The sequence below is a fragment of the Pongo pygmaeus genome, chromosome 10 (assembly GCF_028885625.2).
Source record: "Pongo pygmaeus isolate AG05252 chromosome 10, NHGRI_mPonPyg2-v2.0_pri, whole genome shotgun sequence".
NCBI lineage: Eukaryota > Metazoa > Chordata > Mammalia > Primates > Hominidae > Pongo > Pongo pygmaeus.
The window spans coordinates 8211058-8329720 of record NC_072383.2 but is presented as its reverse complement, the minus strand read 5'-3'; the positions used below and the strand labels follow the sequence as shown (position 1 = coordinate 8329720).

At 43.7% G+C, this 118663-nt stretch overlaps 3 protein-coding genes and 2 pseudogenes across 7 annotated transcripts; 2 read left to right on the top strand and 3 right to left on the bottom strand.

Moving 5' to 3' along the window:
- Positions 1–4707: 4707 nt before the first annotated feature.
- Positions 4708–24455, bottom strand: NECAP1 (NECAP endocytosis associated 1). 2 transcript variants are annotated; one of them, XM_054442779.2, is made up of 8 exons: positions 24275–24423; positions 16707–16807; positions 16444–16548; positions 14868–14949; positions 13934–14042; positions 13663–13846; positions 11335–11437; positions 4708–4768 (listed from the first exon to the last, which is right to left on the bottom strand). In XM_054442779.2, the coding sequence occupies exons 1-8, from the start codon at positions 24367–24369 to the stop codon at positions 4711–4713; spliced, it is 837 nt and encodes a 278-aa protein (XP_054298754.1). In that variant the 5' UTR covers positions 24370–24423; the 3' UTR covers positions 4708–4710. The 2 variants fall into 2 exon arrangements, with proteins under 2 accessions (XP_054298754.1, XP_054298755.1); XM_054442780.2 differs by lacking the exon at positions 4708–4768 and adding an exon at positions 9268–10996 and having other exon boundaries at positions 24275–24455.
- A 10-nt stretch (positions 24456–24465) lies between these two features.
- C3AR1 (complement C3a receptor 1) lies at positions 24466–48024 on the top strand. 3 transcript variants are annotated; one of them, XM_054442776.2, is made up of 2 exons: positions 24466–24778; positions 46146–48024. In XM_054442776.2, exon 2 carries the CDS (start codon positions 46156–46158, stop codon positions 47602–47604), a length of 1449 nt encoding a protein of 482 aa, XP_054298751.1. In that variant the 5' UTR covers positions 24466–24778; positions 46146–46155; the 3' UTR covers positions 47605–48024. The 3 variants fall into 3 exon arrangements, with proteins under 3 accessions (XP_054298751.1, XP_054298750.1, XP_063528458.1); XM_054442775.2 differs by lacking the exon at positions 24466–24778 and adding an exon at positions 39954–40120; XM_063672388.1 differs by lacking the exon at positions 24466–24778 and adding an exon at positions 42894–43210.
- A 2796-nt stretch (positions 48025–50820) lies between these two features.
- On the bottom strand, positions 50821–74648 carry FOXJ2 (forkhead box J2). 2 transcript variants are annotated; one of them, XM_054442772.2, is made up of 11 exons: positions 73146–74648; positions 66490–66836; positions 63594–63668; positions 62557–62625; positions 62235–62375; positions 61339–61537; positions 57992–58399; positions 57484–57585; positions 56711–56920; positions 55668–55766; positions 50821–53574 (listed from the first exon to the last, which is right to left on the bottom strand). In XM_054442772.2, exons 2-11 carry the CDS (start codon positions 66820–66822, stop codon positions 53486–53488), a joined length of 1725 nt encoding a protein of 574 aa, XP_054298747.1. In that variant the 5' UTR covers positions 66823–66836; positions 73146–74648; the 3' UTR covers positions 50821–53485. The 2 variants fall into 2 exon arrangements, with proteins under 2 accessions (XP_054298747.1, XP_063528457.1); XM_063672387.1 differs by lacking the exon at positions 56711–56920.
- A 13776-nt stretch (positions 74649–88424) lies between these two features.
- On the top strand, positions 88425–90566 carry LOC129009908 (60 kDa heat shock protein, mitochondrial-like; annotated as a pseudogene).
- A 203-nt stretch (positions 90567–90769) lies between these two features.
- LOC129009907 (60 kDa heat shock protein, mitochondrial-like) lies at positions 90770–92572 on the bottom strand (annotated as a pseudogene).
- Positions 92573–118663: the final 26091 nt, after the last annotated feature.

Sequence of the window (118663 nt, the reverse complement as noted above, 5' to 3'; positions counted from 1 at the left end):
GCATTGAAGGAATATACCACAAAATAATAAGAGCCACCTATGACAGACCCACAGCCAACATCATACTGAATGGGCAAAAGCTGGAAGCATTCTCCTTGAGAACTGGAACAAGACACGGATACCTACTCTCACCATTCCTATGCAACATAGTACTGGACGTTCTAGGCAGGACAATCAGGCAAGAGAAAGAAATAAAAGGTATCCAAATAGTAACAGAGGAAATCAAATCATCTGTTTGCAGACGAAATGATTCTATACCTAGAAAACCCACAGTCTCTGCCCAAAAGCTCCTAGATCTGATAAACAACTTCAGTAAAGTTTCAAGATAGAAAATCAGTATACAAAAATCCAACATCCAAGCTGAGAGGCAAATCAAAAATGTAATTCCATTCAAAATAGCCACAAAAAATAATAATAAAATAAAATACCTAGGAATACAGCTAACCAGGGAGGTAAAAGATCTCTACAACAAGTATTACAAAACACTGCTCAAAGAAATCAGAGATGACACAAGCAAATGGAAAAATATTCCATGCTCATGGATAAGAAGAATCAATATTGTTAAAATGGCCATACTGCCCAAAGCAATTTACAGATTGATGTTATTCCTATCAAACTACCAATGACATTCTTCACAGAATTTTTTTAAAACTATTCTAAAATTCATATGGAACCAAAAAAGAGCTCAAATAGCCAGGGCGATCCTGAGCAAAAGAATAAAACTGGAGGCATTGCGTTGCCTGACTTCAAATTATACTATGAGGCTACAATAACCAAAACAGCATGGTACTGGTACAAAAACAGACACATAGACCAATGTAACAGAATAGAGAGTCTAGAAATAAAGCTGCACACCTACAGCCATCTTATCTTTGACAAAGTTGACAAAAACAAGCAATGGGGAAAGGACTCCCTAATTCAATAAATGGTGCTGGGATAACTAACTAGCCATATGCAGAAGATTGAAACTGGACCCCCTCCTTATACCGCATACAAAAATCAACTCAAGAGGGATTAAAGACTTAAATATAAAACATAAAACTATAAAAACCCTGAAAGATAACCTAGGAAATATCATTCTGGATGTAGGAATGGGCAAAGATTTCATAAAGAATATGCCAAAACCAATTACAACAAAAACAAAAACTGACAAATGAAACCAAATTAAACTAAAGAGCTTCTGCACAGCAAAATAAACTATTCACAGTAAACAGACAACCAACAGAATGGGAGAATATATTTGTAAACTATGCATCTGATGAAGATCTAATATCCAGAATCTATAAACAGCAAATTAAGAAGCAAAAAACAAACAACTCATTAAAAAGTGGGCAAAGGACAAGAACAGGCACTTTTCAAAAGAAGACACGTGGCCAACAAGCATATGAAAAATTGCTCAACATCAGCCGGGCACGGTGGCTCATGCCTGTCATCCCAGCACTTTGGGAAGCTGAGGCGGGTGGATCATGAGGTCAGGAGTTTGAGACCAGCCTGGCCAAGATGGTGAAACCCTGTCTCTACTAAAAATACAAAAAACTTAGCCAGCCGTGGTGGCGCACACCTGTAGTCCCAGCTACTTGGGAGGCTGAGGCAGGAGAATCGCTTGAACCCGGGAGGCAGAGGTTGCAGTGAGCTGAGATCGTGCCATTGCACTCCAGCCTGGGTGACAAGAGCGAAACTCCATCTAAAAAAAAAAAAAGAAAAGAAAAATTGCTCAACATCACTAATCATTAGAGAAACACAAATCAAAACCACAATAAGATACCATCTCACACCAGTCAGAATGGCTATTATGATAAAGTCAAAATAACAGCTGTTGATGAGGCTGCGGGAAAAAGGGAACACTTATACACTGCTGGTGGGAACATAAATTAGTTCAGCCATTGTAGAAAGTAGCGTGGTGATTTCTCAAAGAACTTAGAACTACCATTCAACCCACTAATCCCATTATTGGGTATATACCCAAAGGAATATAAATCATTCTACCATAAAGACACATGCATGCCACATACATATGTTCACTGAAGCACTATTCACAATAGCAAAGTCGTGGAATCAACCTAAATGCCTATCAATGGTAGACTGGATAAAGAAAATGTGGTATAGATACACTGTGGAATACTATGCAGCCATAAAAAAAAGAAAAAGAACATGTCCTTGGCATGGAGGCCATAACCCTAAGTGAACTAATGCAGGAATAGGAAACCAAATACCACATGTTCTCACTTGTGAATGAGATCTAAACATTGAGTACATATGGACACAAAGAAGGGAACAACAGACATTGGGTCCCTGAGTGGGGAGGGGGAGAAGGGAGAGGATTGAAAAACTACCTATCAAGTACTATGCTTATTACCTAGGCAACAAAATAATCTGCATATCCGACCCCCATGACATGCAATTTACCTATATAATAAAGCTGCATATGTACCTCTGAATCTAAAATAGACGTTTCTTTAAAAAAGAAAGAAAAGGTGCAGGGAAACATCAAAGATATGGTGGAGAAGGCAGGGATGGTTTGATTGTTTCTTGAAGAGAATCAACTGTCCTGTATTAGGATTCATGGAGAAGTCATAGGCTTTGATATGCACAGCAGCACCCAGTTGGCTTGATTTGTAATTATGACCACAGAAACCAATTTATTTGCAAGGCATAAAGTACCTGTTTGCCATCCTAAATACAGAGGAAAAATGGGGAAAATACACTGGAATGAAAAAAGGAAAATGGAATTTAATTTATTCTGAGGTGACTTACAGTTCAATGTAAGACCAAGTATTTGTCACAACTGGTGTATCTCATCTAGAAAACATTTAAGGTAATGGACTGGCCTTACTAAAATGTACTGACCTAAAAAAAAAAAAAAGAAATGAGATTTTCTGCAACTATGACAAAGCATATAAGGAATACTTAAGTCATGTAGCCAGGAGCAACCCAAATGAAAATGAGTAAAAGACAGAAAATACTCAACTTACTGACTTCTAGTCCCTCCTCACTGAAATCACTGTTAATTCCACAAGTACTTAGTGAGAATCTACTATCTAGAAAGGTGTATGGGAAGTACTGCAAGTACATAAAAATGAAGACATGGTCTTTATATTCAAAGAGCTTAAAACAAGTGAGGAAGAGAATTTCAACAGCAACACTCCCCACCCCTTGCCGCTTAAATAAACAGATTACCTTTCAGATTGGAAGGATAGGTAAACATTTCATGAAGTAGTATTTGGGCGAGCATTACACAATGGGAAGGACCTCAACAGGCAGGTATAAAAGGGAAGGTATTCTAGGTAGAAGAAATTTTAATTTAGCAAGCACTCAATACTTGTGGCATATGAAAAACAACTAGTGGGGCTGGGCACAGTGGCTCACGCCTGTAATCCCAGCACTTTGGGGAGGACAAGGCGGGGATCACGAGGTCAGGAGATCGAGACCATCCTGGCTAACATGGTGAAACCCTGTCTCTACTAAAAATACAAAAAAATTAGCCAGGCGTGGTGGCGGGCGCCTGTAGTCCCAGCTACTCGGGAGGCTGAGGCAGGAGAATGGCGTGAAGCCAGGAGGCGGAGCTTGCAGTGAGACGAGATCGCGCCACTGCCCTCCAGCCTGGGCGACAGAGTGAGCCTCCGTCTCAAAAAAAAAAACAAAAACAGAAGGAAAGAAAGAAAAACAACTAGTAGTGCTTAAGTTTGTTAAAGCACATTGTGAGTCAATGGGAAAACTGAGTTGAAGATGAAATGATATTTTGGACTTTATAAGCAAAGAATTATTAAAGGCAAATAATAGGAGAGTAAAAAACATGAGCAGAGCTTTGTTTCACAAACATTACTTTGGGGTTAAAATGTAAACTGAATTAGAACTAAAAAAACCATTGGCAAGCAGACTGCCTAGGAGGTTATCAGAACGGAGGAAGTGAGGAGTAACACAGGCTCACATTATAACAAGGCAAGTAGTACAAATATAATTAAGGGGAGTTGAGCTAGAAAATTGATTGTCCACGTTTTTTTCCCAAACAAAAACTTAAGGTCTAAGATATACGTCTATCAATAGCAGTGCCTCAAAATCTCAGTAATGATAAGAAAAGACACAGTTCAGGAAGTCCCTTAAGTCCTCCTATAGGAAGGCAAAAGCGGGAGGTGTATCAGAATCTCTGAAGAAAGCAGTTATGTGTTACTTTTTACATATATATATATATATATATATATATATATCTTTTTTCCAGCTTTATTGAGGTATGGTTGACAAATAAAAATTATATATATTTAGAATATACAATGTGATATTTTAATATATGTATACATTGTGAAATGATTACCACAATTAGGCTAATAAATGTATCCATCACCTCACATAGTTACTTGTGTGTGTGGTGAGAACACTTGAGATCTACTCTCTTAGCAAATTTCAGGTATGCATTATTATTAACTATAGTTACCATGCTGTACATCAGGTCTTGGTGCTTATTCATCTTATAGCTGAAGGTTTGTACCTTTGACCATTATCTTCTTTCTTCCCTGACCTCCCAGCCTGGGTAACTGTGATTCTACTGTGTTTCTATGAGTTTGACTTTTTCTAGATTCCACTTGTAAGTGAGATCATGCATTATTTATCCGTCTGGCTTATTTCATTTAGTGTCTTCTGCAAACAAAGACAATTTTATTTCTTCCTTTCTGATTTGAATGCCTCTTATTTCTTTTTCTTGCCTGATTGCTCTGGCTAAGTCTTCCAGCAGCATGTTGAATAGAAGTAGTGAGTGGGCATCCTTGTCTTCTTCCTAAATTAGAGGAAAAGCTTTCAGTTTTTCACCACAGACAATAATGTTAGCTCTGGGCTTGTGATATATGGCCTTTATTGTGTTGAAGTAAGTTCTTTCTATATCTAAATTGTAGGGTATTTATCATAAAAGAATGTTGAATTTAGTTAAATGCTTTTTCTGCATCTATTGGGATGGTATGGCCTTTGTCCTTCATTCTGTTAAGACAGTTCATCACATTTGATTTGTGTGTGTTGAACCATCCTTGTATCCAAGGGATAAGTCCCACTTGATCACGGTGCATAATCTTTTAACAGGCTCTATTAAATATACTAGCCAAATTCAGTTGGCTAGTATTTTCTTGAGGATTTTGCATCTGTGTTTATCAGGGATACTGGGATGTAATTTTCTTGCAGTGTTCTTATCTGGCTTTGGTATCAGGGTAATGCTGACCCTGTAAAATGAATTTGAAATTATTCCCTCCTCTTCAATTTTTTGGAAGAGTTTGAGAAGGATTGGTATCAGTTCTTTCTTTTTAATGTAGGAGAAAAGGCATATAAATTTCATTTATTTCTGCTCTGATCTTTGTGTTTTTTTTTTTTTTTTTTTTTGAGATGGAGTCTCACTCTGTCACCCAGGCTGGAGTGCAATGGCACAGTCTCGGCTCAGTGCAACCTCCGCCTCCCGGATTCAAGCAATTCTCCCGCCTCAGCCTCCCGAGTAGCTGGGACTATAGGCGCGTGCCACCACACCCAGCTAATTTTTGTATTTTTAGGAAAGACACGGTTTCACTATGTTGGCCAGGCTCGTCTCGAACTCCTGACCTCGTGATCCGCCCGCCTCGGCTTCACAAAGTGCTGGGATTACAGGCGTGAGCCACCGCACCTGGCCTGTAACTTCTTTCTTTCTGCTAACTTTAGGCTTTGGCTAGTTCCTGTAGGTGTAACATTAGGTTGTTTGAGATCTTTCTTTTTTCTTAATGGAAGTATAAACTTCCCTTTCAGAACTACTTTTGCTGCATCCCATAAATTTTGATATGCTGTGTTTCCACTTTAATTTGTCTCAAGATATTTTTTTCTTTTTTGATTCTTTGACCCATCAGTTTTTCAGGAAACTTTTTAATTTCCACATATTTGTGAATGTTCTGGTTTTCATCCTGTTATTGATTTCTAATTTCAGACTATTATAGTCAAAAGATACTCATTATGATTTCAATCTTAAATTTGTTAAGACTTGTTTTGTGACCAAACATATTTATACTGGAGAACATTCCATGTGCACTTGAGAAGCATGTGTATTCTGCTGCTGTCGAATAAATGTTGTGTGTATGTCTTTTAGGCCCATATTGTCTAAAGTGCAGCTCAAGTTCGACGTTTCCTCTTTGATTTTCCGTCTGATCTATCCATTGTTGAAAGCGGGGTATTCTATTGCTATTTCCCTCTTCAAGTCTGTAAAGAGGGCTGTTCTGCCATTCTTTCGTTCCTTTACTTTCTTAATAAACTTGCTTTCACTTTTTAAAAAAATCTGTTATTTGCTTTATATATTTTGATGCTCCAATCATCTTGATGAATTTACCTCTTTGGGCCAGGTGTGATGGCTCACACCTGTAATCCCAGCACTTTGGGAGGCCGAGGTGGGTGGATCACTTGAAGTCTGGAGTTCAAGACCAGCCTGGCCAACACGGTGAAACCCCATCTCTACTAAAAATACAAAAATTAGCCGGGCATGGTAGTACATGCCTGTAGTTCCAGCTTCAGGAGGCTGAGGCAGGAGAATTGCTTGAACCCAGGAGGCAGAGGTTGCAGTGAGCCGAGATCATACCACTGCACTCCAGCCTGGGCAAGAGGGAGATCCTGTCTCAAAAAAAAAAAAAGAATTTACCTCTTCAACATTTATGTAATGACCGTGTCTCTTACTCTTGTTATAGCTTTTGACTTAAAGTCTATTTTGTCTGAAATACATACAGTATTCCCCCCTTATCCTGAGGGAATACATTCCAAGATCCCCCTTGGATGCCTGAAACCACAGATGGTACTGAACCCTATATACATTATGTTTTCTCCTATATATACACCTATGATAAAGTTTAATTTATAAATTAGGCACAGCAAGAGATTAACAATAAGTAATAATAAAATAGAATAAATATAACAATATGCTAGAGTCACTACTCTTGTGCTTTGGGGCCACTATAAAGTAAAATAAGGGTTAACTGAATTTGTACAAGCATTGCAACCCCACAACAATCTGATAGCCGAGAGGACTACTAAGTGTCGAATAGGTAGGTAATGTATACAGAATGGATACATTGGACAAAAGGATGATTCACATCCAGGGCAGGGCAAAGGAATATGGTGTGAGATTTCATCACACTACTCAGAACAGTGTGCCACTATTTTTTTTTTTTTTTTTTTTTTTGAGACGGAGTCTCGCTCTGTCGCCCAGGCTGGAGTGAAGTGGCGCAATCTCGGCTCACTGCAAGCTCCACCTCCCAGCTTCACGCCATTCTGCCTCAGCCTCCCGAGTAGCTGGGACTACAGGTGCCCGCCACCACGCCTGGCTAATTTTTTCTATTTTTTAGTAGAGACGGGGTTTCACCATGTTAGCCAGGATGGTCTCGATCTCCTGAACTCATGATCCACCTGCCTCGGACTCCCAAAGTGCTGGGATTACAGGGGTGAGCCACCATGCCCGGCCCCCAGTGTGCCACTTTTAAACTTATGAATAATTTTTGAAATTTTCCACTTAGTATTTCCAAAGCATGGTTGACTGCAGGTAACTGAAAGCATAGAAAACAACACCTCAGATAAGGAGGGACTATATAGTAATATAGCTACCCCTGCTCTCTTTTGCATGAAATATCTTTCTCCATGCCTCCATTTCAGTCTCTATGTGTCCTTAAAGGTGAAGTGATGCTCTTGTAGGCAGAATACAGTTGAGTCTTGTTTTTTTAATTCATTTAGCCACTCTGTCTTTTGATTGGAGAATGTAATCCATTTTGCATTCAAAATAATCATTAATAGGTAAGGACTTACTATTGCCATTGTTCAAATTGTTTTTTGATTGTTTTGTGGGCCCTTTGTTCCTTTCTTCCTCTCTTGCTCTATTCCTTTGTTATTTGATGATTTTCTATAGTCCTTCGATTGTTCTCTTTATCTTTTGTGTATCTACTATAGGTTTTTGCTTTGTGGTTACCATGAGGTTTACATAACACTTTTCAACAGTTTATTTTAAGCTGATAATTTAAATCACATACAAAAACTCTGCACTTTAACTTTCCCTCCCATATATATTTTTTGTTTTGTTTGAGACAGGGTCTTACTATGTTGGCCAGGTTCATCTTGAACTCCTGGTCTCAAGCAATACTCCCGCCTCAGCCTCCCAAAGTGCTAGGATTACAGGCGTGAGCCACCACACCCAGCCACATTTTGTTTTTGATACCAATTTTCATATTTTTATACTGTATATCCACTAACAAATTACTGTAGCTATAGTTTTACAGTTTTCGGGGGGTTTTTGGAGGGTTTTTTTTTTTGGAGATGGAGTCTCACTGTCACCCAGGCTGGAGTGCAGTGGTGCAATCTTAGCCCACTGCAACCTCTGCCTCCCAAGTTCAAGTGATTCTCCTGCCTCAGCCTCCAGAGTAGCTGGGATCACAGGCACCCACCACTACGCCCAGCTAATTTTTGTATTTGTAGTAGTGACAGGGTTTCACCATGTTGGCCAGGCTGGTCTCGAACTCCTGACTTCCGGTGATCCACCCGCCTCAGCCTCCCAAAGTGCTAGCATTATAGGTATAAGCCACCATGCCCAGCCTTGATTCATGTTTTTTTTTTGTTTTGTTTTTTCTTTTGAGAGAGTCTCATTTTATCACCCAGGCTAGAGTACCATGGTACAATCACAGCTCACTGCAGCCTTGTCCTCCCAGGCTCAAGTGACCCTCTCACCTCAGCCTCCCAAGTAGCTAGGACTACAGGCACATGCTGCCATGCCCAGCTAATTTTTAGATTTTTTGTAGAGATGATCTTGCTGTACTGCCCAGGCTGGTCTTGAACTGGCTTCAACCAATCTTCCCACCTTAGCCTCTCAAAGTGCTGGAATTACAGGAGTAAACCACCAAATCTAGCTAATTTATCTCCTGTGACAATCACTGAACAAGAACTCCCAAGATCTTTCCGGTTTCCAAAGTCTGTGGTTCTGACCTTAGTTATTTCTCTTATACTGATCCCTTTCATTTCTGCTGATTACAGTTAAGATATAAGAGGTGGCCTAGATCATGAAGCTAACTTGAAGCAAATTAAATTAACTGTACCAGAAAATAAATAATGAATATTCATTGATTACACAGAGTGCTCTGTCATTTTAGAACCATGAGCACAGAAGGCTAGTCTCAACTTCTTAAAAGCCTTATTTCTTAATAAAGAGTGATATAAATATCCTTTATTACCTACTGGTCTACTTATATTTGGTCAATTAAATTTAAAAAGTAATCAAATAAGCAAATTAAAAGATAAAAGAGACACTTTTTCATATTTTTAATTACCATTATTGCACCAATACAGCATATGCTTTATATACATATATCTTAAACATTTTCCATTTTTCAGGAATTCAAATACATAATATATTATCATCTTGAGAATACAAAGAACACAACATGGAGGAAGATTGAGAAAATAGGTTCCCAGTATTTAGTCACTAGTGATTCTACAGACTTTCCTTTTAGTGTTTTCTACTGGAATTTTAATATGTCCTGCCATGGCTCTGCAAGAATAGAGCTGCCTGGAAAAGGAGGCAATGAAAAGAAAATGGACCCAAAGTCAGAAAACGTTAAGAAGGGAATCCAGGAAAGTAATATATTTTGAAACTAAACATAAGGACTCCCTTCAGCCAGAGTGTACATACCCAATAGGTGCAAAAAGGAAGAAATGATATCTTCCCATTTCATCCTCAAAATTGCTCATTTAGAAACAAAATAGAAAGTACCCATTCACCTAAGAAGCAGAACTTTTTTCACAGCATTGTAAAAGGAATGGCAGGGCAGAGGGAAAGGAAAGTAGTGGGAGAACAACTTGCTTTTAAGATACCCTGGGTGACAGGTATCAAAGACTTGGGCAAAACCTGTCACAGTAAATCTGTGACTCTCCAACTTCCTTCACAAATGACAATATACATAATAGCAGCTTTCTATTAAAGAACTACATGAACTGAAAAGAAATGTTTATGAAAAGGGGCCAGATACCCAGGCAGCAAGGCAATGAGGATACTAAACAAGAGTTAAGTGCTTTCAACCTCTCTGCTCTACAGATCAGGTTAAAAACTCTAAACCCTTCAACTTAAGGTCAAACAACAGGGCAAATACAAATTAATGCCATGCTTCAAATGCAGCAACCAGATGGAGCTGCAAGAAATCAAACATTCCTATAGACTATCACTTGGAAAGCACAGCCTCTTGAACCTCCTTCATTACAGAAACACCCACTGGTCAAAGATGTTACACAATTCAAATTCAACAAACAGAAAAGAGTAGTGGAGGTGCCACCAACACAACCCTCTTATCATAGAAAGAGACATGTAAACACACAAGAGGGTGATGGAGCTGCACCCAGCACTGGATGTTCACTGTGTACAATAAGCCTGAAGGAGACTACACAGCAGAGACCCAGGAAATAGGTCTTTCTCCATATCTACCCCTATCAAAATTCTGAATTTGTAAACACTAAGGTCAGCCTGTCCATTTTTAGTCCTGGGTTAGTGGAGAAGGAAGTTGCAAGGTTTTTGACTCCCCTGAAATTGCTAAATAGGGCTTCACAAAGAGGCACACGAGGGTCATGAGATGATTTTGAAATAAGTTAAAGAATTTAAAAGATGAGACAAATTTTACAGATGTCAGAGGTCATTCCCCCTCAAACAGACGCTGGCCTTTTGAGCCCTGCATAGTCAGCCAAAACTATGATAAGATTCACTAGTCCCCTACCTTGGTACTAAGCAGGAGATTAACAGATACTTTCTTGGCTGTACAAGTAACAACACAGGGGAGTGACATAAACCAGCTTGAATGTGATGGAGAAGCTATGAAAAAGATTGTCCAGTCATTTTGATTCTGGGGAGGAAATGGGTTCCTAACTTCCCTCACAGATTGGTGCCCTCAAGGTCATTTTTATTCCTCAAGTCTGTCCTTAATGTCCTGCCAATGCCATTCAGAACTGGACCCAGTTGGATGGCTGTGGTGCCTGGTTTGGAACAGAGCTGCAAGACAGGAGAATAGAGAAAGCCAAAGACATAATATTAGGATAACAACTCCATTCTTTACTTAATAGTTTCTAAGAAATCACTGCCTAGAATTTCCAAAACCACAGTTCATGGCAATTCTACTTACCAAGGCCTGAAATATCCCACTCAAACCTCCTCCTACAGCTTTTTTGTCCCCCCATTCCCAGCACTACTGTATTTCCTTCACTAGAACTCCTCCAAAAGACTCTATGTGACCTGCATATCCATTGCTTCTCCAGATCAAAGATTTCAATTGAGTGTACATATCTCCTATACCCTGATTGAGAGTATGCTAGTTTCACTATGCCCATTACCTGGATGCAGTGCTGAAGTCTCCCCACAAGTCATTGCTTGCAGAAACTGGAGTTGGTGCTGGTGTCGTGACAGGAGCAGGAGAATCCAAATCTAAAAGGATATCTAAACACAAGGTAAGAAAAGAAAAAAGAAAAACATAATCAAAATCTTGGAGATGAGAATTTATATTGCACAAAAAATCTGTACACAAATGCCACGGCAGCTTTATTCATAATGGTCAAAAACTGTAAACAACCTAGATGTCATTCCATGGGCAATAGTTACACACACTGGTATATCCACACCATGGAATACTACTCAGCAATAAAAAGAAACAGACTATTGATATACACAACTTGAATGAATCTCAAGGGAATTATGCTGAGTGGGAAAAGCTGGTCCCAAAGGTTACATGCTGTATGATTCCTTTCATAGAACATTCCTGAAGTGACAAAATTATAAAGATGGAGAACAGACTGGTGACTGCCAAGCGTTAGGAATGGGGGAAGAAAGGATGAGAGGGAGATGGGTGTGGTTGTGTAAGGTTGACACAGGGGATCTTTGCAGTGATTAAACTGTTCTATAACCTGAAATGATGGTGGATCCATGAACCTACACATGACAAAACTGCAAAGAACTGGCCAGATGCAGTGGCTCACACCTGTAATCCCAGCATTTTAGGGGGCCAAGGCAGGAGGATCACTGAAGCCCAGAAGTTCGAGGCCAGCCTGGACAATGTACTGAGAATCTGTTGCTATAAAAATTTAAAAATTAGCTTGGTGTGGCAGTGTGCACCTGCAGTCCCAGATGTTTGGGGCTGACGCAGAAGGATTTCTTGAGCCCAGGAGTTTGAGGCTGCAGTGAGCTATGACTGCACCACTGTACTCTAGCATGCGCAACAGTGTGAGACCCTATCTCAAAAAATAACAAAAAATCCTGCATGGAACTAAATATACAGATCCACACAAATATACACAGATGAGAACATGTAAAATGGTGTAAGCTGAGTAAGATGAGAAAGTGGTATCAACATCAATTTTTCATTTGTGATACTTGACAATAGTTCCACAAAATATTCCCAATTGAGGGAAACTGGGAAAAGGGTAAACAGGATCTCTTCATATTATTTCTTACAACTGCATGTTAATCTACTATTATCTCAAAATAATAATTTAATTAAAAAAAAATCTTAGATACTATCCCCAGTGGCTTCTGGCAACACTTACCAAAAGAAGCAGGCTATAATATTTTCACCTCAAAAATTCCAGAAAGAGAAAGCTTACCCTTAGTAATCAATTCAACAAATTATCTGCATTGTCCAATACATTAAGTTAAAATTCTCAGATTCTAAGATACAGTTCTCTAATCTTAGAAGAATTCTTTTCTCAGTTCCAATGCTCTCATTTTTCAAATGAGAAGATACAGCTATATTTATTCTTTCTCCCACCAAACAGAAAGAAAGAATGGAAGCGTATGGACAAACCTAGATATCTTCTTTTCTCCCAATTGCTCTTGTGAAGAAATGGGAAGGTTTAAGAAATAACATTTACTAAATGGCTACTATGTTCCAAGTGCTATGCTAGGTGCTGTCAAAATCATTTAACCCTCATGACCTTGGGATGGTAATTATTTTATTTTATCTATTTATTTATTTATTTTTGTTTGTTTCTTTGTTTTTTATGAGACAAGGTCTCACTCTGTCGCCCAGGCTGGAGTACAGTGGTGCAATCATGGTTCACTGCAGCCTCCCAGACTCAAGCCATCCTCCCACCTCAGCCTCCCAAATAGCTGGGTCTACAGGCGTGCACCACCACGTCCGACTAATGTTTGTATTTTTTTTGTAGAGATGGGGTTTCATCGTGTTGCCCAGGCTGATCTCAAACTCCTAAGCTTAAGCAATCCACCCACCTCAGCCTCCCAAAGTGCTGGGATTACAGGCATGAGCCAAGGTCCCCGCTGGGGTGGTTTTACATCTCCAGTTTGTAGATAAGGAAATTGAAACTCAAAAAACTTAAGTAATGTTTACCAAGCACATTCAAATATAAAGTAGCAGAGCTATGACCAAAATCTTGGTCCATCTGACTCAAAAGCTTATAAGCATCTAACCAAGAAAAAAATGAAGGAAATTGTCATTTTAATAAGCAAATATTGTCTGCCAAAGAACCTATGAGATACTATGACTCTTAGTTCACTAGAAAAGCTTTGATTCCTTGCTAGAAGCTGCCAGAATCACCTTGTCAGTACCATGAGCTATTTCATAGCAAAAACATTAACTCTCCTTGACAAACAGGTGTTACTGAATTAAAACATAAGATTGGATTTCTCAAAATTAGAAGTACTAGATTTACCTGCATCACTGCCTCCATGGTTAGATTTCGGAATGGGTGGTGGGGTGACATGATTGCTGATGGCAACTGAGGAGGATGGTGGGGGAATAGTGACTTTGCCTCCTGGCGGGGGTGGGAGTAAGCTCAGGCCCCCACCCCTTGCAGTCCTGGGCTTGGAAGCACCTCCTTTCTTGTTTGTAATGTTCTACAAAAGAAAAAAAGAAGAGCAAGAGAAAGATGTCATAGGCTTATGGAAGCACAGGAAAACAAAATTTTTAAAAACCATACTCACCCCGATACTCAACTTGATGGTTTGTCCTTCCTTGAAGCCCAGATCCAACTTAGGACGAGCATCCATTTCTTGAGATTCCTTGGAAATCTCAGATTCCTGCTTTACCCACCTTTGGGAACACAGCAAGTTATCTTAGTTTGAGATTTCCTGAAAGCAGAGTCTGACATACAAATTTGGGTGTATTTACTTTTATGAAATGAGATTCCAGAAAACACAGTGAGAGATAAAAAAGAGTGAGAAACAAAAGGGAAAAAAGCCAAGAAAGAAAACTACTGGGGTTCAATTCCACTGGGGACTCTCTGAGAAATCTCAAGGAATACGTATTAGAATTGCCTCTTCCAAAAGGATGGCATTTAGCCACCAATTCCCATTCCCCACAGTTGAGGGCTGCTCCTGAGGGGGTGTTAGTTTCTTAGTCTCTCCAAGTTAAAGCTTGCTCTTAGCCTTCTATAACTTCAGAGAGTCCTGAGGCAGGAAAGGAGAGATATGCTTGCTCTTGAGGTAGGAAGCTCACAGTGTGCATAGTGCTGTCACCACAGCTGCACCAAAATCAAGTGGACTAAAGAAATGTTGCAAAAGTCACAAAACATGTCAGCTACATAAGGTAACAAGAGTGGCACACAACTCCCCACATAAAGCCCTGCTGTTACCATAGGCCTCCCTCTACCACCTAAAAGACGGGGCAACATTCGACAGAGCATCATTTCAAACTACTGCACAAGGGATCTAAAACATATTGCAGGCTATAAGGAAAGGAAACAGAATAGATACAAAGATGACCCAAGGAAACAAAAGTGAATGAGGAGATTTATATTCACAATGAAATAGTTGAAGAAATAAAGAAACCAGGAGGAAAAGAGATACTGCCCATTCACGTGAGAAGCAGCATTCCTACAAGCATTCGACCTCGTAACTAAGGACAAGCTTCACTCACTTGAAGTGATCCTGCAAGGAGACATTAAAGTCGAAGGCATCTCCCCGATCTGTGAAGCCAATGCCAATGAAAGCACTGCGCCCTGTGGAAAAGGTAGGAAGACTCAACTAAGAAGTATCCTCTATGGCAGGAGCCCCCAACCCCCGGCACCAGTCTGTGGCCTGTGAGAAACCAGGCCATGCAGCAGGAGGTGAGTTGTACACAAGAGAGCAAAGCTTCATTGTATTTACAGCCGCTCCCCATCACTTGCATTAGCACCTGAGCTCTGCCTCCTGTCAGATCAGTGGCAGCATTAGATTCTCAGAGGGGTGTGACCCCTACTGTGAACTGCACATGTGAGGGATCTAGGTTATGTGCTCCCTATGAGAATCTGATGCCTGATGATCTGTCACTGTCTCCCATCACCCCCAGATGGGGGTCTCCCATCACCCCCAGATGGGGGTCTCCCATCACCCCCGTCTAGTTGGGGGAAAACAAGCTCAAGGCTCCCACTGATTCTACATTATAGTGAGTTGTATAATTATTTCATTATACATTACAATGTAATAATAATAGAAATAAAGTGTACAATAAATGTGATGCACTTGAATCATCCTGAAACCATCCCCTAATGCCGGTCTGTGGAAAACTGTCTTCCACAAAACGGGTCCCTGGTGCCAAAAAGGTTGAGGACTGCTGCTCTACGGCAAATTTTGCCCAATGAAAACATAACAGTCACCCTAACTAGACAAAGTCTGAATGTGAAACATCTTCTCATAGACCAAGAGTCGATAAACTACATAGAGCCCATGGGCTTTATCCTGCCATAGCTTGGTTTTGTAGAAAAAGTTTCATGGAACACAGTGATATCAATGTGTTTACATATTTTCTACAGTGCTTTCACACTACAACAGCAAAACTGAGTAGTTGCAACACAGGCCACTTGACCTGCAAAACCTAAAATATTTATTATTTGTCTGTTTGCCAACCTCTGTTATAGACCATGGAGAAAAGAGTAAGAATAACTGCCCCACACGTAAGATGATTCAAGATAGTCCCACCAAAAACTACCACAAACAATAAACAGGCAAGAAGTGTGTGGTTTTTTTTTTTTTTTTGAGATGGAGTTTCGCTCTTGTTGCCCAGGCTGGAGTGCAATGGCATGATCTCAGCAACCTCCACTTCCCCAATTCAAGCGATTCTCCTGTCTCAGCCACCTGAGTAGCTGGGATTACAGGCACCTGCCACCACGCCTGGCTAAGTTTTGTATTTTCAGTAGCGACGGGGTTTCATCATATTGGTCAGGCTGGCCTCGAACTCCTGACCTCAGGTGATCCACCCACCTCGGCCTCCTAAAGTGCAAAATGTGTTAATTCATTTGTTAGCTATGTGTTTTTGATTTATTTAAGTCTACATATGAATTACCACATCTTGAACTTGTGCTTATCTATTACAAATAACACGTTAATACTTTTCCTTTAGCAACTATAGCAACTTTAGAGAAAGGGAAGAAAAAATGAAGTAAACCAAAGAAAGATAAATGCAATCAGACACACTTTTCATGGCTGCGTTCCACTCAAAATCCCAGTTCTCTTACCAGTACCATCCTGGATCCGGATTACAAAGTAGCGGCTGGAATCTGTCACTGTCTCCACAGCAATACCAGGATATTGTTCTACTGGTGCCTGAGCAAAGAGCTCCCCTGACAGATAAGAGAAAGACTTTTTTGAGTAAAGGAAGCCAAAATCCAGAATTCCAATTAACAACTAGTATTTCCATTCCAGTCCCCAAATTGAAGGTACTTATAAAAGCACACCAAATTAATATTCTTAATGTTAGAGGGTCACCTGCAAAGATTACCTGAAACTTTATCCTCGAGTTTGATATAGGCAGTCTTCCCTTTTGAAGTGATTCGGAGGCGACCAGTCCAATCAGGCTGGTCTAATTTCCAGTCAGATGCCCTAGGAGAGGAAAAGAGGAAGCCTCAGGCACATGTCCTTAATTTACTAACACCTACCCAGAATCTTTTACTGTATTTCTATTTCCCTGTCCTGGATTGCCTATTCTTTCTACCTATTAATCAACAAGAATAATTCATGATCTATTTAGATGCCTCATGTTACATATAGTCCAAAGCAAGTAAAAGACAATGCTACTACTTGAGGACTTTGGAGTCCAATAAGCATCATTAAAAAGATGTAAAAGCACAAATAAAAGCAATAAAAAATAAAATTCTGGCCGAGCATGGTGGCTCAAGCCTGTAATCCCAGCACTTTGGGAGGCCAAGGTGGGTGGATCACTTGAGGTCAGGAGTTTGAGACCAGTCTGGCCAACATGGTGAAACCCCATCTTCTAAAAATACAAAAATTAGCTGGTTATGGTGGCGTGCGCCTGTAATCCCTTGGGAGGCTGAGGCAGAATCAACTGAACCTGGGAGGTGGAGGCTGCAGTGAGCCGAGATTGTGCCACTGCTCTCCAGCCTGGGCGACAGAACGAGACTTGGTCTCAAATAAATAAATAAATAAAATTTCTCATAACGATGCTATTTCCAAACTATAGATGGTATACTAGATAACCATGCTTTACTAATCAGATAACAACAAAGTCTACTAAATTAAATATCCTAGGTAATGGGAGCCCTCCCAAATCAGTAAATATACTATCTTTCACTGAATTCAAACAATATTTATACAGTACTTATTAAGACAGAGGCATCACTGTTCTAGATGCTTAGGATACAACAGCAACCAAAACAAAGATTCCAACCCTCATGAGGCTTACATCCTAACAGAAGATAGAAAATAAAAAAGAAACATAATAAACAGCATAATTAGTATCTTAGAAAGTGGTGAGTTCTAAGGTAAGAAGAAAATGTCGAGGCAAATTAGGAAGATTGAGAAGACAGTGGGAGAAGGAACAAGTTGGAGCATTCAAGAGGGTGGCTGGGGTAGGTCTCATTAAGGTGAAATGTGAGCTAAAATGTGAAGCAAGAGAGTTATCCATACAGACGTCTGGGGGAAAAGCATTCGAGACACGAGGAACAGCTAGCCCAAAGGTGCTAAGGTGGGGGCATACCTGGCATGTTTGAGAGACAACAAGGAAGCCACTGTGGTTAGAACGGAATAAGAGACAAGGTGGCAGAGGCAACAGACGGCCAGATCATGCAGGGCCGCCACTGTGGTTAGAACGGAATAAGAGACAAGGTGGCAGAGGCAACAGACGGCCAGATCATGCATGGCCTTGTGGGCCATAGTAACAACTTCAGCTTTCACTCTGAGTGAAAAAAGAGCTATTACAAATTTTAAGCAGAGGTGTGACATGATCTCCCTTATATTCTAAAAAGATTACTACATCTGCTGTCTGGAGAAAAGCTGTAGGGATAAGAGGACTGAAGCAGGGGGATTAGCTAAGAGACTACTGCAGTAATCTAGAAAAGTCACAATGGTAGCAGAAGCGGCTAGATTCTGGATATATTTAGGGTAAAAGCAGCAGGATTTTCTAATGGATTAGATATGGAATAGAAGCCAAGGACAACTCCAAGGTGTTTAGCCTGAGCAAAGGAGTTGCCAATTATTGAGATGAGAAGGAACACGTCTAGGAAGAAGGATCAGGGATTCAGTTTTAAATGTGCTGAGTTTGAGATGTCTAGCAGATTTTCAAGAGATGTAGAGTAGGCAGTAAAATATATGAGACGAGTTCAAGAAAGACATCTGGGCTGGAGATACAAACGGCCATGAAAACATCAGAAATTTATAAAACGTGTTATAATCAACTTGAACAACAACTAAGATTATTTATGATGAATTTTACAAAACATTATATTTGTGATTTGTTTTGCCAGGAGTATGGAAAAGAGATGAGCAAAGTAAAAGTTATTAATAATTCATCTTTTAAGAAACCAAAGACTAATACTTAAAGACTAGAAAAGCAACCATAAGGTATATCTGAACAAGAATGAGTTTAATAAGATGAGAGGTAAAAAGCTGAAAGGAGGAAAATGAAAGGGAAAATTAGCACAGGTTTTGAACAGGATCTGTAAAATAAATCCTTCCCATTCTCTTCCCTCTTGATTCCCTGCCCTCAAAGACCCTGAAGTACCTAAATCTGATCCAGATTAGAGAGCGCTAAAGTTCCTCATCTATTATATTAATTAGTCATTACTTATTATAATCATGCCACCAACAGCCAATGTAAATGGACTATTAAAAATATTAGGAACAGACAGGCAGGGTGCTCACGCCTATAACCAGCACTTTGGGAGGCCGAGGCGGGAGGACTGCTTGAGCCCAAGAATTTGAGGTTGCAGTGAGCTACGATCGCCCCACTGCACTCTAGCCTGAGCAACAGGGTGAGACTCTGTCTCTAAAAAAAAAAAAAAAAAAATTAGGAACAAGCCTATTAAATGTGTTTTTCTTGTACGAGTTCCTTATTCATCTTGTGTATCTAGTGTCCAATATTTAACAAATTCTGTAAGTAAATGGATATTCATGGCAGCAGATTCCCTCAGCCTTGAGCCTTAGTTCCTTTCCTACTCCAAGACCTAATCTAAAGAACTCTTGATTTTGCTTGTCCTCTGACAATATTTTAAACTCACCTCACAAATTTTCATTTACCTTAGTAATAAAACTTTATATATGTATTAATAAAAAACCACTATGATGATTCACAGTAAGATTCCAAATGTACATTTTATTATGTCCTTATAGTAGCTACGTGAAATAGGCATGAAAAGCCTGTCATACCTCTTTCTCTCTAAATGATGGAAAGGATAACACAGTAAGTAATAATGCCTAACTTCAAAGTCCATTATTCTTTCATTACACTGAAATGCATTATAGAGGTTAATATTGATTTAGCTAAGGGAAGAGGGTAGTGAAGAATATTTTTTTAAAAAAATAGTTTTATAGGTTGGAAAACTGTTTTCTAACCATTTATTTATTTGTGTGTGTGTGTGTGTAATAGTCTCACTCTTCCACCCAGGCTGGAGTGCAATGGTGCGATCTTGGCTCACTGCAACCTCCGCCTCCCAGGTTCAAGCGATTCTCTTGCCTCAGCCTCCTGAGTAGCTGAGATTACAGGCACAGGCCACCATGCCCAGCTAATTTCTTTTGTATTTTTAGCAAAGATGGGGTTCCACCAAGTTGACCAGGCTGGTCTCAAACTCCTGACTTTAGGAAATCCGCCCGCCTTGGCCTCCCAAAGTGCTGGGATTACAGGAGTGAGCGACCGCACCCAGCTTGTTTTCTAAGCATTTGTAAGTTTCCTTTTTGTTTGTTTTGAGACAGAGTCCTGCTCTGTCGCCTAGGCTGGAGAGCAGTGGCATGATCTCAGCTCACTGCAACCTCCACCTCCCGGGTTCAAACAATTCTCCTGCCTCAGCCTCCCAGGTAGCTGGGACTACAGGTGTGCGCCACCACGGCTGGCTAAGTTTTTTGTATTTTTGTAGAGACGGGGTTTCACCATGTTGGCCAGGCTGGTCTGGAACTCCTGACCTTAAGTGATCTGTGCACCTCGGCCTCCCAAAGTCCTGGGATTACAGACATGAGCCACCGCACTCAGCCTGTTAAGTTTCTTGTCAACCCAAATTTTCCTTCTCATAGTCTAGAAGTCTGGTCAGTGAAAGTCTGGGAACAAACAGCTTACATTAGGTGAATTAAAATCAATTATTCTCTTTAATCTTATCAGTTACTCAAAGGAAAAATTCCTCCTGCTTTCTAAAAAGCCCAGTTTGTCCTTTAATGTCAGCCTAGAGAATAAACCCTGCTTATAATATAAAGTGGGTTCTGGCAAATAAGAAAGATTATACAAACAAAAAGAAAACCAGCATTTATGAAGCATTTATTATGTGCCAGGCATTATGCCCATTCTTGTGAAAATTAAGTGAGAGGGCCGGGCGCAGTGGCTCATGCCTGTAATCCCAGCACTTTGGGAGGTTGAGGTGGGTGGATTGCCTGAGGCCAGGAGTTCAAGACCAGCCTGGCCAACATGGTGAAACCCCATCTCTACTAAAAATACAAAAAATTAGCCAAGCATGGCAGCGCACATCTGTAATCTCAACTACTCAGGAGGCTGAGACACGAGAATCGCTTGAATCTGGGAGGCAGAGATTGCAGTGAGCCAAGATCACACCATTGCATTCCAGCCTGGGTGACAGCGAGACTCTGTTTCAACAAAAAAAAAAAAAAAAAAAGAAGGTTAAGCGAGAGGATCCTACAAGGTAAGTATAGTTATAGTCATTTTTACAAATGAAGAAACTAACATTCAAAAGTGGTGATTTGCCAAAGGTAACCCAGCAAATAAATATCGTTATTCAAACTTAATTCTGCTCTCTTCATGTACGGTACTAAAAAAGTGATTGATGATAACATGCCTCTTGGAGGATAAAAAATGCCAATAGGCATGGAAAACACAGAAGGATCACATGAAAAAGAGGAAAATTAAGAAACTGCTTTAATGGCTCAGTGCAGTTAACTGATGTAAGTATAAAGGTTGTGGAAAACTAGGAAGTGAAGATAGAGAATGCAGATGGGTGAGGGGGAGGTGTTTTAAAAAGCTTGAAGTAGGCCAGGTGTGGTGACTCACGCCTGTAATCCCAGCACTTTGGGAGGCCAAGGCAGGTGGATCACGAGGTCAAGAGTTTGAGACCAGCCTGGCCAACATAGTGAAACCCCGTCTCTACTAAAAATACAAAAATTTTTAGTAGAGGGCATGGTGGCACGTGCCTGTAGTCCCAGCTACTTGGGAGGCTGAGGCAGGAAAATCACTTGAACCGGGAAGGCAGAGGCTGTGGCGAGCTGAGATTGCGCCACTGCACTCCAGCCTGGACAACAGAGTGAGACTCCATCTCAAAAAAAAAAAAAACTTCAAGAAAAAGAATATAATCCCACTTCAATATGTATCACATCCTTTAGGAGTCTTAACTCCTAAAGTTGGAAGTAATGAGCTATTTGACCTTATTTAACAGTTCAATCAATGCCAATTTATGTGATTAGGTTTCTCTGTGTAATCTACTGATTTCTTCTTTCAGTCAACATTTATAGGGTGCCCAAAGTGTACCAGATACTGTGCTAGCCCCTGGGAATATAAAGTTAAAAAGGTCTCAAGATGTTCACAGTCTAGTCTGGAGAAAAAAGGAGACTAAACAATCCATTGTAATCCATTACAATACAAAATGAAGAGCCCTGGAATAGAGACAAGAATAAAGTGCTATGCAGGAACAGAAAACCAAACACCACATGTTCTCACTCACAAGTGGGAGTTGAACAGTGAGAACGCATGGACACAGGGAGGGGAACAACACACACTGGGGCCTCTCGGGGAAGGGGCGAGGATGACAGGTTGACAGGTGCAGCAAACCACCATGGCACAAGTATACCTATGTAACAAACCTGCACATTCTGCACATGTATCCCAGAACTTAAAGTAAAAAAGAAAAAGAAAAAAGAAAAAGGTGCTATGGAAGCAACAGGGTGCATATCTAAACCAGAATGGAAGGGTCACATAGGGCTTCCCAAAGAAGGTGATGTTTGACTCATATAGTACCTGTAACTACCATCCAAAAGCATGTTGATTTCTACTTAGGGTCAGTTTGGGGTCCAACTAAAAGCTTATTAAAAACACAACTGCTACCTCTTTGCCAAAGGTGCAACCCACAGGGCCCAGTGCACAGGTCAGCAAGCATAAAAATATTGATTCATGATGAATAAGACTCCAGTAAGGGGCAAAATAATAGACAAAAGGAGAGGTTAACTTTTCAGCCAAGGTAATGATAAATGCCAGGAGGAAAAATCACAATGATGATGTGGGTCAGAGAGAAGAATAAGAACAGTATCTTGGCCAGGTGCAGTGGCCCACACCTGTAATTTCAACATTTTGGGAGGCTGTGGCAGGAGAATCACTTGAGGCCAGGAGTTCGAGACCAGCCTGGGAAATATATCAAGATCCTGTCTACACAAAAAAATTTAAAAATTAGCCAGGCATGGTGAGGCAATGCCTGTAGCCCTAGCAACTTGGGAGGCTGAGGTAGGAGGATCCCTTGTGCCCAGGAGTACACAGCTGCCGTGGGCTAGGATTGCACCACTGCACTCCAGCCTGGATGATAGAATGAGACCCCGCCTCTCTAAAAAAAAAAAAAAAAAAAAACGACGGCTGGGCATGGTGTCACGCCTGTAATCCCAGTACTATGGGAGGCCAAGGTGGGCAGATCACAAGGTCAGGAGTTCAAGACCAGCCTGGCCAACTTGGTGAAACCCCATCTCTACTCAAAATACAAAAATTAGCCAGGTGTGGTGGTGCATGCCTGTAATCCCAACTGTTCAGGAAGCTGAAGCAGGAGAATCGCTTGAACCCAGGAGGCGGAGGTTGCAGTGAGCTGAGATTGAGCCATTGCGCTCCAGCCTGGGCAACAAAGTGAGACTCCATCTCAAAAAAAAAAAAAAAAACAAAGAACAAACAAATAGTGTTTGTAACTGCTTTATTGCATTTCCTACATTCTTTCACATCCATTATATGATTTAATTTTACTCTCCCAAAAACCCTTGTTAAGTACATTATCAGAAGAGCGCAGGTATCATCACTAACAGGTTTGGTTTTTTTTTTCTATTTTACAGATGAGAAAATTGAGGCTTGGAAAGGGCTCACACTCATATTGTTTAACATGAAGCCCAGTGAACTGTCTTTCAACTACATAATGTCCTATAGCATCCTCAGAACCTCACAGTCATTGGATTACAAGGTAGTTAGTTAGGCCCAACAGAGAAAAATGCTGCCTCAACTTTGGAGGGAAAAGGTGTAGGAGAGGTTAAGAAGGGAGGTAGGGAAGGAAGACAGAAAATACTATATATACAATGAGAAGAAACAGAATGAACAACCATTGTAAAGTTTATGATCATAACCTTTGCTCACTGGTAAAACTGCTGAAGGAAAAACCGAATGGTGGATGATGACAGTTGGTGACGAAATTGACAACAGTACAAAAAATAAATCAGATAATCCACAGTGGCAAGCAACATGATTACCCATAAATGTGCATGGGGAACTGGAAAGGTGTGTGTGTGTGAGAAAGGATGAGGATGATAAGCTGAAGGACGCAGGGAAGAGCGAATGAAAGGGGACTGGCGATGGAGCAGGCACGACTGAAAGTGGATGATGGGGAGCAGATGGGTGCCCCAGGGGGTTACGGGGGAGGCAGAGTGGATAACGCAGAGTGGCAATTTAAAAAAAAAAAAAAAAAAAAAGGCAGAAATATGGTGATAACAGTCCAGAGTGGAGATGGAGCAGGAGGTCAAGGAGATGACAACCCAGGTAGGGAGGCTAGCAAGGTGACAATACAGAGGTAGTAGTGGCAGGGACGGACAGCGTGCTAGCTGAGAAGGAAGCTGTCATCTGCGACAGAGTACGGGTGTGCGGCAGCGCCTCGGGGTTAGTACCTGTAACCGCGGTTGGAGGCCCGGGGCGGAATCCGGTAGACGCTGACGTCCGGCTTCACACACAGCACAGACTCGTACTCCAACTCGGCCGCCATCTTGGCTCCGCTGTCCGCGCTGCCGGGGGCGAAACGTAAAACCGGGGGCGGAGCACCGGAGGTGGAGATGCAAAGCGCGACAACTTCTGTTGCGTCACTTCCGCGCGAGTTCAAGTTAGTTTCTGAGATTAACCTTTTCGGTGACGCGGGGAGCCATATTGAAACCTGGAAACGGTGAGGCTGCGCGGCTCACCATCTTGGGTAATGGCAAAGATGGCCTCCAAGTGCGTGACCCTCGTTATGGAAATCTCTCTCCCGGAGAGGTGCTTAGGAAAAGCGCCATCTTACTCTAGGCAGGTGCCTGGAGTGTCCTACGAGGACGAGGACCGTCCTGAATCCTGAAGGATTTTCTTCCAGGAGTCACTTCCTAACTGTAGTCTCCTGGCAGAAAAGAGGCAACCTCCACCAGGTAATCCCAGACGAGGTACCTACAGAGAATGGTGTATGATCTGGTCATAGACACCGTGGATTTCAACTCTCCAGAGTCTAAACGCTGAAAACACCCAACTTGATTTAGTGCCTTACACTCTTTATCTCTGATTTTTCAGGACGACACCTGTTAAAATGTTTTGCCATGCTTTCGGCGTGTATTCCGATTATCTTTTTGGAAAATTTCATCCTGTTAAATAGACTATAAATGGGATCAACCCAATTCCTGATAAAATCGGAAGCATAATGAACTATCTAATGGCCGCTATTAGCTCCCAGTTCTGTTATAATGATAAATGCTACCGAACTCTCACCATAAATATGCTCTTTCTGCGCCCCAAAGGTAAACTTAACCACAACACCGTGACAGTACAGATAGCAAGTGGCAAAACTGAGATAGAAACTCAAGCCTGCCTCATTACAACAGCAGCAGTCTTCACCGCTGCTGGAGCTGGCAAGGTCACCAAGTCTGCCCAGAAAGCTCAGAAGGGTAAATGAATATCATCCCTAATACCTGCCACCCCACTCTTAATCAGTGGTGGAAGAATGGTTTCAGAACTGTTTGTTTCAATTGGCCATTTAAGTTCAGTAGTAAAAGACTGGTTAATGCTAACAATGCATCGTAAAACCTTCAGAAGGAAAGGAGAATGTTTTGTGGACCACTGGTTTTCTTTTTTGCGTGTGGCAGTTTTAAGTTATTAGTTTTTAAAATCAGTACTTTTTAATGGAAACAACTTGACCAAAAATTTGTCACAGAATTTTGAGACCCATTAAAAAAGTTTAATGAGGAAAAAAAAAAAAAAGCAAACCTGTCTCTAATTTGTCTACTCCACCTTGGAAAGTGATATCTTAAATTTCAAAAAGAATTACAATATTTATCCCTGGCGAGGACGTGAGGAATAGTCTAATCTCATACACTGTTGGCAGGAATGTAAATTGGCACAGCATTTTTAAAAGGGAAATTAACAGAATTTATCAAAATATTAATTGGACATAATCTTCAATTTAGCAGTTTCACTAGTAAGTATTGTAGAGAAATCCTTATATGCACAAAAAAGTATGTACAATAATACTACAGCATTGTTTGTAGTAGTGAAAAAAATGGAAACAAAATAACCATCTATCAATGGGAAATGGTTAATTGTATATCTATTACTATGAGATGTTTTGAACTAAAGGGTTAGCCATTGAAAGAGATCCAAGATTTTTTAAAGCCAACTGCAGAAAACATACAGCATTATCAACTTTTGTCGAAACACCCCAAAATTATATATGCATGCATGTAAATGCATTGAGAAGGCTTTCAAAGGATATAGGGCTAAGTGGGGGAAAGAAACTTATTTTCTCCTCCATATATTTCTCTGTTGTTTAAGATTTATATAGCTATTATCGTCACTGAATACATGTTAAAAGGAAAATAAAGACAGAAAAGTGGTTTATTACTTGTTGTTCCATATTTCTGACCCTGTAATCTCATCTGAAGCCTAGGTCGTATAACTGCACCACATTGTACCTCTTTTTTTTCCCTCTGTTCTGTGTTATCACTGGCAATCACTTTTGGAGGATTCTGGCTTCTGGTTCACCTTCTTACTAGTTTATACTCTTCCTCTTCTCCCAAATCTTTTAGAGATTTCAAAGCCCATGTAGTTAACTCTTCCTAGCCATACAATCTCCTGACATAAATCTAACCATCTTTACCTCTCTTTTCTACCTCACCTGTTTTTCTTCATGTTCTGCACATTGTTAGCCTTCTCTTTATTCCTCCCCTTTCCTTGTTTCAACAGTTCTCTTGCCAGCATCCTTAAGTTTCCTTTCCTCTTTGTCTTTCCATCACAGCCAACCCAAAAGACTCCAGTCATATATATTCCAACGATCTCCCTCCATCATTGATCTCCAAAAGCAAATCACACAAGTATAAAGATTGGTGTCCCTAAAAGTTTATGGGTTTGAGTCTCAGCTTTGCCCTTAACACCCAGATTTGCCATTGCTAGTTTTTATTTTCATTCCCTTTAATGGTTGTTCCAAATTTTGCTGCCCTTTCAGGCCTTCAACTCTAAGTCTTCTCCTTTTCTTTCTTGACAGGTAAAACATCTTACTACTTCCCTAAGAAAATAAAGTTTGTGTGAACTCTCTCAACTTAATGACACCCTATTCATAGTCCTATCTGCATCTTCATCTATTCTTTCTCCTATCCACTTGTGTGTGTCCTGGATTCTCCTCAGGGACCTGGCTTAATCAGTTATCTCCTTTCTTTCCTGTATCTTAAAACTCATTTTCCATTCACCCGTTTCCCTCACCATGTAAGTATATTCAAGTCCTTTCACCTGAAAAAAAAAAAAAAAAACCCTCACTTAACCATGTTTTTTCTTTATATAAATTTAAATTTCCTATCTCTTGCTTCATCTCAACAGACAACAGAAAAAAATAGTCTTCCTCCCTCTCACCCACGATGTCCTCTCTAGCTTAACTGATCACATTGCCATAATTTTCCATACATGCCATTTTTATTCATGCTGAACATGTTTGCAGACTGAAATGCCCTTCCCGTTCATTCCTTGGTAAGATGCCTTTAGATCTAATCTAAATATCAATTTATCTGAGAAGTTTTCCTCAACTTCTCTAAATAGAACTGGTAACTGCCTCCTCTGTGCTCCCACAACATTTTTACACCTGTTTTAGTTCTTACCACATTGCATTCAACTGCTTGTTGGCATATCTGTTTTCCAAGGGAAAGAAACAGGTTTGTGTTTTCCCAGTATCTAGCACAGTTTTCAGACTATAGTAAGAACTCTGTATGTTTATTTCCTAAATGAATGATCATTTCAGCCTGCCTTAACAGGGAAGATTTGTTCTTTCCCAATCAAAATAATTAAAAATGTCTTGGGCCGGCACAGTGGCTCATGCCTGTAACCTCAGCACCTTGGGAGGCCAAGGCAGGCAGATCACTTGAGGTCAGGAGTTCAAGACCAGCCTGGCTAACATGTTGAAACCCTGTCTCTACTGAAAATACAAAAACTAACTGGGCATAGTGGTGCATGCCTGTAATCCCAGCTACTTGGGAGGCTGAGGCAGAAGAATCGCTTGAACCCAGGAGACGGAGGTTGCAGTGAGCCAAGATCACGCCACTGCACTCCAGCCTGGGCTACTGAATGAGACTCCATATCAAAAAAAAAAAATTAAAAATGTCTTGTCTTGAACTTATCTTTGCCCACCACCAGGGGGTAGTAGCTACACTGCTCACAGGTTCTGGGCTGAGAGTAGACTGTGCTAAAAGTCAAGCTAGTGTTCTTGTATGTGGCTTTGTAAGTATATGATTTAACTAAGTTTAACAAAACCTTGTTTTTTTAAACGAATTGTTGAAATTCATGGAGGCCTTACCCATCTCAAATTTTGATCACTTTTAGATGTAATTTAAACATGAAAATAACTTACGGTTTTCTTAACTTATCCCTACCAGTAACATATTTCCCAGCTCTTCTTTATGTACACACAAAAAGGTATTTATCACAGGTTAAATTCTGACTTATCTTTGCTCAGGGTACTGCTATCAATGGTATTTGTTAAAGCATAATTTTCCTAAATCCTGAAGTTGCTACACATGCACTGGTAATAAAAATTGTAATGAGATTCGAATCATAGTTTACAGGATTTGTTTAGCTAGAGTGGACCTTAGTAACCTTTTAGTTCAGATCTCATCTAAAGACATAGTTGGTGATGCAGTCAGGATTAGAACTTCATATCTCATGATTTACAAACCAACACTCTTTCCACCATGAGATGGGTAAGGCCTCCACCAATTTCAACAATTCAAAAAACGAACATTTTTTAAAGTTGAAAACACTGTGTTGGTCTTACCATGATCTCATATTTTAATCAAATAGCAGTTAAAGTCAGCCATTGACCTAAATCTAGCCATACCTGCTCCTTGCTCTGCAGTGCTGTGCTGTAGCTGCTGTGTCAGGTTAAACTGGCTTTGCTTGTAAATTTGACAATCTTCAAATCTGAGGGGTGATGAATTCTAACTTTGATTTATTTACTGCTGTATCCCCAACACCTAGAACAGTGCCTGGCACATGGTAGGTGTTCAATCAATATTTGTAGTTTAAATGACAATAATCTAGAAACCTAGAGAGAGAAAAAAATAAAAAAGATTGAGAGTCCTATAACTACAGAACTTAGGATCAAAGCTACTTTAGTATTAATGCTATTCATGAAGAAAACACATCAGGTTCTACAGCCTGAAAAGCAAAGGATATGTCTCACTTGGGACACTTTAAGTTAGAATTCTGTTTCCTGATGATTTAAGGGAAATGTCCTCTCCTCCTGCATGTCCAAGCTATATAGTAGCTTCAGAACATGAATAAAGCTTGGCCCCGGGGAGATTTACAGCAATGACTCACCCTTTGTGAATCCCCGCTGCTTAATGAGGATGGGAGGCATCCAGCAGGTGCTGGGTGTAATTAGGAGAAGGACTAGTCCCTAAAACTAAAGATATCTGCTTTTTCCCCCAACTCCATCATCCCCCTACCTGGTAAAATGGAATATGCTCATACCTCATTACCCCCCTGAATTCCCTACTTAGGTAGAGCAACTCCTGCAAATACACAGTAGGAAAAATGCGCAAGAATTTCACTGCAGTGCTATTTACTATTCATAATAGCAAGACATTGGAAATAAATGTTCATCATTAGAACAAACAATGGGATAGTATAAGTAGTGAACACAAATGAACTACTTGCTGTGTGCATCAACATGGATAGATGACAAAAATAAAATATTAAGCGGGGAAGATAAATTTAAAAATAAAATTGTCCCATTTATACAATCTTCAAAAAAAGGCAAATCTAAGATTGTGTAAACATTTTATGAAATTTAAGGAAACGATAAATACAGGCTGGGCGTGGTGGCAAGCGCCTGTAATCCCAGCTACTCCAGAGGCTGAGGTAGGAGAATCGCTTGAACTCAGGAGGCAGTGGTTGCCGTAAGCCAAGATCATGCCATTGCACAAATACCATTAAGAAATATTGCACAAATACCATTAATAAATATCGTGCCATTGCACAAATATCGTTAAGAAATATTGCACAAATACCATTAATAAATATCGTGCCATTGCACAAATACCATTAACAAATATCATTGCACTCCAGCCTGCACACAAGAGCGAAACTCCCTCTCAAAAAAAAAAGAAAATGATAAATACAAAATTTCCAGTTGTGATTACTTGGTAAGGAGGTGCAGGACGTAGATCAGGGTGGTTTGCAGAGGGTGCTTGAGAGAAAATGGTAGCATTCTATTTCTGATGCTGAATGGTAAGCTCATGGATGGTAATTTTATTATTCAGAATGTATCTATTAATTATATGCATTCTTCCAAATATATGATATAACACACAATAAATTATGGTGAACAACTAAGTTCTCAGATACCGATTTTAACAATAAACATTCTGTATAATAATAATGACGATCATATTACCTAATATTTATATAAGATCTTTAAGATTACAAAATGCTTTCATGCATACTATCTCATTTATTTCTCACAACAATCTTGTAGAGTAGGTAATGTTATTCCCATTTTCATAAAAAGTATGCTGAGTTACAGAAAGGTCAGTGACTTGCTCATCTAATATTTAAGTGTCAGGAACAGAACCCGAAATTCCTGGTACCAAAGCAACAGCTGACTATAACTTATAGTTAAATGTTTGTATGTATTACTAGCATTGCTATGCCTATGGTTAAATGATAGTAATAACTAACATTTATCAAGTACTGAGTACTGTTCTACATGCTTATATGCATTATATCACTAATCGTATGACATAGGTACTATTATGATGGTGCCCACTCTACAGATGAAGAAACTGATACATTGTGATTAAATAATTTGTCCACAGCCATAAGTGGCAGACATATATCTAATTATCTCTAAACCCAGGTCGTTAACCAATATGCAATTCTGTGTAAATAATGTTTTCCTTCTCTCCTCAACCTCTTCATCTATAAAATGGACAGAATATACAATAGTTACAGCGATTACAGTAGATACTTGTTATTTATGGATCACATATTTGCAAATCAGGTACTTGCTAGAATTTATCCTGCTGTCAAACAAGGTGATACTGCCTTCTTGTTTTAGCTTTCATACTATAAACAAGTATCCTTTTCCCAGTCTATTTAGTGCCACATTTTTTGAATTTTTGGTTTTTTGTTGTTTTTAAATGATTTTATCATTTAAAATGGCCACCAAGCGCAGTGCTGAAATACTGTCTAGTATTCCTAAACATAAGAAGGCTTTGATATACCTTACAGAGGAAACATGCGTGTTAGCTACACTACATTCAGGGATGAGTTATACAGCTTTCGTTATAAAGGTCAATGCTAATAAATCAGCAAAGTATATGAAATAAGCCATTGGCCAAGCGTGGTGGCTCACGCCTGTAATCCCAGCACTTCGAGAGGCCGAGGCGGGTGGATCACCTGAGGTCAGGAGTTTGAGACCAGCCTGGCCAACAGAGTCTCCACTAAAAATACAAAAATTAGCTGGGTGTGCCGGCGGGCGCCTGTAATCCCAGCTATTTGGGAGGCTGAGGCAGGAGAATCGCTTGAACCCAGGAGGTGGAGTTTCCCGTAAGCCGAGATCGCGCCACTGCACTCCAGCCTGGGCGAAAAGAGGAGGACTCCGTCTCAAAAATAATTAATAAATAAATAAGCCATCTTTAAACAGAAACACACATAAAACAAGATTATGTATTGATCGGTCGGACATGGTGGCAGATGCCTGTAATCTCAGCTACTCAGGAGGCTGAGGCAGGAAAACCGCTTGAACTTGGGCGGTGGAGATTGCAGTGAGCCGAGACTGCGCCACTGCACTCCAGCCTGGGAGACAGAGGGAGACTCAGTCTCAAAAAAAAAAGTATTGATCATTTGATGTGTTCCCCATGACTTTATGAAATATGACTGCCTAAAATAATGAGAGTATTCGCATTTAGGGAAACATTCCAGCTAACAGCAGAAGCTCTGGAGGCCAGCTCTTTGGTTCTAGCTCTGCCATTTACATAGTGGTGTGAACTTAGGTAAATAGCTACTTTGCATGTCAGTGTCCTGTTTGACAATGAGTTGCCTATCATCATTGGGTTGCTGTGTGAGTTAAACAGCATACAACCAATGAAGTGCTTAGCACAGAGCCTAGTTAATAAACCATCCTGTGTACGTTATTACTAATACTAACTAGCATTTGAAATAAGTATTATGTTTGTTCAGGGAAATATAAACAATGATACAATTGATATTTTGGCACTTCAGAAGATATACAACAGAACATAACAACTAAAATATAATTGCCATTTTGAAACCTTTTCTCGCTAGGCACGGTGGCTCACGCCTGTAATCCCAGCACTTTGGGAGGCCGAGGCGGGTGGATCACAGGGTCAGGAGATCGACACCATCCTGGCCAACACGGTGAAACCCTGTCTCTACTAAAATACTAAAAATTAGCCAGGAGTGGTGGTGCACGCCTGTAGTCCCAGCTACTCGGGAGGCTGAGGCAGGGGAATCGCTTGAACCCAGGAGGCAGAGATTGCAGTGAGCCAAGATCATGCCACTGCACTCCAGTCTGGCAACAGAGCGAGACTCCATCTCAAAAAAAAAAAAAAAAAAAAAAAAAAAAAAACCTTTTCTCCTAATGGCTAACAAATCTGCCCAGTGTAGTATGATTTGAAGAGATTTAGAAGGAGCATTTTATCTGAAACGTTTATGTGTCTTCACCTTCTTTTGCCTGCATTTTAGTGGGAATGAGATGGAGAAGAAAGAGCAAAGGAGAAAAGAAATGGAGAACACATTTTCTTCTTTTTTTTTTTTTTTTTTTTGAGACGGAGTCTCCTGTGTCATCCAGGCTGGAGTGCAGTGGCGCGATCTCAGCTCAGTGCAACCTCTGCCTCCCAAGTTCAAACAATCCTCCTGCCTCAGCCTCCCTAGTAGCTGGAACTACAGGCTTGCGCCACCATGCCCGGCTAATTTTTGTATCAAAAATATATTTTGACCTACATTGATGAGAGCCATCTATCCCTCAGTAGTCCTCTATTCTGTCTCCCCTCCAAAAAAAAAAGCTTCTATGACTTCTCATTAGATCAGTTGGACATACACAGAAGACTTGTCTCTGTAGCAGGACAAGCCGCAGACAAAACCCCTCAGACGCCAAGTTAAAAAAGGAAGGGCTTTACTCGGCTGGGAGCTTCGGCAAGACTCATGTCTCCAACAACCGAGCTCCCTGAGTGAGCAATTCCTGTCCTTTTTAAGGGCTCACAACTCTAAGGGGGTCTGCCTGAGAGGGTCGTGATCTATTGAGCAAGCAGGGGGTACATGTCTGGGGGCTGCATGCACTGTCATTAGATCTGAACAGAACAGGACAGGGATTTTCACAGTGCTTTTCTATACAATGTCCGTAATCTATAGATAACATAACCAATTAGGTCAGTGGTCGATCTTTAACTACCAGGCCCAGGGTGTGGTGCCAGGCTGTCTGCTTGTGGATTCCATTTCTGCCTTTTAGTTTTTACTTCTTCTTTCTTTGGAGGCAGAAATTGGGCATAAGACAATATGAGGGGTGGTCTCCTCCCTTATCTCCTTGTTCACTTTTGCCTTTATAGAACTAAAGTCACAAAGGGTGTTAATGAAACATGTACCTACATTCAGTTTACTTCCACTTCAGCCTCTCCTACCTGGCTATTCTAGATACACTCTATAATAGAAAGTCAAAAACCAATAAATCGATAGAATAAGCAAAGTTTGTTAGATTTTCTTTAAATCACTAAGATTTGTCTGAGTTATCATGCCAAATTTGGCTGATTTCTTTCAAGATCCAGGCATAGATATTTGTTATTATGGTAGAGTTAACAGTTTTTTATTTTATTTACTTTTTAACTGAATTATTTTAATTTCTGGGCAACTTTGTTCTTCAATTTGTGTTCCTACTTGGCTTTACCATAACTATGTGGATAATTAGGCAGTTTACTCTGGGGGGAAAGAGTACATCTAATCTACATCTTTGAGGGCCATAGGTTAGAATTTGACTTGACAAAAAGGGTATGATTTCACACTGGGAAGGTAACATTTTGTAAATTATTTGCCACTTGTCTAAGATGGAAAATAATTTTGATCTAATAAGCAACTGTAATTCACATTAGTTTTTTGACATAATAATGGCTAATGTTTGTTAAGCTCCTTATATGCTGGCACTGTTTTCAGAGCTTTGTGTGTCTGTTAATCTACTCCTGACAATACTATAGAGTAGGTAGAGAATATTCCCTGAATTAGTCATTTTCCAGCCAGGAGATCTAAAACCATTGTAGGTACTTCAAAAGAGATATATAAGACAAGGACTTGGGCCAGGCATGGTGGTTCACGCCTGTAATCATAGCATTTTGGGAGTTGAGGCCAGGAGTTCAAGACCAGTCTGGGCGACATAGTAAGACCCCATCTCTGCAAAACAACTTTTAAAAATAGCTGGATGTGGTGGTGCGTGCCTGTAGTCCCAGCCACTCGGGAGGCTGAGGCAGGAGGATCGCTTGAGCCCAGGAGTTCAAGGCTGCAGTGAGCTACAATCAAGCCACTGCACTCCAGCCTGGGCAACAGAGCAAGACTCTGTCTCAAAAAAAAAAAAAAAGAAAAGAAAAGAAAAAGAAAAACAAGACTTGGATACAGAAGTGTCAAAAGAAATAGAGGAATAAAAAGTGAGAAGATGATATTAGCTGTGTATCAATTACTGCAGGAGGATGCTTTCCTACAATTGGAAGAGAAAAAATGGAGAAGGATGTTACCTAGAATAGGCAAGCATGCACTTGCTTTTAAGGATGGGAGTTCTTGCTGCCACTTAACAAGAATCTAAACTCACAGGCCTGCTGCTGCTGCTGCTGCTGCTGCTGCTGCTGCTGGAACTAGTAATCCTGCTGGAGCCTCCAGTAGCCAGCAGCAACTGCTGCCACACCTGCCCCCTCCATTGCAGAAATCAGGTGCTAAATGATATCCCTTCCTCCCATATTGCTTTTCCTTTAACAATTTTAATGTTTATTCTATTTTATAGTGTTTGTTCTTTTACTTGTTTATTTATTTTTATTTTTATTTTTTGAGACAGGTTCTTTGTTGCCTCAGCTGGAGTGCAGTGGCACTATCATAGCTCCCTGCAGCCTCAACCTCCCAGGCTCAAGCCATCCTCCCGCCTCAGCCTCCCAAGTAGCTGGGTCTACAGGTGTGCACCACCATGCCCAGCTGATTTTTTGTATTTTTAGTAGAGGGGGGTTTTGCCATATTACCCAGGCTGGTCTTGAACTCTGGGCTCAGGCAGTCTGCCTGCCTTGGCCTCCCAAAGTGCTGGGGTTACAGGCATGAGTGACCGCTTTCTTTTACTTTTTTATTTTATTTTATTTTATTTTTTTGAGACGGAGTCTCAGTCTGTCACCCAGGCTGGGGTGCAGTGGCGCGATCTCGGCTCACTGCAAGCTCCGCCTGCCGGGTTCACGCCATTCTCCTGCCTTAGCCTCCAGAGTAGCTGGGACTACAGGCGCCCGCCACCACGCCTGGTGAATTTCTTTATGTATTTTTAGTAGAGACGGGGTTTTACTGCGTTAGCCAGAATGGTCTCTATCTCCTGACCTCATGATGCGCCCGCCTCGGCCTCCCAAAGTGCTGGGATTACAGGCATGAGCCACCGTGCCCAGCCTCTTTTACTTTTAAAATAGATTTGCAATCTCTGTGCACAACCAAGTTATGAAATTAAAGGCAATAGTTCCCCTTTTTCCTTACTTTCCATTGACACATGAACATGTCCTTCCGGAAGATCCTATTCAGAACCCAGCTGGAGAGAAGGTCGAGGAGACATAGTCCATAGGTTTCTACTAGATAATAAGGAAGGGTGTGGACGGCTTGAGTATCCATAGGTGATATCTGACACAGTCCCTGTTTTGCAGATAAGAAAACGAGAACATACAGTGTGAGAAACTTATTTTCAGTAACACAATTAGTAAGTGGCAGAGTTGAGACTTAAACCCAGGCTTTCTACCTGCCCTCCCTTAGTCCTTAGAATACCCTTTTTACTCCCACCAATGCAATGTACCTGTGCCATTTATTTGTGTTAGGCTCACCTCCCCCTTAATATGTGCTCATGTTTTTCCCTCGAAATGCCCTCTCAGCTTCAATCTCCCTGCTCAAATGAGAGAATTATAGATTGTTAGATGTAAAAGAAACCTGAAAGATCATTTAATCCAACCTTTAATTTTCCACCTAAGAAAACAACAACAAATTTCTAGGTCAAGTATCTAGCCCAAGGTCGAGTAGTTATTACAAAACTGAAAGTCAAATGCATGTCTCCACATTCCTGGTCTAGTGCTCTATTCACCTCATGAATCTTTTCTTCCATAAAAATTTTCCAGCTAATTCTAGCCACCATCAATCAGTCTTACCCTTTGCTGACCAGCCATTGCATTTGTCTGTGTCATCCACGGTTTTTGGCACTTAGTTATATTTAATTTAGAGCATAGGTTACTACAAATTATCTAATAATGGATTTAATCATTTTTTGTTGAAGTCTTTAAGGACAGTAACTTTATCATGTATTTAACTCTCTCAGAGAAGACAAGCTAAAGATCTGTGATTCTAAAATTTTTATTTTGGCCAAACAAGCTTTAATACGGATCTCCATCAATGACAGTGTAGCATTAATCAAGTGACTGGTAAAAGGTTTTAATATGGCCGCCTTTGCAATATATGTTCAGATTTTCTCTTTTTCAAAGCATCTGATCTCTGCTTCTAGAAGTTTATATTTAGATATTCAGAATAGAACAAAACAGAAGTGAATCACATAACTTCCTCAGAGCTTTCCATAATACACCGCAAAACAACCAGTACTTTATAAGAAGAGAGAGAAGTCATCCAGAAACAAGAGGCACTATTCACAACATGTTTTTAGTAATTTTCTTCCTGAAAAATCCAAGGAACACAGCTGGGAGCTCTTGAACCAGTTTAAATTGCTGTATAACGTCCAGCTAAATTTTTGTATTTTTAGTAGAGACGGGGTTTCATCATGTTGGCCAGGCTGGTTTCGAACTCCTAACCTCAAGGTGATCCGCCCACCCCAGCCTCCCAAACTGCTGGGATTACAGGCATGAGCCACCACGCCCAGCCACATTGCTGTGTAATCTTTAGAGAGAGAGAAATTAGTAAAATTGAATTCACGCCAGAAACAACTTTAAGAACTCAAGTTAATTATCTGAATTATATTCAGATGTCAACATCCTTTTCAAACAAACATTCATTCACTTATTGGTGCCACAGACCTGTTATACCAGGCAAGGTAGCAGCCACTGGAGACAGACAAGAAATTCATGGTAGGAGAGAGAGACAGACAAGGTATTATTTTACAGTACTATTGCCTGACAAATTTCTACCCATCCTTATGGCCCCAGTGCTACCTCTTCAGCGCATCATCGTGGGTTTGCTTCCATGAGAATTAGTCTCTTACGGTTTCATATTCCCAGGGTGTATTGTGCCCTCCTAGCAGCCCCTACTGTATTACAGTTATATACATCTCTCATTCCTCCTCCATCTTCTGCAGTGCAACACACTGTGTCAGGAGCAGGAGCAGACTATATGTTTATGGTACTGAACTTAGTGTGACAATTGGTGAAGTCTCTTTAGTGGAAAATTCTGTATCTTTCAAAATGTAAAAGTGTGTGCTCTTAGACTTAGCAATTCCAATTCTAAAACTCTATTCTACAGAAATACATGTAAATACAATAGTGCTCATTGAGTTTTGTTTATAATCATTTAAAATTGGATAAAAACAATATTCAACGAAAAATAATTGATTAAATGGAATAATATGGAGCAACTTAAAAAGTATAATTTGGGACCGCACGCAGTGGCTCACGCCTGTAATCCCAGGACTTTGGGAGGCCGAGGTGGGCGGATCACCTGAGATCAGGAGTTCGAGACCAGCCTGGCCAACTTGGTGAAACCCCGTCTCTGCTAAAAATACAAAAAATTAGCCAGGCGTGGTTGTGGGCACCTGTAATCCCAGCTACTTGGGAGGCTGAGGCAGGAGAATCGATTGAAGCCAAGAGGCAGAAGTTGCAGTGAGCCGAGATCGCACCATTGCCCTCCAACCTGGGCGACAAGAGCAAAACTCTGTCTCAGGAAAAAAAAAAAAAAAAAGGTATAATTTGGGCCAAGATGTCCTGATATAAAAAGATAAGTGGAAAAAATAGAACAAAACAATATGCGTAGTAGAATATGCGTATTTATGAGAGAGACTACATCTGGAAAGTGGAAAAAGGATAGCTAGATGTTTAGGAAATTTTAGTTTTTACTTTAATCTCATATTTAATTTTTACCATGGGGAATTAATTGCTTTTATAAAATATATTTTAATTAGATATATATGTACATATATGGTAATCCTACATTTTATATGCTTTCTGAATACCTGTATTATTCAATATTTCCAAATATTGGAGGAAAGAAAACCCAAAATAATCAATAGAATTATATGTACTAACATGGAAATATGTTTTGATATATTGTTCAGTAAAAAAGCAAGACATAAAATCACACATAAATTACCATCCCATTTATGTTCAAAACTACCTTTTAAAAAAATGTGTGTTAGGCCGGGTGGGGTGGCTCACACCGGTAATCACAGTACTTTGGGAGGCTGAGGCAGGTGGATCACCTGAGCTCAAGAGTTCAAGACCAACCTGCCCAACATAGCAAAACCCCATCTCTACCAAAAAAATACAAAAATTAGCTGGTTGTGGTGGCGCATGCCTGTAGTCCCAGCTACTAAGGAGGATGAGGTGGGAGAATTGCTTGAACCTAGGAGGCAGAGGTTGCAGTGAGCCAAGATGGTGCCACTGCACTCCAGCCTGGGCAACAGACTGAGGCCTGTCTCAAACAAATAAAATGTGTGCTATATTCAGAAAAAAAAAATCAGGAAGAATGAACACTAACCTATTAAAAATAGTTACTTCAGGCAGTGGAATTGAAAAGAAAATCTTTCATTTTTTTTACCCATTATACTTCTGTATTATTTCAATTTATCTCTTCTAGAACAAAGTATGTTCTATTTTTGTAATTAGATTGATGACAGTGGAAATAAACTAATAAGTACTACTCAACTCTTGGCATTTTTCTTTTGGTCTTTCTGCCTCAAAAATATTCCGTGGTGACTTGACTGCAAACAAGCAGAGGAGCACATATTATGGTTTGGACAAGTTGATTAATATAGACTGAAGCCTCTGTCACAGACAACAGTGTTCAAATACATTTGACCCAAATAAACTTTATTTTATATGCATATATCTAAAAGATTATATGCATATATCTAAAAGAATAATATAAGAATTATTTACAGCGTAGTATTCATTAAGCAGGAATTACCTTCAGTCTTCTGTACTCCTTCCTGATGAAACAGCACCTAGACTCCAGCCTGTTCTCCAGTGACCACTAAGCTCTCCCACCTACCTCCCCACCTACCTGCCTTTGACTAGGCTCCACTTATAGCCTAAGCAGCTTTTCACCTTTTTCTGTCTCTGGAATTCCTACAGGTACTTAAGGACTTGCCCACATCTTATTTCTATCTTAAGACTCTCCTAGATTGCCCTGGGTTATATATACCCCTGCCTAGAGTGTTCTATTATTTTACTTCTATTGTTACTTCTATTATTATAGGCTAGGTTGTATTACAGCTTTGTGTGTATATGTATGGGTACCTATTCCCACTCGATTGTGAATCTCTGGAGATTAGAATATAGCTTAATTCATCCTGATTTTGGCATGGCACCGTTTTTCACATATATCAAGCATTTAAGATGTTTTATTTGAGATTAATTAAATGAGTTTATTCAGGTCATTCCTCCCCAACCACTCCCCACTCCAACCCTCACATCTCATAGAGTCATTTTTTTTTTCATTTCTAAACAAAGCCTATAAAGTTGAACCCTATGTACAGAGGTACCCTCTCTCTAACCATTCTCTGTGTGCTGCCGAAAATGTCTCAGGATTATAACCTCCTACTTCTGTTTTCCTGCTTTGCCTTTCTAAGCCATTTAGAAATGACTCACTTTGAAACTCTTCCTGTGAGGTCAGATAGTGGTCTAGAGCATAAGGCTTAATTTATTGCTGGAAACAGAGAGAGAACAGAAGAAGAGAAAGCTCAGCAAATTCTCTTGCCATACTTCATGACTTCACTGGGGCTAAGTGTGGGGACCAGACAGGATTTGTGGAGACATACAGGTGCTGAAGCCTTCAGCCACTGTCTCAGTTTTCTGGTAAGAAAACCTAGATCCACCTGATGACTTGTGCTTAGCCTGTTTTGCTCATTATAGGTAATGAGTTTGAGGGTCATTATCTTCTATTTCCCCTATTCCTTCTCCGACTTTGAATTCTTTTGTCTTATCTCTATGTCCAACTTCCTTTTTCTAAATATTCCACATTCCATTTGTCTTTGCTTTTAATATTTTCATAGTGGAATTAATAGTGAATTTTTATGTCATTTCTTTCCTCTCTTTGAATTGGCTATGTATTTCACCCTGGACTTTGATTCCAGCTGTCCCCATTAATTTGTTTTTCAAATCATTGATTGCACTTTTTTTCCCTTTCCATCTCCTCTTTCTTTTTTTTATTCTTTTGCCCATTCCTTATTGCTAGTGACTGTTATCCTATTACTACAATTTGATTCTGGGGTCCACTTTTCTTTCTCTATCATAGTGGAATTTTAGTTTCAGGATATTAATTACCTTTAAATTACTGCTGGTCAACTTAGTAATAATTTTTTTAATACTCTACTAATCTTAAACACATAAAGGTAGTACTTTTTAGCCAAATTAACTTGAAGAAATGTAAAAAGTAATCTTGTTCTGCAGGACTTCTTTTTTTTTTGAGATAGAGTCTCACTCTGTTGCCCAGGCTGGAGTACAGTAGCGTGATCTCAGCTCACTGCAACCTCCGCCTCCCAGGTTCAAGCGATTCTCCTGCCTCAGCCTCCTGAGTAGCTGGGATTACAGGCACATGCTACCACACTCAGTTAAATTTTTTTGCATTTTTAGTAGAGACAGGGTTCCACCATGTTGGCCAGGTTGGTCTCGAACTCCTGACCTCAGGTGATCTGCCCACCTCAGCCTCCCAAAGTGCTGGGATTACAGGCGTGAGCCACCACACCCAGCCTTGTTCTGAAGGACTTTTAATCCCTGACTCATACATACTTTCATTTCAAAACAGATAATATACAATATTTAACATATAGCTCAGGACAGATAACTCTATTTTTATTGAAATTTTGCTGTTTGCAGTCCCTGCTACTTCAGTTCATGCAGTTCTCGGCAGCTTCCCCTTTATTAGCAATACCATATATCTTTTTTTTTATGTGATTTTTTTTTTTGGTAGTAAAAACAGCATTTGCCTAACAATCATCGGACCTGAAATCCAAGAACCTCCCTAGTAATGATTATATGATTGTAATCTTATTTGCTGAGTTTCACTGTCAAACTTGAGAAATAAAAGCAGAGAAAACGTAGGCTGGGCACAGTGGCTCATGTCTGTAACCCCAGCACACTGTGAGGCCAACATGGGAGGATTGCTTGAGTCCAGGAGTTTGAGAGCAGCCTGGGCAACATAGCAAGACTCTATCTCTACAAACAAACAAACAACAACAACAAAATGAGGAGAGGAGAGATGATTACCAAGTTTTCTTTCAGTCCTAGCATCCTATGACTCTATTCTTCTCTCAATATTTTAGGGGGGTACCCTGATAGTATTTAAATATCTGAGTAGACGAGGCCATAGCAAGGAGAATGAGAATAATTTCTTCTTTTTTTTTTTTTTTCGAGACGGAGTTTCGCTTTCGTTGCCCGGGCTGGAGTGTAGTGGCGCGACCTCGGCTCACCACAACCTCTGCCTCCCAGGTTCAAGCGATTCTCCTGCCTCAGCCTCCTGAATAGCTGGGATTACAGGCATGCGCCACCATGCCCAGCTAATTTTGTATTTTTAGTAGAGACAGAGTTTCTCCATGTTGGATAGGCTGGTCTCAAACTCCTGACCTCAGGTGATCCGCCTGCCTTAGCTTCCCAAAGTGCTGGGATAACAGGTGTGAGCCACTGTGTCCAGCCCATGTCTTCTTTTTTATTATTTTGTTGACTTGCTATTTTAACTTCTGCTAATCATATGAGGCCCTATGGCAATATTTGGCTGACTCAGCAGAACTACTTTCAAGTCACAAAAATATTTTGAGCCTCTATAAAATGTAAAATGTTATTTTATCCAGTAAAAATTAGGAATTTCACAAAAAGAAAGTTAAAAGGGACAGCATGGGAATTAAAGAAGAGGCCTGGGTAAGGATTACATGGATACAAATTAGAATTTTAGATGTAATTGCAAAAGAAAAAAAAAGTCAGCCCTCAAAATGGGCATCCATCTATTCAAGTAATTTTTTTTCTTTTTTTTTTTTTTTTTGAGACAGAGTCTCTGTCATGCAGGCTGGAGTGCAGTGGTGCAATCTCAGCTCACTGCAACCTCCACCTCTCCAGTTAAGCGATTCTCGTGCCTCAGCCTCCCAAGTAGCTGGGATTACAAGTGTGAGCTACCACACCCAGCTAATTTTTGTATTTTTGGTAGAGATGGGATTTTGCCATGTTGGCCAGGCTGGTCTTGAACTCCTGGCCCCAAGCGATCTGCTCCCCTCGGCCCCCCAAAGTGCTGGGATTACAGGCGTGAGCCACTGCGCCCAGCCTTTCCACATAATCTTTAACCTTGATGTCTCATAAGGCATTGTGTTAAATTATGTGAAATGAGCATTTATGAATAAGACTCCTTTTTACCATCATAAAGTTTAAATCCAGAATAATAGATTAGACAGCCATTATAATTATTGTACAAGATAAAATGCGTCATTGCATATAGAATATGAAAAAAAGGTTCAAACATGCACACACACACACACACAAGAAGCTGAAGACTTGGTGAAGGGCATAATTCCAGATAGAAGTAAAGAGCATAAGCCATGGAATGGAAAATGGCATTAAGTTGGAATAGTGAATTGTTCAGGAAAGCTATAAAGCGGGGTACATTTACGAGCATGTTCAGAATTAGGGGAAGGTAATATCACAGAGGCCAAGAGAAGAGAGTGTTAAGAAGTCAGTGTATCTAATGACACATGTTGTGGAAAGTGGCTGAGAAACAAACGTTTGGATTTGGTTTTTAGGAGTAATTTTAGCAGAATTATGGAAGCAGAAGATACATTACAAAGAATTAAGAAGTTCGTGGCCGGCGGGGCCCGGTGGCTCACATCTGTAATCCCAGCACTTTGGGAGGCCAAGGCAGGCGGATCACGAGGTCAGGAGATCAAGATCATCCTGGCCAACATGGTGAAACCCCGTCTCCACTAAAAATACAAAAATTAGCCGGGCATGGCGTGGTGGTACACACCTGTAATCCCAGCTCCTCGGGAGGCTGAGGCAGGAGAATTGCTTAAACCCAGGAGGCGGAGGCTGTAGTGAGCCGAGATCACACCATTGCACTCCAGCCTGGGAGACAGAGCGAGACTCCATCTCAAAAAAAAAAAGGGCCGGGCGCGGTGGCTCACGCCTGTAATCCCAACACTTTGGGAGGCCGAGGAGGGTGGATCATCTGAGGTCGGGAGATCAAGATCATCCTGGCCAACATGGAGAAACCCCGTCTCTACTAAAAATACAAAAAAAAAATTAGCCGGGCATGGTGGCACATGCCTGTAATCCCAGCTACTGGGAGGCTGAGGCAGGAGAATCGCTTGAACCCGGGAGGAGGTTGCAGTGAGCCAAGATCGCGCCACTGCACTCCAGCCTGGGCAACAAGAGCGAAACTCCATCTCAAAAAAAAAAAAAAGAAGAAGTTAGTGTTCAGAACAGTAGGCGTAGGCCTCAAAACAAACCAGTATCCTTGAAAAAGAGAAATTATGCTAAATTAAGAGACTTAAGAAGAAAGTGCCATCTGAAATAGATATGTTGTGGACAAACCAGCTATAAAAGATGTCTTAGGGACAGTTGAAAAATAATCATATAAAAGGGGGGGCATGGTGGTTCATGCCTGTAATGTCAGCACTTCGGGAGGCCGAGGAAGAATCACTAGAGCCCAGGAGTTGGAGACCAGCCTGAGCAACATAGTAAGGCCCCATCTTTACAAACAGAAACAAAACAGATAAAGGTCAGGTATTCCTTATGGTACATATTGTGTAATGTGGAGACTAACTGAAAAAAGAAAAAATGTTATTAAAAATATGTATTTACACCCATGTTCATAGATGCATAATTCACAATAGTCAAAAGGTAAAAGCAATCCAAATGTCCTCTGTCGAATGACTGGATAAACAAAATGAGGTATATACCTACAATGGATATTATTCAGCCTTAAAAAGAAAGAAAATTCTGACCCATTCCACAACACAGAGGAAGCTTGAAGATTATGCTAAGTGAAATACACCAGACACAAAAGACAAACACTGTGTGATTCCACTTAGATCAGATATCTAAAGCAGTCGAGTTCATAGAAATTGAAAGTAGAATGGTGGTTGCCAGGGGCTGAGAAAATGAGAAAATGGGGAATTCTTTCATGAGTACATTTTCAGTTTTGTAAGATGAAAAAGTTCTGAAAATTGGTTGTACAACAATGTGAACTGGTAAATACTACTGAACTGTGTACTTAAAAATGGTTAAGATGGTAAATGTTATGATACATGTATTTGGCAATTAAAATTTTTTTGTTAGGGCCAGGCGCGGTGGCTCGTACCTGTAATCTCAGCACTTTGGGAGGGAGAGGAGGGAGGATCACTTGAGCCTAGCAGTTCAACAGTAGCCTGGCCAACATGGCAAAACCTGTCTCTGCTAAAAATACAAAAATTAGCTGGTATGTTGGCGGGCAACTGCAGTCCCAGCTACTCAGGAGGCTGAGGCACAATAATTGCTTGAACCTGGGAGGCGGAGGCTGCAGTGAGCCGAGATTGTATCACTGCACTCCAGCCTGAATGACGGAGGGAGATTCTGTCTCAAAAATAATAATAATTATTATTATTAATAAATAAAGCACTATCCCACGTATTACAAGGCTTCTAGCTATCATAGCCCCTGCTGACTAAAGATACGCATATGTATATATAAATGCACACACACACGTAAAAAAAGGTCAAGAGGATATAAATTCAGATGCTAAAATAATAATCACTGACTAGTTAGTATATTTTTATTTTCTTTTTTGTTTGTCTATATTTTCCAATTTTCTTCATGCATATTTTTTGCTTTTGTAATAATAAAGCTGTTTTCCCAAGTTATGGTCATAAAACACAAGTAAATAAGAAAGAAATGATAGGTAGTGAGGAAGTCAATGCAGAGGGCCAACAACTCTTGGAAAATTTGAAAGCAAAAGGAGATGGAGTTGTATCTAAAAGACATCGCTGAATCTAGAGTACCTCTTTCTGTGGCGGCGAGTCCTCTGAAAATCTGGTGGGGAGAATGGATGAAGCTTCTGCCCTCAGACAAATGAGAATATGTAAAGTTGAAGTTTTGCATATCATTTTAGGTGGTGATGGAACTTCCTGAAACCCTTTCATGACCTCAGGTTGGAGACCTCCAGTCTAGATATTTTTGTGGGTTTACTTATTTAGCTTATTTGTTTATTTTTAAACCCACTGGGTGAGAAAAGGAGCCAGTGGAAAAACCAAGATTGAAAGTACAAGAAAGAGGAGAAATTTACACTAATATGGACTTCCAGATGAGGCTGTGATTTTGATACACACATAAATCAATATAGTAGATTTTAAATTGTCTATCATAGGATAGGCATGGTGGTTCATGCCTATAATCCCAGCACTTTGGGAGGCCAAGGCAGGCAGATCACCTGAAGTCAGGAGTTTAAGACCAGCCTGGCCAACATGGCAAAACCCTGTCTCTACTAAAAATACAAAAATTAGCCAGGCGTGGTGGTGCACACCTGTAATCCCAGCTACTCTGGAGGCTGAGGCAGGAGAATCACTTGAACCCAGGAGGCGGAGCTTACAGTGAGCTGAAATCAATCCACTGCACTCCAGCCTGGGCGACAGAGGAAGACTCTGTCTGAAAAATAATTAGTAAATTAATAAATAAATACAATTGTCTATCAGAGAATGCTTTTGTGTGGTCCAGTGTGAGGTGAAGGAAGGCAAACTAAAACAGCGTGAGGACCTTCTGGTTTCACAATCCCACATCTTTATGTGGGAAGATTAGAATCCTAAGAATATGTATGCATTTTCAAAAAGATACTGTTCATTTTAACATTTTTTTCATCCTTTTGCAGAAGTTTAGCAATGGCGTCTTTCTCTGCTGAGACCAATTCGACTGACCTACTCTCACAGCCATGGAATGAGCCCCCAGTAATTCTCTCCATGGTCATTCTCAGCCTTACTTTTTTACTGGGATTGCCAGGCAATGGGCTGGTGCTGTGGGTGGCTGGCCTGAAGATGCAGCGGACAGTGAACACAGTTTGGTTCCTCCACCTCACCTTGGCGGACCTTCTCTGCTGCCTCTCCTTGCCCTTCTCACTGGCTCACTTGGCTCTCCAGGGACAGTGGCCCTACGGCAGGTTCCTATGCAAGCTTATCCCCTCCATCATTGTCCTCAACATGTTTGCCAGTGTCTTCCTGCTTACTGCCATTAGCCTGGATCGCTGTCTTGTGGTATTCAAGCCAATCTGGTGTCAGAATCATCGCAATGTAGGGACGGCCTGCTCTATCTGTGGATGTATCTGGGTGGTGGCTTTTGTGATGTGCATTCCCGTGTTTGTGTACCGAGAAATCTTCACTGCAGACAACCATAATAGATGTGGCTACAAATTTGGTCTCTCCAGCTCATTAGATTATCCAGACTTTTATGGAGATCCACTAGAAAACAGGTCTCTTGAAAACATTGTTCAGCTGCCTGGAGAAATGAATGATAGGTTAGATCCTTCCTCTTTCCAAACAAATGATCATCCTTGGACAGTCCCCACTGTGTTCCAACCTCAAACATTTCAAAGACCTTCTGCAGATTCACTCCATAGGGATTCTGCTAGGTTAACAAGTCAAAATCTGTATTCTAATGTATTTAAACCTGCTGATGTGGTCTCACCTAAAATCCCCAGTGGGTTTCCTATTAAAGATCAAGAAACTAGCCCACTGGATAACTCTGATGCTTTTCTCTCTACTCATTTAAAGCTGTTCCCTAGCGCTTCTAGCAATTCCTTCTACGAGTCTGAGCTACCACAGGATTTCCAGGATTATTATAATTTAGGCCAATTCGAAGATGACAATCAAGTGCCAACACCCCTTGTGGCAATAACGATCACTAGGCTAGTGGTGGGTTTCCTGCTGCCGTCTGTTATCATGATAGCCTGTTACAGCTTCATTGTCTTCCGAATGCAAAGGGGCCGCTTCGCCAAGTCTCAGAGCAAAACCTTTCGAGTGGCCGTGGTGGTGGTGGCTGTCTTTCTTGTCTGCTGGACTCCATACCACATTTTTGGAGTCCTGTCATTGCTTATTGACCCAGAAAGTCCCTTGGGGAAAACTCTGATGTCCTGGGATCATGTATCCATTGCTCTAGCATCTGCCAATAGTTGCTTTAATCCCTTCCTTTATGCCCTCTTGGGGAAAGATTTTAGGAAGAAAGCAAGGCAGTCCATTCAGGGCATTCTGGAGGCAGCCTTCAGTGAGGAGCTCACACATTCTACCCACTGTAACTCAAACAATGTCTTTTCAGAAAGAAATAGTACAACTGTGTGAAAACGTGGAGCAGCCAACAAGCAGGGGCTCTTAGGCAATCACATAGTGACAGTTTCTAAGAGGATGAAGTGATATGGTGAGCAGCGGACTTCAAAAACTGTCAAAAAATCAATCCAGTGGTTCTCAAAGGGTACACAGACTATTGGCATCAGCATCACCTAGAAACTTGTTAGAAATGCAAATTCTCAAGCCGCATCCCAGATTTGCTGAATTGGAATCTCTGGGGGTTGGGACCCAGCAAGGGCACTTAACAAACCCTTGTTTCTGATTAATGCTAAATGTAAGAATCATTGTAAAAATTAGTTCTATTTCTATCCCAAACTAAGCTATGTGAAATAAGAGAATCTACTCTGTTTTTAAATGGTTGATGTTAAATATTTGTCGATGTTTCCATCATTAAATTTTTCCTTAGCATTGTAAGTCTTCCAGATTCCATTTAAAACCATTTCTTCTCCTATGTGAGTGAAAGATGATCATATATTCTACTGCTTGTTGTCGTGTGGTGTTGATGGTTTTAAATGAAAAGAAAGTGCAAAAAGAAAATGCCTGTGAAGACAAGAAGCCATGAGACTGAGTCTGGAGCATAGTGTTATGCAATGATGCCTGTCCCTGGGAACACCCCTGGTTACAGGACATAGAAATTTCCACTATTACATACAGTTTCCACTATTACAACTAAATAATCATCTATTGCATGAAAACTGACTCATGAAATGTTATGAAAGCTGTGGTTTGGGGAGTTCTGTTTATTCTAACTGCCTACCGGTTGGGCACCTATTTTCCACTCCTCTTCTTAAGCTCCTTAATTTCCCTATTACTCCCCAGCCTCCAAATCTTCCACATCAGACTTTGTGCCTCAAACAACCTCTAATTTCATAAGATTCTAGTTACTCCTTTCCTCTTGCTCCAAATGAATACTTTCTAAGAAAGCATTTCAAGTGGAAGGAGAAAGAGGGTGGAGGATGGAGCAGCAATTCTTCTACTCTCTGCAACTGAGTACCCTACCAGGCTTGCCATCACATTTTAAAAATGACGACAGGCAACTTTCATGCCAAAATTACCAAATATATCTTCTGGGTTTTTTAAATCCTTTTCTTTGCCAAAGTAATACATGCACATAGTTTTAAAAGAATTTAATAAGGTATATAATGAGATACGAGGTCTCCTGCTTCACTGTGCCCAGAAGTTCCCTCCTCCCACTCTCATTTCCCAGAGATAACCCTTGCACAATTTTAGATGTTTCCTTTGATAATTATCATGATGTTTCTAAATCATGTGCTTATGCTGCTCTTTTCTGGAGACATGATAAAATGACTTCTTGTTTTGAAAGATGAAGATGTTTATCCAAGCACCTCATATTTAATTTGTTTATCCAGCATCCCAACATTCATTAATAACCATATTTTAATTCATTCATGACCACATATTTTTCTACTTTGTCTATACACTCCAACCATTTATATAGCTTTCCTTCTGTCCCTCTTTCATTTAAAACAAAATTACCTAACTCCCTACCACCTTCTCATTTTTCTGTGTATATAAATGTTTGTGTTAAATGTCTGAAATTTCAGGCTTCTTTGTATCACAACATGGCCTCATCTAAACCGAATACAATGATGTAGTCTAAAAATAGAAAATGAGATGTGTTTTAGACTTGCAAGACACTATTTGTTCAATGGTTGAGGTGAGGGTCTGGACTACAGATTTTTTATAAAGTATATGCAGAAAAATTACAAATCACCAGGAATTCTTTCAGTTGTGAAGAATGTCTGACATAAGATTTGAAGTGCTACCTTTCCAGCTTATATATTAATTTGCTTATATATTTGATATGAATAAATGCTTTTTTTTCTCATGGGTCCTTGCAAGGCTCAGAGATTTCTGAATCCTTTTGTTTCACATTCAGAATATATCACAATCTCTAAATATGCAGCAAATAAATCTCCTAGTGAGTGACTATAGACTTGCTATAATAGCAATTAGCCAGGCTTCCAGAAACCCCAGCACATCCCATAAGACCCTGGGAACAAGACCTAAACTCCTGGGGTTAGTGTATAGGATATCAAGGTGAATAATCTTGACACGGTTATAAAGATTTAATGTACAACGAGTAATCAGCATTTCTGGACTCCTTTTCTTTTCCATTTACTTTGGAAATGTATTCTGAAGAAATTCCTACAATTAGAGCTCCCTCATTTCTGATGAAAACCTGGTGAGTACCTGTAACTATTTTGTACTGTATCTTCTCCAGGAAGTCCCAGATGGGAACACAGCTCCTGTCCAAAGTATAGTATCTTTTCTTTTTTTTTTTTTTGAGATGAAGTCTCACTATGTAGCCCAGGCTAGAGTGCAGTGGCACGCTTGGCACGATCTCAGCTCACCGCAACCTCCACCTCTTGGGTTCAAGCAATTCTTCTGCCTCAGCCTCCCAAGTAGCTGGGATTACAGGCACCTGCCACCACACCCGGCTAATTTTTGTATTTATAGTAGAGACGAGGTTTCACCATGTTGGCCATGCTGGTCTTGAACTGCTTAACTTGTGATCTGCCCGCCTCGGCCTCCCAAAGTGCTGGGATTACAGGTGTGAGCCGCCACGCCCAACCAATATCTTTTTTTTTTGAGAGAGAGTTTCGTTCTTGTCACCCAGGCTGGAGTGCAACGGTGCAGTCTTGGCTTACTATAACCTCCGCCTTCCAGGTTCAAGAGATTCTCCTGCCTCAGACTCCAGAGTAGCTGGGATTACAGGCATGCGCCACCACGCCCGGCTAATTTTGTGTTTTTAGTAGAGACGGGGTTTTACCATGTTGGTCAGGCTGACCTCGAACTCCTGACCTCAGGTGATCTGCCTGCCTCAGCCTCCCAAAGTGCTGGGATTACAGGCATGAGTCACCACACCTGGCCCCAAAGTATAATATCTTAAATCTTTAAACTATCCTAAAATGCAAGCAAGGTGGGCCTACCCCATATACCAACCTACAAGGGGTGACTGACTCTCCCACAATATGTCATCATACTTGATAGCATTTGAAAAGAGGAAGGTTAAGGACGTGCCTTTGATTCTTCTTTCCCACCAAGGTCACAAAACATGTCAGGGTCAACTAATTCAACCCAGTGGTGGAAGGTGGAAGAGGAATAAAGACCAACTGAAACTAAATTCTTTCACATTTCTCTTTTCCTTCCCTGGCCAAAAGAAACCTGAGACCACTACCAGTAAGATAAAACTGTAAACATTCTTTTTTTTTTTTTATTAAGAAAGCATGCAAAAAAACAATGACAACAACTTGTGAGACCATATACCCCCTTCCCAGGATGCAAGAATGCAAAGCATTATGGGTGGTGGCACAAAGGACTCACCAAACCAGAAACATGAGGAGCAGGGACTGAGGAGAGAAAGGTTGGGATGGGTGGATCTAGACCAAATAATTACTCCTTTGGTCCCTCTCCTCCACTTTCTCTCTTATTTCCTCTTATAGGCAGTGAGCTTCTGCAGTTTCGCACACATCACCCAATACAACAATGACTATACTTTGTGTCCAGCGACGCTAGACCAACAAGAAAAAGTAGTATTCTTTTCATTTCATGAAGGGAAGGGGAAACTGAGGCCCAAAGGGAGTCAGGTTTGCCCTGTGCCATGTAGCAAGACTGGGCTTGGTGGAAGGGAGCTGGAATCTCAGGAGGCCTAATGGCCAATCTCCAGTCCCAGACCCAAACTTCAGCTACCCTGGCTGCACACCAGAATTCTTCATGAGACTAGTTTGCAGAAGACACAGATGAACAAGGGGCATTTGCATGTATGATCCTACCCTTGCAAATCCTGTACGGATCTGAACAGGAAAAGGGTTTAGAAAAGAGAAGTGATCATTTACAAACGGGGAATATTGAGGAGAACTGACGGGAAGTTTTGTGTAGGACGCACACTGACTGGAAGGAATAAGGAAGGAAAAGATGCCTAAAATAGGGACACTGGGCAAAGGCATTTTGCCACCCTCTAAGAGAAATTCTCCTTTCCCCAATGGGAAATATTATGTCATACTTCAACCCCACTAAGTGCCCTCCAACATCATGGGAGATTCAAGCCACTCGCACCCCCATTTCTTTCTTAGAAAGGCTTCAAAGAAATAAAGTGCTCTTTAGTTAACTGCCCTATCTTGCCCCTTTACTTCAGCCTCACTGGACTTCTTCAATAAACTCTCATATATAACCCCCTTCCAAAAAAAGGAAAGGGGTGGATGAAAGAAAAAAGCAGGAGAGCGGAAAGCCAAATCTCTTGGAAATTATGGGTAAATAAAATAATATGCATGAAAAGCAGAAATCACAAAGTGGCCTTGTCTATTCCATACATTTTGTCCCACAGCTTTTCAGCAAGTGAAATAAGGACAGAAGTAAAATTGTTCTTCCCTCTCGTAACTAAAATTCACCAATTAACATTAAATATACACTGAGTACTTTGCAACAATAAGTCATGGCCACCCCTTGTAAAAGAGATGAGTTAGCTCTATACCTTTTTCTGGGGGTCCCCCTTGGCCCTCACTGAACTCTTGCCTCTAGATTATTTACTCTCCTCCACCAATCTCCTTCACCCCTCAAAGCCTACTTGCAAAAGCTTCAGCCAGATGATCTGGATTCCAAGAGAAGCATCTGCCTATATATTTAAAGAACTAAAATATTCCCTATCCATTTCTTTGCCAGCTCCCTTTTCCTCTCCCCGTCCTCCTACCACCAACACTAAAGGTTTGGTTCTGCTATGAGACCGGTGGGAATGAGATTCCCATCACGTCTTAGGACACGACGAAACTCAGAGTGATAATGGGTTACTTTTTCTTTGTTGAGAATCCCAGAAAATGGGGGAAGAAAAAAGATGGGTGGAAGATTTGGGCAAACAATTAAAGGAGGACAAACTCATATTTGCTGAATGGGAAAAAGGGATGGGAAGATCATTCGTAAATGCAAATAAGAGCCACAATTAATTTTCAGAGAAAATAATGTTTAAAAAGCCAAAATAGTTAAGTTGGAATCATCTCCAAGAAGCTAAAACTATGCTGAATAGTTGTCCTCATGCCCTACCACAGAAGCAGAGTTTGGGCTAAAACCAATCCTATCTTCTTAGAGAACGGGCTTGAAACAAGCCAATGGACACTGATGTAACATGGCAGTGTACACTCAGTTTCACACTGACTTATATTCCATCCCTTCCAATGGTCTCCAATTCCACTAGGATTTTATTGTCACCCTCCTGCACCACCATCATCACTTTCACCCTTGATAGGAAATGCAGACTGGCAGAAGTAAGGATTGAAGGTATAAAGGGACAAGGAAGACCTCAGAGGACAGAATTAGCACCATTTTAAAACCTCCAAATTCTTGGCTGCCAAGTAATGTTTCAGACCCTTTCTACTTGGTAATGTGGCCTCTCCAGTCCTGGCCTGAAACTGACGGGAACAAAAAACAATTTAGGGCCAAAAGGTGGGATTAGCATTGAGTTTCTCCAAGAGAAAGGTAAACTGGAGTCTGAAACCTTTCTCTGTAGCTATCATGGCTTCATCTTCCAGCCTGATGATTTTAAATTAGCAAAAGGTGGACATGATCCATGATGTAGGGACAGGAGACTATGGACAGTATATAATCGATAATAATAATAATAATAATATAAGAATAATAATAAAAGAACTAGGAAACAACAGGAAGGAAGAGAGAAGAATGAGGCAGGAAAGAGGGGGTTATCTTCGGCAGCATCTTGCAGTGGCTTCTCCGACAGAGAAAGAACAAAAAGAGGATATATGTCTATATACAGACGGGGGGAAGGGATGGGCTGGGGTTGCTCTTTCCCCACTGCCAGACTTCACCACGCGGCCCTGGGCTGATGTCCACACTGTGTGATGCACTAAGTGATCAAGTCCCAGTCGAAGTCGTCAGGGATTTCCTCACTGGCACCAGGAGGTGGCACTGGTGGCCGAGGGACCATATGGTGTGCTGTTAGAAAGAAAGAAAGACAGTAAAAGGAGAGTGGATGGGAAGCTGTTCCCTCAATTTAGAAGGACTGTGCTCAGCCCCAGATAACACCATCAAGAAGGCCTTGTGAAGCTATCGCCCTTATCAGCTGGAGTTAATTTTGGTTGCAGGTCACCATTTCAGTGAGGTCTCAGGAAATAAACTAGAGTAAATTACATTCCACAGCAATTAAATATTATGCTGCCGTTAAAAATTATACTTCTGATGCCAGGCGCAGTTGCTCACACCTGTTATCCCAGCACTTTGGGAGGCCAAGGCAGGCGGATCACGAGGTCAGGAGTTCGAGACCAGCCTGGCCAACATGGAGAAACCCCGTCTCTACTAAAAATACAAAAAATTAGCCGGGTGTGGTGGCATGTGCCTGTAGTCCCAGCTACTCGGGAGGCTGAAGCAGGAGAATGGCATGAACCTGGGAGGTGAGGTTGCAGTGAGCTAAGACCGTGCCATTGCACTCCAGCCTGGGCGACAGAGCGAGACTCTGTCTCAAAAAAAAAAAAAAAAAACTATACTTCTGTAAAACATATGATCACGATAAAATAACATACAGAAGATAATATCATATGGCTGGGCATGGCGGCTCATGCCTATAATCCCAGCACTTTGAGAGGCCAAGATGGGTGGATCACTTGAGGTCAGGAGTTCTAGACCAGACTGGCCAACATGGTGAAACCCTGTCTCTACTAAAAAATAAAAATTAGCCAGGCACAGTGGTGGGCACCTGTAATCCCAGCTGCTCGGGAGGCTGAGGCTCGAGAATCACTTGAACCTGGGAGGCGGAGGTTGCAGTGAGCCAGGATCACACCATTGCCTACTGCACTCCAGCCTGGGCAACAGAACAAGACTCTGACTCAAACAAACAAACAGAAGATAATATCACATGAAATAGCAGTACAGAAATCGGTATTTATATTATATGGACAAAGAATAGAGAGAGTCAGATGTCACCTCCAAAATTGAAAACACGTGTGGTTAGGCAGAATAACAGTGATTTTTCTATATGTGTCTAAATGTGAAGGATCTGTTCATTTTGTTCTATGGCAATTCAGCGTCTCCCTGCCCCACCCCCACTATCAGAGATAGTTCAGTCCCAGACCCCTGATTCTAGAGATCAGGTGACAGGAAAGCAGACATGGGCACAAAGCAAGTATGTGTGAATAACAAATTCATTTTATTTGCCTGAGCACATCTTCCATCTAGATTCCAAAGCCACACATAAATGTTGCACATAGCTATCTTTTGCTAATATGTATGCTTTCACTTCCTTTTACTATTGCAGTTACTAATTTTAAAGTACACCTAGCCGGGGTCAGTGGATCATGCCTGTAATCCCAGCACTTTGGGAGGCAGAGGCAGGCGGATCACTTGTGGTCAGGAGTTCAAGACAAGCCTAGCCAACATGGCAAAACCCCGTCTCTACTGAAAATACAAAAATTAGCCAGGCATGGTGGTGTGGATCTGTAGTCCCAGCTACTTGAGAGGCTCAAGCAGGAGAATCATTTCAACCCAGGAGGTGGAGGTTGTAGTGAGCTGAGATCGCACCACTGTACTCCAGCCTGGGCAACAGAGCGAGACTCTGTTGAAAAGAAAAGAAAAGGGGAAGGGAAGGGAAGAGGAAAGGAAGGGGAAGGGAAGGGGAAGGGAAGGGGAAGGGAAGGGGAAGGGAAGGGGAAGGGAAGGGAAGGGAAGGGGAAGGGAAGGGGAAGGGAAGGGGAAGGGAAGGGGAAGGGAAGGGGAAGGGAAGGGGAAGGGAAGGGGAAGGGAAGGGGAAGGGAAGGGGAAGGGAAGGGGAAGGGAAGGGGAAGGGAAGGGGAAGGGAAGGGGAAGGGAAGGGGAAAGGAAGGGGAAGGGAAGGGGAAGGGACATCTGTCTTCATTAGTCTCCCCTGACATATACCTCCTTAGCAGGTAGCCCATCCTCCGGCCTTGGGAATTATAAAAGCTCATTCCCTCCAGTGAGATGCGGCAAAAGTTCACAGAATGGCAGCTCAGAGTCAAAGGAAAGCAAAACAACTCATCAGAGTACAACAGTTTTGAAACAAACTTCCTAGCTCTTACCTGGGCGATTGTATCCTGCTGAGTCCTGGGTGGGGATTGGGTACATCGGTGATGGGCCAGGGTAAAGGTGGGGAGCTTGTGGGTGCCCGTAAGAGTTCACTGCCAAAGCAAGACAAGACTTACTTGAGTGGGGGGGGTCACTGTACTCAACAAAGCAGGGAAGAAAAAAATATACCCTTGCTCCCATCCTCCTTCTCTCTTCCCTGCCCTGTTCTGTAGCTCCTGCAGGCATGAAGGCTTTCTGCAGAAGCTGTCAGTCCTCACAACTGAGGGTAAAAAGAAATGGATAGTACAACTGTGAAATAGGAAAGATATAAGGATGAAAAATATAGAAACATAGGGCCAGGTATGGTGGCTCATGCCTGTAATCCCAACACTTTGGGCAGCCGAGGTGGGCAGATCCCTTGAGTCCAACAGTTTGAAGATAGCCTGGGCGACATGGTGAAACCCTAGCTATACACAAAATACAAAAAAAATTAGCTGGGCATGGTGGTACACACCTGTAGTCCCAGCTGCTCGGGAGGCTAAAGTGGGAGGATCACCTGAGCTCCAGGGGGTCAAGGTTGCAGTGAGCTGTGATCACACCACTGCACTCCAGAGCCTGGGTGACAGAGCGAGACCCCATCTCAAAAAAAAAACACAAGAAACAGGAACATAATCATGACATCTCTCTCATTTCACTAGTTTGAACATCATGTAAGTATAGAACCACCATTTCATCTGGTATCACCCAGGCGGTGGGGATTACTGAGACGCAAATTTAAAATACAGCCTTTCTCTAACAAATCTCCTTCCTTTTCTTAAGTAATTCTGATCTCCCAAACTGAGGTCTAAAAAGGAATCATACAGTCTATTTCTTTTGCATTTTTCAGTTTAGGACTTCACTGATTCAACAGATATTCAGTCAACTGATAAACTAGTTCCACTGCTCAATTTGGGTCACTGCCCCATAAAATCCTTTCTCTCAGTTCTCTTTTGCCTTTCTCCTATGCTTCCTTTTCAACATAGTCTCCACCTCCATGGCAACTGGCTTGGTGCAGTACCTTGGCTCATGGCTGACTCCTGTTTGCCACTGGTGAGGGCACAGGAGTCAGCAATACGGGCAGGGGCTGCTGGGCGGTGGGTACCCCCTTGAGGGGGCACGTGACCAGTCTGAGTAAGGAAGTGGTTGAGGGAGTCACACAGATTGGCAATGTGATGCTGGTCGAGGGTCCAGTTCTTTTGCTCTGCCTGTCGTAGACTCTCCATCAGTTCTACAAAGAGGGAAGCAAGCAATGCAAACCTTGCAGAGGTAGGAAGCCCCTATCAGACCCAGCCCTATCTCACTGTTCCAAACACATCATCAATCACCCCCACTGATAACAGGCACTAACAATAACAATTTACATCTTTCAGAGCTCTGCATTTTCAAACTCTCATTCTATTTGATCCCTTACCAAATTCTTATAATTTCCATCTTACGGATGAGTAAGATAAACTTTCAATGTGACTGAGTGACTCAGCCAAGGTCACACTGTCAGTAAGTGGTGACAAAACTACAAAATAGTGGTCCATGGCTTCTAAATTCCTGAGGGCCTTCTCTCTCCCAAAGACAGAATGGACTAGGATTATTCACTGCCACATTTTCAGTTAAGACAAGATTAATTTGGATTAATTTGAAAATAATGTAAATATGATCCATCTTGTGTAAAAAGAAAGAAAAACAATGAAATCCTCAATTCTGGAACTTCATTTAACCACCCCCTTCCGGTTCCAGTTTCTACTGGGTTTTCCCTTACAGTGTATCCCTCTCTTCCTTCATCCTTTGATCACTAACCTGAGAATTGTGACTGCTCAATGCTGGACCAATTGAGCCGATTCACCATCTTGAAGCTTTCCTTCAAAGAGTCAATATTAGAGCACCAGTCAGAAGGAAAGGCTGTAAAGAGGAGGGGAAAGTGGATAATAAGATAGAGTGAAGTATAAGACAGCAGTCAAGTGATACCAGGCTGACTACATGCAAGATTCTTGCATCTATACAGATTATCAGTTGCATTTCCAAGTTTTGGACTCTTCCTCTCTGGGGGTTTAGGACTGAAAAAGTTATCTATGCTTTAAGTACAGCCAGGCTCATAGTCAGGAGAATATGTAAAACAATCTCAATAGATCCAATAATTCTACAAGACAGAGTTCTAAGCAGTAACTGTTCAAATTAGCTCACATGAAGGAGCAAAGCCTAAAAGACCCATCATTAACTTCCTAACTAACTGCACCTCCATGCCGCAGTTAGGACAAGGACATCACCCTCACCCTCCTCTAGATCACTCTGCACCCTCCTTACTCACCAAAGCCAGTGTTGTTGATGGGAGCCTGGCCTTGTGCCTGTGGCTGTGGAGGTGGTGGCTGCTGGGCAGAGTGGGAGTGGGGATGGTGCTGATGAGGGTGGTAGCCTCCATGCTGCAGGGGGGGTGGATGCATGGCCATTACAGGGGGAGGCCCATAGCCTTCTGCCCCAGCTTGCTTTCCCCCTGGTGGGGTACAACCATCTGGGCTTGGGGTGTGCAGTGGAGGAGCACCCCCTACAGCTGAGGGGCCCTGGGCAGGTGCCTGCTGCTGCTGCTGTGGCTGGGACTGCTGGGGAGGTGGCTGTGGCGGCTGCTGCTGCTGCTGCTGTTGAGGTGGCGGTGGCTGCTGCTGCTGATACATGTAGTAGTTGTTCGAGGGTGGGATGTCCCCCAGGAGAGAAGAAAAGCCTGCAGGTGGGGAGGAAGCAGGCAAGTGACTTAAGCAATGCATTTTTCACAAAATGGGATTTTCCCTGGGTTGAGATGGGAAGCCTCAGACTAAAACTGTGGAGTTAAAAGGGTAAGAACATTCTAGGGCAGCAAAGATCCCTTTGGCCCTCCTGGCAGGTACAAGAAACAGGAAGGTACTTAGGTTAGAGGAGGGCCCTGACAGTGTGGAGACCACTGAAATCTTACTAAAAAGGTCAGTGTGTAGCATTTAATGCTACTTTTTAGGGATTTGGCTGAAGGCCTGAAATCACAGTTTCCCAGCAGGTGAACTTTAAGAAGGAAACCATCCCTGGTCATCTAGTGTTTAGGGGGAAAAAAAAAGTAAATCAGAAACAAAACAAAGCCAGCAGTTGTCTACTATCTCCTCTTCCTTCTTTTTTTTTGTTTTTTTCAGACGGAGTTTCGCTCTTGTTGCCCAGGCTGGAGTGCAATGGTGCGATCTCGGCTCACCACAACCTCCGCCTCCCAGATTCAAGCAATTCTCCTGCCTCAGCCTCCCGAGTAGCTGAGACTACAGGTGTGTACCACCACGCCCGGCTAATTTTGTATTTTTAGTAGAGACGGGGTTTCTCCATGTTGAGGCTGGTCTTGAGCTCCTGACTTCAGGTGATCCGCCCACCTTGGCCTTCCAAAGTGCTGGGATTACAGGCATGAGACACCGCGACCGGCCCCTTATTTTCTCTACACTCTGCTACTGCCAAGTCATTCCTGTATCTTCTATAAACAAATGTAGCTTGGGTAACGAGCAGAGACAAGATGGAGTTATTTCTCAAGCAGACAGGCCGGGAAGAACAAAAGTCTGAGACTAGGGGCTTTCGGTCACAATAAAACTTGAGTGAACTCTAGGCTGTCCTCACCCAATCTAATTTTTTACTTTATTTCTGACAGTTTCTCATGTTCCCGTCTCCAATCAACCAACCACCTGAGTCGGATTCATTTCTTGAGCAAATGCTACAGTCTTGGACACAACTCTAGGAATTGATCCCCTGGGATATACAAGAAGAAATTCATGAAAATGAATATAAGTTTTCCAAAAAGTGACTCCTAACCAGTTTTTATCATTCCATTCAGCGCCTGCTGCCAACACAGGGCCACTGCACAGAACGAGAAGGTCTAATGCCTCACCTGAAATCAACTTCAACACTGTCTCTAAGTTATTTAAAAAACGAACACACAGATATTGCAGAGGGCCGAACCAGATGTTCTCTCAAGGGGCCTCCCAATAAAAATTTTAAGTCATTCTCACATGATAATTAGGAAAATGTGCACGGACAAGATACTAGCTGATATTAAGGATGTATTATCAATTATGTTAGGAATGATAATGTCATGGTAGATAACTAGAAGAAAGTCATCATTTAGCGGTGTATATCAAAGTTGTATTTATGAGTGGAATGACATGGTATATGTGAATTCCATTAAATTACTCCAATTTTTAGAAGGCTCAGTGGTAAACAAAACAAGCCTAATAAAATACTGATAACTGTTAAAGTTGGGGGATTGAACACAGGGGTTTATTATATTTTTCTCCACACTTTTGCATCTGTTTGCAATTTTTCACAATAAAAGTAACATAAATATAAATACACTAAAAAGTAAAAAGAAACTTCTCACAATGAAACGCTGGGATTCTTCGGGAGAGGGTACTGCTGCTGCCCCCTCGTGGTCATCCTCCAAATGACTCGCTTGCAGCCCTAAAATCACCGCCCTTAGCCCTGGAAAGGGCAATCCTCCAACTCACTTTCTGAAGCTATTAACCTAGCTTGCCTCCTGAAACAGCTGTATTTGCACAAAGACAGATGAGCTCGCTTGACTCCAAACAGTTTTAGTTCATGAAATATTTCCTCTGAGTAGTGATACCTCTCTCTGTGTTAAAAATAAGAAATATGGGTCAGGCGCAGTGGCTCAGGCCTATAATCCCAGCACTTTGGAAGGCTGAGGTAAGTGGATCACCTGAGGTCAGGAGTTCAAGACCAGCCTGGCCAACGTGGTGAAACCCTGTCTCTACTAAAAAAGAAAAAAATTAGCCAGGCGTGGTGGCGGGAGCCTGTAATCCCAACTAATTGGGAGGCTGAGACAGAAGAATTGCTTGAACCTGGGAGGCAGAGATTGCAGTGAGCCGAGATCGCGACACTGCTCTCTAGCCTGAGCAACAAAGAGCGAAACTCTGCCTCAAAAAAATAAAAAAAAGAAAGAAATATGGCCGGGCACGGTGGCTCACGCCTGTAATCCCAGCACTTTGGAAGGCCGAGGCGGGTGGATCACTTGAGGCCAGGAGTTCAAGACCAGCCCAGCCAACATGGTGAAACCCCGTCTCTACTAAAAATACAAAACTTAAGCCAGGCACAGTGGCTCACGCCTGTAATCCCAACACTTCGAGAGGCCAAGGCGGGCGGATCACCTGAGGTCAGGAGTTCGAGACCAGCCTGGCCAACATGGCGAAACCCTGTCTTTACTAAAAGTACAAAAATTAGCTGGGTGTGGCAGCAAGTGCCTGTAGTCCGAGCTACTCGGGACGCTAAGGAAGGAGAATTGCTTGAAACCAGGAGGCGGAGGTTGCAGTGAGCCAAGATCACGCCACTGCACTCCAGCCTGGGCGACAGGAGCGAGAGTCCATCTCAAAAAAAAATAATAAAAATACAAAAATTAGCCAAGCGTGGTAGCACGTGCCTGTACTCCCAGCTACTCGAGAAGTTGAGATGAGAGAATTGCTTGAACCCGGGAGGCGGAGGCTGCAGTGAGCCGAGATCGCACCACTGCACTCCAGCTTGGGCGACAGAGTGAAACCCTATCTCAAAAAAATAAAAATAAAAAAATAAGGGAAAAAAGAAAATGTCACCCCACTTGTTCAACAAGATAAAAACGTCTCCATGCACCCATCCCAACTTCAGACTCACCGTGCTGAGAGGAGGAAGAGGACTTCTCCAGCATGGACTTATAGAGGTTGCGGAAGGACCAGCTTAGATCCTGAAAGTTGATCTCTGAGTAGGAGAACTTAAAGTCATGGTTGGTGTTATAGAGGGGAGGGGGACCCTCAGCACTTTCTCGGCCTGAAGCCCCTGCTGCCACTGCTCCACCATCCACAGATCCTGTGCCCTGCAAAAACAGGTAAGAAATTCCTGACCAGTGTCCCAGCTGAGGGACCAATAAAACCCTTCAATGGTCACCAGGCTCTCCTGTCTGTCCTCTTCATCCTCGCCTAGCTCTTCAATGACCCAGCATCATTTTCTCCTTCTTTTCTCATTAGTTCTTATCTTGAATCTACCCTCTTTCTCTCATCAGTCTCCATTTCTTCTTTTTTTTTGTTTGTTTGTTTCTGAGGCAGGGTCTCACTCTGTCGCCCAGGCTGGAGTATGGTTGCGTGATCTCAGCTTACAGCAACCTCCACCTCCCCGGTTCAAGTGATTCTCATGCCTCAGCCTCCCGAGTAGCAGGAACTATAGGTGCATGCCACCACGCCCAGCTAATTTTGTATTTTTGTAGAGATGGGGTTTTGGCATGTTGGATAGGCAGGTCTCAAGCTCCTGGACTCACATGATCTGCCTGCCTCGACCTCCCAAAGTGCTGACATTACAGGCATGAGCCACTGTGCCCAGCTTTTTCTTCCTGATGTTTCTCGAAGTTCTGCTATGCCTTTCTATTTCTCTCTATTTCCCTCTTTTGCCTTCCCCTTCTTTCTCAATTTATCTGCCTCATATATCACAGATACTCAATACATAATTCTGAATAAACAGGGAGACATCTGAATCTATTCACCACCCATCCCATGACCCCTGCCATATCTGCTTCCTACCTGGCTGTAGCTAGCAATAGATGTGGGGCTCTGAAGTGACATCTGTGGATTCCCCTCAGGAGGCAGAGAGGCTTCTCCACTCCCTGGAACGCCTCCCCGTGGGCTCTTGCTTGCCTCCTGTTCTGGTGAGTCTTGGGACAGCTGAGGGTTGTGAAGAAAAAGAAATCTATAAGCAGAGGCACAACATCCTCCCAAGACCCATGGTTTCCCCTCTGCTGGTATTCTTTCCACCTTTGCCTCTGAAAGGACCGAACATCCACAAGAGGAGGTGGAAGGAGCAGTTGGCTCAGATATGGCATCTCCTCATGAGCTGGAAACTTACATCATCATCTGGAGGGTGTCTTCTCTTTCGGGAAATGTCAGGGCAGGTGTCAATTGTCCAATAGGAACCCTGGAAGGAGATCCCATTCCCACAGAAAACAAAATTGTTACATTCAGAACCTCCCAGGGTTCTGGGTATTAATGAAGAGCAAATTTGTCCTAGAAACTCACTGAGTATGCCAGAGGTAATCCTGTGGTCCAAACACAGGCCTCGATTGTTTTGGAGGGGCAGAACAATGGCATCTAGCTCAAAGAGCTGGAAATGTCCAGACACAGCCTCTCCCTTCCCTTCTGACCTGAGGCAAAACTTGCTTGGACTTTAGCATCCACATCTGTCGAATGGAGAAATTGATCCATCCCTTCTCTTTTATGGGGGAAACACCAGGGACTTTTGTATAGAGATGTTTGTACAAAGGTTATTAAGTCTACCTTTTACATCTAGGAATAAAGAGTACCACACAAAAAAGGGGGAGCATGAAAGTCAACTTTACCCTAAGTATTTCTATTTAAAAAAAAAAAAAAAGATTTCACAGTCTTTTTTTTTTTTTTTTTTTGAGATAGAGTTTCACTCTTGTTGCCCAGGCTGGAGTGCAATGGCACAATCTCAGCTCACTGCAACCTCTGCCTCCCAGGTTCAAGCAATTCTCCTGCCTCAGCCTCCTGAGTAGCTGGGATTACAGGTGTGCACCACCACGCCTGGCTAATTTTTTGTATTTTTAGTACCGACGGGGTTTCACCATGTTGACTAGGCTGATCTTGAACTCCTGACCTCAGTTGATCCGCCCGCCTCGGCCTCCTAAAGTGTTGGGATTACAGGCATGAGCCACGACGCCTGGCCTCACAGTCTTTCTTAGTCACCCATTCTACTGGGGGCCCATAAGCTTGACAACCAAGCTTCCTCTGAGAAAAAATAAAGATGCTTCTCTAATTAGCATGATTTCCTCTTCTGGGTAATTAAAACAGCCACAGGACTCTGGACTGTCAACTACTTCACTCTCCTTCCTACTCCTCCTTTCAATGCTTACAGTAGTATCTTACCTTCCCAGGGTCATCCCGAGGTCTGGGCACCTTCCGGAAACACTTGTTGAGAGAAAGGTTGTGCCGTATTGAATTCTGGAGATGCAGAGAAGCAAGTTAGGCCTGAGCATTATGCAGAGCAGAAAATTTTCCAATAGAGCACAGAGGGACACACACACAAAAAATAATACACCATGGAGTTGAAGTATCAGGGTAAGCTCAGTACCTCTTAACTACACCGATGGAGGGAATTATGCATCAAATAGCAATAGCAATGAGATAAGAAAAATGCAGAGATTAAATTGATGGGGGGGATGCTATAAATTTGATTACTAATGCTTCTGAAAAACTGATTATATAGTTTTTCAATCTTTCCAGCCGAGTGACAAGTATATAAATGCCTCACAATCACATCTGCCCAGTTCCTCAATCTACCCTACTGATAGCAAAAGAACAATGTTTTAAAACTTTTTATATAAATTATGAGTGAAACAGAAACACAGATCACCTTCATTTTCTCAATAGCCCATAGAATGTTCACATTTGGAGGAAAGAAATATTGTATAAGCGTGTTGGGGTCGGGTGTGGTGGCTCATGCCTATAATCCCAACACTTTGGGAGGCCAAGGCGGGCTGATCACCTGAGGTCAGGAGTTAGAGACCAGCCTGGCCAACATGATGAAACCCCATCTCTACTAAAAATACAAAAAAGTAGCCAGGCGTGGTGGCACATGCCTGTAATCCCAGCTACTCAGGAGGCTGAGACTGGAGAATCGCTTGAACCCAGGAGGCAGAGGTGGCAATGAGCCCAGATCGCGCCACTGCACTCCAGCCTAGACAACAAGAGCGAAACTTCGTCTCAAAAAAAAAAAAAAAAAAAAAGTGTGTGTTGGGTGGGATTGGGGATTATGGTAGCTAGCAGGGACATATTTACAAAGGGAAAGCTCAATGGGCCAGGCACAATGGCTCATGCCTGTAATTCCAGCATCTTGGGAGGCCGAGATGGGAGGATCACTTGAGTCTAGGAGCCTGAGGCCAGCCTGGGCAACACAGTGAGACCTCATTTCTACAAAATAAAAAAAAGTTCCTGTGCATGGTGGTGCATGCCTGTAGTCCCAGCTACTCAGGAGGCTGAGGTAGAAGGATTGCTTGAGCCCAGGTTCAAGCGGCAGTGAGCTGTGATTGTACCACTACAATCCAGCCTGGGTGACAGAGCAAGACCCTGTCTTTAAAAACAAAACAAAACAACAAAAAAAAGAGGCTGGGTATGGTGGCTCACACCTGTAATCCCAGCACTTTGGGAGGTCGAGCCAGGAGGTGGATCATTTGAGGTCAGGAGTTTGAGACCAACCCAGTCAACATGGTGAAACCCCGTCTCTATTAAAAATACAAAAAAAATTAGCTGGTTGCAGTGGCAGGCGCCTGTAATCCCAGCTACTCGGGAGGCTGAGGCAGGAGAATCGCTTGAACCTGGGAGGCGGAGGTTGCAGTGAGCCAAGATTGCACCACTGTACTCTAGCCTGGGCAACAGAGCGAGACTCTGTCTCAAAAAAAAAAAAAAAAAGAGGCCAGGTGCAGTGGCTCACACCTATAATCCCAGCACTGTGGGAGGCCGAGGCGGGTGGATCATTTGAGGTCAGGAGTTCAAGACCAGCCTGGCCAACATGGTGAAACCCCATCTCTACTAAAAATACAAAAATTAGCCAGGCAGCAGTGGCACGCACCTGTAATCCCAGCTACTCGGGAGGCTGAGGCAGGAGAATCGCTTGGACCCGGGAGGCAGAGGTTATGGTGAGCCGATATCACACCACTAAACTCCAGTCTGGGGACAGTAAGACCGTGTCCCCCACCCCCGCCAAAAAAAAAAAAAAAAAAAGAAAAAGAAAGCTGAGTGCTTTCAACAGTCTCCAACTCACTACATGGTTTGTATGCCAACTGGGGATTTATAGAGTGAGATAACTACATATTAAGTTCCCATTCCTACTCAACAATTGACAAATGATCTACTGCTCCAAAAAATTGAGCATATCAGCCTTCCTTCTTTGCTTGGGAGAGGAGCCCCTTCTTTCTTCATCTCCAGCCAAACAACTTAACTTCTCATTACTTGCTTGGTAGCCAGCTGTTGATAAAGAACCTAATTATATTATTATTTTTCTTGGAATGCAGCTTTTCAAAAGATGATAGACTGTGCAATGGAGCTATGGAAATCTGATGCTCTAGATTAGACTCCTACCTCTAGGTAGGAAGGAGTGATGCCATGCCTTGCACAGTGACTGGAATATCATAGAATGGCAATAAACATTTGTGAAATGAATATCCTCTTTGAGGGATCAGAAGACAAGAGGATGTGGGCTGGGTGCAGTGGCTCATGCCTGTATTCTCAGCACTTTGGGAGGCTGAAGCAGGTGGATCATGAGATCTGGAGTTCGAGACCAGCCTGGCCAACATAGTGAAACCCTGTCTCTACTAAAAATACAAAAAATCAGCCAGGCACAGTGGCGGGCACCTGTAATCCCAGCTACTCAGGAAGTTGAGGCAGGAAAATCGCTTGAACCTGGAAGGTAGAGGTTGCAGTGAGCCCAGATCATGCCATTGCACCCCAGCCCAGGTGACAGTGCGAGACTCTGTCTCAAAAAAAAAAAAAAATAAATAAATAAATAAATAAGAGGGTGTGATGAGCAACAGCGTCCTGACATCCCCATCACTATACTTAATGGCTTGGAGTTTCCCTAATATACCTTATAAAAGTTGTTCAACTCTGAAAAAAAGTAGAGGGCAGAACATATGAGAATTCAAGTTTTCACATCTCTGAGACAAACCAGAGTAAACTGAACAGGTTACAAGAAGAAACAAAACCTTTTTCTCTAAAAAGGCTGTTGAAGGCTAAAACTAAGCCAAGATTATAGAAGCATTCCCACCTTCCAACCAATGCCAGCATTCTTGTAATAAGGGAAGTTATCACAGATCCAGCGGTAAATCTCGCTGAGGGTCATCTTCTTGGCTGGAGAGGAGTTGATGGCATAGGTGATGAGAGTGGCATAGCTGTATCGTGGCTTGCCGTCCTGGTGCACTGCTGCCTCGTCTTTGCTCAGGGTGGCATTAGGATCTGTGGGTGAGCCTGGTGAACACTTGCGGCTGCTCCCGGGAGGCCCAGCCTGGGAGGCACTTCCAAGCTTCTCAATGGTAGCTCGGAGGGTCAGCTGGGGGAGCCAGTCTATGGAAGTGAGGCTACTCTCTAGGTCAGAAGCCATGGTACTTCTGGGTTCTGCAGAGAAGAAGACAAAGAGGAGACGAAAATACTGGGGGCAAGTAATACTCAAATCCTTTTGTTTGAGGGAAGTAGAGTTTCTTCTTACTCTCATTCCCATAAGACACCCATGGCATGGCCTTCCACCAGGTGTTCCCAGAATCCCCAAGCAGATCTACCTACCAGATGATGGAGTGCTAGTTACCCTACATCTTATTGTGGAGCAGGGCCAAGAGGCCTCTCCATGTAGGACTAAAAGAGATCAAACTTCACACCAAATTGAGCTATTTCCTCAATTCACCTTACTTATAGCCCTACAACATAGTATTTTTAAACTACGTAGGAATGAGTTTGAAAAAAGAAAAACCCCAGTTAGATAGCAGGTAAAATTAAAGTCCATTCTCCAATCATGTGACACCTGTTATATTTTCATACAACATCCACAGATAGACGGCACGAACGTACATATAAAGCAAAAGTCTACCTAAATACAAACATACATGGATGAAGCACACACCAACACTTTTAAAGATGTTTCCTACTAGATGCATTACGAGCACTTGCCCTTTTTATCCCACACACATGTGCACCTGAGGCATATTAGATATATCCCAGGCATAAATTATATATGACAACCAGCAGACAGACACATAAACAGTGAAGCACATACACAGAGATCACGATTACATACACAGCATACATTACCACCAGAGGACAAAGTCACACACAGAAGCAACACATCCTGAGTACACAGGTGCCCTCACACTTTTTAAGCTACCCTTTGCATGCTCCCGCCCACAGACACCAACACCAGGAAGAAGTCATCCACAAGGACCTCCCACCTCTCAGCCTGCTGGGCTTCATGGAGCCAGGGAGACACCCAGCTGTGTGCCTACCGGTAACAATCAGATAGCCTGGCTAAAAATAGCCACTCTGGGGCTCGGAGCTGGCTCCCCTTCTCCGCCCTCCTCCTCCCTCCTTCCTTCCCAGCCAGGCAGGCACGCTCGCTGCACCTCCATGCAAACTCCTGGAGCTGCCAGACCGCCTACGCCTGATGTTTGCACACCCTGCTGCCACCCACACTGCCTGGGCGCTCTTGCCAGCAGAGAGGTATAGCTACAGTGACATCTTGCTGAGGAAAGGTGAAGAACGATGGGTGATATCTATATTGCAGGGTCTAGAAAGGCTGGCAAGAACCCCTAGGTAGCCATTTGGCGCTCCCCTAGAGCTGATGCCAGCAACCCCCTAAGCATTTGCTGCCTAACAGGTTTGTGCCTGCACAGCTGCCAGCTACCAGCTAACATTTTCTTCCTCAGTCCTACCAGGGTATTTCTCCTGAGGAGCCAGGACTAGATTGCCTCAAAGTTCAGAATCCTGAACAGAAACGTATGATGTAAGTGATCTCTAAATCCACAGCCAGATATATGCACAAGCGTATCCATAAAATAACAACAGATCCACGCACTTTGCAGGCCAAAGCTCAACAGCAGATAGGACCATGTCCCCCTCTCTCCTGACCCCAACACATCCTTCAGGGTCTCAGCTCCCTCTTCTATCCTAGGTAGTGATTCTTCTGCCCTTGACCCTTAAGCCTTTCTCCTAGGGGTCAGCATTCTCACTTACTCCCCTCTCCCCAAGGTCCCACCCACGCAGATGGCAGTCTGCATGTGTGCACAAGTACCCAGCCCTGTGCTCCGAACCAGCAACACACTCACTCCACAAGGCTGAAGGAAACACCTTAGTGCCTCAGGGGCCGGGGCAGCAAGAGACCCAACTCTCACCCAAGAATTGTTTGACAGGAGAAAAAGGGTGGAGGGAGGGGCGCTGGCATGTTTACAAATAGCGTCATGAAGGGTTTCCCCTTTATCCTTAGCTTCTCTCCCACTATCCTCCTCTTCATCCCACTACCACATTGCCCTAACCATGGAAACTTGGAAACTAATAGGAACACTTAATCATTCCAGGAACCTCACACCTTCCAATACTACTAAGTCAAAACACCCCAGTCCCTGGGCTATAGCAGATGACATATATACTTGTATACTCGTAGCAGGATCACAGTCCTGTAGCTGGGTCATCCGAACTGAAGAGTGGCATGCCAATGAGCAGGTTTCCAATGCCCAGGGTCCTCCTGGGTCCTCCCCAGATGGGGAGGTCCCTAAAGTAGTTCTGCCCTATTCGCTATTTATCTCCTTCTAAAGATCCCTAGGAAATTTCATCTTAAGAGCACAGAGGCCTTCAGTTGATGTTCATTTGAAACGACTTTTCCAACACTGGACAGGGGCATGACAGTGGATTTAAAGTGTTTAGAGGGCTTACAGAAGAACCCATTTGGCACATGCCAATCACAGTGAGTTCCTGAAAGGGAAGCACTCTCAGCCTTTTGCAAGTTGTTCTACGCCCTTCCCTACCCTTACCCCAGCACCAGGTTAGGATACTGAGGTTAAATTTAACCTTTCTCCAGCCCCCTTCCAGTCAGCCCTCCAGACACAGCGCCCAGCACTCAAAATATATTCAAATCTCACCAGCTACAAGCAGCTTGTAGCATCTGATCCTTTTGATCTTTCAGCACCGTTCTCCTTTGACCCATCCCATTTTCTCACCCTCTTCACTTCCCCATGTGTGAAGGGCAGCCCAGCATGTAAAGCCTCGGAGACTGAGGTTCCTTGGTTCTATTCCAAATCCTCCTGGACTGTCCCTAACCCCCTAACCACCCCTTGCCTCTCTAATGAAGTGTTTTTTGTTTTTTTTTTGGAGACGAAGCCTTGCTCTGTGGCCCAGGCTAGAGTACAGTGGCGCGATCTCGGCTCACTGCAACCTCCATCTCCTAGGTTCAAGCGATTTTCCTTTCTCAGCCTCCCGAGTAGGTGGGATTATAGGCACACGCCACCACACCCAGCTAATTCTTGTATTTTTAATAGAGGTGGGGTTTCACCATGTTGGCCTGGCTGGTCTTGAACTCCTGACCTCAGGTGATCTACCCGTCTCGGTCTCCCAAAGTGCTGGGATTACAGGTGTGAGCCACCATGCCTGGCCCCCAGTGAAGTCTTGATGCCTCAGTTTTCCCCTTCCATAAAAGAGATGAACCCATAAACCCTGCCAAAGCATCGTCCCTGGAGGGAAGTGAATGAAACTTAATGAGCTCGTGGCTGCCACACATTCCACGCTCCCCAAAATAATGGCACGAGGCTAATGTTCAGGGCTATTATTAGAAAGGCAAACAAGAGGTACTTCCATTTCTCAGTCCAACCAACCTAGTTACCCAGACCTCTCTCTCCAGGTGGGCCTTGTGCCACGGGGCTTGGGCAGAACCTGAGTCAGGCCACATTCTTCTCTGTGTGCTGGAAGACTGAAAGGAAATACCCACAGAAGCTGGGAAAGGCAGCCAAAGGGCAGGCTCCATCACATCCACACGACGTCTAATGAAGACTACGGAACTGGGAGAAAGGCAGAGAAAAACAGACACATAGACATTCTGGGAGTGAAAGACCGATCCTGGATGAAACATGTAAGATCTACAATAACAGGCTCAGTTTTCTTCCCATTTTATCTGAAAGGCCACTAATTGTTCCAATGCCAATATCAGGTAATAAGGTGTGATAACTTCCTGCCTCATACAGAATGCCAGAATAAAGAGGGCAGTGGCTAGGTGTAGCACATGAGGAGGTAGGCTACCTGAGTTTCAATCCCAGCTCCACTATTTTGATTGTTGTAAGGATTACCTTGAGTTAATATTTTTAGAGCACTTAGTAAGTGCTAAGTAAGTGTAGCTATTGGCCGGGTGCGGTGGCTCACGCCTGTAATCCCAGCACTTTGGGAGGCAGAGGCAGGAGGATCATGAGGTCAGGAGATCGAGACCATCCTGGCTAACACAGTGAAACCCCGCCTCTACTGAAAATACAAAAAATTATCCGGGCGTGGTGGCGGGCGCCTGTAGTCCCAGCTACTCGGGAGGCTGAGGCAGGAGAATGGCGTGAACCGGGAGGCGGAGCTTGCAGTGAGTCGAGATTGCGCCACTGCACTCCAGCCTGGGCGACAGAGCGAGACTCCGTCTCAAAAAAAATAAATAAAAAAAAATAAGTGTAGCTATTGTTTTTAAATGGGGAAAAAAGAGAATACTAGAAATTAAAAATTAGCAAACTGACAGACTATAGAGATAGGAGTGGAAGCAGCAAGCCTGCAGTGGTTTGCATTACAAAGCCCGCACTGCGTCGGCAATGGTTTTCAGGATGTCAGAATCTCAAACTTTTCCTTTGGAGGTAATATCACCCAGTACTGGCTAATGCTAGGATCAGGAAGACTCCAAGGATGAAGGAATGAGGAACTATCATCTCTTATCTTCCCGGGTGAACTAGGTGTAGTCATAAGACATGGCCTGGGAAAGCACACTCTCTAAACCACAGTTAATCCCACTCAGTAACCACCTGCTTCTAACTGATTCCAGAGAAGCAAGCAGGGTTAGGGAACTCAGTCCAAGCAGGGCAAGTTAAACTGCATGGCGGTGGCGTACTTGGAGGTGTTGTGATATAGTTCACCCTGAGCCATTCAGGCAGGTGCACGCCAGCATCTAGTGAAGCACTTTACAAGAAACAGGCTGCTGTTAACCAGCGTGGCGTCTTTTGTAAAAGGTAGGGGAGGGAGTTCTGGAGTTAGGAGTCAAGGATCCTCATCCTTCTGAGACCAGAGGTATCAGCAATGAAGCTCTCTTATTAGTCCTAGAAGAAATGATCCCAGCCTGAGACTGGACTGCCCTGCTGCTTAAAGGACTGTCCTGTAGACCGTCACGAGGGCTCCCACTGACTGGGGGAAGGCCAAGCCTTTCCCCTCAGGTGGGCATCCTTACCACCACCTATCCATGTCCTTGTTCAGAGGCACCTGCTTCTAGAGGCCCACCAGAAACATACAATTCTAGGTAACTGGAGTATAGTCTGAAAAGCACATAAGTACCTGTCTCCACACACATACCCACTTGAAACAGAGAGAGCCACACTCACCTGAATTAAGAAGTATATGCATGTTGTCCTACAGCACAGCCACACAAATCTGTGCCCTATCTCATATACCACCAGTAGCTTCCAGGACAAGTGAATATGCTCAGGAACTTAGGCAGACCTCACCCATGCCCCAGAGAGAGGAGGAAATATGAAAGGCCAAGTCAGATGAAGCCTCCTTCACAACTTGTCCTTGCTGTGAGACAAGATAAGGTATCTGCTAATGGCAAGGCAGGAAAGCAGACAAGCAGCTACTGACCTCTCCTAAAAACAGCCTAGGCTTCAGGGGAGGATCTCCTGGTACCCTTTTCCTGCCTTTTCTGAAGATTCTGGACTTTGATAATTCCCTAGCTTATGAAGGAAAACTTTAACACAAGGTTTCAGGGACTCAGAACTGAACAAGAAACAGGAAGGGAGAGGATGAGACTATTAGGTACTTTTCTGGAAGGAAACTTTATATACTCCTCAGAAGTGAAATCTCTCCAGTGGTCAACTTGTTTAGACGGAAGTCTGGACAGAAGCGGAGCAGCAGCCCTCCTCCCTTCATATCCAGGATCTAATTTTTCCTGAAGAATTGTGAGCAAAAAACAGGAGTCGAGAAGGGGACTGGGGCAGTGGTTCAGGGCCAGTATCAAGGAAGCACTTCAACCCAGGAGTTGGCATTCCCCTGCACACTTTCTTCTCGCCTCAGAACATGTGGGATTCCCATTTTCCCTTTGGATTTTATGGCAGAGGCATACATCCAGCTAGGAATGGAAATGTCAGGAGAGGAGGCCTCTTGGTAACTGAGATAGGATGAGCAGGAACAGATTGCTTTTCTTGTCAAGGGAGCTGTAATTGCAGTAACCTGGAGGGAACACCTCTGGTGAACACTAAGCTGACCTCGGCATGCCCTGGGCAAGGCCAGGACCCCAGATGCCACCGTGATTTTCATGACAGCCCACTCTCCAGGTGAAAAGGCCCAAGGGTGAAGGGTGGTATGGGAGTCTTACCACTGGTTGGGTTGTGTAAATCACTGCTACACAGTACGCATGTTCTCAAAATGCAGCCGTTTTCTGATAACCCTTTTCCTCAGCATGAAAACATCCACTTCCCTAAGGGACCTAAAATGAATCCCATCCCTTTAGTCCTCAAACACTAAGAAACCCATTTCTCAGAGCTTCTGCAGCAAGATGTGGGTTCAAATCCAGAAGCTCCCTTGGATCACATTTCCCATTGGATTTTCTGAGTCATCACTCTATCTTCCCCGGTAGTGAAACCCACGATCCACCAGCTCAACCCCCTACACCCACTAGTGCCAGACAATGACAGAGAGAAGATGAAAGAAAGCACTAACCTGTCTCCAAGGTTCCTCCGGCAAAGGGAGGGAACCACCTGGTACTGGAGTTTGGGGTTGGAGGGATTCCCCTCTTCAGAGGCAGGGGGCGGCTGTCATCCTCGGTGGCTCTTCCTGTACTTGGCTGAGCCTCCCAAGTTGGTGAGGGGAACTGGGTCCCCTGAGGATGAGGAGTCAAGGGCGGAGGAGGGGGAGGGGGAGGAGAAGGAGGTCCTACTTGGGGAAGGTGGCACACCCCCCACACCCTGCTTGTTACCCTGGGGAGGAGGGGAGGAGCCTCTCCCAACCAGGAGTTGTCTCCTCCCCCTTGGGGGAGTTCCCCTCCCCCCCAAACTGGATCTTTCTGAGGTGGAGGGCTCTTTCTGTCTGCTGGAGATATGAGCGGAGGGGATCTACCCCGTTCCACTGTCTAGGCACGAGGAAGTTGAGGGGGAGGTCTTCCCCTCTCCAGAAGGCTGAAAGCCGATTCCTCTTCTTTCCCTGGAGTGGCTTCTGAACGTAAGGACTCCTGTCCCCTGTGAACACTGGTGGGCCGAGGGTGCCTACTCCATAGGCACAGCCCCGTCTCTCTTTGCCTCGAAAGTCCTGAACTGTTGAGAGTGTGTGTTTGGAGGGGCGGGGGCGCGCTAGGGTGGTCTCACTCTGCTTCCCTACGGAAAGCTCCCTTCTTTCCACTTCTGGGGGTCTCCTCCCCGGCCAGTACAGGGGTCTTCCTCGCCTCTAGGCAGGAGAGAGGCGTCCCCTCCAGGGGTCTCTTCTTTCCCTCACCCGAGTGGTAAGGGTCTTTTCTCTCCAACAGGGGGAGAGGTTGCTCGCGTCCCCGCTCCCGCCTCCGCTCCCGGGGTGCCCCAGAGGGTGGGGCTTTCGTACTCCCGGCTCTCCCTGAGCTGGCCTGGGCAGCACGGTCCGGGAGGCCGCGGCTCGAGACTCCGGTCCCTGCTGCTGTGGCGGCAGCACCTCCTCTAGGGCCGTCCTGTCCGGTCCGCTCCCTTCGGCGCGTGGGGCTCCCCGCGCTGCCACCGCTCGGGCTCCGACCAGTCCGGGCTCCCGGGGAGCCAGAAGGCGGACGGACAGTGTCAGGGCTCGGCGCGGGCTCGGGCTCGGCTCGGCTCCGCTGCAGGCCCCGGCTCCTCCCCGGCCTCCGCGCCGCGCTCCGCGCCCCTCCCCCTCTCCCGCCCGCCGGCCGCTGCCGCCACCGCCTCCCGGCGCGGGTTAAGGAGGAGCCGGGAGACGCCGAGCCGCGGGCGGCGCCGAGCCGCGAGCCGCGCTGCCGGGTGTGCGCTCCGCCTGGAGAGCCACGGCAGCTCTCAGGCCAGCGAGGGGTCTCGCCGCCCTCGCCCACCTGCGGCCGCGTGGCTCCGGGAGCTCGCCGTCTACCCGGGATGACAACTCACTGCTCCCCGTCGGGAGATTCCCTTGTGCGCACCGTATACCGTCAATTCCAGCTGACACCCCAACTCCGGCGTTTCATTCTGTTAAAACTCCGTATATAGATGAACAGCCCCAGCTTTCTCAGGACTGTCTTTGATGGGCTTCTCTTTCCCTCGAGATGATTTATAAAGGATCATGAGCATTGAGGTGAAGATTGGGGTGAAGTTTATGTTACCTTTTTATCATCCTGGAATTCAGTAAATGCTCCTTGAATGAGTGGATACATGATAAATGAGCGTGTAACGGTGAAATAAACATTAGAAGATCTGGGTCCTGTTCCTTGTTCCAGCTTCGTAAACTTGTGCACGGCCCTTGTTCTCTGCAATCTTGCTCAGCGAAGAAGGGACCTTGATACTCGGCCTGCTTACCCTTTACAGCTGTCACATCCTGAAGTCATATTATTCTGCTGCAAATTCTTATATATTTCATACTCTGGCTTTTTTTTTTTCTTTTTTTGAGGCGGAGTTTCACTCTTATTGCCCAGGCTGGAGTGCACTGGCGCGATCTCGGCCCACTGCAACCTACACCTCCCGGGTTCAAGCGATTCTTCTGCCTCAGCTTCCCGAGTAGCTGGGATTACAGGCGCGCGCCACCACGCCGGGGTTCAAGCGATTCTCCTGCCTTAGTCGGCACTACAGGCGTCCGCCACCGCGCCGGGCTAATTTTTGTATTTTTAGTAGAGATGGGGTTTCACCATGTTGGCCAGGCTGGTCTCGAACTCCTGACGTCGTGATCCGCCTTCCTCGGCCTCCCAAAGTGCTGGGATTACAGGCGTGAGCCACCGCGCCCGGCCCATACTCTGGCTTTTTAAACTTTTATCAAACTACCCTACTTTCTTTCCTTTCTTTCTTTTTCTTTTTTTTAAATAGAGACGGGGTCTCAGTATGCTGCCCAGGCTGGTCTTTAATTCCTGCGTTTAAACTATTCTCCCGTTTTAGGCCTCCAAAGTGCTGGGATTACAGGCAGGAAACACGGCCTGGCCTGCTTTCTACTTTATATCACATAAGATAATAGGAGGCCAGGCGCAGTGGCTTACGCCTGTAATCCCAAAGTTTTGGGAGGCCCAGGCGAGGGGATCACTTGAAGTCAGGAATTAGAGATCAGCCTGGCCAACGTGGTGAAACCCCTGTGTCTACTAAAAATACAAAAATTAGCCCGGCGCGGTGGCGGACGCCTGTAGTGCCGACTAAGGCAGGAGAATCGCTTGAACCCGGAAATCGGTGGTTGCAGTGAGCCGAGACCGCGCCACTCCACTCCAGCCTGGGTGACAGAGCTGGAGTTAAAAAAAAAAAAAAAAAAGAATTAGCCAGGCGTGGTGGTGCGTGCCTCCTGTAATCCCAGCTACTTGGGAGGCTGAGGCAGGAGAATCACTTGAAACCGGGAGACGGAGGTTGCAGTAAGCCCAGATCGTGCCACTGCACTCCAGCCTGGGAGACAGTGAGACACAGTCTCAAAAAAAAAAAAAGATAATACGAATACAAAAACAGTGCTTGCAAAATATTTGAATTGCCCCCCAAAGACTGCATACTTAAGTTATATGTATATATTATATTAATAATTATATTTATAATATGCCAGGCATTGCACTGAGCATTCTTCTGCATGTGTTGTCACATTGATGATTCTAGCAATTCCCTAAGACACTATCATTATACTTCTTTTACAGATGAGAAAATTGTGACTTACAGATACTATGTGTGAGTTCACTTAATTAGTAAACAGCAAAGTCAGGACTTAAATCCAAATGACTCCAATGCCCAGCTCTTGACTTCTATACCATTGTCCGGAGCGATCAGAATTTAAAGTCATCCTCAAAATTAAAGGCAGTAAACCAAACCAAGCCTGTTCTTCCTCCTCACACTTCCTGTATTCAGGTTTAAAGATGTATTTTTCCCCTCTTTGAGGCATTAAATAATTCTCCCACAGGCGGATAATTTGGCGGCAAATCTTTCTTGCTGTGTATTGATGTCTTGTTATGTTTCAACCGTTTTTGATATTTCCTATGTATGGAAATTGGAGGGCTTGAGTGACAGGCAGAAGTACTAAAAATGGAAACATGAGGGAAGGATTAGAATCTTCCTGGCAATTTGGAAAAATAAAAAGCTCAAGAAATTATTTGGTTTTTACAAGGCATTTGCTGCAGTATTTTTTGTAACTGGAAAATTAGAAAAGACCTAAATATCCAAAATAGGGTAATTTTAAATATATTATGGCACATCTGTACAACAGAGTACTATTTAGCATTTACAAGAATAATTGTATTTATCTCTGAAAGGTAGAGTGAGTGGAGTTGTTTTATTTTTATAATGTTCTTTATCATTTAGATATTTTGCAGTAGGCATACATTATTTTAAAGAACCATTGTTGTATATATCTGACTTATTTGAGTGAGAAAATAATATTTTAAAATTTGTATAATGCAATCATATAGTTGCTTTTTAAAATAAATATATGTTCATGCATATATTTGTGTGCATACCAATAGACACATAGAAGATGGATACACACCAAAGATGTGAGTTTATGGATTATTTTAATTTACTTCATTTTTTAATGTATCTATAATTAGTGTTTGTGTAGATTTGTTTATGTAATTTTTAAAATTAAAAGAAACTGACAAGGCTGATTTGGTCTGGTTTTGCCCTAAGATTGGGGGGAAGCACTTACATTCATTCTCACTTTACTTTCTATTAAGGAGGGTAATATGGAGAAGGATTTTTTAAGTCACTGAAACATGCAGAAATTAAAATGTAAGGATCCACCCTTCTTTGTAATAAAACATGTTATATAATTATTCATGAGTGTTAATTTACCTTGAACAAAACTCTTCTTTATAAAATTGGTGACTAATATGCTACAACGCACATTTTGGAAGCATTTATTAGAGACTATATATTACATGAAACAAAAATAGTGGTTCTCAACTTTGAGTCCTAATAATTGTGAGAATTTAGGTAAGTCATTTAACTGCTTTGTGACTCAGTTTCCTCATCAGTAAAATGGGGGTAATAATAGTACCTATTTCATAATGTTGTGAAGGGATTATGTGCCTTCACACATGTAATATATTTAGTTAAATGCCTGAAGGCGGAAGGACCTAGAGACTGAGAGGCTTATCAACCAAATGCAATATATGTGGACCAAGAGACATGTCCATCAAATACAATATGTAGACCTTTTGGGGGATCCTGATTAGAACAAAGCAACTGGAAAAAATACTATGAGTATTATGAGACAACTGGTAAAATTCCAATACTGAGGGCGATATCAAACAATTATTGTATACTTTAGGTGCTAATGGAATTACCATTTTATGAATATTTATGAATACTAAAGTATTTAGACATGAAATGCCTGAAATTTGCTTCAAAATAATCAAGTAATGGGGGAGAGGGGTATAGATGATAGATGAAAAATTGAACAAATGTTGCTTTTTACAACAGTTTTTTTTAAATGCTATTCTCTGGGCCAGACATAGTGGCTCAGGCTTGTAATCCCAGCATTTTGGGAGGCCAAGGCAGGTGGATCACCTGAGGTCAGGAGTTCAAGACCACCCTGACCAACATGGGGAAACCCCGTCTCTACAAAAATATGAAAATTAGTTGGGCATGATAGCGGGTGCCTGCAATCCCAGCTACTCGGGAGGCTGAGGCAGGAGAACTGCTTGAACCCGGGAGGTGGAGGTTGCAGTGAGCCGAGATCATGCCATTGCACTCCAGCCTGAGCGACAGAATGAGACTGTCTCAAAAAAAAAAAAAAAAAAATCTCATTTTCTCTACTTTTGTATGTGTTTGAATTATTACAAGATAAACAATTTTTTAAAAAGTACTGTTTAGCCGAGCGTGGTGGTTCACACCTGTAATCCCAACACTTTGGGAGTCTGAGGCGGGCAGATCACGAGGTCAGGAGTTCGAGACCAGCCTGGCCAGTATAGTGATACCCCTGTCTTAACTAAAAATGCAAAAATTAGTCGGGCTTGGTGGCACGCACCTGTAGCCCCAGCTACTCAGGTGGCTGAGGAAGAAGAATCACTTGAGCCCGGGAGGCGGAGGTTGCAGTAAGCTGAGATCGCGCTACAGCACTCCAGCCTGGGCGACAGATCAGAGACTCCATCTCAAAAAATAAAAATTAACTTTAAAGTACTGTTTAAAAATGCTGGAACATAGCTAGGACTATGTGTTTACTATTATTATATGCTTTGTATGTATAATATTACCTAATGTCTGTTTACACTTTTCAGATTACAATGTTTTCATTTACACTAGGTCTTTTAGTATTGACACTAAACCTAGGAGGTGGGGAAATGTTATTCCCATTTACAAATGAGACAACTGAACCACAGCCAAGACCTCATCTCCACTCTTCCAGATTCCTGGGGACCTGTGATCAACGGAGCAGGGGGTAGCCTGCAGCCACTAGACACAGAGTTCTGACCTATTTTAATGACTCTAGTCAGGTCTATTAGAGAGAAACTAAACCAACATAGAAACGATTCACTTAGTAATATTTATCAGACAAAATATGAGCTTACATTTGCACCATCAGAAAAATTCTAACTGCTACTTTAAAAGATAATGAGGTCACCATTGACTGTATGGGAATTGAAAAAATAAAAAGTAATGGGGGGGAATAGAACGCAAGATATTAAATCATAAAGGTGAAGTTATGTGTATAGTTTGTATTTCCTTTACATAACTTTATTATTTACAGTTTTCTACGTTAACCTTCTTTTCTTTTTCTTTTTTTTGAGACGGAGTTTTTGCTCTTGTCGCCCAGGCTGGAGTGCAGTGGCGCGATCTCGACTCACTGCAAGCTCCGCCGCCCGGGTTCATGCCATTCTCCTGCCTCAGCCTCCCGAGTAGCTGGGACTACAGGCGCCTGCCACCACGCCCGGCTAATTTTTTGTATTTTTAGTAGAGACGGGTTTTCACCGTGTTAGCCAGGGTAGTCGATCTCCTGACCTCGTGATCCGCCCGCCTTGGCCTCCCAAAGTGCTGGGATTACAGGCGTGAGCCACCGCGCCCGGCTTTTCTACGTTAATGTTCTATCCTCTACCCAACCTGTTTGATTTCCACTCCCCTAAAAATTAGACTGGAGCCAGGGAACCAGAGATGAAAAACGGAGGCGAGGTTGGGAAGCAGGGGCCGGCACGTCCCAGCGGTAGAGGCCCAGCAGCCCAACATTCCTGTTCCACCTTAAGAAGCTTTCGCCTCTGCCCAAGACGAGCAAGCACTCGGCTCCTCCCACCCCCGTGTCAGCTCCGGCCCGGGAACGTGGGCTAAGCAGGAAAGACGCAGTGAATGGAAAGATTGGCGCCAGAGGCAGCAGGTCTCTCCTGCCCCCTACTCCACCGGCGCGGGGAGGAGCGTGTGAAGCACGGGCCATTGGGGTTGGGTTCCTTCCTGGAAAACCTCAGGGATGAGGACACGTCCTCCTGAAACTGGGGGCCGGGTACGTGGGCCATGGGGCCCATCTTGGGGTGGGGTCTTGGGGAGACACAACTGGCACAGGAGATACACGGCACGCCGCGATCGTTAGCAAAAGTCGTAAGTTTCCCTCGTTCCGGACGCACCTCTTCAAATCATTTCCAAAAGAGGTGGCAAGTTTTCCATCCTCCGCCCAATTCCTCATCTTCCTCTTAATTGGCTGGGGTTCGGGTAGGCCCGGCCCAAGGTCGCTTGTTGATTGGCTGCGTTGGTAATCTATCACAGGATGACGCACGCGAGGGGTGGTATTTGGGGGAGGAAGTGAGGATTATTTTGGTACCTCCTACCCCAACTACTGATTGGCTGAGATTTGCAGTGATGTAAAACAAGGCATAAAAATGTCCACTAAAGGGAAGGGTCTGTTTGCCATTCTCTCGGGGCGGGGGGGACTCTGTTAATGTAGAGAAGGACCAAACTGATTGAAACACGGAAATGAGTTTAGAAAAGAACTGAAGGAAAACGAGGGAAATCCGCGGCACCTTCGTTGCCTTCAAACAAGGTCATTTCCTGCACGGGATCGATGGTTTCCTGTTTACTGCCTCCTAAGTCTGCATGTACGCTGGCTTTCTGGAATCTGCATGATAATTAAATTCTTATGAGCCTTTGGTCCCAGGCTTCCCGTTTGTTTACGTTACCTAAGAGAATGAATGACACAGAGGAAAGGAAAAGGGTTTCACCCTGCCTTTAGACAAGGACAGGGAAATCTGAGGTTCTCTAACATTAGAAAGCTGAAGACTGACCCTGGATCACAGTATTCAAGCAGTTGGGTTACTAAAGAAACCATTCGTATAATAGTTGGAGAGAGTAGATGCAGGTGAAGAGAACTGTAAAGATTTCTCTGAAGGAAGGGCGTTAATCACATACAGAAGGCTTCCTTGATAGAGAACTACATCTTTTTTTATTTTTTTTATGTATTTTTTTCTTTAGACAGGGTCTCACTCCATCGCCCAGGCTGAAGCGTGATTTCGGCTAACTCCACTCTCCGGGATTCAAACGATTCTCTGGCCTCAGCCTCCCGAGTAGCTGGGACTACAGGCGCCGGCCACCACGCCCGGCTAATGTTTTTTGTATTTTTAGTAGAGAGGGGGTTTCACCATGTTGTCCAGGCTGGTCTCGAACTCCTGACCTCAAATGATCCGCCCACCGCGCCCTCCCAAAATGCTGGGATTACAGGCGTGAGTCACCGCGCCTTGTCGAGAACTACATCTTATCTCTGGTGCCTGGCAGTGTCGGATACATGGTAGGTAGTCAACTGATGATGTAAACCAAACCAGACGGAGAAGACCTTTATAAAGTACACTGCTGGGCACAGTGGCTCACGCCTGTAATCCTAGCACTTTGGGAGGCCAAGGCGGGCGGATCATCTGAGGTCAGGATTTCGAGACAAGCCTGTCCAACATGGTGAAACCCAGTCTCTGCTAAAAATGCAAAAATTAGCTGGAAATCGGTTAAACTAGGGAGGCGAGGTTGCCGTGAGTCGAGATCGTGCCACTGCATTCCAGCCTGGGCAACAGAGCGAGACTCCGTCTCATAAATAAATAAATAATGCTGGAAAAATCCTAAAAATGCCAGACTTGAAGTAGATCTGCTTCACAAACCAACCTGCGATGCTACCTCCCTGGGAAAATGCTATTTTCCTCCTAACACCTTGAGGCCTTTAAAATTTGAAAGCAGATTTCCCCTCAACCTACCTTCCTGGAAAAATTGAAAAGATAGGTAGGATTCGTGAAAAGATGTCCTCTACATTCACTGAATGGAACATAAAGTGTTTAACCTACAATCTGAGGTAAGAGACTAGGAAGAAATTATTTGAGAGCTTGAGAGGTATCATCTATACTATGTTAGTTATGGAATCATTTGCTTCCTAGCATGATGTACACTTTTTTTCTAGTCCAGAGTTTTTCTTTTCTTTTTTTTTAAGACAGAGTCTTGCTCTGTCTGGAGTACAGTGGCGTGATCTTGGCTCACTGCAACCCCTGCCTCCTGGGTTCAAGCGATTCTCCTGCCTCAGCCTCCCAAGTAGCTGGGACTACAGGGGTACGCCACCACACACAACAAATTTTTTTGTATCTTTAGTAGAGACGGGTTTTCACTATGTTGGCCGGGATAGTCTCGATTTCTTGACCTCGTGATCCACCCGCCTCGGCCTCCCAAAGTGCTGGGATAACAGGCATGAACCACCGCACCCAGCCTAGTCCAGGGTTTTTCTTTTTTTAGGGGACAGAGTCTCACTCTCTGTCGCCCAGACTGGAGTGCAGTGGCGTGATCTCGGCTCACTGCAAGCTCCGCCTCCCGGGTTCACGCCATTCTCCTGCCTCAGCCTCCCGAGTAGCTGGGACTACAGGCTCCCGCCACCACGCCTGGCTAACTTTTTGCATTTTTAGTAGAGGCAGGGTTTCACCGTGTTAGCCAGGATGGTCTCGATCTCCTGACCTCGTGATCTGCCCGCCTCCGCCTCCCAAAGTGCTGGGATTACGGGCGTGAGCCACCGCGCCCCGCCCAGAGTTTTTCTTAGAGCTCAGTGATGCTTTAACATTGTCTAAAAGCTGCTCTAAACTTGAGGACAAGAATTTCCCTTTCATATTATAACTATCCCCACCCCAAGACTCTGCAGGGGCTATTGGTCAAGATTCTGCAACAGGTATTTTCTGCTTATCGAAAGAGATCCTATCTTATGATTCTCTAGGGTCTTCTAGATCAGGTGGTTTACAAAAGAGTATACCATACTGGCTCTTTAGTATCATTGTGGCAATAGTTTAGGAACAAGGAAAGGAGCAGGAGGCAGCTATATTTGCAATAACAAAAATGCCATGGAAAAAATATGACTGGGCTGTAAATAATTCTGGCATAATAAAGTGTATATTACCTATGCCAAAAGAGATGGGAGATGTTAATATTTTCAAGAATTGTGGTCGGGCATGGTGGCTCACGCCTGTAATCCCAGCACTTTGGGAGGCCGAGGTGGGCGGATCACAAGGTCAGGAGTTCGAGACCAGCCTGGCCAACATGGTGAAACCCCATTTCTACTAAACACACACACACACACACACACACACACACACACAAAGAATTGTGTTTGAGGGAAAAGTGCACTTTGTTCCTAATAATATTAAATAAATCATGAAAAACATACAAAAAATTACTTTTAGGCTAATAATTCATATACTTACAGCACTGTCACTTTCCCCCTGATGATGGGCAATAAGCAAAAGCAGAAATTTTTTTTAGCGGGGGGAACCTAGAGCCCAACACCAAGTCTAAAGAAGGAAAGAACTGGTATTGTTCCTAACCATAGATCTAAGCCCTCCAATTTGTAAAGGGGTGGTACCTTGATTGGTGAGAACATGACATACTGAGTTACATAGAACCTGAGGCCTTAGAAAAATCCTCAACTCATGATTCCTCCTGCAGCCTGGCTGCCTGCCCTTCTTAAACAATAGTAATTATGAGTTTCTTTCATCCCTGGAAGCCCAAGAAACACACACAAGGCCTCAAAAGACCAGGGATGAAAGCACCGGGTTGCATTGCCTTTGGCATTTATGGAAAGAAGAAGAAAAGGGCGGTGGGCTACTGCTCAGTCAGGTATTACATCTGTCAGGGCTAGCTGCAGTAAATAGAAACCACTTAAGTAGGAAAGGCTTTAATACTGGGGCTTAATGTGCTTACAAAATCATTGGAAGTACTGGAGAAAGGGGGTTTCTGCTGTATATCAGAAATGGCTCCAAGAATGAGGCCGCTAAATTCACCCACCAGGAAAGCTTTAGAAAGATGAGAAATCAAGACTGTATTGCTGCAGCTGTTGAGTTCAGGAACACATGCCCCTGCACTGACATGAGTATGGAAAGAAAAAAAATTAAAAATAAAGAAAAAAAGGAGAACTTACTGCCCTAGTTGTGATCAAGGAATTGGGCAGCTACTGTTGCTAACACAGCCTCAGCACCTTTCAACACCCATGAAACGCCAGGCACAGTGGCTCACGCCTGTAATCCCAGCACTTTGGGAGGCCGAGGCAGGTGGATCACCTGAGGTCAGGAGTTCGAGACCAGCCTGGCCAACATGGTAAAACCCCATCTCCACTAAAAATACAAAAATTAGCTGGGTGTGGTGGCGGGCACCTGTAATCCCAGCTACTTGGGAGGCTGAGGCAGGAGAATCGCTTGAGCCTGGGAGGCAGAGGTTGCAGTGAGCCGAGATCGTGTCACTGCACTCCACACTCCAGCCCGGGTGACAAAGCGAGACTCCTTCTAAAAAAAAAAAAAAAAAAAAAAAAACAAAACAAAAAAAAACAGCCGTGGAACTAGTGAATAGACATTGGAACACTGCTGCAGAAAAACCCAACATCCCATGACTCTGCTGACCAGCAGCAACAGCCAAAGCGGCCAGCAGCTGACCCCAGCCTGGCTTCCACTTTTCAAGTCTCTTATGTGTGCAAATTATCGATAGATCCACAATTTACAACTAGAATCCTAGTTGCGAAAAAATCTGGAAAATATAGTTTTTGGTTTTCCAGTCTATGCAGAGGAAGGTATATAAAGGAAATAGAACATGGGTCACCCATATCCACTACAAGAATATATGGATCTACATTTAAAAGATTTCCCTCCAGGGCGTGGTGGCTCATGTCTGTAGTCCTAGCTACTCAGAAGACTGAAGTGGGAGGATCGCTTGAGCCTGGGAGGTCGAGGCTGCAGTGGAGCTGTGTATGTTCCACTGCACTCCACCCTGGGTGACAAAGTGGACCCTGTCTCAATAAATAAATAAGCCGGGCCGGGTGGCTTACAGCGGTGTGGTCCCAGCTACACAGGAGGCTGAGGTGGGAGGATCACTATTGCACTCCAGCCTGGGCAACAGAACAAGATCTTGTCTCAAAAAAAGAAAAAAAACCCCACAGATTTTCTTAGTAACAAATAGAATGTAGAATGAAACAAAAGGATCTTGAACCAGAAGCAGCATAAGAATGAAGCAAAAGTCTGTTCTAAACTTTTTCATTTTATAAACCAGTAGGGAAATACGAGAGAGCACAGAACTTTTTATATTTTCAGGTAAAGACATTAATTACTAACTATAGTCTACTATGCCCATCATTTTATAAAAGAATCAACATCTTAATATTAATTAAAACCTTCCACCAGAAAGATAGACAGGTTATAGTCTCAGGGCTGGGTGCAGTGGCTCATGCCCATAATCCCAGCACTTTGGGAGGGTGAGGATTGCTTGAGCTCAGGAAATCGAGACCAGCCTAAGAAACATGGCGAGACTTGTGTTTACAAAAAAATACAATTTAATAAAAAATTAGCTAGATGTGGTGGTGATGCCTGTCATTCCGGCTACTTGGCCAACTGGGATAGGAGGAATGCTTCAGCCCAGAAGTTCACACCACTGCACTACAGCCTGGGCGACAGAGCAATGCTGCCCCCCTGCAAAAAAATTAAAATTAAAAAAGGAAAATTTCAGTCTCAGAATTTAATAACTAAATACATTTAACATCAAGAAAAGTACTACTTTGTCCTGTCCTTTCTGGGTGAACACTTTGGCCAGTATGGCAGGGCTCTGAAGACACTGAGGTAATGTGAGATCTCTGCCATAGCAAGGAGAAAGCTTAGCTTCTTGACCAGCCTGCTTCGGACTTACTGAACAATTTTGAACAAGTCACTTGACCACTGGGCCTTCATTTATAACTAATTAAAATTAGTACTACAAGTAAATATTAATATTTAAGAAGAGGGAAGGGGCTGGGCGCAGTGGCTCATGCCTGTAATCCCAGCACTTTGGGAGGCCAAGGTGGGTGGATCACCTGAGGTCAGGAGTTCAAGTCCAGCCTGATCAACATGGTGAAACCTCGTCTTTACCAAAAATACAAAAATAAGCCAGGCATGGTGGCAGCGCCTGTAATCCCAGCTCTCGTGAGTCTGAGGCTGGAGAATCGCTTGAACCCGGGAGGTGGAGATTGCAGTGAGCTGAGACCACGCCATTGTACTCCAGCCTGGATGACAGAGCGAGACTCCGTCTGGAACAAACAAACAAACAAAGAAATTATGGGCCGGGTGCAGTGGCTTACGCCTGTAATCCCGGCACTTTGGGAGGCCGAAGTGGGCGGATAACAAGGTCAGGAGTTCAAGACCAGCCTGGCAAACATGGTGAAACCCTGTCTCTACTAAAAAATACAAAAATTAGCTGGGCATGATGCTGCACATCTGTAATCCAAAAAAAAAAGAAAGAAATTATGCCAGATGCATACATTTTTTTCCCACAACTTTCTCCCAAGATAAGTTTTTGGGCTTCTCTAATAATTAGCATAGGGTCAAAGACTATTCCCAATTGATGGCTTTTATGTTTGTGTCACCTTCTCCTAGAAGGCAGAGACATCCTTCCAGGTCTCCACAGCACCTACCTCCTATAGTGATTATAAAATGAATGTATGTTGAATTGAATTGCGGGGAAACTTGCACAAATTAACACTTCAGGCTTTTTTTCTTAATTAAAAAACTAAGTAAACCACATGCCAAAAAATGTTCAATTGAATGATTGTTTTTACAAAGTGAACAAGCATCCAAACTGAGTCACACAACACATCCCATAAGCCCTTGCATCCCTTCCATCACAACCTCCCAAAAGGTGATCACAATCTATATTTATGACACCATAGGTTGGTTGTGCCTGTTTTTGACCTTTCTATAAATTAAATAATTCAATATGTTCTCTTTTGCAACTGGTTTCTTTCAACTTTGTGAGATTTATTCACATGGTTACATGTGGCTGTAGTATACTCACTATTTTATATTTTATTTTATTATTATTTTTTTTTGAGACAGAGTCTCGCTCTGCCGCCCAGGCTGGAGTGCAATGGCACAATCTCAGCTCACTGCAACCTCTGCCTCCTGGTTCAAGCGATTCTCATGCCTCAGCTTCCCAAGTAACTAGAATTACAGGTGACCACCACCACACCTGGCTAACTCTTATTATTTTAGTGGAGACAGGGTTTCACCATGTTGGCCAGGCTGGTCTTGAACTCCTGACTTTGTGATCCACCCACCTCTGCCCCGCAAAGTGCTGGGATTAGAGGCGTGTGCCACCGCACTCAGCCTATTTTATTTTATAAAGACAGGGTCTCACTTTGTTGCCCAGGCTGGAGTGTAGTGGCATGATCATAGCTCACTGTAGCCTCAATTTCCCCGGCTCAAGCATTACTCCTACCTCAGCCTTCCAGGTAGCTGGGACTACAATTGCGTCTTCACTCATTGCTACATAATAAATAGTCCATTGTATGAATATACCACCATATATTTCTCCTTTCTCCTGTTAATGGACATTTGGATTATTTCCAGTTTGGAGCTGTTACGAATAGTGCTGAGATGAACATTTTAGCACCTACTTTCTGGTGAACATATGTATGCATTTCTGTTGACTGTATACCTAGGAGTGGAATTGTTGGATCATGGGGTAGGCATATGTTCTAATAAATATTGCCAAACAATTTATGAATTTATACCCCATAAACAAATGTGTGAGAGTTCTGAATATTCCACATTCCTCAGGTTTGGCATTCACTTCCTTTTTTCTCCACACCCCCCCCTCACCTTTGTTTTAGCCATTCTAGTGGGCAAGAACTGGTATCTCATGTAGTTTTAATTTGAAGTTGCATGCTTTTGACGTGTTCATTGTTGACTGGAATATCCTCATTTGAGAAGTGCAGTATAGACCCTTTCAATAGCCCTTGTTTGCTATTGACTTATCAACCCTTTACTGAAGGCCATGCTGTCATGGTGAGGCTCCAGGTAATTCCACGGTAAGCCTTATCCTTGGGTCGGGGGAGAACAATCTCTCTAAAACACCTTCGTGCTGTCTGCAGGGGCCTTATCCTGGATGGCACCAATGGGGCAGCAGGGGATGATCTTTATTACTCCTAACCCCAAAACTCTAGAGAGTCTTTTCCAGGAGGTGGAGAGAACTGCGGGGCTTTTCATCCAAAAAGAGCTCTTGAGTCCGAAAGAACTCTTTACCGGATCTCGCCCTGGGCCTTCTTCCCAGCCCTGCCGGCCAGCTCGCGGCGATAGCCGGGGCACCACCTCCCTGCCGCAGGCGGTGAGGGGCGTGGGTATCTCTTAAAGCAGAAATGTTCACACCCTCCTAACAGCGGCGCCAAGGGTGGTGGGCCCCACAACTGTTTCCCCGTAAAGGGTTCCCTCTCCCCGGTGGCAGGAAGACGCCTGAGGGGGCGCTCAGAGGGATCCCCAGCAGCCGCCAGGGCTGGACCTTGCGGTGCGCAGGTGAGAAGCCGGGAGGGGCCGGACAACCCCGACCGCGAGCGGGACCCCTGCTCGGACCCCAGGTGGGTGCTTGTCTTGCTTACGGAGGGTGCCCGATGAACGGAGTCACGTTTTGCGACCACATTAACGGACCATTCAAAGTCGAATCCTACCTAGGCTTTTCGAGGCAGTTAGTGGGTCCCAGCGGCTGCGGGCGGGGCCGGCGGGAGCGCAGCGGCGCGGTCGCTGTCACTGCCGGGCGCGGCGGCGGCCTGGGGCCAGATTTGTGCAAGATGAAAATTGGAATTGTCTTAGGAAATTATGGATCATTCATTTATTCAGTGCTGGATTCATTCAGTGATTTATGTCTGTCTGAAGTGTGAGAGAATGGGAGTAAGGCCAAGTGCCCTTGGTAAAATACTGTTATTAGTTTTGTCCCAGTTTAATACACAGACTAAATTTAGAATTTCCATTGTTTTTTGTTTGTTTGTTAGTTTGTTTTTTCTGAGTCGGAGTCTCGCTCTGTCGCCCAGGCTGGAGTGCAGTGGTGCGATCTCCGCCTACTGCAACCTCCGCCTCCCAGGTTCAAGCAATTCTCTGCCTCAGCCTCCCGAGTAGCTGAGATTACAGGCGCCCGCCACCACGCCTGGCTAATTTTTGTATTTTTAGTACAAACGGGGTTTCACCATCTTGGCCAGGCTGGTCTTGAACTGCTGACCTCATGATCCACCTGCCTTGGCCTCCCAAAGTGCCGGGATTACAGGCATGAGCCACGGGGCCCGGCCCTTCATTGATTTTTTTAAGAAGAGTTAATCTGAGCCGGGCGCAGTGGCTCACCTGTAATCCCAGCACTTTGGGAGGCCGAGATGGGCGGATCACAAGGTCAGGAGTTCGAGACCAGCCTGACCAACATGGAGAAACCCCATCTCTACTAAAAATACAAAAATTTTAGCCGGGCGTGGTGGCGTGCACCTGTAATCCCAACTACTCGGGAGGCTGAGGCGGGAGAATCGCTTGAACCTGGGAGGCAGAGGTTGCGGTGAGCGGAGATCACGCCATTGCACTCCAGCCTGGGCAACAAGAGCAAAACTCCTGAAAACGTCTGACAACTCCCCCGCGCCCAGCCGATGCCATGCTCTTAAAAGGAAAGGGTGAAGGCCGGGCGCCGTGGGTCACGCTTGTAATCCCAGCACTTTGGGAGGCCGAGGCTGGCTGATCACGAGGTCAGGAGATCGAGACCATCCTGGCTAACATAGTGAGACCCCGTCTCTACTAAAAATACAAAAAATTAGCCGGGCGCGGTCGCAGGCGCCTGTAGTCCCAGCTACTCGGGAGGCTGAGGCAGGAGAATGGCGTGAACCCGGGAGGCGGAGCTTGCAGTGAGCCCAGACCGTGCCACTGCACTTCAGCCTGGGCGACAGAGCGAGACTCCGTCTCAAAAAAAAAAAAGGAAAGGGTGATAAGGCCCAAATTGAAAAACGTATTCCAGAAGTCATCAAGCAGTTAGATGTCACAACTAGTGAATATGAAAAGGAAAAACTGAATGAACGGCTGGCAAAACTTTCAGATGGAGTAGCTGTGCTGAAGTTTGGTGTGACAAGTGAAGTTGAAGTGAATGAAAAGAAAGACAGAGTTACAGACACCCTTAATGCTACAAGCTTTGCTGTTGAAGAAGGCATTGTTTTGGGAGGGGGTTGTGTCCTGCTTTGGTGCATTCCAGCCTTGGACTCATGGACTCCAGCTAATGAAGATGAAAAAATTGATGTAGAAATTATTAAAAGAACACTCAAAATTCCAGCAATGACTATTGCTAAGAATGCAGGTGTTGAAGTATCTTTGATAGCTGAGAAAATTATGCAGATTTCCTCAGAAGTTGGTTATGATGCTATGTTGGAGATTTTGTGAATATGGTGGAAAAAGGAATTATTGACCCAATAAAGTTTATGAGAACTGCTTTATTGGATGCTGCTGGTGTGGCCTCTCTGTTAACTCCAGCAGAAGCTGTAGTCACAGAAATCCTTAAAGAAGAGAAGGACCCTGGAATGGGTGCAACGGGTGGAATGGGAGGTAGTATGGGAGGTGGCATGTTCTAATTCCTAGAATAGTGCTTTAGCTTTATTAATGAACTGTGACAGGAAGCCCAAGGCAGTGTTCCTCGCCAATAACTTCAGAGAAGACAGTTGGAGAAAATGAAGAAAAGGCTGACTGATGTTTAAGAAATCACTATAATCATCAGTTACTGGTTTCAGTTGACAAAATATACAATGGTTTACTGCTGTCCTTGTCTGTGCCTACAGATAATTTATTTTGTATTTTTTAATAAAAATACATTTTGTACATTCCTGATACTGGGTACAAGAGCCATGTGCCAATGTACTGCTTTCAACTTAAATCACTGAAGCATTTTTACTACTATTCTGTTAAAATCAGGATTTAGTGCTTGCCACCACCAAATGATAAGTTAAGCAGCCTTTCTGTGGAGAGCAAGAATAATTGTGTACAAAGTAGGGAAATATCCAATTATGTGATGACCTTTGTGTAATAAAAATTTGTTTAAAGTTAAAAAAAAAAAAAAAAGGCCGGGCGCCGTGGCTCACACCTGTAATCCTAGCACTTTGGGAGGGTGAGGCGGGCAGATCACCTGAGGTCAGGAGTTCGAGACCAGCCTGACAAACATGGAGAAACCTTGCCTCTGTTAAAAAAAAATACAAAATTAGCCAGGCATAGTGGCATATGCCTGTAATCCCAGCTACTGGGGAGGCTGAGTCAGGAGAATCGCTTGAACCCTGGAGGCGGAGGTTGCGGTGAGCTGAGATCACACCATTTCACTCCAGCCTGGGCAACAAGAGCGAAACTCCATCTCAAAAAAATAAAAAAGAGCATGGCATCATCTTTGGTCACAGTGACCTCTCCAACTTTTCCTAAGCCATGAGGCTGAACGTTTTCAAGATTTAGGGTCAACCTCTCTTCTCCAAACAAGTGCACCACCAGTAGCAATAGCCATATCTTTCAGCTGGTTCTTCAGCTGGTTCTATTGTCACCAAAGGAGCCTTGACTGCCACAATCTGAAGACCAACATTTAGCCTATTCAAGATGAATGTACTTAGAGCTTCTCCATCAATGTCTTCAGCAATTATGACCAAAGGCTTATGGTGAGCATTGACAATTTCAAGAGCAGGTACAATGGACTAGACACTAGAAATTTTCTTTTCACTCAACAGAACATAAGCATCCTGGAATTCACATTTCTGAACTTTTGGTGTATTAATAAAGTATGAAGAAATATAGCCTCGATCAAACTTCATGCCTTCAATAATTTCTTTTTTTCTTCTTTTTGAGATGGAGTTTCACTTTTGTTGCCCAGGCTGGAGTGCAATATTGCATCTCAGCTCACTGCAACCTCCGCCTCCTGGGTTCAAGCAATTCTCCTGCCTCAGCCTCCCAAGTAGCTGGGATTACAGGCATGCACCACCACGCCCAGCTAATTTTGTATTTTTAGTAGAGACAGGCTTTCACCATGTTGGTCAGGCTGGTCTCGAACTCCTGACCTCAGGCGATTCCCCCGCCTCGGCCTCCCAAAGTGCTGGGATTACAAGCGTGAGCCACCTCGCCCAGCCACCTTCAATAATTTCTAATTCATCATTCAGTGTTTTTCCATCCTTTACTGTGATGACACCCTTTCTTCCAACCTTTTTCATTGCATTGGAGATGATATTGCCAATTTCTTTGTCTCCGTTTGCAGAAATTGTAGCAACCTGTGCAATTTCTTCAGGGGTGGTCACAGATGTAGACTGCTTTTTAAGTTCAGCAATTACAGCATCAACAGCTAACATCACACCCTTCCTGATTTCCACTGGATTAGCACCTTTGCTAATCTTCTTGGAGCCCTCCTTGGCAATAGAGCGTGCCAGTACAGTAGCAGAGGTGGTGCCATTTCCAGCCTCTTCATTTGTGTTATTAGCAATATCTTGAACAAGTTTAGCTCTAATTTATATTTATACTTTAAGTCAGTTGACTTTGCAACAGTCACACCATTTTTTGTTACTTTGGGACTTCCCCAGCTCTGCTCAATAATCACTGTTCTTCCCTTTGGCCCCATTGTAACAGCTACAGCATCAGCTAAAAGGTGTTCACCTTGAAGCATTAAGGCTCGGGCATCTGCGCCAAATTTTACATCTTTGGCATAAGCCCAAGTGAGATGAGGGGCCAGTACCCTGGACAGCAGTCTCATCTGGGGAAAGACTGTAGGTAACGGAAGAAGCATTTCTGCCGGGGAGCTGCAGGGTGTGTGCCCGGCGAGGCAGGTCGTCGTCGGCGAGTGAGGGTGTTTTACATTTTATATGGCAAGGTAAACCACTTTAAATCACAGAATTTTATGACAGCAAGATCACCTAATCCAATCCCTGCTCATGTCGCAGATTGGGAAACTGCTAGTTGGTGACAGAGAAACGACTCAAAATATAGGAGAGATGTTTTTACCTTACCTTCAGCTGTCTTTCCCCAGAACCCTTATTTGATAAAATGCTTCTCACAAGCTACTGAATGAGTGAGTGGAATGAGCTTTGTTGGAGATCCCAGAATTGAGTCATTCTAAAACATCATTAGAATTATATGAAGTTTCACTTTATTCCACAAGGATTTGTTAGAGTGCCCATTGGCCAGGGGTCTAAATCACAGCCTTTTCCCTCAAGGAGCTTAAGTAGATGGAGTGAATGAATAACTAGCCAATTACAACTTATAGGACGCAGTACCTTGAAGAGAAATTGGAGAGGGAGTCAATTCCTAGGATAGCAGAGGGATGGACAACAGACAGAATGTGAGCATTAAAACTGATGTCAGATATCAAATTGGTTTGTCAGGGTTATGTTGATAATCACAATACCTATCATCTTCCTAAACTTTTCTTGTCTTGGTAATGTGTAATATAAGTAAGTGGTAGTGGGAGAGACTATTGCAGCCAGTAGACTTGGTACATTCCCAAATTCTTTTTATTCATAAGTAATTACTATTTGCCAATTGTGGCCTTTTGTGCTTTAATATTACCAAGAACAATACGAATGATAAAATATTTATGATCAGCATTGTGATTGCAAACAGGCCTCAGTAAAAATTATACGCAACTTGTTTTGAGAGAATTTCCTTCAAAAGAACCATGGCTATATAGGTGTGAAGAGTAACGTAGAGTAATATATGAATGTACACAATAATAACTATTCTTTTTTTTTTTTTTTTTTTTTGAGATGGAGTCTCGCTCTTGTCACCCAGGCTGGAATGCAGTGGCGTGATCTCGGCTCACTGCAACCTCTGCCTCCCAGGTTCAAGTGATTCTCCTGCCTCAGCCTCCCAAGTGGCTGGGACTACAGGTGCGTGCCACCACACCAGCTAATGTTTTTTTATTTTGCATTTTTAGTAGAGATGGGGCTTCACCATGTTAGCCAGGATGGTCTCAATCTCCTGACCTTGTGATCTTCCCACCTCAGCCTCCCAAAGTGCTGGGATTACAGGCGTGAGCCACTGCGCCCGGTCAATTTTTGTATTTTTAGTACAGACGGGTTTTCACCATGTTGGCTAGGCTGGTCTGGAACTCCTGACCTCAGGCGATCCACCCTCCTCAGCCTCCGAAAGTGCTGAGATTATAGGCGTGAACCACTGCACCTGGCCAATAATAACTATTCTTATAGAGCAGACTATAGAGTGTAACTGTCATTGTACTTGCATACTCTTTTTTAAATTATTTTTTCTATTCTTTTATATTTTACTTTATTTCATTTTATTTTATTTATTTATTTATTTATTTTGAGACGGAGTTTCTTGTTGCCCAGGCTGGAGTGCAATGGCGCAATCTCAGCTCGCTGCAACTTGCACCTCCTGGGTTCAAGCGATTCTCCTGCCTTGGCCTCCCAGGTAGCTTGGATTACAGTCATGCACCACCATGCCCAGATAATTTTTGTATTTTTAGTAGAGGCGGGGTTTCACCATGTTGGCCTGGCTGGTCTCGAACTCCTAACCTCAGGTGATCTGCCCTCCTTGACTTCCAAAAGTGCTAGAATTACAGGTGTGAGCCACCACGCCCGTCCTATACTTGCATACTCTGAAAAGACTCACACAAGGTATTAAGCAACATATGAGCCTTTGGAATGGGTTGGAAGGTAGGAAAGACAGCATCTGGTGGTTAAATTACATAATGCCTAAAGTGAAGGATTTGCCACATGTGATCACCTCTGGGAAGACTTTCATTAAGCTTGCTTTCTGGGAACTCACTGGCATCTTAAATGCCTTGCATCTCAGACTGTCAGATTTTTTCCTGAATATTTTAATAGACATACTGCGCGGTGGCTCATGCCTGTAATCCCAGCACTTTGGGAGGTCAAGGCGGGCGGATCCCAAGGTCAAGAGATCAAGACCATCCTGGCCAACATGGTGAAACCCCGTCTCTATTAAAAGTACAAAAATTAGCTGGGCGTAGTGGCGCATGCCTGTAATCCCAGCTATTCGGGAGGCTGAGGCAGGAGAATTGCTTGAACCCAGGAGGCAGAGGTAGCAGTGAGGTGGAACTGTGCCACTGCACTCCAGCCTGGCGACAGAGCAAGACTCCGTCTCAAAAAAAAAAAAAAAAATAGACATACTTAGAGAAGCAGAGCATACTTAGTGAAGGGAAGCAGTTCCTTTTCCTAAGAAGTCAACACATTTTAAAGATGATACGTTTATATGACAATTGTTAAGACTGTTTTGGAAGGACTTTAGAGGAAGCACTATAAAAGCAAGATATGAGGCGCGGTGGCTCATGACTGTAATCCCATCTCTTAGGGAGGCAGAGGCGGGAGGACAGCTTGAGCCGAGGAGTTCGAGACCTGCCTGGGCAATATAACAAGACCCCATTCTCCACAAAAAGAAAAAAAATAATAATAATAAAGAAAAAAAACAACATATGAGACATAAAAATTAGTCAGAGAATGATCCCCTTTTTTGGGTGTTTATTCCTCTACCAACCAAGAAGTAAGCTGCTGTGCTCCCCACACCCAATCCCAGCTCCCCACCCAACTTCCCCTACTGCAGAGCCTGGCTGTGCCTCCCATACTTATTTAACAATTAGATCTTACTACTTAAGACTAGAAGTTACTTGTTTTTTTTTTTGTTTGTGTGTTTTGTTTTGAGATGGAGTCTCACTCTGTCGCCCAGGCTGGAGTGCAGTGGTGCAGTCTCAGCTCACTGCAACCTCCACTTCCGGGGTTCAAGTGATTCTCCTGCCTCAGCCTCCCGAGTAGCTGGGACTACAAGTGCATGCCACGACACCCAGCTAATTTATTTATTTATTTATTTATTTATTTATTTATTTTTTGAGTTGGAATTTCACTCTTGTCACTTAGGCTGGAGTGCAATGGCACAATCTCAGCTCATGGCAACCTCCACCTCCTGGGCTCGAGCAATTCTCCTGCCTCAGCCTCCAGAGTAGCTGGGATTACTGGCATGTGCCACCACAGCCCTGCAAATTTTTGTATTTTTAGTAGAGACGGGGTTTCACTATGTTGGCCAGGCTGGTCTCAAACCCCTGACCTCAGGTGATCCACCCTCCTTGTTCTCCCAAACTACTGGGATTACAGGCATGAGCCACCGCACCCCAGCCAGACATACTATTCTTTTATTCAAGTACTTTTTCTCTTTTTTTTTTTCTTTTTTTTTTTTTTTTTTTGAGACAGAGTCTCGCTCTGTTGCCCAGGCTGGAGTGCAGTGGCATGATCTCAGCTCACTGCAACCTCCGCCTCTCAGGTTCAAGCAATTCTCCTGCCTCAGCCTCCCGAGTAGCTGGGACTACAAGCACCCGCCACCAAGCCCTGCTAATTTTTGTATTTTTAGTACAGACGGGATTTCACCATATTGTCCAGGCTAGTCTCAAACTCCTGACCTCAGGTGATTCGCCCACCTTGGCCTCCCAAAGTGCTGGGATTACAGGCGTGAGCCACCGTGCCCGACTTATTCAAGTATTTTTTTCTCTAACGAAACAATTTACAGGTTAATTTTCTGGGAAGATATAGTAGTTCTTTATGACTCATTTATTCATTCAAATATTTCTCAAGTAGCTATTATACTACAGGCACTGTTGGTGCCTGGGACTGCCCTGATAGAGAAGGAAGTGATAAATTCTAAGAAGAAAAATATAGCAAGATAAGGGGATAAAAAATGGTGGAATGGTTAGAGGGGGAGGATATTGATTATTCTAAATACAGGCATACCTCAGAGATAGTGCAGGTTTGTTTCCAGACTACTGTGAGAAAGCTAATATTCAATAAAGTCAGTCATATAAATATTTTGGCCTCCCAGTGCATATAAAAGTTATGTTTACACTATACTGTAGTCTATTAAGTGTAAAATAGCATTGTGTCTAAAAAAAAGTATATACCTTAATTTAAAAATACTTTCTTGCGGCCGAGCGTGGGGGCTAATGCCTGTAATCCTAGCACTTTGGGAGGCCAGGGCGGGAGGATCACTTGAGGTCAGGAGTTCAAAACCAGCCTGGCTGAAATGGTGAAACCGCGTCTTTACAAAAAATACAAAAAAATTATCTGGGCATGGTGGTGGGAGCCCATAATCCCAGCTACTCAGGAGGCTGGGCCAGAGAATCGCTTGAACCCAGGAGGAGGAGGAAGTTGCAGCGAGCTGACTTCACACCACTACACTCCAGCCTGGGCGACAGAACAAGACTCCATCTCAAAAAAATATAAAAATACAGTCAGGTGTGGTGGCTCACACCTGTAATCCCAGCACTTTGGGAGGCCGAGGCAGGTGGATCACCTGAGGTCAGAAGTTCGAGACCAGCCTGACCAACATGGTGAAACCCTGTCTCTACTAAAATACAAAAAAATTAGCCAGGCGTGGTGGCACATGCCTGTAATCCCAGCTACTCGGGAGGCTGAGGCAGGAGAATCGCTTGAACATGTGAGGCAGAGGTTGCAGTGAGCCGAGATCGCACCATTGCACTCCAGCCTGGGCAACAAGAGCAAAACTCTGTCTCAAAAAAATAAATAAATAGGCCAGGCACGGTGGCTCATGCCTGTAATCTCAGCACTTTGGGAGGCCGAGGCAGGCAGATCACGAGGTCAGGAAATCAAGACCATCCTGGCTAACACGGTGAAACCCCGTCTCAACTAAAAATACAAAAAATTAGCTGGGTGTGGTGGTGGGCACCTGTAGTCCCACATACTCGGGAGGCTGAGGCAGGAGAATGGCATGAACCTGGGAGGTGGAGCTTGCAGTGAGCTGAGATCCCGCCATCGCACTCCAGCCTGGCCTACAGAGCGAGACTCCATCTCAAAAATAAATACATAAACAAACAAATAAATAAAAGTTAAAAAATACTTTCTTGCTAAAAAAATGCTAACAATCACCTGAGCCTTGAGCATGTCACAATCTTTTTGCTGGTGGAGGCTCTTGCCTCAACGTTGATGGCTGCTGACTGATCAGGGTCGTGGTTGCCGAAGGCTGGGGTGGTGGTAGCAATTTCTTGAAATAAGACAATAATAGCCAGGCGTGGTGGCTCCCGCCTGTAATCCTAGAACTTTGGGAGGCCGAGGCGGGTGGATCACAAGGTCAGGAGATCAAGACCATCCTGGCTAACACGGTGAAACCCCGTCTCTACTAAAAATACAAAAAAAATTAGCCAGGCATGGTGGCAGGTGCCTGTAGTCCCAGCTACTCGGGAGGCTGAGGCAAGAGAATGGCGTGAACCCGGGAGGCGGAGTTTGCAGTGAGCTGAGATCGCGCCACTGCACTCCAGCCTGGGCAACTGAGCAAGACTCCGTCTCAAAATAAGAAGAAGAAGAAGAAGAAGAAGAAGAATTGCTGCATCTATTAACTCTTATTTTCACGAAAGAGTTCTCTGTAGCATGTGATGCTGTTTGATAGCATTTTCCCCATAGTAGAACTTCTTTCACAATTGGAGTCAGTTCTCTCACACCCTGTTAACTGCTTTATTAACTAAATTTATGTAATATTTGAAATCCTTTGTTGTCATTTCAACAATATTCACAGCCTGTTTACTAGGAGTAGATTCCATGTTAAGAACCACTTTCTTTGCTTATCCATAAGAAGCAACTCCTCATCCATTCAAGTTTTCTCGTGAGATTGCAACAATTCAGTCTTATCTTCAGGCTCCACTTCTAATTCTAGTTCTCTTGCTATTTCTGCAGTTACTTCCTCCACTCAAGTCTCAAACCCATCAAAGTCATCCATGAGGGTTGGAATCAACTTCTTCCAAACTCCTGTTAATGTTGATATTTTGAGCTCCTCCCATGAATTATGAATGTTCTTTTTTAAAAAAATTTGGTGGTAGGAAATTCTTTATTTATTTATTTATTTTTGAGGCAGAGTTTCACTCCCATCACCCAGGCTGGAGTGCAGTGGTATGATCACACCATGCCCAGCCAATAAGTTAAAAATTTAAAAAAAAAAAAAATCAGTAAACCATACTTACTGCAACCTCAACTTCCCAGGCTGAGGTGATCCTCCCACCTCAGCCTCCCATGTAGCTGGGACTACAGGCACCTGCACTGCGTCCCACCTCTCCCCCAACCTAATTTTTTCTATTTTTAGTAGATACAGGGTTTCACCATGTTGCCCAGGCTGGTCTCAAACTCTTGGACTCAAGCCCAGCTTAGACTCAAGCAAGCAATATGACTGCCTCTGCCTCCCAAAGCATTGGGATTACAGGAATGAGCCACCATGCCCCGCCACAAATGTTCTTAATGGCATCTAGAATGGGAATCCTCTCCAGAAGATTTCCAATTTATTTTGCCCAGATCCATCCAAGAAGTCACTATCTGTGGTGGTTATAAGCCATATGAAATATATTTCTTAAATAATAAAACTTGAAAGTCAGAATTACTCCTTGATCTGTGGGCTGCCACCTGGATGCAGTGTTAACAGGTACGAAAACAACATCAGTCTTCTTGTATGTCTCCATCAAAGCTCTTGGATGACTAGGTGTGTTGCCAATAAGCAGTAATATATTGAAAGGAATCTTTTTCTCTGAGCAGTAAATCTAAATATTCAATAAATTCCAACTTAAAAATGGCAAAATATCTAAATAGACACTTCTCAAAGAAGACATACAAATGTTTATTGCAGCACTATTGACAACAGTCAAGATTTGGAATCAACCTAAGTGTCCATTAACAGATGAATGGGTAAAGAAAATGTGCTATATATATATGTATGTATATATATACACAATGGAGTACTATTCAACCATAAAAAAGAATGAGATCCTGTCATTGGCAACAACGTGGATAAAACTAGAGGCCATCGTGTTAAGTGAAATAAGCCAGGCACAGAAAGACAAACTTTACATGTTCTTACTCATTTGTGGGAGCTAAACATTAAAACAATTGAACTTATGGAGATAACATATATAATGATGATTACTAGAGGCTGAGATGAGTAGTGGAGGCTGGAGGAGTGGGTATGGCGCATCAGTACAAAAATATAGTTAAGCCTGGCCAACTTGGCAAAACCCCATCTCTACTAAAAATACAAAAAATTAGCCAGGCGTGGTGGTGCACACCTGTAGTCTTAGCTACTCAGGAGGCTGAGGCATGAGAATTGCTTAAACATGGGAGCCGGAGGTTGCAGTGAGCCAAGATATCACATCACTGCACTTCAGCCTGGGTGACAGAGCAAGACTCTGTCTCAAATACATATGTGTGTGTGTGTATATATATATATATATATATATATTTAAATAGAGTGAATAAGATGTAGTATTTGATGGCACAATAGGGTGACTACAGTAAGCAGTTTATTGTACACTTAAAAATAGCTTGTATACTTGTATCAAAATATCTCATGTGCCCCATAAATGTACACACCTACTATACACCTATAAAAATTTATTTTTTTAATTGATGGAGTCTCACTATGTTGCTCAGGCTGTTATCAAACTCCTGGGCTCAAGCAGTCTTCCCACCTCAGCCTCCCAAAGTGCTGGGATTACGGTGTAAACCACCATGCCCAGCCAATAAGTTAAAAATTAAAAAAAAAAAAAAATTAAGTAAAGCATGCTATAAACAGATATGCTGTCATCCAGGCTTTGTTGTTTCATTTATAGGGCACAAGCCGAGCAGATTTACATAATGAAGCTAATGCCCCTAAAAAGAGAGTCAGCCTATCATTTGAAGCTGTGAAACCAGATATTGACTTCTTCCTGGCTATAAAAGTCCTAGATGGCACCTTCTTCCAATATAAGGCTGTTTCATCTACACTGAAAATCTGTGCTTAAGTGTTGCCACTTTTGTCAATTATCTCAGCTAGATCTTGTGGATAATTTGTTGCAGCTTCTATATCGGCACCTGCTGCTTCACCTTGCACTTTTAGGTTATAAAGACAGCTTCTTACACTTCATGAACCAAATTCTGCTACCTTCTAACTTTTTTTCTGCGGCTTCCTCACCTCTCTCAGCCTCCATAAAATTAAAGAAAATTGGCTGGGCACAGTGGCTCATGCCTGTAATCCCAGCACTTTTGGAGGCTGAGGCAGGTGGATCACCTGAGGTCAGGAGTTCGAGACCAGCCTGGCCAACATGTCGAAACCCCATCTCTACTGAAAAATACAAAAATTAGCTAGGCATGGTGGCAGGCACCTGTAATCCCAGCTACTCGGGAGGCTGAGGCAGGAGAATCGCTTGAACCCAGGAGGCGGAGATTGCAATGAACTGAGATTGCGCCACTGCACTCCAGCCTGGGCGACAGAGCAAGACTCCATCCCGGAAAAAAAAAAAATTTAAAGAAAGTTAGGGCCTTCCTCTGCATTAGGCTTTGGCTTAAGAGAATGTTTCTTGTTGTTTGTTTGTTTTGTTTTTTTTTGAGACAGAGTTTCGCTCTTGTTGCCCAGGCTGGAGTGCAATGGCATGATCTTGGCTCACCACAACCTCCACCTCCTGGGTGCGAGTGATTCTCATGCCTCAGGCTCCCAAGTAGCTGGGAGTACAGGCATGCACCACTACGTCCAGCTAATTTTGTATTTTTAGTAGAGACGGGGTTTCTGCGTGTTGGTCAGGCTGGTCTCAAACTCCCGACCTCAGGTGATCCACCCGCCTTGGCCTCCTAAAGTGCTGAGATTACAGGCGTGAGCTACCGCGCCTGGCTTTTTTTTTTTTTTTTTTTTTTTTTTTTTGAGACAGAGTTTCGCACTTGTCACCTAGGCTGGAGTACAATGGTGCGATCTCGGCTCACTGCAACCTCTGCCTTCTGGGTTCAAGTGATTCTCCTGCCTCAGCCTCCTGAGTAGCTGGGACTACAGGCGTGAGCCACCACGCCCAGCTAATTTTTGTATTTTTAGTAGAGACCGGGCTTCACCATGTTAGCCAGGCTGGTCTCAAACTCCTGACCTCATGTGATCCACCTGCCTCAGCCTCCCAAAGTGCTGGGATTACAGGTGTGAGCCACCGTGCCCAGCCAAGAGAATGTTTAGTGATTTATCCAGACCACTAAAACTTTCTCCATATCAGCAATATATCTGTTTCACTTTCTTATCATTTGTTTGTTCACTGGAGTAGCACTTTTAGTTTTCTTCAAGAACTTTTCCTTTGCATTTACAGCTTGGCTAACTGTTTGGTGTAACAGGCCTTGCTTTTGGCTTATCTTGGCTTTTGACATGCCTTTATCACTAAGCTTTATCATTTTTAGCTTTTTATTTAAGGTGAATGATGTTTGACTCTTCCTTTCACTTTGAGTATTTAGATGCCATTGTAGGGTTATTAACTGGCCTAATTTCAATATTATAGTCTCAGGGAATAGGGACGCCTGAGAAAAGAGAGGAGAGAGAAACAGGGGGAATGGCCAGTTGGTGGAGCAGTCAGAACACATACAATATATGTTGATTAAATTCATTGTCTTATATGGCTGTGGTTCATGCCAAAACAATGACAAGAGTAATATCAAAAATCACTGATCACAGATCATGATAACAGATACAATAATAATGAAAAAGTTTGAAATTTTGCATGAATTACCAGAATGTGGCACAGAGATCCAAAGTGAGCTCATGCCGTTGGAAAAATGAGGCCAATAGACTTGCTTGCCATAGGATTGTCACAAACCTTCAATTTTGTAAAAACACGCAATAGGAGCAAACTAAATAAAGCAAAGCACAATAAAGCGAGATGTGCCTGTAGTGTGGTCAGGGAAGGCCTCTTTACAGTAAGCTTGAGCAGAAACCAGAATGACATAAAGAGCCGGCCGTGAGGAGATCTGGAGAAAGAGTGTTTCAGATAGAGGGAAAGGCATATGTGTATTTGTCAGGGTTGTCTTAAAGGGAGAGAACTAATAGGATAGATAGATAGATAGATAGATAGATAGATAGATAGATAGATAGATAGGATGATAGCTAGGTAGATAGATAGATAGATAGATAGATAGATAGATAGATAGATAGATAGATAGAGTTTATTAAGTATTAACTTACACGATCACAGAGTCCCACAATAAGCTGTCTGCAAGCTGAGGAGCAAGGAGAGTCAGTCCAAGTCCCAAAACCGAAGAACCTGGAGTCCGATGTTCAAGGGCAGGAAGCATCCAGCATGTGAGAAAGATGTAGCCTGGGAGTCTAGGCCAGTCTCTCCTTTTCACATTTTTCTGACTTGCTTTATATTCGTTGGTGACTGATTAGATGGGGCCCACCCAATTAAGGGAGAGTCTGCCTTCCCCAGCCCACTGACTCAAATGTTAGTCTCCTTTGGCAACACCCTCACAGACACACCCAAGATCAATATTGCATCCTTCAATCCAATCAAGTTGACACTAAGTATTAACCATCACAAGTCCACCCCTTGTCAACTTGAACTCATACATATCTCCTGAGATCATACATAATCTTCAAATAAGGACAATAATGGGCCAGGCATGGTAGCTCACGCCTGTAATCCCAGCACTTTGGGAGGCCGAGGCAGGTGGATCACGAGGTCAGGAGATCGAGACCATCCTGGCCAACACGGTGAAACCCCATCTTTAAAACTACAAAAAATTAGCTGGGCATGGTGGCGGGCACCTGTAGTCCCAGCTACTCAGGAGGCTGAGGCAGGAGAATGGCATGAACCCAGGATGCGGAGCTTGCAGTGAGCCGAGATCGCACCACTGCACTCCAGTCTGGGTGACAGAGCGAGACTCCATCTCAAAAAAAAAAAGACAATAATGAGGTCATAAGTATGGCTAACATAATACAACTATCCTCCGTACAACCAGAAATGCACCAATTCCCAGCCCAAATACTATTATATAAAGTTAACAATACTTAAATGCAGATATGAAGTCAGTAAATCTTATGTCACATGATAAAGGAAAAGGAAATAAAATGAGGATACTTTCTTTTTTTTTTTTTTTGAGACAGTTTCGCGCTTGTTGCCCAGGCTGGAGTGCAACGGCATGATCTTGGCTCACTGCAAGCTCCACCTCCTGGGTTCAAGCTACTCTCCTGCCTCAGCCTCCCAAGTAGCTGGGATTACAGGCATGCGCCACCACACCCGGCTAATTTTGTGTTTTTAGTAGAGATGGGGTTTCTCCATGTTGGTCAGGCTGTTCTTGAACTCCCGACCTCAGGTGATCTGTCCACCTCGGCCTCCCAAAGTGCTGGCATTACAGGCGTGAGCCACCACACCCGGCCTCAATGAAGATATTTTCTTAGTACAAGTGTATACATGCACAAACATGTTTTTAACAAAAAAAGGCGGAAATACTCGTGACAATTACAGTCTTCGTTTCTGCAGCTGGTCACGTGATTGTAGCTGGTATTGATGGCTACCTTCTTTTTTTTTTCCCTGCCCCAAGACAGAGTCTTGCTCTGTCACCCAGGCTGGAGTGCACTGGCGCGATCTCGGCTCACTGCAACCTCTGCCGCCTGGGTTCAAGCAATTCTCCTGCCTTAGCCTCCCGAGTAGCTGGGATTACAGGTGCCCACCACCACACCTGGCTAATTTTTGTATTTTTAGTAGACGTGGGGTTTCACCATGTTGGCCAGGCTGGTCTCAAACTCCTGACCTTGTGATCCCCCCACCTTGGCCTCCCAAAGTGCTGGGATTAAAGGCGTGAGCCACCGCACCCAGCTGACTACCTTCCTCTACTACCCATTCTGTATTCCCTGTAACTTCAGCAAGCACCTCGGCAGGTCGCCGTTTTTTTCCTGGTGGACTGACCCAAGCCTTCATTCCTGAAGGGTCTAGGTCATTTATAGTCCTCCCTGGATTGGGCTGTTGTAGTTTCCCATTGACCTTAATCACAGGGCATGATAATACTAAGAGACGCCCTAATGGATCTCCTGTGTTCCATGCATACTCTTCCTTACCTCCATTGTGGTGGAGTAGTAGACTAATTTCATCTTGATAGTCCAGTTGAATCATCCCAACCAATACTGTAACTCCCTTCTTAGCCTGGTGACTTAAAGGTAGGAGTCCAAAGTGTCCAGGTGGCAATCTTCCAGTTTAACGGAATCGTTGTTGTGTCTCCTGGCAGCAGCGTTCCTCCCTCTGGAACTAAGACCTCTAGGCCAGCAGAATGTAATGTTGCGGGGACAGGAAGCAAAAATTTTGCTAGTGGATCACTAGGGGTGATGGTGAGTGGTGCCACTTCCACTTCCACACCTTGATTCCTGGACCTGTGAATCCTGGCTATGGGAGAAACAGTACCATATATTGGACGCTGATTCAGAGCATACACGGCTTTCTGGGGAACTTTGCCCCAGCCCTGCAAAGTATTGTCACTTAGTTGGCATTGTAATTCTGACTTCAAAAGACCATTCCACAGTCCTATCAATCCAGCTGCTTCAGGATGATGGGGAGCATGGTAAGACCAGTGAATTCCATGAGCATGAGCCCACTGCCACACTTTTTCTTTTCTTTTTTTTTTTTTTTGAGATGGAGTCTTGCTCTGTCGCCCAGGCTGGAGTGCAATGGTGCTATCTCAGCTCACTGCAACCTCTGCCTCCCGGATTCAAGCAATTCTCCTGCCTCAGCCTCCTGAGTAGCTGGGATTACAGGTGCCGGCCACCTCACCCGGCTAATTTTTTTTTTTTTTGAAATGGAGTTTCACTGTGTCACCCAGGCTGGAGTGCAGTGGCATAATCTTGGCTCACTGCAACCTCCAGCTCCCGGGTTCAAGTGATTCTCCTGCCTCAGGCTCCCAAGTAGCTGGGATTACCGGCGCCTGCCACCATGCCCCGCTAATTTTTGTATTTTTAGTAGAGATGGGGTTTCACCATGTTGGACCAGGCTGGTCTCGAACTCCTGGCCTCAGGTGATCCGCCCGCCTTGGCCTCCCAAGGTGCTGAGATTACAGGTGTTAGCCACTGTGCCTGGCCATGACTAATTTTTGCGTTTTTAGTAGAGACAGGGTTTCAACATTTTGGCCAGGCTGGTTTTGAACTGACCTGGTGATCCACCTGCCTTGGCCTCCCAAAGTGCTGGGATTACAGACGTGAGCCACTGCGCCTTCCGTGCCACACTTCTTTAGCCATAAAGCGAGTGTCTCGGTCAGAGGCAGTGCTGTGTGGAATATCGTGATGGTGGATAAGGCATTCTGCGAGTCCACGGTTGGTAGTCTTGGCAGAAGCATTGCGTGCGGGACAGGCAAACCCAGATCTAGAGTAAGTGTCTACTCTATTCCAGTGAGGACAAACCTCTGCCTTTTCTATGATGGAACAGGTCCAATATAATCAATCTGCCACCGGGTAGCTGGCTGATTACCCCGAGGAATGGTGCCATGTCGAGGGCTCAGTGTTGGTCTCTGCTGCTGGCAAAGTGGGAACTCAGCAGTGGCCGTAGCCAGGTCAGCCTTGGTGAGTGGAAGTCCATGTTGCTGAGCCCATGCGTAATCTCCATCCCTGCCACCATGGCCACTTTGTTCATGGGCCCATTGGGTGATGACAGGGGTGGCTGGGGAAAGAGGCTGAGTGGTGTCCACAGAACGAGTCATCCTATCCACTGAGGTAACACATTGGTGAGCACTCACATGGGATACAAATATCTTCACAGTTTTTGACCACTCAGAGAGGTCCATCTACATGTCTTCCTCAAATTTCTTTGTCACCAATTTTCCAATCATGCTTCTTCCAAGTCCCTGACTATCCAGCCATACCATTGGCTACAGCCCATGAGTCAGTATATAATCGCGTATCTGACCATTTCTCCTTCCATGCAAAATACACAGCCAGGTGCACTGCTCGAAGTTCTGCCCATTGAGAAGATGTCCGCTGTATTTCAAGGATGTCCTAGAAAGGGGCTGTAGTGCTGCAGCTGTCCACTTTCAGGTGGTGCCTGCATATCGTGTAGCACCATCTATAAACCAGACCGTAGTCTTCTCTTCCTTTGTCGACTGATCATAGGGAACTCCCCATGAGGCCATCTGTGCAGGCTCAGGGAGAGAAGGCAGGGTGGCAGGAATGGAAACCATGGGCATTTGAGCCACCTCCTCATGTAACTTACTTGTGCCTTCAGGACCTGCTGAAGCCCAATCACATATATACCACTTCCATTTGATGATGGAATACTGCTGTGCATGACCCACTTTATGGCTAGATGGGTCAGAAAGCACCCAGTTCATGACAGGCAGCTCAGGTCGCATAGTGACTTGATGACCCATAGTCAAACGTTCAGTTTCCACCAAAGCCCAGTAACAGACAAGGAGCTGTCTCTCAAAAGGAGAGTAGTTATCTGCAGAAGATGGCAGGGCCTTGCTTTAAAATCCTAAAAGTCTCTGCTGTGATTCACCTATGGGAGTCTGCCAGAGGCTCCAGAGAGCATCCCTCTCTGCCACTGACACCTGAAGCATCATTGGATCTGCTGGGTCATATGGCCCAAGTGGCAGAAGCAGCCTGGACCTGTTGCGGAGCCTTCTGTTCTGGACCCCACTCAAAACTGGCAGCCTTTTGGGTCACTCGATAAGTGGACCAAACTAACACACCCAAATGAGGAATGTGTTGCCTCCAAAATCCAAATAGGCCCAGTAGGCATTGTGCCTCTTTCTTGATCATAGGAGTGGCGAAATACAGCAACTTATCCTTTACCTTAGAAGGAGTATCTCGGCCAGGTGCAGTGACTCATGCCTGTAATCCTAGCACTTTTGGAGGCCGAGGCAGGTGGATCACTTGATGTCAGGAGTTCGAGACCAGCCTGGCCAACATGGTGAAACCCTGTCTCTACTAATACACAAAAGTTAGGCTAGACACCATGGCTCACCCCTGTAATCCCAGCACGTTGGGAGGCCAAGGCGGGCGGATTACGAGGTCAGGAGTTCAAGACCAGCCTGGCCAAGTATGGCAAAACCCTGTCTCTACTAAAAAATACAAAAATCATCCAAGCGTAAGGGGCCAGGCGCGGTGGCTCAGGCCTGTAATCAGAGCATTTTGGGAGGCCGAGGCGGGTGGAACACCTGAGGTCAGAAGTTTGAGACCAGCCTGACCAACATGGAGACACCCCATCTCTACTAAAAATGCAGAATTAACTGAGCATGGTGGCACATTCCTGTAATCCCAACTACTCAGGAGGCAGAGGCAGGAGAATCGCTTGAACCCAGGAGGCAGAGGTTGCAGTGAGCCGAAATTGTACCATTGCACTCCAGCCTGGGCAACAAGAGTGAAACTCCGTCTCAAAAAAAAAAAAAAATTAGCCAGGCGTGGTGTAGCCTGTAGCCTGTAATTCCAGCTACTTGGGAGGCTGGGGCAGGAGAATCGCTGGAACCTGGGAGGCGGAGGTTGCAGTGAGCCGAGATCGCACCATTGCACTCCAGCCTGGGCGACAGAGCAAGACTCCATCTCAAAAAAAAAAGGAATATCTCGATAGGCCCCACACCACTGGACCCCTGGAGATTTTACTGAGGTAGGAGTTCCCTGAATTATAGTTGGATTTATTTCCCATCCTCTGGCACACAAATGTCTCACCAATAAGTCCAGAGTGTTTGCTACTTTTTGTTCATTGGATTCAATTGGCATAATGTCATCAATGCAATAGAAGAGTGTGATATCTGGTGGAAGCAAAAAGTGATCAAGATCTCTCCGAATAAGATTATGACACAAAGCCAGAGAGTTGGTATATACCCCTGAGGTAGGACAGTAAAAGTATATTAATGGCCTTGACAGCTGAAGGCTAATTGCTTCTGGTGGGCCTTATGGACAGGAATGGAGAAAAAGGCATTTGCCAAGTCAATGTTTGCATACCAGGTACCAGGAGATGTGTTAATTTGCTCAAGCAATGAAACCACATCTGGTACAGCAGCTGCAATTGGAGTCACCACTTGGCTAAGCATACGATAATCCACTGTCATTCTCCAAGATCCACCTGTCTTCTGCACAGACCAAATGGGAGAGTTGAATGGGGATGTGCTGAGAATCACCACCTCTGAGTCTTTCAAGTCCTTGATGATAGCACTAATCTCCACAATCCCTCCAGGGATGTGATATTGTTTTTGATTTACTATTTTTCTAGGTAGAGGCAGCTCTATTGGCTTCCATTTGGCCTTTCCCACCATAATAGCCCTCACCCTACCAGTCAGGGAGCCACTGTGGGGGTTCTGCCAGCTGCTAAGTATGTCTATGCCAATTATGCATTCTGGCACTGAGGAAATGACCACAGGATGAGTCCGGGGACCCACTGGACTCACTGTAAGTCAGACCTGAGCTAAAATTCCATTAATTACCTGATCTCCATAAGCCCCTACTTTAGTTGGAGGACCACAATGTTTTGGGTCCCCTGGAATCAACATCAGCTCAAAGCCAGTGTCCAGTAGTCTTCAAAATGTCTGATCATTTCCCCTTCCCCAACGCACAATTACCCTGGTAAAAGGACAGAGGTTGGCCAGGTACGGTGGCTCACATCTGTAATCCCAACACTTTGGGAGGCCGAGGCAGGTGGATCACAAGGTCAGGAGTTCGAGACCAGCCTGACCAACATGGTGAAACCCCATCTCTACTAGAAATACAAAAATTAGCCAGGCGTGGTGGCACATGCCTGTAATCCCAGCTACTCAGGAGGCTGAGACAGGAGAATCGCTTGAACTCGGGAGGCAGAGGCTGCAGTGAGCCGAGATTGCACCACTGCACTCCAGCCTGGGCGACAGAGTGAGACTCCATTTCAGAAAAAAAAAAAAGGACAGAGGTCTCCTTGGGGAAGGATGGGAGAAAGATTCATTACATAAATGATTGGTAATGTAATGGAGTCCTTCCTCAAGGGGACCTGGTCTCCCCTTCATTCAAGGGGTTCTGGGTCTGTAAACTGTCTCAGGTCTGGAAATCAATTGAGTGGCAGTGATTCTCTGATTTTATAATTCAAATTCATCTTTTGTCCACTCAATCTAGAAGGTTTCTGCTTGTATAAATTAAGTAAGAATGCAGTAGTCTTCCTGTCAATTTCACTTATAGGAACACCGCAATTAATTAGCCAATGCCAGAGCTCTACAAGAGTCAGACTATTCTGATTGCCGCTTTGCCTCTGCTGTCCATTACGGTAGGTACACCTACCTTGTCTTTGATGGTTGAGTGCTGCCACTTGGCTCCTGCCACCTTGGCATCCAGTTATTCCCATTGTATTTAATTTGTGTAGTTGAGTGACTGCGGTTCCCACTGTTAGATCTGACATACAGGTCGGGTGTGGGGGCTCATGCCTGTAATCCCAGCACTTTGGGAGGCTGAGGCAGGTAAATCACGGGGTCAGGAGTTCCAGAGCAGCCTGGCCAACATGGTGAAACCCTGTCTCTACTAAAAATACCAAAAAAAAAAAAAAAAATTTAGCTGGGCATAGTGGGGGGAGGCCTGTAATCCCAGCTACTCAGGAGGCTGAAGCAGGAGAATCACTTGAACCTGGGAGGCTGAGGTTGCAGTGAGCTGAGATTGCACCACTGTACTCTTAGCCCGGGCGACAGAGTGAGACTCTGTCTCAGAAAAAAAAAAAAAAAAAAAAGATCTGACATACAGAGAAGAGCAATTACAGGGCTCCTCAAAGATGCAGGTGCTGCCCTCACAAATCTATTTCACACGGCATTGGTCGAGGGTATATCTTCTGGACCTTCCCAGCTGGGATGAGTAGGTCTAAAGTGACTAACCCACTCCACCATCCCAATCTCCCTAAGCCTTTGGATCCCTTCCTCTACATTAAACCAAGGGAGATCAGGCATTTCCAGCTCACTCACAGTGGGCCATCTTTTAATCCATATTTCAGCTAACCAAGCAAATAAACATTAGAAGGTTTTGTAACTTTCCGAGCTGCAACATTAAAAGCAGAGTCCCAGCCAGGCACAGTGGCTCACGCCTGTAATCTCAGCACTTTGGGAGGCTGAAGCAGGCGGATCACGAGGTCAGGAGTTCGAGACCAGTCTGGCCAACATAGTGAAACCCTGTCTGTACTAAAAATACACAAAAAATTAGCTGGGTGTGGTGGTGTGCACCTGTATTCCCAGCTACTCGGGAGGCTGAGGCAAGAGAATCGCGTGAACCCAGGAGGCGGAGGTTGCAGTGAGCCGAGATCACGCCACTGCACTCCAGCCTGGGTGACAGAACGAGACTCTGTCTCAAAAAAAAAAGAGAAAAAAATAAAATAAAATAAAAATAAAAGCAGAGTCCCTACTTAGTGGGCCCAAATCAATAAATTCAGCCTGATCCAACTCTATGTTGCTTCCACCATTATCCTATACCCTTAATATCTCTTCCCATGCCTCTTCTCCAGATGGCTGTTTATATAAATTAGAGAACTCAAACAGTTTTTTTCAAGTGTAGCACACTTTGAGATAGAGTCTCACTCTGTCGCCCAGGCTGGAGTCCAGTGGCGTGATCTCGACTCACTGCAACCTCTACCGCCTGGGTTCAAGCGATTTTCATGCCAATTTTTATTCTTTTCTTTTTCAGTAGAGGTGAGGTTTTACCATGTTGACCAGGATGGTCTCGATCTCCTGGCCTCAAACGATCTGCCCGCCTTGGCCTCCGAAAGTGCTGGGACTTCATGTGTGAGCCACTGCACCTGGCCAAAAGTTGAGTTCTTACCAGAGAATGTGACCGGGGAAAGGAGTGCCCAGGAGTTCCTCGTTTATGCAAGGAAGTGTTTAGGGTGATGAATCAAAGAATTTAAGTTGGGTGATGTGGAAAGTAAAAACAGAAGAGTGATGGGCAGTGAAAAATTGAGAGGGTTAATAGTTTAGAGATTCTGCTTCTATCAAGAAATGGTTAGAGAGGAAGTGATGGTCAGTGTGAGATGCAAAATAATACAGGTTTTACAAGCAGCCTTTTTTTTTTTTTTTTTTTTTTTGAGATGGACTCTCGCTCTGTTGCCCAGGCTGGAGTGCACTGGTGTGATCTCAGCTCACTGCAACCTCCACCTCCCGGGTTCAAGCAGTTCTATGCCTTAGCCTCCTGAGTAGCTGGGATTACAGGCACCTGCCACCACACCCGGCTAATTTTTGTATTTTTAGTAGAGATAGGGTTTCACCATCCTGGCCAGGCTGGTCTTGAACTCCTGACCTCGTGATCACCCTCCTCAGCCTCCCAAAGTGCTGGGATTACAGGCGTGAGCCACCACACCCAGCCGAGCCCATTTATTATAAATAACCAGGGCTAGGATATTAACCATGGGAATAAATGACTGAGGTGGACTGGAAAACAAGATGATTGGAAATGAGTAAATAAGAAACTGAGGGCCAGCCTATTCGATGAATTGTCTCCATGCATCATGGAATAGCCAGGACTGATGACAGCAGGAGTGGTGTAAACTAAGAGAATGAATCAGGCTTCTAAATTTTCAGGGAATGTGGGGGAAGTGACCCAGGAGATCAGCAGATTATTACAATATCCTGATGGCATGCACTTAAAAGGAGCTGAGTTTTTAGGGGGTTAGCAACAGTTTGAAGTAGGCAAACAGCAGCATCATAAGAGTTACAAGCGAAATGCTGAACCAACCCTGTAGTACTTTAGGAGAAGTGAGATCCACTAACTTGAAGGATCAGGAAGGGGATCATGGTAAAAGTGGCATTTATATGGACTTCGAAAGATGAAAAGAATTTTGTGAGAAATAGATTTGGAAAGATAATTCCAGGCAGAGAGACGCTACTACCAAAGAAGGAACTGACACTGTTCTGCCCACGCCTGGTGCTTTTGCAAATCCGCCTCCAAAGCCCGTTGCTGTGGTGCTAATAGCATCCTTGGTATCATCAGAGCTGGTTAGCAGTTGGCCACCAGGTGGCAGTGTATATCTTTGCGCCATCCCTCCCAGTACTGGCCTTGGAGAAAAACTAGAAGTGAGAATTAGCACAGGTACAGCTGAGGTGAGATCAGTGGCTTGTGGATTGTGTATTCAGTTAGGCCTGAAGAAGCAAAGCCCTCAGAGAAGAGGATAAATTTGGGAACATTTAGGGAAAAGATCAGGGAGAGGATAAAAGGAAAGGAAATTGCCTCAGGGCGAGAGTATAATGAGGCCTAAAAAGTAGCAGAGGGCTCTTGGAGGGACAGCCATGTCCTCCTGGCCATTCCTTGAGGAACTAGTTGGGATAGGCACGCCGCCCTAGGCTTTACAAAACTCCGGAAATACACTCTTGGAACCAGAGGTGACAATTCACTGAATGAGGATTACCCCAACCAGCCACAGCGTGAAATCCTTGGAGAAGGCGTGTGCTGATTGGATCAGAGGCCCGAAGGGAAAGAATCCCAGCTGGCAGGACCAGTTTGAATGTCAAGACTCCAAGAATCACTGCAAGAAAAACAGCCTTGTGGTGAAGGCTCTAGGATTTAGGATCATTTCCAGATGAGAATCCACAAATGACTCACACAGTCTTTCTGAGGTTGTTAAACAGATTGCTTCCATCAGTATTGAGTCACGAATTGAGACTGCTCACCACTGCACTTACTTGTCAACTATTTTCATAAATATTAGTTGTTTAAAGAAAGAAGCAGCCGAAAAGAAGAACCAGAGAGGGGAGATGTGCAGATTGGCAGTGCAAGGTGAGGAATAGGCACCAGAGCAACATTGAAAGAGAGTTTGGAGCAATGGTCTTCTTCTTCTTCTTTTGGTTTGTTTACTCACGTGATAATTCAAAAGAAAAACTATGTATTTCCTCTACAGTTTTTTTTTTTGGGGGGGGGCGGGGTGGGACAAAATCTCACTCTGTCGCCCAAGCTGGAGTGCACTGGTGCGATCGCAGCTCACTGCAACGTCTGCCTTCCGAGTTCAAGTGATTCCTTCTACATGTTTTTAAGTGAGATCTAAGAAAATTTTTTTTATGTTTAAGTAGCTTCCAGGGATTAATTTCTGCTGTCCAGTATTTGGTATACATGCTTTCAGGGCCATTGCTAGCTTTTCCAGTGCCTTTCTGCAAATTAGGCAAAGGTGCCCTTCTGGGAAAAAGCAGGCTTTCTAGGAATGGTACCCCTGTGTAAAGAAAAATGTGCTCCTTCCTCTGGATGAGGAGGAGAGCCTGGCCAGTGGATTGCAGGCTGTATTTCAGCCTCTACATATCCCACAAAACTGCACAACTAAGTTTCAGCCCTTCACTTGTCCCCAAAACTGTACAAATCATACACAAAAGCTTTGTAGATTTTAACTTAAAAAACAAACAAACAAAAACCTTGGAATACAGACATAGATCATTCAGTTTATGGAAATATAAACTAAATTACAAACCTACTGTTTGTGAGCAAACCTGTCAGCCAAATCTTTTGGCTTTGGAAGCCTGACTTCTTTTTTTATCTCAAATAAAAATGTTAATATATGTCCCTATATCAATTATCTTCTTATTTTTTTTCTGAGACAGAGTTTCGCTCTTGTTGCCCAGGCTGGAGTGCAATGGCGCAATCTCAGTTCACTGCACCTTCTGCCTCCTGGGTCCAAGGGATTCTCCTGTCTCAGCCTCCCAAGTAGCTGCCACCATGCCAGGCTACTTTTTGTATTTTTAGTATAGATGGGGTCTCGACATGTTGGCCAAGCTGATCTCAAACTCCTGACCTCAGGTGATCCGCCCACCTCGGCCTCCCAAAGTGCTGGGATTACAGGCGTGGGCCACCGCACCATTCCAAAACAAATAAATCCAGTACTACTTCAAGTGTGGTGGTTATCTATGGATGAATGACATCAGCATCTTCAGGGAGGCTGTCAGACATGCAAATTCTCAGCTCCACCCCAGATTTGCTGAGTCAGAATCTCAGCAGAATGGGATCAGAAAATCTGTATTAAGAAGCCTTTGAAATGACTCTTAATGACTGCTAAAATTTTAGAAGCATCAATTGGTAAGCAAACCCTAAGCAAAGTTCCAGAGTATAAGGTTCTGCTCCATTTAATAATTTCCTCAGCAGCTCTGCACTCTTAAATTGTTCCTCTTGCACCTTAGTAAAAGTTTAAGACGCATTAGAGATGGTTTTTCTTTTCTTTTTTTTTTTAAGACGGAGTCTCGCTCTGTCACCCAGGCTGGAGTGCAGTGGCGCGATCTTGGCTCACTGCAAGCTTCGCCTCCCGGGTTCACACCATTCTCCTGCCTCAGCCTCCCAAGTAGCTGGGACCACAGGCGCCCACCACAACGCCCAGCTAATTTTTGTATCTTTATTAGAGACGGGGTTTCACTGTGTTAACCAGGATAATCTCAATCTCCTGACCTCGTGATCTGCCCGCCTCAGCCTCCCAAAGTGCTGGGATTACAGGCGTGAGCCACTGCGCCTGGCCCAGAGGTAGTTTTTCTTTTGCAAAGTAGGAGAAAGTAGTGAAAAGTAAAAAAGAAAAATGAGCAAACCAAGCAAATAACTTTTTTGAAACAGGGTCTTGCTATGTTGTTCTGGCTGGAGTGCAATAACTGGCTATTCACAGGCGCCATCCCACTGAGGATCAGCACGGGACTTACATGGGCCATGCTCTGTGGAGAAGCTAGTTCACTTCTCCTTAGGTAACCTTGAGGCCCCCCCGCTCACGGGAGATTATCATATTGATGCCAAACTTAGCGTGTGAACCCCTGATGGGCAAAGCGCACTACAGCCCAGAACTGCTGGCGTCAAGTGATCCTCCCGCCTCAGCCTCCCAACTAGCTGGGATTATAGGCATGCACCACTCCAACTGGCCACGCACATTCTTAAAAAAGCAGTTTTTAGGAAACAAAACACATGAAAGCTGAAGATCTGGAAAATGACTTTGTTAAAAATGTGTGACCAAAGTAGTGAGAATTTTACATATCAGGTTTTACGTTAAAAATGTAAGAATGTGCAAAATATGGTATGGCTAATTATAATTATGAAACGAGGCCAGGTGCAGTGGCTCATGCCTGTAATCCCAGCACTTTGGGAAGCTGAGGCGGGTGGATCACGAGGTCAGGAGATCGAGACCATCCTGGCTAACACGGTGAAACCCCGTCTCTACTAAAAATACAAAAAAAAATTAGCTGGGTGTGGTAGTGGGCGCCTGTAGTCCCAGCTACTCGGGAGGCTGAGGCAGGAAAATGGCGTGAACCCGGGAAGCAGAGCTTGCAGTGAGCTGAGATTGTGCCACTGCACTCCAGCTTGAGCAACAGAGCGACACTCTGTCTCAATAATAATAATAATAATAATAATTATGAAACAATTTTTTAAAAGTCTACTTCATGTTGGCCGGGCCTGGTGGCTCACACCTGTAATCCCAGCACTTTGGGAGGCTGAGGTGGGCAGATCGTGAGGTCAAGAGATAGAGACCATCCTGGCCAACATGGTGAAACCCCCTGTCTGCTAAAAATACAAAAATTAGCTGGGCGTGGTGGCAGTCGCCTGTAGTCCCAGCTACTCTGGAGGCTGAGGCAGGAGAATCACTTGAACCCAGCAGGTGGAGGTTGCAGTGAGCCGAGACCGCACCACTACACTCCAGCCTGGGGACAGAGCGAGTCTCCAGCAAAAAAAAAAGAAAGAAAGAAAGAGAGAAAGAGAGGGAGGGAGGGAGGAAGGGAGGGAAGGAAGGAGAGAGAGAGAGAGAGAAATGAAAGAGGGAGGGAGGGAAAGAAAGAGAAAGGAAGGAAGGAAGGAAAGAAGGAAGGAAGGAAAGAAAGAAAAAGAAAGAAAGAAAGAAAATGAGAGAAGAAAGGAAGGGAAGAAAGAAAGAAAGGAAGGAAGGGAAAGGAAGGAAGGAAAGAAAAAGAAAGAAGGAAAGAAGGAAGCAAGTGTTTGTGGGCCAGGCACGATGGCTCATGCCTGTAATCCCAGCACTTTGGGAGGCCGAGGCGAGTGGATCACTTGAGGTCAGGAATTCAAAACCAGCCTGGCCAACATGGCTAAACCCTGTCTCTACTAAAAATACAAAATTAGCTGGGCATGGTGGTGCATGCCTGTAATATCAGCTACTTGGGAGGCTGAGGCAGGAGAGTCGCTTGAACCTGGGAGGCAGAGGTTGCAGTAAGCCAAGATCCTGGTGACAGAGTGAGACCCTGTCTCAAAAAAAAAAAAAAAAAGAAGGAGCATTTGTGGAAGAAGCAGCGGTAAATGTGTAAATATTCAAGTTAAAGGGCGGCATCACACTGGTTGAGGAGAATATGCAGCTGCAGGGGTAGTAATGACCTGTTTAGATTTCTTCTTAAGCTCCCAATATTGCTGATACAGCCATTTGAGGAACAAGGGTTTGGTCATCAAAAAACAAATAGAGGGTGGGTACAGTGGCTCATGCTAGTAATTCCAGCACTTTGGGAGGCTGAGACAGGAAGATCACTTGAGCTCAGGAGTTCGAGACTAGCCTATGGGCAACATAGGGAGACCCCATCTCCAAGAAATAAAAAATAAAAACAAATGGAAGAAGCACGTTTCTGTTTCAACTGCCCTCCCTCAAAAGAAATGGAAATTGACAGGCCGGGCGCGGTGGCCCACGCCTCTAATCCCAGCATTTTGGGAGGCTAAGGCGGGCGGATCACCAGGTCAGGGGTTTGAGACCAGCCCGACCAACATGGTGACATCCCGTCTCTACTAAAAATAAAAAAATCAGCCAGGCATGGTGGCAAGCACCTGTAATCCCAGCTGTTCAGGAAGCTGAGGCAGGAGAATCGCTTGAACCCAGGAGGAAGAGGTTGCAGTCAGCCAAGATCGCGCCATTGCACTCCGGCCTGGGCAACAGAGTGAGACTCCATCTCAAAAAAAAAAAAAAAAAGAAAATTATCAATGTTATATTCCTCAGCCTGAGGAGAAGGCAAAAAAAACTTTTACTTATGAATATTGTATTAGATACTTTCTTCACTTTGTCTAATTTATTTATTTATTCTTTTTGAGACAGAGTCTCGCTCTGTCGCCCAGGCTGGAGTGCAGTGGCACAATCTTGGCTCACTGCAAGCTCCTCCTCCTGGGTTCACACCATTCTCCTGCCTCAGCCTCCGGAGTAGCTGGGACTACAGGTGCCCACCACAACGCCCAGCTAATTTTTGTATTTTTAGTAGAGATGGGGTTTCACCGTGTTAGCCAGGAAGGTCTCGATCTCCTGACCTCGTGATCCGCCCGTCTTGGCCTCCCAAAGTGCTGGGATTACAGGGGTGAGCCACCTCGCCCAGCCGCACTTTATCTAATTTAATCCTCCTAACAGCCTATTGGGTGGAACAGAACTTTAGCAATCTCTGTTTAAGATTGTTGGATAAAATAGTGTTTTGTTTGCTTTTTAGTATAGCTATGTCTCAAACATTATATGGGACATATTTATGCTTTAAAAAGTATTTATCTTTGATCTGAAATTCAAATTTAACTGGACATCCTGTTTGTTTGTGCTAAATCTGGCAGCCCTACCTATTTCTTTTATCCATCATCTTAAGAAATTACTTTCCTTCAAAACATATCACACAACTTTAATTTTCTAGCTAATATTATTTTGTCTTACTAATGATGTTCAGATTGTCAGAGAAACCAAAAGGAACCAATGTTTTAGATAGGTTTTTTTTTGTTTTGTTTTTGTTTTTTCAAGATGGAGTTTCGCTCTGTTGCCCACGCTGGAGTTCAGTGGCGCGATCTTGACTCACTGCAACCTCTGCCTCCCAGATTCAATGCATTCTCCTGCCTCGGCCTCCCGAGTAGCTGGGACTGCAGGCACGTGCCACCATGCCCAGCTAATTTTTGTATTTTATTTTAGTAGAGCCAGGGTTTCACCATGTTGGCCAGGATGGTCTCAATCTCTTGACCTCATGATCCGCCCACCTTGGCCTCCCAAAGTGGTAGGATTACAGGCATGAGCCACCGCGCCCAGCCCCGATAGCTTTTATAGGAATCTACTGAAGGAACTATAGGATAAATCCCAGAAGTTTAACTTCTACTATTCCCAAATGTATCTATAAGTCTCAAATCTTCAATCCTAATTTTAATTAAGAATTGTTTACGAAAAAAAGAATTCCTTAGGTCTCTTTATAAATGAACCTTGTGAATAGATATGTTGGTGATA

Coding starts and splice junctions, on each gene's coding strand:
- NECAP1 (XM_054442779.2), bottom strand. CDS start 24,369: ATGGCGGCCGAGTTGGAGTACGAGTCTGTGCTGTGTGTGAAGCCGGAC. Junction 16,808..24,274: donor GCCTCCAACCGCGGTTACAG/GTACTAACCCCG, acceptor TTCCTCTCCTAG/GGCATCTGACTGGAAATTAG. Junction 16,549..16,706: donor ACTCGAGGATAAAGTTTCAG/GTAATCTTTGCA, acceptor CTTATCTGTCAG/GGGAGCTCTTTGCTCAGGCA.
- C3AR1 (XM_054442776.2), top strand. CDS start 46,156: ATGGCGTCTTTCTCTGCTGAGACCAATTCGACTGACCTACTCTCACAG.
- FOXJ2 (XM_054442772.2), bottom strand. CDS start 66,822: ATGGCTTCTGACCTAGAGAGTAGCCTCACTTCCATAGACTGGCTCCCC. Junction 56,921..57,483: donor TGAGCAGTCACAATTCTCAG/GTTAGTGATCAA, acceptor CCCTCTTTGTAG/AACTGATGGAGAGTCTACGA. Junction 53,575..55,667: donor AGCAGGATACAATCGCCCAG/GTAAGAGCTAGG, acceptor TCTTTCTAACAG/CACACCATATGGTCCCTCGG.